Here is a 130,032-nt window from a genome sequence, read left to right on the forward strand (position 1 = left end):
CTGTCACAGTCTCTGTGAGCTCCTACTGGCATCGGTCCTCCTGTGTTTAGAAGGCCTTGTTTCCATGGTGTCTTCTATCCCCTCTGCCTCCTTTTCTGCAGCCCTGAGAAGGAGGATTTGGTGGAGACATCCCATGCAGGACTGGATGTTCCAAGGTCTCTCATTCTCTGTTCAGTTGTAGGCCTCTGTATTTGGTCCCATCTACTTCAGGAGGAAGTCTCTGATGATGGCTGAGCAAGGTGCCGGTGCATGAGCATAGCAGAATGCAATTAGAAGTCATTGCAGGACAGTGGCATTTTATTGTCCCCTGTGCCCATGGCTGATAGATCTAGTTTCAGGTTCTTGGCTACCTGAGCCATGGTGGGGATAGGTTCCAACTCAGGGAGTGAGCCTTCAGCTGAATCTCTGTGCCACTGTTGCACATTTAAAAATGACTGGTTTTGCATTTGTTCATCTGCCACTGCTCGTGTGCGGACGCCGAATGACATCTTTCGGGAGCCAGTTCTCTCCTAGCCTCGAGTAGGTTCTAGGGAGGAACAGGCCTTTATGTACTACTGAGCTGGCTTCTCTCATTTTCAACACTGAGTCTTGCTATATTTTCCAGGCTAGCCTTGAACTCCTGAATGCAGGAGATCTTCCTGCCTCTGCCTTCTGAGGAAGAGACTAGAGGCAAGTGTCAGTGTGCCTGGTTTGACATTTCTTAACTGGAGAACAAACTAGAGAGCTCAGACATCGCCTAACTGGAACAGCTATGGTCTTCTTACCTTCTTCCATTTACCAGGGAGTCTGTCAGATGGGTTTCTTTCCTGTGAATTCCAAGTCAGAGCTCATGGAATTGGAATGCAAACAAGAAGCCTGTCTTGTGACCCTAAATATTCCTTCTTCTTTTTTCCTATGAATGGACTTCTGTTACCTGAGTCACCTAAAAACTACTTCAACACGAGGAATCATATATATAAACACTATATCTATTTCCAGTTAAAAGAACGAATTTAACAGTGCTGAGGAGATGGATCACGCACTGAAGTCCTTACCGCGCAAGCATGGAGCACGAGTTCAAAGCCCCAGCATGCACATAAAAAGCAGCACGGTGGCCTGCATTGGTGTGACCCCAGGCCTGGGGACGTGGGGACAGGAGGAGCCCTGAGGCTCCTGTCAGCCAGTCCAGCAGCAACAATGAGCAATACGGTCAATGGGACCTTGCCTTAAAATATAAGGCGGAGAGCAATTGAGGAGGGCATCCGGTATTAATTTCTGCCCCTCTCTCACCACACACACAGAGGGGAATACACTTAGCCACCATTTTCCACGTTCAGGGCACTCAGAAGATGCCAACAGCATGACTCAACCTTGGGAACTGTAGACATGGTAAGAAAATATTCTCTATTAAGAGGTAAGATCAGCCATCTTTAGAATTTATCCCTTAGACTTATACAAACTGTGTGGATGATGGGCCCAAGTTATCTCTCCAATGGTCAACAAGCGATTACTTCACTACTGCAAGTATCTGCTCCCTGGGTACATTTTTAATGATGAAGAGTACTGATGACTGAGCATATTATCTATCAAAATCATCCGAGGTGAGGCCCAGGAGATGGCTCAGCTGTTAAGAGCACTTGTGGTTCTAGCTATTAGCAGGTTCAATTCCCAGCACCCGCAAGGTGGCTCAAAACCATCTGTAACCCCAGTTCCACGGAACCTAATGCTCTTTTCTGACTTCCAAGAGTACCAGACGTACATGTGGTACACATACAGACACACAGGCAAACACTCATGCACATTAAATAAAATAAATAAAGTAAAACTTAAAAAAAGAGTCAACCAACGTGACACTAAAGCCATAAGCAGCTTTCAGACAGAGAGAGAGAGACAGAGAGAGAGAGAGAGAGAAAAGGAGAGAGAGAGAGAGTCAAAGGATGAAAATACCATGGCCAAACATTTACTAGATTAATTTCATAAGATGAAACCAAGAATAAACAAAGTGGACCACTGGAATAAGTATGGTCCCCATAGGTTCAATGAGTTTGAGTGCTTGGGCCCACAGGGAGTGGCACTATTAGGAGGTGTGGCCTGTTCGGAGCAGGTGTGGCCTTACTGGAGGAAGTGTGTCACTCTGTAGGTCCCCTATGCTCAAGCTTCCCCCAGTGAGGCACACAGTCTCTCCCCGTAGCCTGTGGATCAAGATGTGCATATAACTCCCAGCTCTGTCCCCAGCATCAGATCGGCCTGGATGCTGCCATGCTTCCTGCCATGACGATGATGGACTGAACCTCTGAACCTGTAGGCCAGCCCCAATGAAATGTTTTCCTTTATAAGTTGCCTTGGTCATGGTGTCTGTTCACGGCAATAAACCCTGAGACAGAAGGGTTATACTGCCTGGTTGTGTGTGTCAACTTGACACAAGAGTCATCCGAGAGGAAGGAGCCTCTGTTGAGAAAATGCCTCCAGCAATGCCTTCTTCTTCCAACCTTTCAAAACATCATTGATAAACTCAGTGCGCTAGTTCCCCTAGGACCAATTAAACTCCAGCTTATGTTACGCCCCAATTTTCCATTTGCGATCTATCTCTCCAGAGCTTAAGTTCTGGTTTACAAGTGTTTGTCATCCTCTTGAGCTTGAGCATAGGGGACCTCTAAGCCCACCTACAGAGTGACACACTTCCTCCAGTAAGGCACTCCAACCAGGCCACACCTCTTAACAGTGCCGCTCCCTGTGGGCTAAGCATTCAAACACATTGAGGTCTAGATATAAGGCCTTTTCTCAATTAGTCATCAGTGGGGGAGGGCCCAGCCCATGGTGCCATCCCTGGGCTGGTGGTCCTGCGTTCTATAAGAAAGCAAGATGAACAAGCCAGGGAAGCAAGCCAGTAAACAACACTGCCCAAGGCTTCTGCATGGGCTCCTGCCTCCAGGCTCCTGCTCTGCCTGAGTTCCTGTCCTGATTTCCTTTGATGATGAACAGTAATGCAAAAGTGTAAGCTAAGTAAACCCTTTCCTTCCCAACTTTGTTTTTGATCATGATGTTTTGTCCCAGCATCAGAAACCCTAACTAAAAGAGCACGTAATCGGTAATTACACAGCCTAAGTCAAGGAAATGGATCTTCAGAAGAAGAGTCTGGAGATCCAAAGGAAATACCATAAGGCTGAAACGAATGCTGGGTCCAGGTAACAGCCTGGTTCTACAGAAGGCAAAAATCAGGAAAAGAAAGTGTCATGCTTAAACGGTTACACTTATAGTGAATCCAGTAATCTAGTGAACACTTTTAGACATAATATTGTGTATGGTACTGTAATAGGCTCTAGAGGATGATGCACGCGTGAACCCGAATTTAAGCTCTGGAGAGATAGATCACAAGTGGAAAATCGGGACATAACATAAACTGGAGTTTAATTGGTCCTAGGGGAAGCAGTGCACTGAATTTATCAACAATGTTTGATTAATAAAAGGTTGGAAAAAGAGGAGGAGGAGGGAGGAGAGGAGGAGGAAAACCATTGAAAACAAACACGAAACAAACTGGAACCTCTTTACCCAGAACACCTTCCAGCTCTGCAAATCACTTCATACTTTTATGAATATGTACCTGAATGAATGAATCAGACTAGGTTTCAGGATGATAAATTATGGGGGGAAAAGGGGTGACCCGGGTCTGGTTCTTGGAGAAGCTGAGCACACCTGTGGCTTCCGAAGTGCTGCAGAGCGCGTGGCCCACTGTGTGCTGGGACTCGGGTCCCAGCTATGCGGTCCAGAGCCAAAAGGTTTGTCCTGGAGCTAGTTTTTTTTAGCACGCCATACCCCTACCAGGTCACATTAGCCTGCCCCCAACCCCCGGGAGGTCTTGGCAGTCCTTACCGTACAGGAAATCGTACACTCGAGTGGCCGATCTGCCCTTGGCCCTCAACACATCTCTGCACTGGAACAGAAACCCCGGAACGTTAGTCCTGGGCTCCTGAATGGTCACTGTCTGGCTCATGGTGCTGCCTTCTTCCTCCTGCCAGCAGAAAACGAGCTATGGGAGGCTTGGTAGCCGTGTACACCGTAGCTATGGCAACCTCAGACGCACGCAGGGATAAGGGGCGGGGCGAGCTTCAGGAGGCAGGGCTGGGAAGCGAAAGGGCTGGGCCTCGAGGGGCAGTTTGAAGAGGCAGGAAGTGTAGGGATGCAGGGTGGACAAACCTGGCAGAATGAAGAGGCGAACTGTGGGGCGACCTGAGGAGCTTGTTACCCGAAGGAAGTAGTCAAGAGAAGGGGGAAATGCTGGCATGGAAAGAAGCGGAGCTAGGAAGAGGAGGCTAGAGGATGGATGGAGGATTCTGCCCAATAGATGCCGGGAAAGGCTACTTGAGGAAACCAAGAGCAATTTGCTAGTGACAGCCCTTGCAGCCAGTCTCTTCTAGAAGTCTCTGAGAGGTCCCTTCACCTGCTAGAATTGGGTACTTTTATTTCTAAAAGCCTCTTTCCACAAGGTGAAGAAATCCAAGCTCCTATGTTTTGGGCTTGGCTTCAGTAATAGGAAATCTATCTCCAGCCGACTGCTCTTGGAATTATGTATGGTGTACGCATAGTCTCTGCTTCTAAAAACAAACAAACAAACGAAGTGCAAACTAGAGAGGCAAAAGTGAGTCAGCTTTTGTCCATGATCCATTCTTCTTTTAAAAAGAAATTCCATAGTATCACTTTACCTTAAAATTAGCCAGTGTCTCAAATAATAATATCGTTTATTTATTTATCCATTCATTATTTTTGTAGCATTGGGAATTGAATTTAGGGCCTCACATATGCTACAAGCACCCTACTATTGAGGTATACACTTTAGTCCAAATGATACATGATACATTTAAAATAGTCACTATTATCATTAACAAAGTTAATTCTATTTTTTAAAGATTTATTTATTTATGTATTATATGAAAGTACACTGTAGCTGTCTTCAGACACACCAGAAGAGGGCATCAGATCTCATTACAGACGGTTATGAGCCACCGTGTGGTTGCTGGGATTTGAGCTCAGGACCTCTGGAAGAGCAGTCAATGTTCTTAACCACTGAGCCATCTCTCCAGCCCGATTCTAATCCTTTTATCCAAACTTGTATTGTACATATTCAAATTTATGTGGTTGAATAAAATATGCTATTTATTGCTAATTTGTATCATTAAAATTTTTTTTAGAAGTCCTCATTTTGTTCTAGAACAGTGAGTTTCCAGCACTTTGTAATTAAAAAAAAAAAAGCTTTCTTATCCTGAAATACAGGTTATCAGAGTAACCAAGTTATATTAATTTGGTTACCCTGATCATAAAGATAAAACGCTGAATTATTTTTCTTACACATCAAAACCAGAGCAATGAGCTGGGCATGGTGGTTCATACCTTTAATCCAACCAGGCACGTCTACCTCTGTGAATTTGTAACCATGAAGTTTTATTGTTTCCAGAGTTGCTACTGTGGTAGCATCCATTTCCACACATCTGACATTCTAATTAACTTGAACCTTACAGCTTTAAAAACAAGATTCCACTTTAGATTGTATTTTAGAAATTGGTTGACCCAATTTTAGAAATTGGGTTTTGGTTCATGGATGGACAACAATGAGGGAATTTTTTTTCCCTGCCAGGAACTTACATCACTTCAACACTTCTCCCCATTTTTGGATCTACTTTTACACAGTGTGTGCTGTAAATTTGTCTTCAGATAATTAGCCAGCCTGTGGCGATCTCCTACGATGATCCAAAGGACCCTGGCCCTTGGCGTTCCTGCTCTGTCAGGCATGTCTAGCCCTGTGACAGTGCCACATGGCCTTGTCACTTCTCTCTATAAAGGTCAAACTCTAGCACCTCAGAGGGTTGAGGGTTGGTTTTTTTGGTTTGTTTGTTTGGTTTGATTTTGGTTTTATGGTGTTTGTTTTTGTTTTGTACCAAAAAGCCTTAATGTTGGGTCCTCTGGAGGGAAAGGTGCTTGCCACCAGAGACAATGCAAGCCTGAGATTTCGAGTTTGATTCCCATATAAAAGTGGAAGGAGAGAACCAACTCCACAAAGTTGTCCCCTGACATCCAACTATCATCTCCCCATCACACACACAATGCTAACAAATATTTTTAAAAAATCCAATGTTTTAAGCAAGTTCAGGCTGGAATGCCTTCATGACTATCCTGGGCTGGATGCAGCCTATAGGTTTGAGTGGAACACGATATTGACTCCTTCAGTGTTAGGGCCTGTGTTAGCCAAAAGAATCTACAAACCATGGTGGGAAGTAAGTGGTTATGTGACTAATTCTTTGACAGAGACTTTAATACCCATTGTGCTCTCTCTTCATAGGTGATTTTGAGGAAACAAGTGACCATGGTGGGGAACTCCACATTGCAAGAAATTTGCAGATGGCCCCTAGGAGCTGCGGAGGTCTCCCACTAATAACTAGCAAGAAGCCAAAGGTCTCACCTGTACAACAGCAGGAAACTGAATTCTTCCAATAACTGAAGTAGGACAAAAAACATACGACCACGGGAACCTCAGGTAAATCAACATCATTACCGGTTTTAATTGTAATCTGGCAAAACTCTTAAACTATACCAAGACCCCTGACCTATGGAAAACACCAGGTGACACATGTTTGCTGCCATCGGGCTGTGATATTAACATTACATAGATGTCTTGGTGTCATGGGTCATTAAATGCATGTGGCCTAAACAACCAATACTTGTTTCTTACAGCGGATATGGAATGCCTAACATAAGGAAGGTGCAGGTCAATTTGTTCCTGGTAAGGGCTAGAGGACTTCATGACTGGCAGATGGCTGCTTTCTCTGGTTCTGTTCTGTTCTCATAGGGGATCATTGAAAAAGACAGTGATTAATCTCTTCTTATACGGGTCCAAATCCCATAGTGTATATATATATATATATATATATATATATATATATACACACACACATATATCCCCATAATATATTATATATATCCCCATAGTATTATTATATATATTATGGGGAATTATTTTCTTCTTTTAAATTCAGAGGCAGACATGCAAATACTATGTAAAATTACTTAGTTTTGCAACCAGGAAAGAAGCTAGGTATTAGACAGACCGATGAGAATTTAAGCCTTGTAATTCTTCACTAGAAACATGTGGTGTCACTCCTTCTGTATAAGCAGCAACTGCCCGCCTGCCCTTGGTGACATCACCAAACTGGGCACAGTCAGCACAAGACCACATAGCTGTGTGTCACTGAAAATGTTAAAAAGTAATTCCTCTGTGGTTTGTTGTGGCAATGAGTTAGATCCACTCACGGAACTGCTCTTTGGTACCATCAAACTCCACCCAAGCCGCTACTTCAAGCTTGTGTCCTGTTAATTTGGTAACCTCAGCCACAACAGTGTTAGAGGTAAAAAAAAGTAAAATTTGATAGTTAGAATAAAAATTGAGGAACAACAATTGGATATTAAAGGTATTACATTTACTATTAATCTTATCTTTTATTAGTCTCTGTGTATTACCTATTTTTGAGTTTTAAAGTTTTGGTGTGTGTGTGTGTGTGTGTGTGTGTGTGTGTGTGTGTGTGTGTGTGTACATGTGCAGTTGTTAACCTCAACCATCATAGTCCTGGGATTGAACTCAGGTCATCGGGCTCGGTCTCTTTACCCACTAAACTATCTCTCAAGCCTTTCAACTTAATATCCAACCATAGCTCTTCTCTAGGGAAATAGCATATTAATGTTTTTTTCCTTGGTATTAAATGGGAAACAACAATTACATAGGTTTTGTACTGTTAATTTCCACTTAATATAACAGAAACCATCTCAGTCTACAAAACATGGGGCCTGAGGAAGAAGAGTGAAGTTTAATGCTTACTCGTTCCTCAAAAGGAAAAGGAAAAGTAACACACACACACGTGTAAGTTAGTTAGACCATCTTAAAACAAGAGCTGAGTTGATGAGCACAAATTATTAGCTGTTCCCCATTGGAAAGGAGATCTTTTGTTTGTTTGTTTTTTAGACAGGACCTTGTTCTGAGGCACAGGCTGGCCTTGAACTCTGTTTCTTCCTGCTTTGGCCTCTCAAGTGCTGGAAATGTGCTTGTTTCATTCATAAGCAGGCTATTTTACCTCAACGAAGTAGCTATTGTGTAGGTTGTGGTGCTCAAGAGACAGCCAAGGGTTTATTACAGTCTCAGAAACATTTAGTTAGAGGAAGCAAGGGACAGGAGAGTCCTTTCCCTGAGGCCTCCCACTAGTAAGGAAGTCACACAGCAGACTGTTGTAATCAGTACCAGTTACACACGCACACACACACACACACACACACACACACACACACACACACGCACAAATACACACATAGGGAATAAGAGACAGTTTATTCTGGGAACAAATATGGGTGATCATGGTCTGGGAACAGTTTCACACTACCCTAAACTCCACATTCCAGTATGGTGATATCATACTCCCATGTAGTTTTATAGTATATATAAAGAACAAAATCATAAATCAAGACACTTCCCAAACTCAGTGGTAAAACCATCGGGTAGACGGGTCACAGGAAGGTAAGGAAATCTCATCCATAGCCTCAGATGGTGTCTGATGATCTTCACAGCCTTTTGGTTGGTGGGAACTGGGGGAGGTGAGGGAGGTGGTCTGCTCCTACATTCATTCCAAAGGCTTTACCTAAAGTTCACAAAGATGTTAGATCACATATAGAAGGGGGTAATGAATGACCACTAAGCTGCTCCAAGACTACTTGGCTATAATCTAGCAACCTTCCACCCTTTCTACATCTCTAAAGTTCTAATCAGTTGATCAGCCTTCCAGGTTGTTCAGAGTAAGGTGTGGTTCACGCCAGAAACTTTCCTCCACAAAGGGAAAAATGGGAAGAAAACTTACCAGTTACAAAAAAATCCCTGTTGTCCTCATCGTCGTCGTCCTCCTTCTCCTCTTCTTCCTCCTCCTCCTCCCCTCCCTTCCTCTCTCTCCTCCTCTTCTTCTTCCTCTTCCTCTTCCTCCTCTTCCTCCTCCTCCTCCTCTTCCTCCTCCTCCTCCGGCCTACAATTTGTATCAAACTCGGTCCTCACAATTCCTTACATTTTCTAGTTCTCTCCTTTTTCTTCTTTGTTCATTTACTCTACACAAAAATTCAGTGACACCAATATATACAGGTCAGTGGTTTTAAAACGAAGTTGCTTTGCCTTTAGATACATCATATAGGATAGCAAATGGAACCTTGGGAGAGGTGGAACCTCGTGAGCTATGTAGCTCTGAACAAATTATATGCCTTTCTGAACCCTGATCTGTTATAAGGATTAAATGACTCTCACACCCAGCACTACACATGGAAGGTATGATGCTGACGATTATATTGTTCCTTCTTATTTAATTGTTCCAGGAAAAGGTATGTTCAGTTCTACTGATGAGTGACAATTTATAATAAAAACCAGGTTAGGAGGGTCTGTAACTCAGTTTGTAGGCTGTCTGCCTGGCAAGCAGGAAGACCTTATACATGCATGGCACACACTTGTAATGCCAATATTTAGTGATCAGTTCAGGGTCATCCACAGAAGTTCAAGGCCAGCTTAGGCTAGAGACCTTGTCTATACACATATTTATATTAAAAATTAAAACCACTTTTGGGGGCTGGAGAGATGGCTCAGTGGTTAAGAGCACTGAGTGCTCTTCCAGAGGTCCTGAGTTCAATTCCCAGCAACCACATGATGGTTCACAACCATCTGAAATGGGATCTGATGCCCTCTTCTGGTGTGTCTGAAGACAGTTACAGTGTACTCATATACACAAACAAACAAACCACTTTTTTTCCCTGCCGAATTCACAGCTAGTCTGAGGAAGCCACTCAAAAATGTGGCAAATGTTAAATGCTGTACATTTTAGTAAACTTCTTTACAGTTAGAATGGCTGGTTTGAAGCAATGGCGCTCTACTGAGGGGTTTACACTTTCAAGGTCAGTTACCATTTCATTTACTTATCCAACACACACACACACACACACACACACACACACACACACACACACACACGAGAGAGAGAGAGAGAGAGAGAGAGAGAGAGAGAGAGAGAGAGAGAGAGAGAGAATGAGAGACAGAGAGAGCCTTTCATATCTTCTTTCATGACTACGGTGTCATGATATATTAGCTGAAGATTTAGCATATATGCCGGGGAGAAATAGGAAGTAGAGGACCTTTGTACCAAATATCTGCGGAACATACATTAAACCGGAAAGACCGGAAGAAAGATCACAAAATGCCCTAGGGTGGAACCTGGATCTGCCACTGGTTGTCCAGGACCCAGAGGTCAGCCATTAAAATATGAATACAGATAGCATTACAGTGGACTGAACGGGTTATATAGGAATATATGTATACATATATGCATGCAATAACAATTAGGGAGGAAAAGGCCATGAATTTGAAGGATAGTGGGGAACGGGAATGTATATGTGAGGATTTGTAGAAAGGAAACAGAAAAGGGAAATGTTGCAATCAAATTACAATCTCAAAAGCAAACCAAATAGCAAAACCACTCTAGATGACCTTTTAACCTTTTGGTCTGCGCTAAAGCCACGCCCTTTTGCGTACGCGCTCCTTAGGCTCGCTTCCGTCCAGAGAGGAGGGACTTCCTGTCTTCGTTCGCTTGACTGCGGAAGTGGATACAGACAGCTCGGGTTGGTCTGAGTTTTGGGAGCTTTGCGCGTGTGCGATCGTTATTGCTTTCCTCTGGAAAGATGCCGGGACTGGCTGCCGCTAGCCCTGCCCCGCCCGAGGCGCAGGAGAAGAAGCCTCTGAAGCCCTGCTGTGCCTGCCCGGAGACCAAGAAGGCGCGTGATGCGTGGTCAGTGCGCAGCCGGGGAGGGGACTCCGGGCTTCCGCTGCTTGGCTCCGTTCTACTCTCTGGCGTCTGTCTTAGTTAGGGGTCAACGAGAGGGCAAGAGGTTAGATTGACCCCAAAGTTCGGGTCCTTCATTCCTTGCTACAAAGCCTTTCAGTTTTCTTAGATGCATAAAGATGTTCCTTGATTTAAAGGCATTTAAAATGTGTGGAGACTTGTTACCAGCCAGTACTATGCCACCTGCTATGGTATAGATTTACTAAGACCCAGGTGTAAATTTTTCAGGTAATCTCTAGTAATTTTTTTTTTCTGAAACGTGTGACTAGTAGAACACAGGATACATTTCTGAAGGGATACCCTTTCCCAGAAGTTAGAAGTCACCTGTCAGGGACTGGAGAGATGGCTCAGTGGATAAAAGCCCGGGTGACCTTCCAGAGAGAGGGCCCGGCTTCGATTCCCACCACTCAGGCGTTGGCTAACAGTCTTCTGCAATTCCAGCCCCAGAAGAATCCGACGCCCCCTTCTAGCTTTTACGGGCACCGCACACACATGGTGCACAGGCATACGTGCAGGCAAAACACCTATACACATAAAATAAAAACAAATGGCAAAAAGCCAGTCTGTATAGATTAGGTGATATTAATGTTTACCTACTCTATCATCAAGTCACAAAAGGTTTTGCTTGGTCTCCTGACTTTTATGTAGCCTCAATTCTGGAGCAGATGCTGGGGTCCTCAGATGGTGGGAATATGCATCTCCACCTTTTTCTCCCATCAAAGAGGAAAAATAGTCGTGGAACCAAATATAGATGCTCATGGTGTAGTCTCATTACTGGGGAGACGGAAACAAATTTAAGTCCAGCCTGAGCATCAGAGTGAGACCAATTCTCAAAAAAAAAAAAAATAGACAAAACAAAGTATTCGTTGGTATAGGAAGGTAATAAGAGTGCACCTCAGTTATTTTATTCTCACTACTTTTCAAGCCATACCGTAAGTGGAGAATTTAAAGGTCGGTCTGATACCAAGGTTCCTGAAGTGGAGACTTCGGGAAGTGTGGGGCTCAAGATCCAGAGCTTAGAAATTCAGGCAGGCTCTGAATCCTGATCCTCCAACTTGGTGACCTTATGAAGATACTTGACAAGTCTGCCTCACGTGTGTGTTGAGTGAGGCTAGCATTTCTGTAAGGTTTAGCAGTGAGTGTAAGTGGTGAGTGAAAGCTAGCTGTTATACTCAACCCACTGCCCTGCCCAGTCTGCTCCTCTGCTGGTAAGGATTTTAATAGAAGAATCCCATTTCCCTCCTCTTTGAGACGGGGTCTTGACATGTAGCCCAGGCTAGCCTCCTACTCAGGAGTCTCCTGCCTTAGCTTCCCAAACATGATTACAAGGCATGTGTCAGCACATTCTGGCTCTCGTGATTACTCTGTGGATTTTATCATTGAAGTCCCTTAACCTTCCAAAGAAGGATTCGTCTTGGAGGCTCGTGGCTACCAGGTCTTTTTGGATGTTTATGTCGTTCGGTGTTTAATGATTAAAAGTAGGCTTAGGTGTTCGAATGTCAGGGGAAAAGACAAAACAGCTTAATTTCTGTGTGATAGTAGGCCCAAAAGTTAAACTCTTTCCTCGTCATTTTATGTAAACATTCAGTTTATTTCATTATAAAGAAATGTTTAGAGGTATGTCTGACTATAAAAGGGGCTGCTTGCCCCCTCCTCTCTCTCTCTTTTCTCTGCTCTCTTGCCCTCTTCTCCTTTGTCCCTTCTCTCCCCACTCCCCATTCCCCTTCCCTCCCATGCTCATGGCTGGCCTTTACTTCTCCCCTCTTCTACTCTTCTTCTCTCATTAAACTTTTCCGAGTGGGGAAAAAAAAAAAAAAAAAGAAATGTTTATTATTCCTTGGGTATAGACTAAAGGCATCATTTGTTCTACATAATTATTTCATGTAATTAGAACCTTCCCCAAACAACAACAAAAACAAACTTCAAAACCTTAGTTCTGTGGAACACCTTTGTGGGAACAGAACCGTCTTAAGAGCAAATACAGAGCGCAAAGACGCTGAGCTGTTTGCTACAGGGGACTTTCATTTGTAACTCCAGCCACATTCTGCACACGCACTGTCTCACTCCCATCACAGACTCCCCACGATTCTGCTTGTCGTCTACTTACCAGGTAACGAGTGCATTTTATTTTATAGCATCATTGAGAAAGGAGAAGAACACTGTGGACATCTCATCGAGGCCCACAAGGAGTGCATGAGAGCACTGGGATTTAAGATATGACATGGTGAGTGAACTCTGTTTCACGTCTGAGTGTCACCTTAGAGAGTCAACTACAAGACAGCATTCTCCTAATGGTAGCGTGCCTGGTTAATCTAGCATGTTTAAGTAGCAGCTTAAAAATAACTTTGCAGTTTCTAGCATGGGGTTGTAATGGCTTGGTGCCAACAATTTGAGGCACCCAGTAGACCTGAGACGGTATGAAGCTTTTGAGAACTGGCTTGATAAGGGCCTTTAGTTACACTGTAGTCAGGGAGAAGGCATAGCCGTGGGAGGCACACTATTTTCCAAGGTGAAGGAACTAAGTGGAAAATATTCTGTTTCCTGTTTCTAATATGGGTCTGCAGTAAAACGTGTTACTTTTTTTTCTAGTGAAAATGGAAGCTTTGTTTTAAACCAGGCATTGTTCTAATAAAACTAACCCTTAGTATTTGAATAACTTTGAATCTAAATATCAATGTCTGGAGGGATATGTGTGACAAGACCACAGTCCATGACTTCTGGTTGGAATCTCTTGCTTCAGGTGTTAACTTTGCTCACTAGTACACTTCTTTCCAGATACTGATTTAAAGTCTTATTAGAGAGGCCTTTTCCTCATCGCCTCATGGAAAGTAATAGCCTTCCCTGTCACCGTTCCAGCCATACCCAGTAGGCCTTCCCAGGTGTTCTGTGGCCACATTCTCCAGTACGGTAGCCACTAGCAGTGCATGACTGTTAAGCATAATGAGTCTGGGGAAGAATTTTATAAATTCTTAATTTATAAAAAGGTTAGTCGTCAGATGTGGCCAGTGGCTACCCTTATTTTTGCAGTCACCACCTATATACTGAGCCTCTTCTTATAACGACCGTCCTTGCTTCCCTCCAGCTGGGCTGTAAGCTCTGGGAAGTATCTGGTTCACTGCCAGCATGTCCCAGCACCTGGTGCTGACTAGAGTACTGTGTATTAAATGGATGAGTGAATGGCCAGGGACCATAGTGGTGGCTCCGTGGGGCAGGATTCCCAAGATGGCTCAGCAGGAGGAGAACTGGAATCCCAGCCTCCAGCAAGCACCCTGTTTGTGCTGCTTGCAGGCCCACATCTCACTGTCACTCCTAACTTAGCCACGGTTGAGCGATACCAAGGCCACATGCCAGTCTCACAGTAGTAGAGCGCTGGCTTCTTTCTCTCCCACCTCTCTGGAATCTCACACATGACCAGTTGTGTTTGAAGTACAGGAAGGCGATAAGGAGCTCGCCCTACCTGATAGTCTTGACTGGAGGAGAAGAGGATTTAAAGGCTCAGATCCAGCATCCGTGCGTGGCTTTCTGCACGGTCCAGCTCTTTCTAGTCAGTTGTGTTAAGCTTTGCCTGGAACCTCGTGGGGAATTGGAGGGTAGTGGTAGCATTAGAACATTGCATCCTCCAAACCAGAGGCACTTTGTGTTACTCCTAACTGAGTGACATTGCATCGCCAGCACACTCAGCTTTAGGGTTTCACATCACCTAAATCTTCAATCCTAAGACTTATAATGAAGACTGATTTAAAAGACTTATAATGAAGACTGCTAGAATGCATGGGAACATTTAGCCAAAGGTCTGACTATAGTAAACTCCCACACAACTCTCTACACTGCTCTGAGGTGAGCTTGATAGACTGCTAGACTGTATTCTCTGACACCTCTTCAGAGGAAAAACACTCCACAAACCTGGGTTGCTCCGGCAATGGTCATAAAAGTCCCTTAATTCAAAAACCTTCATAGATGCTGACATTATTATTCCCAAGGAAAATAGATCTTAATTGGACCTGGCTCGCAGAGATGGGGTGTAAGTGTTATCTCCTCTCTTACACTCTGAATAACAGTGTTGTCCAAGCCTCAGGAGCACCTAAGTGACCTTTCCAGAATTCACAAGCCCTGCCTCCCCATCTGTTGACTCAAGCTCCCAGATGATTGCCAAGTCCTTAACATTACATCTGGAAACAATTGTGAGCATGCCAAATAGAAACTACTGAGGGTTTAATGGTAGCAAAGGCAGAGAGTTGAAGCTAAAAAGAAAAAGTAGGTATCATGGCCGTGAGCCCGGATTGTTCTTTAAATCTTATAACTTTTTTTTACTGACAGAGAAAGTAGAAAACAAATTCACCACCTAATTAGAAATATCCGGAAGTGAGTGGCGCTTCCTGATTGTAAGGGTCAAAAGAAAATGGGAAATCTGCTAAAATCCATATAAAATAATGGTCATGCTAGTTTTTGTTCGTTTAAGTGAACTTTCAATTTGAGTGTTTAAATGAGCCACTTTTATACATAGATCATTTACAAAGGTATCTCAAGATAATGCGTGAATTAAGACAGAACACCTATTAAGACCCTATGACAAGCCTAATGCAAAAGACAGTCCCACTTGCCGGGGACCCTCCGTCTAGAGAAGAACTAGTCTGTCCACTGTCACATACAGATCCTCAGATCTGTGCAGTGCCTGAGTATAGGTACTGGAGGCTGTGGGAACGGGGTTAGTTAGCTCCATTTCTGCTTCTGTTTCCTACCCATACCTTAGGTGTATTGTTTTCCTTCAAGCTTATTAGGAAAACAGGGAATTTAGGTGTCTGCATCTTGGTGAGGCTATTTCCCTGTCTAAACCAAACAAAGGGAATGGGTTTAGGAAGTTCTTGAATTAGTCTTAAGAATTGGCTGCCCGAGCAGCTGTCACCTTTTCAGTGGTTTTCTCCATCTTCTTAACAGGGACTAGGGTGGAGGTGTCATGGCGAGAAGCTGGCACCCTGAGACTAGGCCAGCAGTACTGTCCTCTGAGGCCCTCCCTCTGGGTCTTTCGCTGTGGCTGTTATTAGCCTGCAGGCCAAGGAGGAGCTTCCCACAGGAACAAGTGTACTGAACTGACCTTCCTTCTACCTTTAACACAGAGCGAGCCCAGTTCTTGAAAGAGCAGGACTTATAGCCTCTTTCTTAATATCTGTAGAGACACAGTGCCTCACCAAAAGCTCCTAAAGGTCAGACATTGCAACCAACAGTTTCAGGGGGGTCGTCAGTTAAGCTAAGCTGCGGTTTTGACTGGTTTAGAATGTAACAATATTTCAGTGAAGCATTTATTCCTGGTGGCCGTAAGTCCATAACCCCTAGGTCCAGTTTGATGTCTGAACTCTGACTTTCTAAAATCAAATCTCTTCTGTAGGTGGCCCACTTTGTGAATGAATAAACCCTGAAGAATGAAGAAGAGTAAATATTTTGGAAGTTCTTTGATGAACTTTGATAAGTGGATAAAGTATTTATAATTTATTAAAAAACAAAAGGAAAGAAAATGTGGTAAACCGTCTTCGATGTGTTTCTTTTCCTGTTCCTCACATACCCTTCTCACTTTTGGTTCAGTTTTCTTTTTCTCCTAGTGAGTATCGTACGTAGCAACTCCCGTGCCATGACTTTCTTTTGCTCATTATTGTGACATTATGGGAATTTGAATAGTTATTGTTAGGAGAAAGCATATTCTTCTTTCAACCAAAGCATATTCTTCTCTCAAAGCAAAGTCTCCCAACGTAGGTATGTTGAAGTTGGAATGAACATCTTTTATCTGTACAAAATGATGTCACAGCCATCATCTCAGTCGAGACTCACTGGCCCAGTCGTGGGACCACCCCTGTAATCCCAGAACACAGGAGGCAGAGGGCTGCGAGTTTGAGGGGATGCTTTTGTTCTCTCTCCCTTATCCCTCTCTGTCTTTCCGCTCTCTCCCTCTTCCTTCCCTCCCTCACACTCTCTAAGTCTAAGTGGAGTGGTCTGGCATAGTCACTCTGTGCGGCCAGTTACATGGTAAGATAAAGACAGTGCGGTGCCTAGGGCCAAGCTAGCCACCTGTGTTTAAGACCCTGGTCCAAGCTGGCAGCTAGGTTGATGCTAAAAACTGATTAGTCCTGGAACTGGGGCTGTAGCCCGTGGCAGAGTACTTGCCTAGCACAGACACAGCTGCACCTGCTCCCTAGCACACACAGCTACACCTGCTCCCTAGCACAGACACAGCTGCACCTGCTCCCTAGCACACACAGCTACACCTGCTCCCTAGCACACACAGCTGCACCTGCTCCCTAACACACAGAGCTACACCTGCTCCCTAGCACACAGAGCTGCACCTGCTCCCTAGCACACACAGCTACACCTGCTCCCTAGCACACACACAGCTGCACCTGCTCCCTAGCACACACACAGCTACACCTGTTCCCTAACACACAGAGCTACACCTGCTCCCTAGCACACACAGCTGCACCTGCTCCCTAGCACACACAGCTGCACCTGCTCCCTAGCACACACAGCTACACCTGCTCCCTAGCACACACACACAGCTACACCTGCTCCCTAGCACACACACAGCTACACCTGCTCCCTAGCACACACACAGCTACACCTGTTCCCTAACACACACAGCTACACCTGCTCCCTAGCACACACAGCTACACCTGCTCCCTAGCACACACAGAGCTCAGCACTATTGCTGAGGAGTAGAACAGAGCGTGTAACCCACTTACTGAAGCAAGCTTGTGACCTCGTAGCTGCTCAAATTCCAATAAAGCTCATATTTTGCCTCTCAGTGCATTGAATTGAAAATCTCAGACACAGGCTCTAGATTTCGTTTAGTGGCAGAGAACCTGCCTGGCATACACAAGGCCAAATAAACACCTCAAAAACAAAAGATGCTGAAAAACAATTAATCTTTGTGTGTGGTTGATTCCTTTATAGAATAAAAGAGCTCAATTAGATCTTTCAAGGTTCTGACCTAATTAATGGTTAAGTGTATGGCTCTTTTCCCTCCCTCCCTCCCTCCCTCCCTCTCTCTCTCTCTCTTCTCTCTCTCTCTCTCTCTCTCTCTCTCTCTCTCTCTCTCCTCTTCTCTTCTCTTCTCTTCTCTTTCTTTCTTGTAGTACTAGCCATTGTGGTGCTGGATATTGGACTTAGGTCTTATGCAAGCTAGGAAGATGCTCTACCTGTCTCCTTAGCTCTGTTCTTACCCTTTTTTTTTTTTTTTTTTTTTTTTTTTTTTTTTTTTCGGAGCTGGGGACCCGAACCCAGGGCCCCAGCGCTAGGCAAGCTCTACCATTGAGCTAAATCCCCAACCCCAGTTCTTACCTTTTTTATACTGTGAATGAGACAGGGTCACACTGAGTGGCCCAAACTGGACTTGGACCTACTCTGAGGCCTGAGCTTGGACTCCTGCTTCAATCTCCTGAGTAGCGAGGACTACAGCCCCAGCAACTAGATGACTTTTAACGTGCATGACAGGCATGGGCTTAGCAGCCAGCTATGTGCAATCAGTAAGTCAACAATGGATCTTTCTTATCTGAAAAACAAAACAAAAATCCCCAAAACAATATCTAGCTTAAAAGCTTTGTGACCACGAAACTAATGTAATTTATGGAGCAGCTGGCTACTTACATTTAGTATTACTAGCATTCTCTAACTCTTTGATTCTTTACTCATAGTTTTACTTGATATTCACTGAGTATAATGCTTTTGATAAACGCTGTGTGGCTTATCAGGACAGCTATCAACTACCTTCCCACTCAGACAGTCCCTTAGATTGTTGCTTGCATACACCCTAGGCTACAAAATGGAGAACAGATGACCCCGGCAGCTGATGCTAGGTGTAAGTAGATTGTCCCAGACATAGCCTCTGTATTCGTATTTCCAGGGAGGTGTGACGGGGTCGTTCCTTATAGCACAAAGTAACCTGAAACTTGTGTTTTTTCCTCTGCTTCCTGCATACTGGGATTCTAGGTATGGTAATCATACTTGACATGATTTAAAAAGGTTTGTTTTTATTTTGTGTGTATGGTTATTTTCCTGTATGTGTGTCTGTACCACACATGTACTGGTGCCCTCAGAGGCCAGAAGGAAATATTAGTTGCGTGAGAACTGGAGTTACACAGCCATTGTGTGGGTGCTAGGAACTGGACTTGGGGCTCTTGCAAGAGCAGCAAACACTCTTTTTTTTTTTTTTTAATTGAGTATTTCTTATTTACATTTCGAGTGTTATTCCCTTTCCCGGTTTCCGGGCAAACATCCCCCTAATCCCTCCCCCTCCCCTTCTTTATGGGTGTTCCCTCCTGCCCCCATTGCCACCTCCCCCCCAACAATCCACGTTCACTGGGGGTTCAGTCTTAGCAGGACCAAGGGCTTCCCCTTCCACTGGTGCTCTTACTAGGATATTCATTGCTACCTATGAGGTCAGAGTCCAGGGTCAGTCCATGTATAGTCTTTAGGTAGTGGCTTAGTCCTGGAAGCTCTGGTTGCTTGGCATAGCAGCAAACACTCTTAACCACTGAGCCATCTCTCCAACGCTAATTATACATATTTAAGGTAGAAGCAAAACTATTTTTATATTTTTCAAATGTACTCTTATTACTAATGAGATAATATTTTGCTCAGTTAATAGAATTCTGCATCATTAGATGTATGAATGTACTCTATGGCTTACTATAGCTTAACCAGAACTATGTATGTATACTTACTACGTTTCAGAGACCCCTCCAGATAAAATTGCATCTCAGGCTGAGACAGATGATGTCAGATACATAGATACTGTGTGTGTGTGTGTGTGTGTGTGTGTGTGTGTGTCTTGTGTCTGTGTGTGTGTGTGTCTGTGTCTGTGTGTCTGTGTGTGTCTGTGTCTGTGTGTCTGTGTGTCTGTGTGTATGCTTAGTTGTGGCTGGTTTTGTGCCTGTGTGAAGGGTAAATCACGGAAGCCCACCATACCCAGAGGTTATGCATGTTTACAAGGCCACTGATGCATGCTGTCCAGTTCATATTTAGAAAGGCAACCTCCTCCACGTGTTCCTTAGTATCTGAGGGTTCCCATTTCCCTCTGTTCATAGGCAACACATTGATATTTTAACCTTTTCCAGTTTCCTTACCTGATTTGTGAGAAACTAAAGCACTACCTTTGAGAACACATCTCAGAAGACCCTCCACCCATCCCTTCCTGGTGCACAGGCCTTCCTGGAGACAGAATGTAGCATATCAGAATAATCTGAAGAGATACTAGCACAATCATGGAAAAATAATGTGATGTAGTAGATGACCACGGAATTCCAAGCGACCTCTTTTCTATGTCTCCCTTATGCACAATTTCTTTGTTTAACCTTGAAATATTCAACTTTGAAGTTAGTGGAAACAGTCCCATATCCCTAGGCAGGGCCAATCCTAGAATTACTCTGCCTTCTAGAGAAACTGTAATCTCCATTGTGCAAGTGAAGTGAGTTCACATGGTTAGACACAAGGAAGTTGTCCTGGCCAAATAGCTGACCGGAAGTGTGCACACTGTACCAGGCATCTGATAAAAATTCACATTTGTGGATATATGCAGGGGTGTGTGTGTGTGTGTGTGTGTGTGTGTGTGTGTGTGTGTGTATTCATTCAATAATTATCTAGTGAAGGCTGATGATCTGTAAGAAGAGCCCTGAATGTTGACTTACGAGATCTGACATACTGCTTGCTCTGTTAGACCAAAGGATGCTCTCTGATTTATAGCTATGCTTTCAGGCATGAATGAGTGAATTCATTAAATATATAGTAAAGAAAGGTCAGAGAACAAATAGCAAAATACCATCGAAGTAGGTGCTCAAAACATCTAGCATCTAGCAGAAATGAACAAGGAAGCCCTATTCAGGCAGCCAGCTGTTTCAGAGTCTGGGAAGAGCAGAGTCTCCTTTGTAAAGGAGCAAATGCCCACAGAAAGATAAGGTCCTGAATGAGCTGCTTACAGTGATCCAGCAGAAGCCGCCGGGGAGGCCAAGGCAGCTGCAGTTTGTGATTGAGAGGGTCCTTCCAACGCCCCATTTCCAACACAGGTGTTTTTATATTACGGGGAAACAGTAGTCATCTCTATTGGAACTAGTTCTGCTCAAGCAGTTCTTAAGGGCATGGTATTTTAGATGCCCTTGTCTGTTTGCCTTTTCCCTTCCCTTGTTTCTGAGCCAGGAGTCCAGCCTGACCCAGGATGGATTTTGGAGGACACTTGATGTAAACATGTGGGTTCAATGGTGTGGTTCTCAACCTGGGGGTCGCAACGCATGGAGGTATAGAACGACCCTTTCACAGGTCTAGACCATCAGAAAACAAATATACATTACTGTTCATAACAATAGCAAGATTACAGTTATGAAGTAGCAGTGAAAATAATTTTATGGTCAGGAGCCACCACAGCATGAGGAGCTGTATTAAAGGGTCACGGCATTAGGAAGGTTGGAAAACACTGGTCTAAAGCACAAACAACACAGGACAATTTACCAGCACACATCATATATACAGCCTGCTCACCAGACAGAGAAGCCAAGTAAGGGCACACTGAACTGTGGTGTGCTCAGTGTACGAAGATTTGTAAGATGAGCCCTCTGCTCATAAAGAACATCTAATGAGTACAGAAGTATAATCAGAAATTAAATCTGAATTTGATATTGTGATGGGTATTCAAGGTGCTTCCCACAAGAGTCCTTATGTAACTCTGCCCACCAGTTCTTTATTTAGCTACTAAAAGCTAAAGCTCTGGACACGGCTCATTGATGAAGTGCCTGCCTCACAAACATGAGGACTTGAGTTCCCATCTCTACCCTATATGAAAGCCAGGTGTGAAACAGGCAGCTCTCCAGGGCTCGAGCTTGCTAACCAGCCATTCTGAGCTCTGGGTTCACTGAGAGACCCAGTCTAAAAAAAGGGGGGGGGAGTACACCATTGACCTCTAACCTCTACATCCACATGAATGAATATATTATACACACACATACTACACACACACACACACACACACACACACACACACACCACCCAAGTGTAGTGGCACATACCTTAAATTTTTTTCTCTGATGCTTTTTTTTATATTTTTGGTTGTGAGCCTAAACTTTAATGGCTGAGCCATCTCTCCAGCCCAAATTTTTTTCATATGATATATTTTGATCATACTTTTTTCCTCCCCACCTTCTCTCTTATCCCCACTTTCTTTCCTATTCCCTTAAAAAAAAAATCAAACACACACTTAAAACATGGGTTCCGATTTGTGTTGGCCAACTATTCCTGATCATAAGCCTGCTTACTCTAGAGTGTGGCTGATATACCCAGTGTCACTCCATTAAAGAAAACTGATTTTTTTCCCTCTCCTAGTAGATATCAGTTGGGTTTTCCATACACAGCAGAGCCGATGCATACATGAACTCAGACTGACAGCATGTACAAGGCCTGCGCAAGCTCAAGCCAGACCACGTCCAACCTCTAAGAAGGCACATCGCTTAAATCCCAGCACTCGGGGCAGAGGCAAGTGGATCTCTAAGTTCAAAGCTAGCCTGTGCTACATAGTGAATTGCAGGCCAGCCAGTGCCCAGTGCTACAATGAGATATTGTCTTTTAAAAAATGTAAAAGGATAAAACTCACAGAGTTTCATCTTTTGTCAAGTTTAGTGAATTAAACAGCAAGTGTAGAAAACCTCCATCAAGAAGAATGAGCACAGTTGTGAGAGGCCGGAGTTGAAGCAACTCCACCCACAGTTGTATCTACCAGAGGTGCTGGGGCCATCCAGCACCCAGGTTTATTGTCCTGGAGTTTTCTAAGACCAGTGAAACCAAGTGTGTACCTTCTTCTTCAAGGCCGGGAGAAGAGGCAGAAACCTTTCCTCAGGTGTGGAATTTTCAAATCCCCCTTTTCAGTCTGATTGAGCAATGCTGTGTGTATTTTGACAAAAACAATGGTTGTCAGTGGTGCACCTAAGCTAAATGGTTTGAGCAGGGCCTGACCCTTCCATGTCTTGTCAGATCTTCAGACAGAACTGAAATTCTGTTTCACAGGAGGAAGGGGTAAATGGATATTGAGTAAGAAACCAGTGCTCCATCTTACCCTAACCATCCTGAGTGGTCACATTGAGGGCATAAGATCAGTTCCTCTCAGAGTTGACTCAAACGTCGAAGAGAAAACTGGGTAGAGGATGAGAACGCCGTGTCCTGTTTTGTAGAATCCGACAGTCAGCCAGTGTTCAGGAAGCTGTCTCCTGAAGAAGAGCCTGTGGACCAGCAGTTCTCCCCACCTGTGGGTCCCGAACCTTTTGGGGGTCACAGGACCCTTTCACAGTGGTCATCCAAGGCCATCAGAAAACACAGACGCTTACATTATGATTCACAACAGTCGCAAAATCACAGTTACGAAGTAGCAACAAGATAATTTTATGCTTGGGGGTCACCACAGCATGAGGTGTGGTAGTGAAGGGTCCCAGTGTTAGGAAGGTTGAGAACCACTGCTGTAGAGGACCCCAGTCAGGACATATTCAGCTCCGAGAAGCAGGACAGCCAACTGCAGGGCCATAAGCAACACAGATATGTCTCTCAGTCTCCAGCCTGGAGTCGGGACACGGGAGGTGTCACGTCTATGACCATGGCCAAGGCTGGCTTTGAACAACCTAAGCTGTTTATCCTTGTCCTTCTCACCCTTGGCATGGCATCTCCTGACTGAACCTGCGAGTATTGCATTGTTGCCCAGTTGTCTGGAAGGTCGAGGGCTACCTTATGTCCATGTGCACACCTCCTGTTCTGGGCTTGCCCACACATCTGCACCCTGTTCTTGGCATGCCCAGCAGAGAGCACCTGAGCAAATTTTAGTCCTCCTTAAATCACCCCCTATCCCCCTGCTGTTTTTCTTATTTTTCTCTTTCTTCTTAGCATCCCCATCAGAGGTTTCCCTTTGTCCCTGTGGCCATCTTTTACGACATTTCTGGGTTTTCCCAGGTGAGTCTTCCCTCTAGATCAAAACTACCCTGGAGGGGATTTTTCCCATTTCATCTTTGTGACCTCTCTTACTACCTCAGTTTGTCTAAATAAATACTTAAATTACCAAATGGCGTTACTTCTGTTTCTTTCCACTGTGCGCATGCTTGCACGTCTGTGGTTTCCTCATAAGGACATACTATCTCAACACACACAACATATTTATTCTCTTATCTCTGTCAACTGACTTTTTAAATAAAAACACATCATTTCCTGTTATTGTCACCTGCCGACCCATGGGCATCAGTCTCACACCGACTCCTGCAACATAGTTAGGTCCTCTGTTACAATACATGTATGTAGGTGCTGGGCAACACCCAAACTCCTGGTGTAGCGGGAATTTACGGTTAGACTCACAGGGACTGGGCTTTAGTCACCATTCATATATTCTGTGAGTTAAGACAAGTTCCTTAGCTACTCTAAGCCTTTTTCTTCTATTAAAAAGGGGGGTGGGGTGGCGGATATACAGTAAGACCCTGTCAAAAGCTTAGATGATAGAATACTATCTATCGTGTTCTCTTGTTTACTGTTTGGTAAGTGTTAGTTCTCCCCGCTCAGTTCGTCTCAGGTGGTTGGACAGGGACAGTGGATGATCGAGCAGTTGACCCGCCTGTCTCTTTAAAGGGTCAGGGCCAAGCCTATGGGCAGCCTTGGACTGTCTTGCTGACATGCTTTGAAACTCTATCTCAGAGCCTTGGTTGCTTCTCTGTGCCTGCCCATTGACAGCTGGCAGGGACTCCAACCCCTGGCAGGGAGCCGTGTTGCCTACACAAACAGCAGCTGCTAGCTGAAGTGGGCAAGTTGCTTGGGAAGCAGGCAGACAGCAAAAGCAGCATAGCCCCACCCTCTACTGAACACATGACGTCACAGTCACACGTATAACCCCAGCACCCGGGAGGCCAGGCAGGAGGATTCCCAAGAATTCCAGGCCAGCCTGGACTGCCTGGTGAGTTTCCAGATGAGCATGGGCTGAACTGAACCCAGGCAATCAATCAATCAACAAACCCAAAGAAAATTCCAGAAAGGCATCTGACACCCAAAGCCTGCTGTGAGAGTCTTGTGTTGCTTTGTTCTCCAAATGCCCCCCGCCCTTTCTGCACCTCTCCCCAGGGACAGGGAAGTATGAAGCCATCTGCAGATCAATCGATTCCAATTAAAAATTTACAACGTCTTCCCTTAGCAGGGCAAGAATGTCTGACTACTGTAACTATGCTTCTCCCCGCTCACCCTGAGAGAGTCTGCTCCCCCTTCCACCTCAGCCTCCCCGTGCCCCCCCCCCACCACCCTTCTTCCTGGGTCACACCGTTCTTTAAACTTAATTTGGTAATTTGTTGCCGTTGTCGTTTGTAGTCTCTCCCTTATAAAGTGGCATTCAGGTCACAGCGTACACTGAGTGTTGAGTTGGAAGCTTCAGCACCACCTTTAACTTCCCACTTCTCCTCAGTGTTAAGTTACTCAATTCAGGGAAGCTTTGTGGAGTTAGGGCGAAGGTGCCCCCGACCGAAGCAGCCAGGATGGAGACCCAGCAAGTCCTCCAGAAGCCGGATCCGGTCTCTTGGCTTTAATGTTCGCACAGTCCTTATTTACTTCTCAGCAGTCCAAAATTGGTCCCCCAGGTTCACTTAGATGTCCTTGAAAGTCATCAGACATCTTAGGATTGTGGAGTCATGGATCTAGTTTCGGCATTTCTGCTTACTGGGAACCTCACTTAGGAGTATTTTGTTTGATGGTCTCAGGTTCAAGTCCTGGCTTTGCTGCCCACTCCATGTTGGAACATGTTACCTCTCGGAGGCTCCGTTTTCCTCAGCTCTAGGAGAACAGTGATGATTTAGGAAGGTGCGTGTACACTGCTCAGTGGAGGTCCAGAGTACCAAGAGTATTTATTTCCTAGGCTGTCATTCTAACTTGAGGTTATTGGTATGTAGATGGGACGGTGACCTTGACTATTACTTTGTGCAGACATCCGAGTGTCAACTCAGAGTTGAAGGGGCTGCTTTACTCAGCTGCTTTTGTTGAACGAATGTCAAATTACCGCACAATGATGTTTGCTGAGTCTCTTAAACCTTTCACGGGGCTTTCCGGTTCTCCCCGCCAGTGCCATTTCTGTTAATAGTCCCAGGCATCCCCCACTCTGGACTGTCCTCCTACCTCCCACAAATCCCCAAATCCTCCTGACAGGACATCTGCACTGTGTCCCGACTACTCCATGGACCTAAATTCCCTGCTCGCTTTTTCCCTCTGACCCTCCCTGCCTGCCTCTGTTGACCCTGGGTCTTATCTTGTCCCCTGGAGGTATGCTAAGTGCTGTGCCAGCCTGCCTGTTTGCCTGGCCTGTTTTCTTTCACTGCCAGCACCTCTTGGATTCCAATTCCAAACATGGTATCCCTCTGGGGTCACCCTTTCTTCCGGTGCCAAGAGATCATGCATTCCAAATGGAACACAAGTGTGCCTCTCCTGCTGGCTCTCCACTCCCCATTCTGCCCGGGAACGACAGAGAGCAGGATGTGGCTGCTTCGCCCTATGTTGCTGAAGTTCGTGGTGTCGAGTTCCTACTTCCTCTCAGGACATTGTATGCTTTTTGCTAAGAACTAAATATGAAGAGTATCCTAAGAAAGCCGGAGCCAAAGACATTTACCAGAGCACTACGGGGGGAACAAGAGCTTTGCTGAGAGAGAGAGAGAGGAAGGAAGAAGGAAAAGAAAATTCCAAACAGCAAACTTAGGTTTTCAAGCTTCCATGAAGTGTACTATGTTCTGGCATTTTTTCTCAGAGCCACCGGAAGCATTCCTGCCAGCAAAGGTGGTGAGAAGCCACTTGGGAATACAGATTAACTGATTTTTTTTTACCCCAGTTTCCTTTGTGGAGACCATATCGGAACCTGCAAAGGCCCCGAGAGCCCCCAAGATGAGTGCCAATGGCAGCACGGTGGCTCAGCTCCTCTGGCAGCGGCCCGTGTGCAGTGGCTGGAAACCGGATGTGGAGGGGGCTGTCTACCACCTGGCCAACTGCTTCTTGCTTATGGGCTTTATGGCAGGCAGTGGAGTATACGGATGCTTCTACCTTTTCGGCATCCTGGGCCCAGGCTACCTCTGCCTCGTGCTGTGGGGCTGGCTTGATGCTTGCGGGCTAGACATCGTCCTTTGGAACGTCCTCCTGACAGTGGCTTGCCTGCTTCAGATGGCGCACCTGGTATATCGCGTTCGGGTGAATACCCTCCCGGAGGAGTTCGACCTCCTCTACAAGACACTGTGCCTGCCCCTGCAGGTACCCCTGCAGGCCTACAAGGAAATTGTCCACTGCTGCCATGAGCAGGTCTTGACACTGGCCACAGAGCAGACCTACGCTGTGGAGGGTGAGACACCCATCAACCGCCTGTCCCTGCTCCTCTCAGGCCGGTAAGCTATTCTGTGTTGTCCATGCCTGGAATTCCCCCCGCCCACACTTCCTGTTCCCTAGTGTCCCCTTCCATTTCGTGTCCCCGTTCATCAAGGGACGGATATGGAAAGTCAAACAAACCCAGATAGATTTTTTTTCCCCCCTAGGAGTGACTTTGCTTCCTCTTTCTTGACACTTTCCAAGAGGAAGCTAGAATCGTGAGGCAACTTCTACGCGACTAAGGGTGGCTGTGTTTACTTGCCACCGGAAGGGTTCGTGAGGCCAGACCCAAAATGGATACAGCACCCCCCTACCCCCATGTGTCACGCCTAAAGTGCGGCAATCTCTGTGAGCATTAGAAGAGTGACCATTTCAGTAAGATCAATTTGCTCCTTCCATATGCGTTCAACACTTGCTAAGTGCCCACTGTATGCAGGAAATAAACAAACAAACAAAGAACAATATTTCCAGCGGCCTCTGTTCCCTGCCAGGGCATCCGGGAAACACCTTGTTGTGTCGAGATATCCTGTATAAGCTCTGGAGTGTAGCCCAGGTACTGACAGCTGCAGAGGCACTAGCCCCGCCTGTGTTCCCAGGCCCACTGTTCCACTGAGAGGCTCTGCTGTAACCTGAGGGCCCCATTGTGGCAGAAGAGTAGTAAAACCCACAGATGTCTCACTGGGGATTTGCTGTGGTGGAGACATGCTCTGAGGTCAGAGGAAGAGTGAGGGCGGGACATTGGCAACAGTGGCCGTTGGATGTTCAATGAGAAACCCCCGTGGGCTCCGCGTGCCTCGCTTTGTAGGCATCCGTGCATCCTTTGAAACTGCCTCATAGCACCTGACGGTAGACAGTCCCCTCTATCACCTTGCTGGAGATCAAGCATGTGGCGAAAAAAGACATTCTGGTTGCAAGAAAGGACGGGCGGGGAAAGGGATAGATGAGAGGAGGGGAAGAAGGAAAGTAGGAAAGAGTGAAAAGGCAAAGGGAAGAGGAAAAGGAAGGAAGGGAATGAAGGGAAGGAAGGAGAGATGGGGAGAGAAATGAATTAAGATGGCCGACTGCACCATGGTAGTTCCTAGGTGTTCAGTACTTAGCTCCATGCTTATAAGACATGGGAGGCATGCTGTTTGCTCTTCATGTTGAGGGCAGGGGACTGAGGCTCGCAGAGACTGGCCTCTCCTGGGTATGGTGTTCATTCGGCAGAAGCATACAGTTCTGATATGGCTCTGTGTCTTGTAACACATTTACTGTGAGCTTGTATGAGACTGAGTCCCCGAGAAGGGGAAAACAAGGCTTGTCTTTCCACATAGCTTTTCCTAGTACACTAAATATCAAGAATTAGAACCAGGCCATCAGGTTTCCCCTTGACTTTCAAGGCCTGGGTAGGGGCTCTGTTGCTGTTCTTTCTGGCTTGTTGCCCTTCAGTGCCATCCCGTCAGCTTTGCTGAGTGGACAAGAGGGAGGGCCTCCCATCTATGACTGGGCTTTGGTTTTCAGAGAGAACCATGGCATCTGGGTTAGAGTGATACTCAATGCCTCTAGGTACAGAAGAAACTCCTTTTGTGCCAGGAAGTGCAGGCTCTTGTAGAGCCCACCCTGCCCTAGGGGTGTGTCCCTTGGAACCTTCTGCTCAAACCCCAGAGGCTTTGCTGTTTGGTTTTGACAAGGGCAGCCAACCCTTGCAGTACTCAGAGAACACAGTGACTTCCTCAAAGCCTGTCCCCCTGATGAACTATGTTCACTCTTGGTTTCATAGAGGATGCAGTGCACCAGACCCCACAGGTACAGCCCTCCAGAACAGGCAACTGTCTAAGCTATGACAGTGCAAGGAGATGACCTGACGTGACCGAGGAGGACACCAGAGATAAAGGATACAGCACACCAGCTAAAATCCACTTTGGTGTGCCTTTCAGCCTGCTCAGACATTAGACAGACAGTGTCACGCCTTGGCAGTGTGCTTTGGGAACCAACTTCCTTACCTGAGTAGATGGGAGGAGAAATGATATATGTCCCTGGTGTCTTCTTTCCTTAGAGATGCTTTTTCTTGACACACACACACACACACACACACACACACACACAGAGAGAGAGAGAGAGAGAGAGAGAGAGAGAGAGAGAGACAGAGAGAGAGACAGAGAGAGAGACAGAGAGAGAGAGACAGAGAGAGAGAGACAGAGAGAAAGACAGAGAGAGAGACAGAGACAGAGAGACAGAGAGGCAGAGAGAGACAGAGAGACAGACAGACATAGACACACAGAGAGACAAACACAGATAACACTCACACACACACACAGACAGATAGACAGACAGACACAGACATACAGAGAGACACACACAGAGACACATACAGATAACACACACACAGAGAGACAGAGACAGACAGACACAGACAGACAGAGAGACACACACAGAGACAGACACAGATAACACACACATACACCTTTGCTCTTTGTTTGTCCATTCATCGTTTCTTTCTTCTTTTCTTCCCTCCCCCCTCCCTTCTATTTTCCCTGCCTTCTTTGGATGTTTTTTTAAGAGCACTAAGGCAGCCTATAAACTTTCGTTGCTGCTCTATCCTCTTTCTTTCTAAGCTGATAGCACTCCTGCAAACATGGTGAATGTCCCTAAGACCCACTAAACATTCTGCAAGACATGTGAGAAGCACAACCCCACAAGGTGACAAAGTACAAGAAGGGCAAGGGTTCTCTGTCTGCCCAGGGAGAGTGGCATTATGACAGGAGACAGAGTGACTATGGTAGGCAGACTAAGCCCATTTTCCACAAAAAGTCTAAAACTAGACTTGTGCTGAGACTGGAGTGTGTCGAGCCCAACTGCATATCTAAGAGGATGCTAGCTATTAAGAGATGCAAGCATTTTGAACTGGGAGGCGACAAGAAGAGAAATCCAAATGACCCAGTTCTAAGCTGATTTTGTTGTGAAGACAATAAAATCTTGACCTCCCCAACCCTCCCCCAAAAAAAAGACTAAGACTAGGGATCCAGTGTTAGATGTGACAAGCATTGTCTTGACCACATGGAGCTTAAGCCAATAATAATTATGTGCCACAGTGATTAATCATGGAGCCAGCATTGCCAAGGAGAAATAGTAAGTGTAACAAGAGCACATAAGTTATAGATCTTCATTTTCTGGGAGGTCAGACACTCCTGCAAGGAGTCAGCCCAGCCCTGGGAGAAGCTGGTCTAACCAAAGACAGCATATGTGGAGGCCCTGGGGGTGGAGAATGTGGCCCTTTATTTTCTCTTGCATCATCCAGGCAGTCTGTATATATTTCCTGGTCTTGTAGTGAGTGTCTCTGCCATCAGAGGCCGGCTCTGTTCTTCCTGTGGTTTGAGACCTTTCCTCTCTAGATGATCATCTATTAGGTAATGACTTAATGACTAGGAATAGTCTTCAGTGATGTACATGCTCACACTTCTATCCAGGCATTCATTCAGGGGAGACTCAAGGGTACTAATATCCCATTGGCCAGAACTTAACCCCTTGGCCGAACCTAGCAGGGCAATGAAGAAGGCATAGCCTTTAGCTGTGCAGCCACACATCCAGTTAAAACTCCCGTGGCTTGGAGGAAGAGGAGCAGAAGGTATTTGAGAACAGGCTCTCTCATTAAACTTCCCAGATCTCTGCCCATCGCTACCCTCACCTGCTCATCATAGCCCGTTTATTCTTCAAAACTCAGATGGAATGTCACCTTGAGAAGTCTGTTCCCTAAAAGGACCAGGCTCTTCCACACCCCCCTCTCCTGTGAGCCCACTCCACCCCAGTACTCAACACACTGACCTGCAGCCAGTGTTTTACATGCTGGAGTTTTCCACTCCACTCAAAGGCAAGGGTCAGAGTATACCCACCTCTGTGGCCCTCAGTCTTCAGGAACACGGGAGGTTCTGTGAATAGTGGGTTAGTGAGAGAAGCTGCAGAAGTAATAGAAAGGCAGCTCCCTCCAGGTGAGCGTGTGTGCATCAAAGGCGCACTTGTTTCCTTCTTTGCCTGACAGAACCTGCTTTAAAAGAGGTGGATGTGAAAACCTGAGGTTTCTGGGGAATGGAGGAAAAGACCCACACTGGATTTGAATCTATGTCTAGATGTTACACAACATCCAGAAATCACTCACTTTATGCAGGCTGGTGTGCCAGGTACCGTACCAGACCCACACAGAATGCAGGCCCCTTCTCTGCAGGGACAAAGTACTAGGGTGAATACTGGCCATAAGATCCAGCAAACAGCATTAGTGAGGTTGCTTACCCTGAGATGTAAAGCAAGCCTGTGCTCATGGGAAAGGCCAGAGCAGTTGTTTAACGGGTTGGTAGTGTAGACTAATCATATTCATAAAACTTTTTAAATTAATTAGGATTCCTAGTCTCAGCTACAGAAACCCACTCTATCTAGCTGATGTGAGTTGGGTCCTTTAAGAAAAGAAAAGGATTTTTTTTTTCAAACTTAAAGAAAGGCGGCATGCACCTTGGCCTCAGGCTGGAATAAGATAAGATCATGTCTTTTGGCTTTCTGTATGATTTAGATTCTCCCGTGGCCAGTTGGGGCACATCCCTGTGCAAAGTCGGGGTTTCACTATTTGAGAGCCAAGGTTTTAGTTTTTGAACACAGGATGTGTTAGTTTAACCACTGTGTCTCTGCCCAAGGCACGAGTCACAAGTCACAGTGACTCAACTCCAGTTCTTAAGTCTCGATGATGTTGGAGCGGCATTGGGGACGTATGCGTGCCAGGAGCATCAGTGTGTGAGGAGTTTAGGATCCCGTTGTCCTTGTGTTTGGTGAAGGTAGAAGAGTGGTGATGTTGGAAGTGTCCACCACTACTTACTTACCTGTCTGTGTCAGGGTTTCTATTCCTGCACAAACATCACGACTAAGAAGCAAGTTGGGGAGGAAAGGGTTTGTTCAGCTTACACTTCCACATTGCTGTTCATCACCAAAGGAAGTCAGGACTGGAACTCAAGCAGGGCAGGAAGCAGGAGCTGATGCAGAGGCCATGGAGGGATGTTACTTACTGGCTTGCTTCCCTGGCTTGCTCAGCTTGCTCTCTTATAGAACCCAGGACCACCAGACCAGGGATGGCACCACCCACAGTGGGCTGTGCCCTCCCCCTTGATCACTAATTGAGAAAATGGCTTACAGCTGGGTCTCATGGAGGCATTTCCTCAACTAAGGCTCCTTTGTGATAACTTCAGCTTGTGTCAAGTTGACACACAAAACCAGCCAGTTCATCATTCCAAACTCCCATAACGGCACATCATGGTGAGAGAACATAGAATCTGTTTGCCTGCTAGCCATGTGACCTTAAGTTCACCATGCAGTTTTCCTGACCATCTGTTTTCATGGTAGTGAAATAAAGAAAGAAAGAAAACAGTCTACCCTACCTCACCATGATGACGAAACGGGCAGGCACATGCGAAGCGTCCATTTGCCTTCCTCTCGAGCCCTCTTCTTTCTCTTGCAAACATGAGTCTTCCTGAGCACTGCCCCTCATGCAGCCTGCCAGGAAGGGGAAAGGCAGGGCAGCACCTCTCCTGGCATCAGAGACATTCTACATCCATGCTGTGCACTATGGCAGCCACAGAGCACACGTGCTTGGGGCGTGGTTAATGTGACTGAGTAACTAGTGTACAGCAGAGCCCAGCACCGTGGTTTGCATCCTGGATATACAGTAGAATTATTGGGGAGATTTTAAAATTAATAATGCCCACGACTCACCTGCAGAGATGTTTTTAATTGCTTTGAGATAAAGCTCATGCCTGAGGGAGTTCTCAGGAGGTTTTGTTTCCTTCTTTCCTTTCTATTTTCCTCTTTTTATCCCTTCCTTTTCTCCTCCTCCTTCTTTGGGGTGTGTGTTGGGTCTGTGGGGTGCAGGGAGTATTGGGGGTGGTAGTGGTGATACAGGGTCTCACTCTAGTCCTTTCTGTTTGGCGCTTATGTAGGCCAGGCTGGCTTCACAGTCATGGCAATCCCCCTGCCATAGCTTCCCACATGTTGAGTGGCCACCCATGAGCTCATACCCACACGATCTGCCATGTTAGACTCATATACACATAACCCACGCCGCTAGACCCCCAAGTGTTCTTAGTCCCCGCTCCCCTCCCCAGGACTCTCATTCTGCACCGTGGAATAGAAAATCATGGATGTGATGAGGGCTGTGCGAGCTTTGTCTCCATCTTTAATGGGGCCATAGCTGCGCTGGCTCCCCACACTTTAGCGGAGCATTTCTGCTGGAGAGTTTCAGTGACTCGGCAATAGGTGGCCTCAGCACAGATCAGCCGTTGTCCTTTTCCGCTCAGTCTCTTCTCTCCTTTTGTCAGGGTTCGAGTGAGCCAGGATGGGCAGTTTCTACACTACATCTTCCCGTACCAGTTCATGGACTCTCCTGAATGGGAATCCCTGCAGCCTTCTGAGGAGGGGACCTTCCAGGTAATAAGGAGCCCCGGGGTAGCACAGGCACCTGCCACTGGAAGCCTCCGGCATTGCTGCCTCCCCCTGCCCCTCTCTCCCCCTCTGCCCTTTGACCACCACCAAATGCGATGCTAAGAGTGGGCAGGATAATGGCCTCTGCCTTCTCCTGGGAAGAGTGCCTGGGCTCCTGGGTCTGGGGAACAGGGAAGGGTAGCTCTGGTCCCTGACAGGCAGCCATGTAACTCATGAGCCTACAACTCTTCCAAAAGATTAATGCCCACGGGATAAAAAAAGCTCATCCGATTAGGGTAACTGAACTTTCAGCAGCTCCAGCCCTCCTGGTACATACTGCCCGTTCTAGCTATGCCGGACACTGGTACCACCACAACCTGACCCTTCTATTGCCCTGTATCTGAAATGCATTTTCCCTTCTAAACAAACCACCATGCTCCCCAGAACTCTCCTACGAGGGCTCCCCAGGTTCACCTTCTGGCCTCTCTGCCCCTGTGCTGACTGCTTGAGCGCGTCCTTTGTTTAAGCTGGCTGTGTGCTCGAGCTCTCTATTCTAACGGTGTGGAGGCATCGCTGGCCCTGCGTCTGTCTCTATCTCCACTCCAAAAGACAGTCCCAGGAACAGCTGTTGCTGAACTGGTTGCCCACAAGCAGTTGGGGTCTCAGAAGACTCCATGAGTCACTCAGAACCGTGAGCCGTGGGGAAGCCTGGCCACTCAGCCTTTGCTGTCCCCTCTGCACTCCTTCACCCTGGTGGGTCTGAGATGCTGGTGGCTAGCAGTGGCACACAGCACGTTTTTATTGTCTTGCTGAATCATACACTGTACTGGATTGGATATTACTGTTCTACTGTTTGACAGATAGGGCAGCCAAGGCCCAGAGCACCATGTACTCAGCTAGAGAATAGACGAGTCAAGCAAGAGCCTGGACCATCAGAGGAGCGGTCCGCTCAACCCTCTCAGGGATGCTGCCAGACAGTCTGCTGTCCTGGGGTCTGTGTGTCTTCTGTGATGTCTACCAGAGAGTCCTCTAGTCAGCCTCTGAGCTAACCCTGAGCAGACACCTACCAGGCAATCCCACTGTCGGGGCCTGCTTCTGTCCTAACCCTAGCTCTGTAGTGATATTGTCAGAGAAGCAGCCTTGCTGCCACTGTCAGAGCCACCGACCAGCTCCAATCGCCGAACCTTTGTCCCATCTCCACCCTCTCTGCTTTGCCACCCTCCCATTCTCTGGGATCTCCCTCAGGCCAGGATGACAGAAGAGCCCTGGTGGCTGGAACCAGCCAGAGCAGGCTGTGGCGCTGACAGGGAGGAGCAGGTGGGTGATACTCCAAAGGAAGGACTGTTACCCCAGATGGCCTCTCTGCCTGGAATGTAAGCTGCTTGAGTTCCACCGTTTATATCTTGAGCGTTTGCCTCATTTAGAAGCAATGAGATCCCCACCCTTGCTGTTGGCTGTGTGAAGTCCCATTTCCTCTTTGCAGGTATCAAATGTTGTTGCGTTGTATTTTGCCTGTGATGTGACTTTGTTGATTGGAAGAACAATCCTGGTTCCTGCCCAAATCATAACTCACACAGCACATTTCATACAGATCTCAGCATCCCATCACACCCCTCAGCCACCCAGTACAGCAGACCTGCTGGCTGCTGGCCCTGTGACGTTCTCGAAACATTCATCAAGTGCAGGGCACACTCGTATCCCACAGAGTTCGTTAGCCTCCAATCTGCAACCTGTTTTGCTGGACTCCTGTCCTATCTAGGTATGCTTATAAAGAAAAAACTTGGCACTTTAACAAAACTTTAGTCCAGACAGTCCCATATGCATGTGAGAGCCAATCAAAAAGCAGGTTTTCTGGTAAACGGTTACTGTGCAAGCATGTGGACCTGAGTTAAGATTTCCCAGCACCCACAAAAAAGTGAGGCACCAGCATTAAAAAGGGGGAATAAATATAAAGGTAGCTAACCGTGAAAGTAAGGCAAAGAAAATGATTATCTTATTCTTTCAAAACAACGGAAGCAGTAATAGCACCCACGCTCGCTGTGCCTGCCCTTCTGGACATGGATTGCATCTAGGTCAGGTCTTCCTGAGGCTCATCTGCTCTCTGCCTGACACTGGTTTCTTGTCTGGGACTTTCTGATAAGGACATTTAGGGTACAGGCTGAAAGCCACTCGCTCAGCCCTTGGTGAGTGTTCTCGTAAGAATTCTCTCAGGAGGCGACATGCCCAGACATGATAGTAACGGATGTTACACAGCTGGTACGGGGCAGACCCGGAAACCAGCCCCCAGCTTCTGGTTCTGATGACTAATTTAGAGCCCTGTTAAGCATAGGGTGATGAACAAACCGTGGACAGTAGGAGGTGGAGGAGGGACACAGCGGACATGGGGGAAGAGGAGAGGGGTGTGATGAGAGGTAACGTAGGCAAGGTGAGAGTTGTTTTTAAGATGTGTCTTTTTTACAAGATTTATTTTTAAGCCAGGTGGTGGTGGCACATGCCTTTAATCTCAGCACTTGGGAGACAGAGGCGGGTGGATCTCTATGAGTTTGAGGCCAGCCTGGACTACAGAGTGAGTTCCAGGGCACCTAGGGCTACACAGAGAGATCCTGTCTTGAAAAAAAGCATAAAGGTTTATTTGTGTGTGTGTGGGGGGGGATGTTCGATCCATTAGAGCTGAAGATATAAGCAGTGGTGAATGTTGGTGCTGAGACTCAAACTTAAGTCCTCTGCAAGAACAGCCAGTACTCTTAACCCCTCAGCCAACTTTCTAGCCCTGAAAGGCAAGAGTTGAAGGAGTTGTAGACAGTCTCTAACAGAGAATACGTTGAACCATACTTCATAGTCAGCAACAAAGGCACTCAATACAATGTCTGGAACATACTCAGAGCTCAGTAAAGCTTAGCCTCGACGGCCGCCTTCACCACTCACAAACACCAGCCAAAGGGTTGTATCAGTCAGATCATTCAACGTTGTCTAAGTTTATTCTCTTTTCTATACTGTCCTTGGAACAGTTCCGTTTTAACCTTAGCTTTGCTACCCATCTTTGGGGTTGAGAAAGGGTCTTACTCTGTAGCTCAGGTTATCCTAGAATCACTATGTAGCCCAAGCTAGCTTCCAGTTCTGGTCCACTCCTGGGTGCTTATAAGGTACGAGATACCATGCCCAGATCATCATTTGTACATGGATTATGGAGCCCTACTGTGTACCAAGTATACGCTGTTGCCTTTTTGTCCTGCTGGCATAATCTAGTTTGCATCCTAGGCACAGTGAATAGACAGAAATTCCTAGGTCCTTAAATAACTAAGGAAGGGGACCCGTTCCATTGCTCCTGATCCTTTTTCTGTGCCTTTCTATTCCCCCTCGAGTCATGAGATCCTTCGGTTTGTAACCAAGTTAAGAGCAGATTCTGGGACCTGAACCTGCCTATCTGATAGAGTTTGGCATGCTTACTCTGTAGCTATTTCTCTCAATAAACTTTTCTCCCCAGCCCTTTTAGTGACTGTGCCTTGTGCATTGTTCTCTCTCTCTCTCTCTCTCTCTCTCTCACACACACACACACACACACACACACACACACACACACACAGGGAAGTCAACCCCAGGCCTTACACACATGTTTAACCACTCTACCACTAAGTTATCTCCTTCCCAGGTCTTGATTTTTTTTTTCCTCTAAAGTGTGCATTTCCCATGTCAGTCGCTGTGGTCAGTCATTTCCCATGTCGGGAGCTGTGTCAGTCATTTCCCATGTCAGGAGCTGTGGTCAGTCATTTCCCATGTCAGGAGCTGTGTCAGTCCCCTGCTCAGTTGCTCATCACCTCTTGGGACCTCAATTTGCATATCCCATCTCCTTGGCTCTGCAGTTCCACTGTCGATCACAACAATGGCTGCCAAAGATTCTAAGTAGAATGGTAAGGGGGGAAGTGGTGAGGGAGGCGGGAAGCTTCCGAATGCACCACAGAGTGGTGAAGCTGGACTTGAACTTGTCATCCTCCCACCTCAGCCTCCAGTCACTGGGATTACAGGCACAGGCCACCAAGCCTGGTTCTTAGTTCTTCTCTCTTAAAATGAAGTCTTCAGCATGACCTCTCTTCAGGACACCAGGAAGCCTCCCCATTTCTCACCTTTCTACTCAGAATCTTTTGCAGCCATTGCTGTTACCAACAGTGGAACCTCAGAACTGAGGAGAGATGGGACATGCAAAGTGAGGTTCCAGGAGGTGGTAGGCAGCCGAACAAGGGACTGACTTCAGTCCTGATACTGGGCATGCACATCACAGTGCACACAAGAAGCCTGTCCCTGGTCTTCCTCCCAGCAAGGCCATAGAGAGCTCCCAAGTCAAAATAGTAACCTGTTTCTTTGCACTTTAAACCTTTCCCTCTCTGCTTCTAACCCTCAGGTGACGCTGACTGCTGAGACTGAATGTAGCTACATTTCCTGGCCCCGGAAAAATCTTCACCTTCTTTTGAACCGAGAGCGATACATCTCCCGCCTTTTCTCAGCCCTGCTGGGCTATGACATCTCCGAGAAACTCTATACCCTCAATGACAAGCTGTTTGCCAAGTTTGGGTTACGCTTCGACATCCGCCTTCCCAGCCTTTACCATGTCCTGAGTCCCTCAGCCTCTGATGGAGCACCAGAGTCTGAGAAAGAGGATGAAGAAACCCAGGAGGCAGCTGTGTCCCCTGCTCAGGCCCGGCCCATCTGCATCTTGCCAACACCCTCTTGTTCCCCGCCTCCAGCTACCACCAACTTCCCTGTGCCTCTGCCCCGGGCCAGGATGCCCAGGCCTGACAGCGGCACCCTGGGTGAGGACTCCACCAGCCTGGTGCTGGAGGACTTTGAGGAGGTTTCGGGATCAGAGTCATTTATGGATTATAGGAGCGATGGGGAGTACATGAGGTGAGGGCGGAACTAACACGGGCACAGACGCCGTCTCGGGATCCTGTGTAAGTATGCGAGGTGAATGTGCCTTGTTCCGGACACTATTTCTGAACCCCTCAGAGGACTCACTGGTATAACTCAACCCCGCCTGTGCTCACAGCAGATGTATGCATGGTATGAAAGATTTTCTAAACCTACTCATGATTAGTTGTGGTTACTTTGTGGAGAATGGGCTGATCGACATTCAGAGCAGACCAATGGGCTCTCATCTTTCGGGGGTGGGCGTGGCTAGATTTTGCTACTAAGCTAAGACTGCTTGCTGCTGGGGCTAAGGAGATTTTTGCATGTGGCATGTATTTCGAGGGAAGAGAATGCTGGCGTGGTTCTACTAATTGTCATAAAGAGTTCTGGGAAGCAGCTGTCCCCAAGTCTTCACTAGGAAGGACTGTTAAAACCAAAGCGAATGGTGATGGCAGGCAATTAGTTTGGGAAACAAATGGCCCTATCTTGCTTTCCTCCTGCCCAGCGGCAGACGGTGCTGGTCACTCAGGTGAGGCCCAGACAGTGCTTTGATTAAAACATTACTAGGACACACGTAGGACAGCCCGGATTTTCCCAGCAGCCCACGTGTGTGGGCAGTGGCCTGGTCTTAGACCCAGGTAGGAACAGGATTTCGATTGTAGGAGTGCGTGCCAGGAAGGCTGTGTTTGATAGTTCTGGAAAGTTGCTTTCATGGTCTCCTGATTGATCTTATAGTGCTTTGACATTTTCGTCTGGACTCTACCCAACCATGGTGGAGGCTTGGCTTTTCCTAAGGAAAGTCCCGCCATCCACAACCTGGAAGGCATTTTTGGTGACAGGGGTGCACAAAGGAACCTGGCACTTTTAGATAAGCACCCCCAGATGCGAAGAACTAGTCTGGCGGGAAGGCCTCCGAGGTGCACGGAGTGAATGAACGCATGCGTGTTTTCATCACGTTGCTGATGAGAAAGCCAGCGATGGAAGCCGTGAAGACGGACATTGGCTTCGGAGCTATGGGCTTTATCATTTCCTGAGGAGGAGCTCTGAAGCCCAGGATACCTTAGAGTATTTTCCTGTCCTCTTGTTCTTTCTGTCTTTCCACACCCCTTCGTTGCTGACCAGTGTGAACTGTGGGCGCTTCGTACTGTCCAGCCTGCTTCCTCACAGAGCGCTGACTTCTGCTCTTCTTTCGGATTCTTTCCCATGCCTGACTCCTACTTGTCCCTGTTGTTTCGTTTCGTGGCTCTCAGCATCCCTCTTGCTCACACTTCGCCCTCTCCGTCCCCAGCTGTGCATGACTTCTCCGTTCTGTTGCTTGGCTGTTAAGCAATCTGGTTGCTTTCTTTCCCCTTTGCCCAGTCTCTGGCTTTGCTCTCTCTTCTCTTCCCTAAGCGACCTTGGGTCTCCATTTTGCTAATTCCGAATCCTAACTCCTTCAAGGAGTTATCCAAAGATTAAAAAACAAAACAAAACATTCAAATAAAGGCTGGAAATAAAAGGCCTTACGGATGTTTCCCAAACCCCAGGGGACAGATTCATTGAAGGACACTAGACCTTTTGCGGCTGGCTCTATAGTAAAGCAAATTTGGACAGAATCTACTCTGTGCTGCTGTTAGAAATAACCTTAGCTCTTCTGAGGCGTCCTTTTCTGGGAGCCTAACTCGCTGTGCAAAATCACAGGATGTCTTGGGGTCCCCTGCACAAGATCTTCACACCCCAGAAGCAATCCATGCTTCATCCCAAGCTGAAATCCTTCTCGCCTCTGGCCCTGACGTCATTTCCTCTATGTGGATGATTCCAAACCATCGAATCTTTCCCAGAACCACCGTTTTGCCTCCGGCCTTCTTGTGTATTTAAATAGCGGAGAGGAAGGAAAGAACAGGTGGGTTTTACTTTCAAGCCACAGAATCTTCAGAACGAGGCGAACGTATAGCCCATAAGTGGTCACACAGCTTCCTCGTGACTGCTGGCTGCTTCTCCTTCCCTCCCCGCAGCCTACCCTCCGCCTTCCCACCCTATGGGAAAGGGCTGGCAGGGGGCAGCACTTCCAACAACTGAGTAACAGCGGGGATCTGGCGGAAGTGGTTTGGTTTCCAGCGTGGTGGCTGGCAGAATCCTCTCCCAACCGAGAAGCAGCCTGGGAGGAGGCCAAGAGAGACCACATCCAGCCCCGAGCTTCAGAAGAACTGGGTGACGACTGAACCTCAGGCTACCCACATCTATGCATTTTGCCAAAGACAGATCTGTCACACCCCACTCAGACTCTCCCCTCAGCCTGAAAACTGATTGCTGTGGACTGCCGTTTGTATGTTCTGAGCCAGCTGATGGCTGCCATTGCAAACAGCCACTGGGAGGTCTCCTGGGCAGTCAGTCTGCTCTTAGAAGCGGGCACTCAGGCTCTGGGGCCTCAGCAGTGGCTGTTCTCCTGGCGGAGGCCCCCTGTGTGGATGAGGTCTGGGCAGCAGCCTTCTCTGCCCAGGTCTTTCTTCCAGCTCTGCTCTGCCGGACCTCATCTTCCCACGCGTCTCTGTAGAAAGGAAAGTCAGCGTCTTACAAAGCCTATCGAATTTCCGTACAGGGATTGGGTTGTTTTTCTTCATTATCAATGTTGCGTTAGGGTTTCTGTGGCTGTGATGAAACACTATGGCTAAAGGAACTTGGAGAGGAAAGGGTTTACATGGCTTGCACTTCCCCACGGCTGTGCATCATCAAAAGTCAGGGCAGGAACTCACACAGCACAGGAACCTGGAGGCAGGAGCTGATGCAGAGGCCACGGAGGGACGCTGCTTACTGGCTTGCTCCCCATGGCTTGCTCAGCCTGCTTTCTTCAGAACCCAAGACCACCAGCCCAGGGACAGCACCATCCTCAATGGGCTGGGCCTTCCCCCATTAATCGCTAATTAAGAAAACGCCCCGCAGGCTTGCCCACAGCTAGCTCTTCCGGAGGCATTTTCTTAATTGAGGTTCCCTCCTCTCCTATGACTTCAGCCTGTGTCAACTTGACAGAAAACCAGGCAGCAAAGTCCGTGAGCATTAAGCACTCAGGAAGAGGCAGCAGAGGATGGCTTCATCTCTCACCCGCAGACCAAGAGAACGGGGCCTAGATAGCTTCCGAAGTGACCCCTCCAAATTGCAGAATGAAAGAACTGAAAGATAACAGTTCATGACCAGGCACTGGGGTGCAGTTAAAACCGGGGTCTACAGAGGAGGTAGAAGCCCCACAAGGATCCGGTGAAACCTGGCAAATTCTCTGGAACAAGGCGCTGACATCCTTCTTCTGTTTCCCTCCACAGCTTCTAGAAGTCCTCTCCAGAACTCTTCTCAAGTTCTGTCCAGAGCACAGGCTCCCTTGGGTCCACCTCACACTCCTGAACTCTAAGGATCACAGAGCTGCTGTCCCTGCGGCCAGATGGCGCTCTTCCACATCCCCTGGATGACTTCTCCTCTCCGCCCTCCAGAAAGATCTGGGACAAGATTGGGGATGGACATAACATGGAGAAACTCAGCTTCATAAGCCTTCCTCTCAGGAGGAGGGTCTAGAGGCACTGGGCCGGACTCCATCTTTTATGGGTTGCAGGACATCGCCAGGTTTACATAGCCTCTGAGCCTGGTCTGTCAAGCACGGCTATGAACTCACGTCACAGGGTTGCGAGGTTCCAGTGAGCTGATTGGGTAACGCACTTATGACAGGGCATGGCATCCAGCAAGCACACAATAAAACACTTCACGCCTCCTCTCCCTATGTTGTTGCTGTAAAAATTGTCTGAAAGGATCAATGACCTTTACCTGTGGTTATTTTATTCCCAAAGTTAAGTTTCAATTTAGAAAGTAGAAAATTTTAAATCCCAATTGTTCCCTTCAACTTTTCATTTCAAAACACAAGTAACTGTGTCCTGTTCGTGATTCTAACATTAAATTTTAGTTCTCAAAGGGATTTTATAAGTTTTGCCAATGAGTTTTCTTTTCTCAAATATTTTAAAATGGCTGACAAGTTGAATATAGAAATTCTGCTCTCTTTTTGTCTGGTTATTTTTTTTAATTGAGATAATATGTCACTACTATACCTGAGGCTGTCCTCGAACTTGGGATCCTTCTGCCTCCCCCTCCTGAATGTTAGGATCACAGGTATATACCACACACCTTGCTGAATATAGTCTACTTCGTTTTTCCTCCAAAACTTTAACGTATGTTCTGATTACCTGATGCTGTGTAATCCTAGCCCTGATCTAGTGGCTTCAAGCAGTTGTAATCTCTGGTGTTGCTCATGAGGCGGGGACTGGCTGGGGTGGCAGACGGTGCTCACACAGCTCCATGTTCTTTCTCATGGGGGAGGAGGGGCACTGAGAAAGCTCCCAACAGCTGAGGACTCACGGAAGGGGAGGCTCGCTCCATCTCCATGGCTCTTGCTGCTATGTGGCTCTCTAGTGTGAGAATACACCACAGTGTCCCCATGCATTCTGACATGTATAAGCTTCCGGGTTGTTTTCGGTGTTCCTGTGGACACACGCTTTGGTACGCATACGTGTGCATTTTGTGAGCGTATACCTAGGAGTGGCATCCTCAAGGCGTCGGGACTGGTTGCAGACATGTTCAACTACCGCGGAGTCTGCCAGACAGTTTTCTTTTCTTTTTTTTAAACCTGAGTACACTGTAGCTGTCTTCAGACACACCAGAAGAGGGCATCGGATCTCATTACAGATGGTTGTGAGCCACCATGTGGTTGCTGGGATTTGAACTCAGGACCTCTGGAAGAACAGTCGGTGCTCTTAACCACTGAGCCATCTCTCCAGCCCACCAGACAGTTTTCTTAAGTGGCTGTACTACCTTGCGTTCTTTCAGCAATGTCTGAGAGTTCCTCTGGAGAAGTCGTGATTGCTTTTTCTAACCTTCGCCTTGTGGGTGCCCATAGCAGCTTTTCATTTTCCGAATGAATACCAAGGTTGAACACTTTTTCTTTTCTGCTTTTTTGTTTCTATTGCACCCTCCTATTGCTGCCCTTCCTCACAGCTGAGGTTAAAGTGCTGGGGCACCTGGCTTGTGCCACCGCCACTGGAACGCAAACCCATACTTCGTGGTTACATAACAGCTGCTCTTTAACCGTCAAGCCATCTCTCCAGCCCCCACCCTTCACCCTGTCTGTGTTCTCTATTATGAAGAGGCTGGTCTGGTTTCTTAGTTATCGATTTGCTTGTTTCTTTTACTGATGCGTAGAGATTCTTTAAATAGCCAGGTTAAAAACATTCTGCTAGCTTTTACACATTTCCCCGAAATAATCTTTTTCCTCTAAATGGTATCTTTTGATGAACAGACGTTTGACTTCCCTGTAGGATTGGTCTCCCCCTTCTCCTAGATCACTGCCGTGTCCTGTTTGAGGACCTCACTGAAGATGGCCCCCGTCTCATCCTTCTAAATGTTTTATTGTGTTACAGTTCGTGATGAAGCCTGTATTTGGGTTTGGAGTGTGGCATGAAGCCAAGGCCCACTGGGTGTTCGTTACTGAAATGGTTATTAACCATTACACTAGCATCCGTCACCACCTTTGTCATAAGTCAAATGCCCCTGTACCCACAGTTCTTTCTGGAGCTGGGCTACGGCTCTGTTTGCTTCTTGTAGTGCCCCTGTGCTACATCCTGTTCTGTTTCCATCCATTAATAAGGCCACCTTACAGTAGCTGATGTAGTGTTATAGTGAGCTTTGGTACCTGGCAGTCTAGCTGTTCCCGGGTTACAATGGTACATAACTGTTCCCTGAGTTATACATAAGCTTTACAGCTAGCATGTCCATTTTGAAGCATACACAGGTCAAGTGTGGAAAACTGTTATCTCTACAGCACTGATTTTTTTTTTCAATTTCTGAACATAGCCTAGCACTTCATTCTTGTCTCCTTTATTTTCTCACAGTCACGTTTCTTGTTTTCCAAGTAGATGTCCTTGCACATGTTTGTAGTTATTTGATGAGTTCGTTGTGATTATAAATGCTATCATTAAATACTTCTTACTTTCCGGTTGTCCATTGCTGCTTACATAATACAAATAAGTTTTGTGATTTCAACTTCCACTCAGTAATTATGATAAATACATGCATTAATTCTCATCATAATCTACACATTCTGCAGGATTTTCCATTACATTTCATAGATAACGTTACGTTCTCTATGTGTAGCGACAGTTTTTCTTCATTGCTGACCCATCCTTCCCCGCCAGTCCTTTCTGGTACTTGTTAGGTAGGATCTTTAGTACGGGGATAGAGTGGATGGCAGAGGGCATCTTCCTTTTACAGCTCCCTAGAGGAAAAGATTTTTGATATTTTGTCATTAGTCCGAGGAGTACTTAAGTCTGAGCAGTTTCTTTTTACTTAAGAAAAACAAACAGAGTAGGTGCTTAAGATGCTTCTCTTTTTCTTTTTCAGATGAAATTTCTCTATATTCCTATTCCTTTGAAATGTGAACGAATATTAATCTTATCAAATGGTTTTCTTCTTTTTTATTCTTATTCTTTTGGTTTGTGGTGTTTGTTTTGAGGGTTTCATGGAACCCAGGCTGAACTGAAACTTGCTATATACCCAAGGATGGACTCAAACTCCTCATCCTCCTGCCTCCACTTCCCCAATGGTGAGATTATAGGCTCCTGTCGCCACACTGGGCCTCTACATTTATTGAGATTACTTGTCTCCTTTATTCTGATAATGAAAGAACCTAGCTCAAGTCTCAGGATGGCGCGCCCCAGGAAATACCGATCCCGGACGAGCCCCCAAATGAAAGATCCCCGAAGAGAGAGACCCTTATTCAAGTCTTGGGAAATTGCAGACCCCAGACACAGAGAGACCATTTTGGATGTAATAAGCAAAGGCGAGGTTTATTACGGAGATCTATTAAGGAGATCTCTGGGCCGACACGTATCCCGCGCAGGAGACAGAGGTGTCGACCCTGAAACTCAAAAGTCAGGGGTTTATATAGGGAAAGCTAGGGGGTTTGGTGCAGTTTCACACAATTGGCTAATTTCTGGCACGGCTATAAGTGATTGGCTCATTCAAACATAGTAGTGAGATCACAACACAGCAGAAGAGTACGTGCTGACTGGGGCATTCGGATTTTTAGAAGCCAGGGGCTTATCAGGGTTTGAAGGACATCTGGTTAAAGTGTGACTCTGAGTAAGCTGGGGGAGATGCCCTCCTGTCAAATGGTTTATGAATCAGTCCTGATAGCTTGGGCTGGTTCCTGCATTCCTTTTCTTTATCTTTATGGTCTGTTAGTCCTAGCTGCAGGGCTTGTTTTTCACAGTGTCTAGCCCTGAGTCTGTGAATTTTGAAACTTACTCTTTATATTTTTAAACCTTAAATCTGTATAATTTTCCTTTCATTAACACTGTAAATTCTACAAATAGAGATGCTTTTTTTTTAAGCCAAGAAAAACAGAACAAAAACTCATACATCCTGAAATAAATCTATCTTATTCCTGGAACAAACCCAGCTGTATCCTGATATTTCCATGTATTTCTGAACTTGGTTTGAGAACACTTTGTGTCTCTGTATTTTGTAATGCAGTCAGGTTGAGTATCAAAATTGCATTCACTTTGTAACTTCGAATTGAGGTCTCTCTCCCTCTCCTTCCCTCCTCACCTTTCTTCTTCCATCCCATTCTTTAGAAGAGCTATTTAAGTGGAAGCATGATGCTTTAACCCTTTGCAGCAATCCTGTCTTCCTCACCGTTTGCTCGCCCCCCCCACCCCACCTCGCCCCGCCCCGCCCATCTACCTCTTTGCTCATTTGTTCAGGCCCCAAGCTTTGGAGGCTTTTTTGCTATACTGTTATCTCTGTCTTCAGACTAGATCCCACCCTCCTCCGTGGTAAACACAAACATCAAGCCACCATTACTTCAGAATTAGATTCCCTGCAATGTAACCACCCCTCTGTCCCTCCTCCCCGCACAACAAAATGCTCATCTGAAAGTGTAGGAGCCCAAAAGTTTCACCATTGTGTGCAAGAGTGCAGGGAAACCACTGCACTAGACCACCCCATGGGTAGAAAGAATGGTTTATTGTGATCAAACTACCAAGGCCATCTGGTGGGGCGGGGTGGGGGTGGAGCAAAGGGATGGGGGGGGCAAGATGGTGGAAAAGAAAGTGGATTTTATATTGCAGTGAGCAGGGTGGGAGTCTTTGAACTGATACTGTTCTGACTGACCAGGAACTAGATGCTCTTGCCCAAGGTCGATGGCCTTTGGGGGCGGATTAAAGAATTAAGGGAGATTCCTGGCAAACATAAACATGCCCAGTGAGATCCGATTTTCTGGTAAACAGAAACCAGACTTCAGGCTTCTGCTTACCCAGTAACAGTCTTTCTATTTACCCAGCCAAAGTCCTTCTGACTAGGACAGTGTCACCGGCACTGTCATTTCGAGGGTCCTGCTGTCTAGCTAACAGTCATAAGGAAAGTAAATAAACATGTGTAAGGCTTCACTATCCTTCAGTTCAAAATTTCAAATGGTTTTCTATTCCACTGGAATAAAACCTGAGCTGCTTCCTGGTGCGGCTTCAGTCAGCCTGGCTACTTTCCTGGCAAAGGTTTATTCACTGACAGGCCCCGTGACTCTCTGGGCGTCTGTCTGTCTTCCTAGAGTCCAGGGATTCTGTTGATTTTTGGTCACCAGGTACTATCATCTGCTGGAAGAAAAGACTTGGTCTTGAGTTATTTTCTTTGCTTTAAACTGGAAGCATGTACGGCTGTTCACTAATTAGACCTTATCACTATCACACTGGCTGTTCACTGACTAGACCTTATCACACTGGCTGTTCACTAATTAGACCTTATCACTATCACACTGGCTGTTCACTGACTAGACCTTATCACACTGGCTGTTCACTAATTAGACCTTATCACACTGGCTGTTCACTAATTAGACCTTATCACACTGGCTGTTCACTAATTAGACCTTACCACACTGGCTGTTCACTAATTAGACCTTACCACACTGGCTGTTCACTAATTAGACCTTATCACACTGGCTGTTCACTAATTAGACCTTACCACACTGGCTGTTCACTAATTAGACCTTATCACACTGGCCATTCACTGACTAGACCTTATCACACTGGCTGTTCACTAATTAGACCTTATCACACTGGCCATTCACTGACTAGACCTTATCACACTGGCTGTTCACTAATTAGACCTTATCACACTGGCTGTTCACTAATTAGACCTTATCACACTGGCCATTCACTGACTAGACCTTATCACACTGGCTGTTCACTAATTAGACCTTATCACACTGGCCATTCACTGACTAGACCTTATCACACTGGCTGTTCACTAATTAGACCTTATCACACTGGCTGTTCACTAATTAGACCTTATCACACTGGCCGTTCACTGACTAGACCTTATCACACTGGCTGTTCACTGACTAGACCTTATCACACTGGCTGTTCACTGACTAGACCTTATCACACTGGCTGTTCACTGACTAGACCTTATCACACTGGCCGTTCACTGACTAGACCTTATCACACTGGCTGTTCACTGACTAGACCTTATCACACTGGCTGTTCACTGACTAGACCTTATCACACTGGCTGTTCACTGACTAGACCTTATCACACTGGCCATTCACTGACTAGACCATATCACACTGGCTGTTCACTAATTAGACCTTATCACACTGGCTGTTCACTAATTAGACCTTATCACACTGGCCATTCACTGACTAGACCTTATCACACTGGCTGTTCACTAACTAGACCTTATCACACTGGCTGTTCACTAATTAGACCTTATCACACTGGCTGTTCACTAACTAGACCTTATCACACTGGCCATTCACTGACTAGACCATATCACACTGGCTGTTCACTGACTAGACCTTATCACACTGGCTGTTCACTAATTAGACCTTATCACACTGGCCATTCACTGACTAGACCATATCACACTGGCTGTTCACTGACTAGACCTTATCACACTGGCTGTTCACTAATTAGACCTTATCACACTGGCTGTTCACTGACTAGACCTTATCACACTGGCTGTTCACTAATTAGACCTTATCACACTGGCTGTTCACTAATTAGACCTTATCACACTGGCCGTTCACTGACTAGACCATATCACACTGGCTGTTCACTGACTAGACCTTATCACACTGGCTGTTCACTAATTAGACCTTATCACACTGGCCATTCACTGACTAGACCTTATCACACTGGCTGTTCACTAATTAGACCTTATCACACTGGCTGTTCACTAATTAGACCTTATCACACTGGCTGTTCACTAATTAGACCTTATCTGGCCATTCACTGACTAGACCATATCACACTGGCTGTTCACTGACTAGACCTTATCACACTGGCTGTTTACTAATTAGACCTTATCACACTGGCTGTTCACTAATTAGACCTTATCACACTGGCTGTTCACTGACTAGACCTTACACACAAAGTGCCTACACAGGCCCAGGGCTGGAATCGTGAGCTGCTTCACTTCCGGTGTCACTGCATCCATACGCTGAGCCATCTTCTCCTTCAGAAATTTACTTAGGGACCTGTACTTCACCTTTGGTATTCTCTAGCACAGCCCTTTCCCAAGTGCCTCTTCCACACAGTGCACAGCAGCAGTTGTCACATGGTCACTTCAGACAGGGAAGTCCGGGACACACTCACTCCACGAATCTGACTCATGCAGCCTAGAAGCTGAGCTTTCGCTCAGACGCCTGAAGCAGCACTCTCCTGACCTGAGTCCTACTCACTACCCGGTATCCTCCTTTCCCACCTTGGCCGTGCCACCCACCTACCCTGTCGCCGTTCTCTGTAGGCCCCTGGGACCATCTCCCTCACTTCATTTCTCTCCAGACTCCCCCTTGGGCTCTTGAGAGCTCAGGGCTTTCTCATCCACTGCTGTGGCTGGGGCACATCACAGGGCTCAGGCTTGGCCTCAGTTGGCAGTTGTTAGGTGCCCGTCCACCTCATCAGAGTGACTCACGCATCTCTCTCAAGAGGATGTCTCTCAAGAGGGGGAAGGCTAACACTTGGGATTTCCGGACCTCTCATTCCATTTTTCCAGTTTTCCCAGCCTCTCTCCTCTATCCAAGCCAGGGCCCTTTCTCTGGTTCCTTAAGACCAGTGAGGAAGAAGGTTTTTCTCTGCGGTTCCTTGAGACCACGATGAATCATTCTGGCCTGATTTCCCCGCCTCCTGCCCAGTGAAGCTTTGCCTTTGTGCATCTTCCTTCAAGTGCCCAAGAGGAAAATATTACTTACTCTTGACCTTCGTCCTGTTCAGGTCCTTCCCCTTTCCATGAATCCCCTTTCTTGTGATATAATTTCTCTTCACTTAACCACTTACATTTTCCAATTCCCCCAACAAAGTTCCTAAATTATTTTAAACATCTGTCTTCGGCATGAAAGCATACTCAAAACTGCCACATTTACAGGGCGCCATTTTATCTACCCTAGCAAGCACGACTTTGGTGTTCCTTAGCATATGGATTTGCTAAGGTCTTGGCTGTCCTTGTGCATGGGTGCATAAGGCCAGCTCTGCCATGAGACTCTCCTGGAGTTCAGAAATCAGAGATACTGTTAGGCTTGGAGGCTTGGTTCCAAGGGGGAGGGCATGAGATGGCTCAGTGTTACCCTTGCTGTGGTGCTTGATGGACGTTGAGTTTGAACCCTCGAATTGACATGGTAGAGAGAGAGAACCAACTTCCAGCCTTTGAAATTGTTCTTTGACTTCTGCAAATATACCATGGCATGCCCCCCCTATATATAATATGTGTGTGTGTATGTATGTATGTATATATATATATATATACATATATATATACATATATATATATGTATATATATATATAATTTCTGAGTGGGTATTGAGTTAGGATGTCCATCATCAGGAAGCCAAGGTTAAGAATAGAGAGCCAGATATTGACTGTCGCTTGCCTTCATATTATTATCTAGTTATTCCGCTGTGGGGCATCTCAGCTTGCTGAAATGTAGAATAGCCAAACAAACAAGATAGTCTCTACTGGAAAAAACAAACAAACATTTTGCATTAAATAATTATGAGAGCTCAATAAACCTATTTATAAAAGCAGTCACAACTGTACCTGACACATAGTGAGTGTTCCAACTCAAGAGATTACAGTTTTTATCAGGAGGATTTCCAAACACACAGTAGGGACACCCGGCTTTGTGATCACTCGCCTCTGTGTTTGCCAATTCTCGGTACTTTCCATATAAGAAACACCACAGCGGCCCGTTCTAGATTGAGCTTTGGGTGAGCATCCGGGAGAGTGAGTGCGCGCTTGCGCATGTGCGGTGGCAGGAGTTTCAAGAGCACTAGACCAGCCTGAGAAATGTGAGACCCTGTCTCAAAAAAAACCAGACAAACGAAAAGGGAGTGCTCTCATGGCTGGGCTGGTTTGTCCTCAGAATCTCAACCAGGAGACTGAAGGTGAACACCACGGGAGTTTTCAAGCTGGGATGACAAAGGTGAGGGGGCGTTTGTAGCTTAGCCACTTTGACCCCAGGGCTGCAAAGTGGGAAAGCACCAATTGGGTCGCCCTTTCCAGGAAATTTACCTAGTTTTCCTTCTTCCTTACAACAGGGACTGAATATTGCTTTCAGGAAAATGTAAATGAGAATCAAAACAAAAGATATAATTAGCCAGGGAAGGTCCTGAATTCTAGGTTCTTCTAAAGCCATCAGGAGAATTCCACGAAAACTGTGGATCAGGAGAATGGTGTTTGAGTGGCACGGCCAAACAGTATGGACCGGTAGAAGGGCCAGAGGAAAAGAGACTTGTGAAGAGATTGGTACCAAAACCCAAAGCTCTCTCTCTCAGAGAGACCAGGCAGGAAGGGACATATCCCAGACTTGAAGAAACAAAGAACTATTATGTGCATGTGGTCAGGTGGCAGGGGTGGGGTGGGGGCAGAAATGGCTTTTATTTTTGGTGCCATTACATTCTGAGTCAAAGTTATCTCAGGTTTCAAGACTGGACAGCTGAATTACTGCGGTGGCTATTGTCACAGGAGAGGACAAACAGCTGGGGAGTGAGCGGGCTGATGTCAGGACGCCTGTAGACATATGAGGCATATGCTACGTTCCATAAAAGGGCAATGCTGCAACTCAGAGGTGACCTCACATGCAAGGACTGGGCTTTCTCCTTACCGTGAAACCCTTTGCAAAGTGGAAGAAGCCGGTGTCTTGAGGAGGGGTAGGGCGGTGTGACGGTCACCCCATGGTCAGAGGCAAACCCAAGAGTGAGGTCAGGAGTATTCCCGAGGCATCCCTTTCAGAGTGCAGGATTAGCAGGTCCAGGACTGGTTTGGGTCAGCAGCTACAGAAGATTTATGTTCCAGGGTCATGCCTTCTGTGTGCAAATCGCTATTTCTTCTGGAGATCTGAAAATGTTAAAACATAACACCAGGAAGTAGAATTCTCAAGCAAGATCCATAAACAAAGAACATTCTGGAAACTTAGGAAAAGGCTGCCACTGCTCCTTTAAGTTAAGCCTGTCTTCTTTCCTGAGCCTTTAAGTTGGTCGTCATCTGTTCCATTTGAAATGTCCTTGTATTTCCATCGAATTGTACTGTGGGTGGGGGATACAAAGAAAGAGGAAGCGAAGCCCCTGTTTTTGAGAACCTAAGCCTCACCTATCACAGAATTCTGTCACACACAGGTTGCAAGGCACTGTAGGCACCGTGTGGAGTGACATGTGGAGGCGGGTTCCCTGGAGGACATGGAACCAAAGGAGGACTCCAAATGACTGGAGGAATCCAAGACCGTAGGGTATTTTAGGGGACTCACCGTTTGGACACACTGGGGAATACGACAGGTAATGTGTGATTAAGCAGAGTGGCACTCGATTGAGTAGAGCTCTGTGTACTAGTCATTTTGGTTTCCAGCCTACTGGAAAAAAGAACCATAAAACATGGTGGATAGAGCCCAGATTCTGAGCTCAACCAGAATCGGTATGAATTGTGAGTTCACCCCCTCATTAGGTGTAACAGATTGGGCAAGTTATATAATCTTTCTTGTCTCTCAGTATTTTCACAGGTAAAATAAGGTCATGCTTGGAATTATGGGGAGGTTTACAGAAGATAATTTATATAACAGGATCAGAACCCCACCCATCATAGAATATGTGTTCTGGGAGTTTTATTTTCCTTGACAGTGATATTGATGCAACAAAGTGAGGCTTATTATAAAAGTACAGGGTGGCCTTATGGAATTAATGTCAAGACTACCACAAGGTTTCAAAGACTGGATCAGGGAAACAAAAAGTCGTCAGGAACCCAGGCACTCTCTCTCTTTTCTGTTTCTCTCAGGCGATAGGCAATGTGTTTCTCTTTCCTTGCAGATTAGCCTTCCCTGTTTCTCCATTCTCAGGGGGAAATAAACTGCTTTCATTACTCAAGCTTGCACATAACAATTCCATCTACCAGAAGAGAGGTGCTGGGTAGCTCTTAGTTCTTTCAAGTGTTCAAGAGTAAAATCTCTCTGGTCCGGCTTAAGTCAGGTGTCCACTGCTAGTCCGAATGAAGCCGGAGGTGGGGACAGGATCCCTCATTTCAGTTCTCAGAGAAAGGGTCCATGAACAATGTCTTCTGATCTGAGAGAGAGGATTTTTAGGCAGTAGGGTCCTCCCTAGGCATTCAAACTGAGGGCATCTGGAAGCCCCTGAGGTCTTTGATTTGAATGAGAAAGGGAGCATACGCTGTACTTGAGATTTTATAGGGAGTTAATGCTGGGGATCTATGTTGATCTTCTGAGATTTGCGGTAAAGCACAGGTAGCAGAGGTAACATCTTGCTACAACATCCACGGCATCTCCAAGAGCTGTAACCCCATGACCCTGTCTCTTTTGAGGGAGGGTATCAGCAACAACAACAAAATCTGTGATCTCATGAGAGGTTGGCAGTGCAGATGCAAAAGCTCAAAAGCAGTCATATGCTTGGCTTTCTCTACTGGGAAAAAAAAAACGATTTAATACGGAGGAATGCTCAATCAAGGGAGAAAATAAAAACTAGTGCCGATTAACAAAACAGAGAACGGGAAGCCAGTTATTTCCAGGTGTTTCTTTGAAAGGCTCACTAAGGTTGATACACCTGTAGCAGGACTTGCCAATAAAAATGTGAGAAGATTTGGTTTCTGAAGTCAAGAGTAAAGAGACATCACTACTGGGCTTACAGAAATAAAAATATATACGGGAATACTACGACATATGTACACCAGCAGATTAGATAACTTAGGTAAAATGGGCAGATTGAGAGCAGTGTGACAACTGCAGAAACCGACTCCAGAGGAAAAGAGAAGCAAAACAGATCTTTAACAAGTGAAGAGATTGGGTTAATGAAAAAAGACAAAACAAAACAAAACACTACAAAGAAAACCCAATGCTCTTGATTCATTGTCATAGAAGACTGCTGAGGGGAGCATTTGTTTGTTTTCTAATAAACAGTGAGGGCACTACACTATCCTAGCATGCTAGCTGCTAGTGTTCCCATAGGTAAGCCAAAGAAAGCATCGCTTTCGTTGAGAGATTTATAGCCAAGGCACAATCTGTGAGCCACTAGACGCTTTTGAAGCACAACTCCTCAGAGAGGGCCATGTGTGCAGCTGACGAGAGAGACTACAGTGATCTCCGGTCCCACTCACGTCTTCTCCACACTCCTCTGGCTTCCTGTTCCCATCTTTGTTCTCACAGTATTGATGGACCAGTCCTGTTTTCCAAAAAGAACCCACCAATGAAATGAAGCCTTGTCTGAGTTCTCAGTCAGCTGTCCACACACGATTGTCTGGGATTCCCATGTGGCTCACTTGGCTGCAGGGCTGGCTGCCTGGACACGTGACCTTGTTTCCTGCTCCGCTGTTAACATTTAGATTTTTTTTTTTTTTTGGTTTGGTAACTTTTCCCTTGTTTTAAACAATATTTTCATTTTGTGCACACTCCAAAATATTCTGTCACCAGTCTTGTGGGGTTCGCTGTGGGGCTTTGAGGAGAGTTTACTTGAGCGTGCTTTTAGAGTGCTTTGTACATAGAGACTAATCACAGCTCTGGTTAATGGCCTGTGCGGTTGGGGTTTGAGTCCTAGGCTCCTTTGCATACCAGCCCTGTGATCTTGATTGATCCTTGCTGTGTGAGCAGAGGCAGTCGCTGCCTGTGCCTCACGTCTGTGTGGAGAGCATAGCCCATGGTAAACCACCGCAAAAGCAGTGCAGCGCTATGCGGCACCAGCTGAGTCTGCTGCCTCCGTGTTCCGGGATCAAGTTGCTTTAATCTTCCATCAGGTGCGTTGTCTTGGTGGTGGATCTGACATTTGGGTTGACTCAATCCACAATCATAATGCTCTCAGCAGAGTTCTGAGAGTCCAGTGGGTATGGAGGGTTTCCCAGCCCTGCCTTTGTCCTGTCATCAAGCATTGCCACATCCCGCTAGAGCACCACTGGCCAACCCCACAGACACTCCAGCTGCTTAAAGCCGGGTTTCCCCAACACAAGGCTATGGGCCTGGATAGGATGCCCAGACCTACCACTGTGTGCTACCAAATCTCATACTAAGACTTGCGTGTCTTTCTTTCAGTCCACTAATTACATATGTTGATAAGGGATGTGGATTTCTTTTAACATCTCTCTCTCTCTCTCTCTCTTTCTCTCTCTCTCTCTCTCTCTCTCTCTTTCTCTTGTGCTCGTGTGTATGTGTGTGTGTGTGTGAATGTGTGGCGTGTGTGTCTGTGTGTATCTGTGTGTGTCTCTCTATGTCTGTGTGTGTATCTGTGTGTGTGTATCTGTATGTCTGTGTGTCAGTGTGTATCTATGTGTGTCAGTATGTGTGTGTGTGTCAGTATGTGTGTATCTGTGTATGTGAGTGTGTGTGTATCTCTGTGTGTGAGTGTATGTGTCTGTGTGTGATCGTCACAGCACACGTGAAGGTCAGAGGAAACCTTGAAGGAGTCTGCTCTCCCCTTCCGCTGTGTGGGTCCTGGGAACTAAACTCAAAGCATTAGGCTTGCTATCAAGTACCTTTACCTGCCCAGCCATCTTGCTAGCTACGGGTGAGTGTGGTGGTTGAATATGCTTGTCACCGAATAGCACTATTAGGAGGTGTGGCCTTGTCGGAGGAAGTGCGTCACTGTGGGGGTGGACTTCAAGACCTTCCTCCTAGCTGCCTGAGGACAGTCTACTCCCAGCTTCCTTTGGATAAAGGTGTAGAGCCCTCAGCTCCTCCAGCACCATGCCTGCCTGGGTGCTGCTGTGCTTCCTGCCGTGATGATAATGGACTGAACCCGTAAGCCAGCCCCAGTTAAATGTTGTCATCTATAAGTGTTGCCTTGATCGTGGTGTCTGTTCACAGCAATGAAAACCCTAAGACCATGAGTTTTGAAAACTTCTCCCATACATGGCTAGTCTAGGATTTTAGTTTGAGAAAGAGAGGACCCTGCAGCTCAGGGGCCAGCAGTTACAGCATCTGTTGGCCCTTCAAATATGACTATGTTCTCACTGTATTTATTTCTCAGATTAGTCTATGATAAGAGAAACTAGCTTCCCAGTTACGGTAAAGATCCAACATTTCCGATGGGGCATGCGATGACACGATGACACGTGGCTACATTTGGCGATGCTTTAAAACCAGATGACATTAGTGAAGACACACAGGCCATACCCCAAAGACAGGGCAAAGCCCAGCCAGGGTAGCTGCATCTTTTTTTTTTTTAATCACAGAAGCATGGTATGATTTATCCCATACTTGAAGAAAAGTCACAAGCACAAGGAACAGCTAAGGGAGACCTGTGGCCATGTAGTGTCTCCTAGGATGCTCCCTGTTCCCTGAGTCACAACCACCGGAACTTGAGCTCGACGAAGCCCAAGCCAGCTGAGGTCACCCCCAGGGAAATCCACTAGCTGCTGGGTGGTTACAAGAGGGTGTAAAAGAAAGAGTGGCTTGAGGTTTTATAAAGGAAGGAAATTGCAAGCCGGCTGACTGGAGAATGTGTGGATTCTTCCCATGTGACAACGTCCAACAAGGCTACAGCAGGCAGAGAATGAGGCTCATGCGTGAACGTCTAAATGGACACTGCGTTGACTCTCCTGAAGCTTCCGTTGCCACGACTCGGAAGAGCTGAGTCCTGGCATCTGCGTTCTGCATGACCTGGTCCACATGGTATAACCATACCCTGTGGCTCACCTCACTTCCCCTGCCTTTGTTACAGAGTGAACCAGAAGTCAACAACTTTCTTTAAAACTCATCTATGGGAATATATTTTAAGCTAAGTTTAAAAAGAGAACCATCTGGGAGGGAATCTAGGTGAATCTAGAATCCATCCATCCCTGCTCTATGCCCTGGACCTCTATGGACCAAGTTTTTTGTTTTGTTTTGTTTTGTTTTGTTTTGTGTTTTGTTTATTCTCCTCTGGGTTCTGCTAGGGTAACTCTGTGTCATGAGCAGGACAGGGGAGAAGAGTGAGGTAGGGCGGCCTGTCTGGCTGCCCTCTTCCCTGTGTCTGTGACTGTAGGACTGCAGCCCCCAGCTTCTCTTTGAATCTTCAGAAGCTCTCACTCCACTAGCCACAGAAAACCATACAGTTCCCCCAGAGTATTGTAAACAGTCTTTTTTGTTTATTCTTGAGCATCCCAAGTAGCCCAGGTTGGCCTCTTACTTGCTATGTAGCTGAGGATGGCTCTGAGTTCCCACTACTCTTGTATTTACTACCCAAGTGCTTATGTTTCAGAGCGATGTACCACCAGCTCAGCTAAAAATACTCTTAAACTCTGTCCAGCTTACCCAGTTTGAGGTTTCCATCTAACTTTTGGCTGTGGCTGATATGCATCATTTACAAGATCAAAATTCAGGAAGTGATGACTCAATGAAGACCCACTTTCTTCCCTCAAAAGCTACATGATGCTTCAAACCTCTGGTCAGCTGAAGAAGCCACTCCAGCACTGAGAGCCCAACATCTGTTACTATCCCCTACCCACAGACTGTAAATGTGCCCCCTTTTTTTTTTTTTTTTCATTTACTTGTACATATTTATTAGGTAGCATGTGCTATTTCAATTGTATTTACTATATGAAACAATTAGAGAGGTCGGTATAACCATCATTTCAAACATAAGTAATTGCTTTGTGTTGAGAACATTCAGGATTTTTTTGGGGAGTGGTGGGGGTTTGATACAAGGTTTCACTATGTAGCTCTGGCTGGCCTGAAACTCACTATGTGGATCAGGCTAGCCTCAAACTCAGAGATCTATCTTCCTTCCTCTGCCTTCCTAGTGCTAGGGCTAAAGGTATAATGTGCCCCCTTTTTAAAAGATTTATTTCCTTTATGTATGTGAGTACACTGTCGCTGTCTTCACGCACACCAGAAGAGGGCATCGGACCCCATTACGGATGGTTGTGAGCCACCATGTGGTTACTGGGATTTGAACTCAGGACCTCTGGTAGAGCAGTCAGTGCTCTTAACCACTGAGCCCTCTCTCCAGCCCCTGTAAATGACCCTTTTAAAAGGAGAAACACTCTCAGGTATCAAGTCCATTTTTTTTTTTTTAAAAAATGTTATATAGCATTAAAAAAAATAACAGCTTACACAATAAACATTTGCTTCTCTTCATGGATAAGGGATCCGAAAATAGGCAGGATTTTTTAGACGGTTTCAATCACTTGGCAGCCATTGATCTAGGGAACCTAGAAACGTGGGTATGGGATGTCCCAAATGCGCTTAATCTTATTCTTTATCTAGTGTGTGTGTGTGTGTGTGTGTGTGTGTGTGTGTGTGTGTGTGTGTGTGTGTGTGTGTGTGTTCCAGTATCTTGTCAAGTCCATGCGCTTACTACACCCAGGACAGCTCCAGAGAAGCCACCTCTAGATGTTTCAGTCTCCTCTCACAGACACAGACTCGTCTATTGGACCTGTTCCTTCTGACCTGTCCTCAGATGGTTCCACAGACTCTGGACAACAAGGAAACAGCCAACTCTAAGACCAGACAAGCATCCCATACCCACATTTCTAGGTTCCCTAGAGACACGCCACCCCAAAGCAAGCAGGAAGTAGTCAGAGATCACGATGACCCTATTCCTCCTCCACCATCACCTCTAATTTTTCTTTTTAATTAAACTAAAACAGGGGAATGTTGGTATTCTGTCTAAGCTTACCCCCACAGCTACCTGGCAACAGCCAGGTATGCTCCGCCCCACAGTTGCCTGGCAACAGCCAGCTGTGCCTGACACTATATAAGGGGCTGCTTGCCCCCTCCTCGCTCTCTTGCTCTTCCTCTCTCTTCTCTGCTCTGCTCTCTTGCCCTCTCCCTTCTCTCCCCATCCCCCCTTCTCTCCACGTGCTCATGGCCAGCCTTTACTTCTCCCCCCTTCTACTCTTCTTCTTTCATTAAACCTCTCCACGTGGAACCATGTTGGTTTGGTGCGTTCTGTCTGGACATGGGCCGAGATTTAAACCCCAACACTATATATCCCTGGCTGGCCTGGAACTCACAGAGATCCACCTGCTTCGGCCTTTTGAGTGTTGGGGTTAAGGGTGAATTTCACCCTGCCTGATTTTTTTTTTTTTTTTTTGGTTCTTTTTTTTTTTTTGGAGCTGGGGACCGAACCCAGGGCCTTGCGCCCTAGGCAAGCGCTCTACCACTAAGCTAAATCCCCAACCCCCTGATTTTTTTTTTTAATTGCTTGTTTTACTTGGAATGTTTCCGACTCCAAATTCAGTCTGGTTGTTGCCAGAATTCACTTTCTTCTTTGCCCAAGACTGTTAGAGATTGCCTTGCCAAAAGAATGGAAGGGAATGTGGCTTTAGAAGTTCCTTTTCACAGCGTGACAAAATAATCAATATAAGGATGTGGTGGTTTGAGCGAGAATGGCCCCTATAGGCCCATATATTTGAGTGCTTGGTCCCCAGTTGTTGAACTGCGTGGGAAGGGCTAGGAGATATGGTCTCGTTGGAGGAAGTACATCACTGAGGGTAGGCTTTGAGGTTTCAAAAGCCTATGCCATTCCAAGTTAGCTCTGCCTCCTACATGGAAATAAAATATAAGCTCTGTGTGGAAGAGTCAACCTCACCTCTTGTCAGCTCTGTGGTAGTGTCAGCTAGGGAGAGATCCTCTCCTTCCCTCTTACCCTCACCACCAGTGGCAGGTGGGAGAGTTGGCTATGTTGAGGCCATGACAGCAGGAGAACTGAGCCTGCCCAGCACTCAGGAGAGAGCATCCTGCCCCTTGCCTGGGCAACACGTTAGAGCTGGCTCTGGACATGGGGGTTGCAGGTGAGTTCAGGAGAGCCAGCCCTGCCTTCTGTCTGTTGTTGTAGACAAAGGAGGGGTGCCCTCCTCCCCTTCCTCATCCCTTGCCATGTATGGCAGTAGGGAGAGCTGGCCCAGAAGTCCTTAGAGTCGAGGGGATGGGAGGTGAGGTTGCTGGTGAACTAACCCAAGAGCAGGAGAGCCGTCGGGGTGACCAACTCAGATACCCCTCAAACCCAGATGCAAGGTTTTGAATTGGCCCATCCCACTATCTAGCCCATCAATGGACTGCTGGAGTGCACAAAGGGGCGGGTCCTACAGATCCAAAACTACAGTATCTCCATGACACAAGGCAACAACAGGATGTCTAAGAGGAGGCCCAGTGAGGATCCAGTAGATAGAGTAGCAGAGGCCTCGTACCAGACCAACGAATCATCACAATGAATATTTGCAAGCCAAGAAGTGTGGACAAAAGGATATATTTGTGGGACACACTGTGACACACTACCGCTTCCACGATGAGATTATTTTTCTCTGTTGTGGGTGAGATTGCAAGGGTGGAGGATGGGTATGAGGGGGAAGGGGAAATGAGTGGGATTGGAGGCATGATGTGAATGAAATTTGCAAAGAACCAGTAGAATATGTTTTAAAAATAGACAAGCTGCTCCAGTTCCACACCTGCCCTGCTGTTGCCATGCTCCCAGCCTCTATGGACTCTATCCCTCTGCCACCTTGAGCCCCAATTTAATGCTTTCTTTCATAGGTTGCCTTGGCCATAGTAACTTTCGCCACAGCAATAGAAAAACAACCAACACAAGTAATAGTAACGTATGCCGTCACACAAGATGGTGTAGGAGGAATGTTTCATACTAGTATAGTTTAGATAAAGGCTTTGTCAAAAGAGGCCACATGGGGCGTGTGCTGGTGTCTTGTGACATCTTGAGAGGATTCATACAAACATCTACTCGCCCCAAATAGGGAACCAGCAACTGACCACAGTAACAATTCCACAAAAGTCTAACCTAGCTCACCAACGAGTTCACTGAGGCTACAGGATCACAAGTAAGAGCTGTACTTACGGAAGCATGAAAACCTCAAAGGCAGTTACATTACCAAGAAGCTGACCCAAGCCTGGGTAAAGACACACAAAAGCTCATTTCTGGAGCTCTCTGAACCCGTGGGCTGCTCTAACAGGGCTCTTCTACATGGCTGTCCTTCCTCATTCTATAGTTTTGAGGTGAGGTCTTGTGAATCTTCTAAGTGACGTCTTTCCAGGACTCAGGGCCCTTATTTACTTCCTGATTCTCGTGAGCCTCCTTTTTCTTTCAAGAGGAAAACGTCCAATTCAGAGGAAATTGCCACACAACACTCACTGCCTTCTTCCAACTCCTGTATTCTCTCTGTTCCTTCTTCTGGGATACACCCTGAGCTTGAGGGAGGGTGTGTGTGTGTGTGTGTGTGTGTGTGTGTGTGTGTGTGTATCGTGTGTGCGGCGAGCGAGAGCGGAGTGTGAGGGAGAGAGAGAGGGGGAGGAAGGGAGAGAGGGGGAGAGAGAAAGAGAGAGAGAGGGGAGAGAGAGAGGAGAGAGGAGGAGAGAGGAGGGGGAAGAGAGAGAGGGGAGGGAGAGAGAGAGAGAGAGGGAGAGAGGGAGAGAGAGAGAGGAGAGAGAGGAGAGAGAGAGAGAGAGGAAAGAGAGAGAGAGAGAGAGAGAGAGGAGAGAGAGAGAGAGAGAGAGAGAGAGAGAGAGAGAGAGAGAGAGAGAGAGAGAGAGAGAGAGATTTACAATTATTCTCCTCTGTCATGGCTAAGTGTCATGTCTAAATACTACAGCAGCAGTCACTCTTTCCCGACGGCTTGACAGGTTATAAGTATCTGTGATCCACTGTCCATTACAAAACTGAACATTTTTCTTCCAGGACTAATTATAGCCGACAGCAATAGCTATCTTCTGTAAATCACTTTTTTAAAAAATCTTTAAACATTTATTTGCTTAATTACCATGTGTGTATGCATGTCACCAAGTCATCTCCGTGGCCCCGTAAGTAATAAATAATTGTGTGTGTGTGTGTGTGTGTGTGTGTGTGTAGCAGAATTACATTTCAACAAAACAACCAAAATGATTCAGATATTCCATGACGGTTTATTCAAAACATTTCTCCGAGTACATTTTCCATTGAATCCTAAGTATAGATACTTAAGGCTGTGAGGCAATCACAGTTGTGTTGAAATAGAGAAGCTGAAATGGCATCTGTATAAAGCTTTGTAAGTCGGTGACGGAGATCAAGTTCTGTAATATGAGTCATCTGTCCCTTCCGCAGTAACTACTTATGGAGAAAACCACCAAGAATTTGGCCTTCCCCCCTTAGGAGAAACAGGGTGGAATATGGCGCTCACAAACAGCCCTTGCCACACTGCCCTCGAAAAATTCCGGCCTCTGCCTCCAGAGTAGGCTCAGGCTACACACAGGCCATTTTCAGGTCCCGGAGAACGGGCATGCTCACTTGCAGACGCACTGGCTCAGGGATGCAGACCGTCTTCTTGCTGTGTGAGCAACGGACATGTTGAAGAACGGCATGAGGCAGGGTCTTGGTTGCCGGGAGAAGTTGCATGTCTTTTCTTTCCTGTGCCCCATGTCTAGCAAAAGGAGTCTACACTTCCCTACTTTTTAGCCTATTCCTGTTCTCTCTGTGCCAACACTAAGGTGGCAAGGCTACTTATTGGAATGCCTTGAGTACACCCAAGAGTACTTCCAATGACACAGTTGAAGAAGAGGCTAAGGAGGGAGAAATTGCACCATGATGGATATTCTGATAAAACCTTAACTAAAACCAAATGCATAAAGCAGACGCAAAAGCTTCACGTGCTGGGTAGGGAGGAGAACTCAACATCAGCTTCCCTGGCTTCCTCCCTAAAACTTTCAACTCAACATGGCGCTACGGAAGGTTCAGGAGAACCCAGGGTCTCAGCCGATCCCTCTCGGGATAAGATGGTTATCACTATAGTGAGGTTGAGCTTCATCAAGCAGCACCTCGAAGGTCCAGAGCTGTACTCGGTGGTGTTGTGGGGATGCGTGTGAGTGTGTGTGTGTGTGTGTGTGTGTGTGTGTGTGTGTGTGTCGGGGGGGAGGTGTTCTGTGACTCACCTGTCGTTGACCGGCAGAGGAGCGGTACAGAAAGTCCCAACAATGGGAGTCCTGTCTTTTCTCCAAACCCGGCTAGAAATGTGGAACTTGAGCTTCACCTGGTTTATCTGGCAGTGTGGGTTTTGGTGGGCGATGATCCCTCTCCCTTCAAGGTGATCTTTAGGTCTGAAAGGCAAGGGGAGAGGAGATGAGCATGGCTCTGCGCTTTACCTGCCGTTGAGCCAAGGGGCTCTGTGGGTAAACCTGGTCAGCTGTCAAGTACAGAGGCACTGGCTCCTTGAAAATAGAGACAGCATTTTAATTAATTAATTAATTAACTTATTTTGTGATCCTCACCGGTCCCCTGCCCACAGACCAACAATTTTGAACAATACCCAGGAAATACTTGTTAATTTTTTTCCATTATTGGAAAGTCAGTAAACATTTTTATTTAAGGGACTTTCCATGTGATTCTTTCACTGTCCACCGAGATCACTCAAGTTCAAGATTTCTGAAACAGCTCTTTCCCAAAGAAAAATGCTTAACTCTCTTGTACTGCGGGAGGAACTGGTTGCCCGGGGCTTGGGTAGTGGACTGAGTGTCCTTCGACCCTGGTCTCTGAGAAAGTGGGGGACTCTGAGAACAAGGGAGAGGGTCAGGGTACAGACGCTTCTCCACACCACAGCAGGTTGGGTCCTGAACGCCAGCCCAGTTCCCCTTTTCTTTCCAGTTTTACAGGGCAGTGGTATCTTCTTGGTGTGTTTTCCGCATCCAGAAAGAAGTAGGCATTCGCATTGTTGCCTCGTTTTGCAGAAAGACTTTGTCCCAGTATAGAAAAGCTGCCTCTGCTCAGAAGCATTTTATTTATGCCAGAGAAAAGTAGAATTTAAAAAAATGCTTTTATCAGAGACCTTATGAATTATAAAGGTGCTTTGAGTGGGTGGCTTGGCCAGTTGCTCCAGTTAAAAATGAAAACTTGAGCTTTTACAAAGTAATAGAAAGTAGGGAAAAAAACACACTTCTCCCTGGCATTTATCCTTCTAATTTCTGATTTCTTTTAGTTTACAAAAATGAGGTGGTTGGAGTTAATGCATTAGGAGTCTTTCAGTAGTCATGTCCTTTGGGGGTGAAGGTTAAACCACCCATCCACCCGGAGGACCTCGGCTTCAGCTTGTGCTGAGTCTCCAGTGACTGGTGGGCAGGAACAGTGTTTTTTACCGATCCAGAAGATCTAATGTGTCAGTGCCAAGATCTCCATTAGTATCTGTTGACCCACCAACTGGCTACAGAGACAAAGGAAAGCCCTTCCAGAAGCAGCCCAACTTTGAACAGATACTGTGGAAAGTCCTCAGCTCACTAGTCCACTACAGTCCACCCACAGGCCGCTGTGCGCACCTGCAGATTCAGGACCCGGAAGGGTTCTGTAGACAGAGCACTGCCCAGTGGCAGGATGTCCAGCAGCTCAGGAGGAATGATCTCCTCACAGTTCAGCAGGGCAGCCTGAGAACACAGCCTTCCACGCCCAGCTGAGGGCTCCCCAACTGCCAGAAATCACAATTTCAAATTTGTCCTTCCAACGCTCAATTTCTCTCTCCAGCCTTCTCTTGTCCCACATCCCACACCTGACCGTTGTCTTCCAGGCACACCTCTGTGTCCTTTTCTTACTAACCCATTGTCCAGCTCACTTCTGCAAATCCTTGTTTCCCTGATGGCATCCCCAACCCACTTAGGCGCTGTCACTGCGCTCTCATAGCTCAGTGCAGTGGACCAGGAAGTGTTCAGAGGGGTGTACACTGTGCATGCCCCTATGTTTGTTCAGCTTTTTTTCCTCCTGCAAACCTTTGCTTGCAGCTACTTTGTCAGCAGATCTGGCAAGCGCTGTCTGTGGGAAGCAGGCCCTGGCCCCTGAGGGCCTCTAGGTTGGGCGAGGCTTGTGAAGGGGCTACACTTCCTGTGGGGCTTCTGGCTCCTCCCAGCAGCCTATGCGGTAAGCTCTGCTTTTGCTCCGATGCCTCCCATCTCCTGCAGCTTTCCCAGTGCGGTTGTGATGAGTTTGCTCTGTCACATCCCTTCTGGGGTCTCTTCTGCATCGGCTCTGTTTTCCTGACTGGACCCTAACAGAACCAGTGCTTACATGTCTGATTAGAGGGTTTGCTGTTAGCTAGTAAGGGAACCCAATTGCTTTTTAAAGAAACTGCCCGGCCTTGTCCCTGACTCCCATTCCCTGCTAGGCTTTTGCCCACCCCACCCCTTACCCCCCCCATTCCAAGTCCCCACCCCCCACCCCGAAGGTGCAGTTCTTTGCTCTTTTGTCCCAAACTTGGTCCCACCAGTTCCCCAGTTCCCCAGAGCCAAGTCTGCCACAAAGGAATGGAAATGATCCGTTCAGGTCCCACAAACTCGAAGCACCCCTTCTGGTCCTAACCTCACACTTTAACTGGCCTTCTGCCTTGGGTTGCCTTCAGGCAACTAACCCAGCTGCAACTCCTCCTTCCATGGGCCAGTTCCTAAGGCCCTGATCACTCCTGCAGGAGGATGGTGACTGAGGCTCTCCTTCCCGATGACATCCCTAACACAATTCTGCCTGGCCCCCTGAGCACTGTTTCCTCCTGAGAACTAATGACCTTGGGTGCTGCCCACTAGCCTTGTTCGCTAGCATCGGAATACACTGTGCTTAATTAAGGTGGTACTGGTCCCAAACCGGCAGCTCCTATCTGCGAGTAGATCTGTAGTAGGCACTGTCCCCTGACCCGGAACATATATACACAGGAAAGAGGGGCTTAGCCTTAGGACACTTACGTACATGGTGATCTTGACCGAGGACGTTACATTGTTGCCAAGAAAGGTGACCTCGATGCTGGTATCCTTTTTTCTCTTCTCCTTCAAATTAAACTCCACGAGGCTATGGTGCACTAGGAAATTAACAGTACAGCCAAGGCTTGGCAGGTGGCACAGGTGCCAAGAGTGAAAACCCCACAGGGCAGCAGCCTGCTTGGGAGTCTCTACCTCCAAGGCACTGTCAGAGGCACAGATTACTGGTTATCTCTGGTCCAACACACCGAAGAACTCATGAGACAAAGAAGCCTGCAATCCTGTCCCCTCCGAAGAGAAAAACAATCCAGTGTCACACGTCTCCTGTCTGTTATTACTAAATGGTGTTGAAGTGAGAACTCTGGGATTTTGTTTTCTTTAGAAAAAAACAAACTCAGAAATATCATAGAAGTATGTTTTCATTTTAATCCCAGGTGTGGGATATGGGGCTGCTTCAGACTGTCCACAGTAGTGGACTATGATTTTCCTCACGCTTTAGCAGGGGTGTGATTTTACCAGCTTCAGATAGCGTCTGCGATCTTGGGATGTTTGGAATTCTGGGAATTTTCCACATGGTATATAAATGCTAGGGCCCTGAGGGGCAGGGTTGCTGCTGGTCCTGCTTCGTTAAGTAGTCGTGTGCAAAGAAGAAACAAGAAGAAATTAGATATCCTGACTGTGAAGATCAAACTTGCCCCAAAGACTCTATAACCCCTCTAGTCAGCAGAAAGTAGTCTAATAATGACGTTGTCTCCTTTCTTTTCTAACCTTTGTTTTTTTTTTTTTCTTTTCTTTCTAGGGTGGAAGAAAGAATAACCCACAAAGTAGTAAAAAAAAAAAAAAAAAAAAAAAAACAGTTACAGGGTGTGAACTGCTTTGGGTTGGGCAAGGTTCCTGAACTACGGTGGATATTTGTGATGTAAGGGAAACTTAGGTGAGTTTGAAAGCTTCAGGAATGGAATTCCTTGGGTTGAGATTAACCTACAGTGGATGTCATCTCTTCCTATGTTCGTCAGACGCTTTCTGTTTCTCTCTTCTCCACACTGCGCTGGAGACCTAAGGAGAGGCAGAACTGATGCTGGGTGAACAGGAACTGGCAGTGAAATCGAAATGGTCTAGGAAGATGACTCAGACAGTGGCTCCCTGAGCCCTGAGTGGGTGGTCAGAACCCAAGAACCCAAGGCCGGGCCCTGGTGCTGACTAGCTGGGCCTTCCTGTCTAAGTCACCGAACCCCTTTGTCCCTCAGTTATGGGATAATGATAAAAAGAAGAAGCCACTGCGTGAAACCCTGTTCTACAAGGGACAGCTGTGTATTGTCTTAAAATCATTGTTTGTAAGAGTCCAGGGCTGCAGTGGACTTCCAGTGACTGGAGAGCTGACGCCAGCCAGCCCTGACTCCATTGGAGGCTCATTAGACAGGACAAGCTTGGCCTAGGGAAAGGATGGTACCCTGCATCTATCCTTATAAGGAAAGGCTCAGAGGGTGTGAGGAAGCAGGTGTTCACGATGGCTGGTTTCCTGTGTCCCCCTGTGGTGTTTGCACTGACAAGAAGTGTTTCTGGGGGCTATAAGGAAGATGTTTTGAAACAAACATGAAACCGGAAATGGTATGACTCTTCGACTCTGCCTTAGCAGGGACCTCAAAAAGTTCATGACCCCCAACAGCCCCCAGGCTTCCATACCCCGTGTATTCTTAGCTGCAGAGATCGAGCCTGCCCAGGTTGTACCCTGCCTGGAGCGAGAAGCCAGGACATCTGGTCTCGGAAGCATTGCCTTCAGCACTACACACCACAGCCCTCCTGCCCACCTCGGAGGGCCACTGCTGTGAAGAGAGTGACAAGAAGAAGGAACAAGAAATGGAGCACGGTGGCATGAGGTGGCATGAGGTGGCATGAGGTGTGGCGTGAGGTACAGCATGGGAAAAAGCCAGAAGACCTGATGTTGAGTCCTGACTTTGTCACCCATTTGTGTGCCTCAGCTATTGTCTCTCAGAACCTCGCTTCATGAAAATTCCACCATGGACTGAGACTACTTTGTTCCTCAGATGTGGCCATATCCATGAAGCTCTACACACCCTCTTCTGGATCCTCTGCCTAAGGGGAGGGAATAATAATGAGGTACCGGGCTTTGCATCATCATCCCTCTGATTTCCTCTATACTATTTTATCCTCAGAACTGATTCTTGCATATGAGCGCCATCATGGTCCCCATGTTCCACAGGGGGATACTGGGTTTCAGAAAGGCAAAGTAACCTGCTCCCAATACTCAACTGGAAGATAGAGAGGCTGAGATTCAAAGCCAGGTCCGTGTGACCACAGAGTCCTGAGTGCTGGGACCCTCCAGTAAATGGAAGGCAGTAGCCACAAAGACACCTCTACTAAAGCCACACAAGCTAGTGAGAAAACCAGCTCAAGTTACAGTGAGTGTATCATTTATCAGTCAAGGTAGCACAGTTTTACCCTGTGTGCACCATAGAGCAAGACAGGAGGACCCAAGACAATGAACACAAACCAGGAAATACAGTCGCCCTCCTGGAGCCATGAAGGCCATGGGAAGGCGTAGCGTCTGACATATTTCACGGATCTCAAGACTACTTTTTATTTGTGTTTTGTAATCATTGGTATCTTAGCTTCAAAGAAACGCTGGGAGTAGAGTCTACGAATGGCTGGGTTGTGACTGCGAGGAGAAGGTGGTAGAGGTCATGAATTCCTCAAGGATTCTGACCTAGGAGGCTCTGTTAGGGTGAGATGGATGTGGTGTGGGAGGGAAAGAAGTGTGAAGAGTGGCACGAGTCCCGGGTACTGCTGAGAGCAGCGCCTGTCTCTCTGTCTCTGTCTCTCTGTCTCTCTGTCTCTCTCTCTCACACACATACACTCACTTTGAGTCAGGGTTTCTCTCTGTCTCTGTCTCTGTCTCTCTGTCTCTCTCTGTCTCTGTCTCTCTGTCTCTGTCTCTCTCTCTCTCTCTCACACACACACACACACACACACTCACTTTGAGTCAGGGTTTCTCTCTTCTGTCTCTCTCTTTCTCTCTCTGTCTCTCTCTCTGTCTCTCTGTCACACACACACACTCACTTTGAGTCAGGGTTTCTCTCTCTCTGTCTCTCTCTGTCTCTGTCTCTCTGTCTGTCTCTCTGTCTGTCTCTCTGTCTGTCTCCCTGTCTCTCTCTCACACACACACACCCACAGACACACACACCCACAGACACACACACACACACACACACACACACACACACACACACACACACACACACACACACACTTTGAGACAGGGTTTCTCTGTGTATCCCTGGGTGTTTTGGAACTCACTCTGTAGATAGGCTGGGCTCAAACTCAGAGATTCACCTCCCTCTGCATCCTGAGCGCTCACATCCGGCCGAGCACACATTTCAATGGGGAGAGAAAGAAGGGCGAGTGTGTCAGCAGAGAGATGCTCTTGAGTCCCCGCTGTGATGCCGCTGCTTGGATTCACTCTCACAGTTCTGGTTCCGCCTGAGACTACCTCCCAGGATATCTCTGCAGACCCATCACTTCCTGTCAGGGCTCCCACACTGGGATAGCTGCATCCCACACAGGATCCATGGACATCTCCAGCATCCCTCGAGCAGCTACGCCTTTTCCTCCCTACTCACCACAGTATGGGGCACTGGATGTAGTCTGGAGATAGACCCTCACTTCCTTGGGGAGCGGCTCAATCTTGACACCACCTCGTTCCACCAGTCCTGGACATAAAGAAGCAAAGATGGCATTGTTTTCAGACGGCCATTTCTAGGACCCAGAGTCCCCAGTCAGGTGTGGACTCACTTGTGCACCACCAATAGTCAACTGCACGTGGGCTCTGTCTCATGCTTTGTGATGGGTCCCAAGAGCAAAAACAAAACAAAACCAAAACCAAACAAAAAGCCCCACCAACTCAGTAGAGTGTAAACATGCAAGTCAACAGGAAGGACATTCTTCCGATCAATCCATGAATCATTTATTTTCTTTTTAAACGTGTTTGTTTGTTGTTTGTTTAGCAGGGGTCTAGGGGGAGCCAGGAGGCATTTACAACACACATGTGAAAGTCAGAAAGCTCATAGTAGGTACCCAGTTCTCTCTTTCTACCAGGTGGATCCTGGGGATGGAACGCATAGTTTTCTGGCTTGGTGGCAAGAGCCTGGCTGCTGAGCCATTTCCACTGCCCTCATTTGACTAACTCTTGGTAGGTACCTGTAAGAAACTCATTTTGTGTCTGACTTTGTGTCTAACTTGCAAACTAATTGCTATCACAGTTGCTTTAATGGCATCTGTATCCTGTTAGTGGGGAACACAGAGAGGTAAATGTTTGTTCTGAAGATGACTGTTGGAGAGACTGTGCTCAGGGGTGAGATCAGAGTCAGGGCCAGGATCCCCAAAATGAAGAACCTTGGTTAACACACTTGGAAGGGTGTATGGCCAGTGTCTCTGAGATTCGGGTGAGGGAGAGCAGAGAGAGAAGTTGGGCAGACAGTGGGAAGTGGTTGTTACAAACCACTTGACCCATCACCTCTGAAGGGAAGTCAGACCCTCGTCCGTGGAAGAGGAGACAATGCCAGTGTGTGTCATTATGGGACACTATTTGCCTTTCGCATTTTGTCAAGCTAATGCCACATCACCGTGGGAGCAATGGCAAACTGCTGTGTTTTGGGTGGCATCTTGGGATGGTAGGGAATGTGAAACTATGGAACCACAAGAGAGCTATTTTTTCCCCTAGAGTTTTCCCCCTAGGCTATGAGACACCATGGTTTCCACAGATGAGTAGAGGCCCGATCCCTCAGCTTTGTAGAGTCTTTCCTCAGACTGGCTGTGATCCCACAGAGACATTCATGACCTGCCCAACAGTTATCTCTTCTGAAACAGATGGTCTCATTTGGCCACCACAAACTTCTAAAGAGAATCTATGCGTAGCTGTGGGAAATCCCTACTAGGTGCACCCAGCCAGCAAGCCTGCCAGCAGGGAGCATTCAAATAAATGGCCAGTTCCAAGTAGGAGCAAGCTGAGCACCTCACGGGTTAATTTCCTCTTCCCAGATGGAATGACTCTTGACCATAGGTCAGAGGTGCTCTGACAACGTGATTGTTGTCAAGACGTGGACCATCACAGCGCCTGCTGATGGATGTGCCAACACGATAGGGGAAAATCCCACAAGGCTCCACTCCTAGATAAAAAGCTAAGGGCCTTAAATGGCTGCAGAGAAAGAGAGTCAGTCTTCTCCAAGGATAAACCCCTTCTAGATTATCTGATACCAAATGTAGTCAGCCTTAAATATGTGTACATAAGAGCAGCACTAATGGGCGTGCATGCATGCGTGCATGCGTGTGTGTGTTTCATATTTCAAAATGCTAGAAAGACTCAAAAAAACATTTTAAAAATGAAAACTTTAAAAAACAAAAGAAGTGACAAATGATTCGTGCTAGAGCTTCCCTATTGCCAAGGGAAGCCGATGAAAACCGATGATGGAAACTGAGGGAAGCCAAGGGAAGCCGAGGGAGTGAGGTCTTACCAATCCTCGGACAGGAGAGCAGGAAAGGGTTAAAGCAGTCCAGACAGTCTCCTGCGAGGAAGGCCTTGTAGCTGGCACAGGGAAAGGCCATCAGTGGGCAAGTGTTCTCCAAGGCACTGATATAGAGATGTACAGCCCTCATGTGATCACAGATCAAGTAATTGTAACCTGAGAGGGGACAAAAACTATCATCACGGTTCCAGACAACACCAGCGGAAACTCCCTCGCTGCTGCTTACTATAAGTCTGCTGAGTTTTATACCGCAGAGGGCTATGAATAGACAGGCTGTCCCCTGAGCACACTTTGAAATATTGACAGGCATGCTTACCTCAATCTCTCTTTCCCTTTTAATTTTCCTGGGCTACGGAAGCTTAGCTTGTTAAGAAAATTGCTTGGTTTGAGAATGATTCTTACGTGATCAGAAAAAACAAAACAAAACGGGGGCATACAGAATTAGGGGTACCACCTCTACAGCTGAGATGCTTGTCTCCCTGATTGTCTGTCTTCTTCACCACCACCACCCACAAAACAGTTTTGTAACCCAGCAAAGAGATAGCCCAGAGCAGTGCTTCTCAACCTTCCTAAAGCTGCGACCCTTTAATATAGTTCCTCACGTTGTGGTGACCCGCCCCCAACTATAAAATTATTTTTATTGATACTTCGTAACTGTAATTTTGCTACTGTTATGAACCATAATGTAAACATCTGGGTTTTGCAATGGTCTTAAGCAACCCTGTGAAAGGATTGTTTGACCCTCAAATGGGTTGCGAATGACAGATCTAGAACATCTGGTCTAGCATCAACTGCTGTTCATGATCAATCTTTTGAGTCAAACATGCTGTACCTCACCTAGCCCAATAACTGATCTAAAGAACTTTCCAAGAATCTTGATTACCTCAGCTCGATTTGATTGTGGTAATCTATTATTTAAAAGTTGCAACCACTCATGTGTATGCAACACACACACACAACACACACACACACAAAACACACACACAACATACACAGGTATGCCACAGCCCAAATAAGAGCTGAAAGGTAAGGAGTAAGCTGCCTGCCTCAGGGTGGTTTGACTCCCCCTGTACCACAGTTAAGAATCAACTGTGTTCACTCTCTTCTCCTATAGTCAGGAGTTCCCTACTGCAGAGGTTCTGTGAGCATCAACAGGGAACCGGGGCAGCTGGTCTCTGCCCCTGTTTCTCAAACTGCATTGTGAAGAAATGAAAAGGATGGGGCTGGAGAGATGGCTCAGTGGTTAAGAGCACCGACTGCTCTTCCAGAGGTCCTGAGTTCAATTCCCAGCAACCACATGGTGGCTCACAACCATCTGTAATGGGATCCTATGCCCTCTTCTGGTGTGTCTGAAGACAGTGACAGTGTGTACTCATATAAATTAAATAAATAAATCTTTTTTTTTTTAAAAAAAGAAAGTATCAAATTAAAATGAAGTCCCAAAATGTAATTAATGTTCTCCAAAAATCATGTTTGGAAAAACCAGTAAATCTGGCAAAAAAATAAAATAAAATTAGTACTTATTTGATAAAACTGTCAAATGAATCCTTAAAACGGAGCCGGGTATGATGGTGCACACCTGGAATCCCAGTACTCAGGAGGCTGAGGCAGGAGGGCAACCTGGAGTTTGAGGTCAGCTTGGACTAATGCCTGAGATGTTGCCTTGAAAAGCAAACAAAACGAAAATCCTTAAAACATCGAGAATTTGATAAAACAGGAGGATACTACAAGTATACAGAAACCAGCATTTAATATTTCCAAATGAAATGCCAATATATTCAATTTCGTCCTTAGAAGGACGCAAGGCTGAGCAATGCTTGGTGCTTAGCTTCTGACAGATTTAGTATTATTGAAAACAGATATTAACTATGCTTGTTACTTACGTTCATTTATAACTTAAAAGTATGTGTTAAATACTTTCAGAAAGAGAATTCCAGAAGAATGTATTTAGGAGAGGCTGTGTTAAAGATATCTTTAAGCTAATTTTGGAAGCTGGGTATGGCAGTATATTCCTTTAATCCCAGCACTCAGGAGGCAGAGGCAGGCGGATCTCAGTAGGCTCCGTAAGATGTTGGCCATGCAGCCCTGTGGTCTAACGGCTTGCTTCTGCCACCACTACATTTTGGAGAGAACAAGGCTCCTGTAGACTTTGCCACAGATCATGTCTCAGGACGGAATGGAGGTTATTGGCCTGAACATTCGATCATTACATAGCCTGACATAACTGGGATGACGGCACAAACATGAGGCCAGCTTCTAGCATCAGAGAACTCTCTGGCACTCGTGGGCTCCAAGGATAGCTAGTATGTGCTAAGACCCTGTACAATATAGGAGGGCATCATCAGGAAGACCCTACGTGGCCATGCTGACCTGTCAGGGTGGAGATGTGGTGAATTTTGGTTTGTGGAGCACAGAAATACTAACTCTCCCTGACTTGCTGACCTGCGTGAATGAATGCAGGGCATCCAGGCTGGTCTTGGCCTCCATTGACAAAGTAGTCCACATGTCCGACAGGAATCCGGATACCCAAATCTGAAAGAGGCAGAGCCCTGTCAACCTTTTGCTTCAGGAATATACGTTCCCAGTCCCACAGCAGGGTGGTTGGGAGTCAGTGTCCTTGTTTCAAAGGGTTGGGAAGCTACACAAGGCAAACCACACCGAGAGGAAGCATGGCATCAGTTTCTAGGATACTCAGACTTGACCCATAAAATCACGTAAACCTTCCTTTTCTGTTACACTTGAACCGACGTCGTGGTTCTCTTTCCTGTTTCCCGAGCAAGTCAAACCCTCACCCGCATCCAGCTCTTACTTTCTCCATCTTCGCTAGCCAGAATCTTCTTCTAAATCTTGCCAAGGCTGACTCACTCCCCTCCCCTGAGACTTGCCTACTATACAGATGCTCGTCAATGATCCTTTCAAAGCAACCCCTCCTGAAGTTACCCTCTATCAACATGCTTTCTTACGTGGTGTGTAATAGCCACAAACATGTGATAAGAGCAACCTGTAATCTGGTCTGTTTCCTTGAATGAAGCCTTTGGTATTTCTGCTTTTGTCTGTTTGGTTGGTTTTTGTTGTTGTTGTTTTTCTTGTGGGTCCTTGTCACCCACTACAGCAACTGGCTTACAATGAGTGACTGATACATTGTTATTGAATGAACAAATAAACAGATGCCTAAATGCATATCCCTGGTCCTTGCTGAATTCTGAGGACTGGCTTCCTGGCTCAGTGAAGATTAATCAAAGAAGCAGAATTATTACTTTTTTTGTCTTGTTAAAGAAGCAGCTAAAAAGAAGGAGGAAGAGGAGGAGGAGGAGGAGGAGAGGAGGAGGAGAAGAGGAGGAGGAGAAGAAGGAGAAGAAGGAGAAGAAGGAGAAGAAGGAAGAAGAAGAAGAAGAAGAAGAAGAAGAAGAAGAAGAAGAAGAAGAAGAAGAAGAAGAAGAAGAAGAAAGAAGAAGAAGAAGAAGAAGAAGAAGAAGAAGAAAAGAAGAAGAAGAAGAAGAAGAAGAAGAAGAAGAAGAAGAAGAAGAAGAAGAAGAAGAAGAAGAAGAAGAAGAAGAAGAAGCAGCAGCTCCAAGTTCAAAAGACCTAAGGGGCCAATGTCAGGTAACGATGAATCAAACATGACCATGACATAGATTTATTGGGGATGGGGGACCTAAGGGGCCAATGTCAGGTAACGATGAATCAAACATGACCATGACATAGATTTATTGGGGATGGGGGAGTTCTACTTCATTTTTAAAATTGGTTTTATATATGAAAACAGTGGTTCATTTTTTATCACAATGAAATACACATAGCAAAAGTTACCACCTTAATCTTTAAGAAGACAACTAGTGCCTTTCAGTGTCAGTACTGATTGCCTACACTTATACTGAGAAGTCATTGTCCTCCCCTTTATTGCCTAAATATTACCATCCAGAAACAAAGCTGAATATTGGGTACCAACTCCTCATTTCCCCTCCCTCATTCTCTGTCAACCACCGTTGTGTTTCTGTCTCCATGGACGTGACTCTTAAGTAAAGGACTCACCTTACTGAGGAGCAAGATAGACTATCAGCAGAGATAAACAACACAGCCAGGCCTGTAGGGCCTTGGTGTGTATCTGTGCAGTGACGGTAGGGACAGGGGTTGGACAATATCACTGCATAGGCTTCTTCTTCCAGTTGCATGCCTGTGAACTTTGGATGCTAGAAGAATGCTTCAGACCTAAGGGGATGAGCCGCAGGTATCGGTCTTCCTTGAACGCTAAGCCCTTCTGTTCTAGAACACTGAGCACAGTGCCTAGTATACACCACGGGGCATTTTATTTCCAGTAGAGATAAGAATAATTGTCCACCTCCTTTCCCAGGTGGTGGAGAAAGAAAAGATGGAGAGAGAGAGAGAGAGAGAGAGAGAGAGAGAGAGAGAGAGAGAGAGAGTGTTAAGGTGGCCTTTCCTGTGTGTGTCACTATTGGAAGGGAGAGTGTCTCTCTTGACCTAGGCTTGTCCCCAGGGAAAAGGAAAGTCCTGACTGGCCTGTGTGCCCAGGGAGCGGAATGCCCCGTGTCCATCCTCAGAGGCACTCAGTCTAAAGAGGCAGCATGATTTTCCCACATGTTATGCAGACAGCAACGCCCACCAGCACAGGGTTTGGTGTTGAATCAGTAAGATTATCAAACAAACAATCTTGGTTCATGAGTGAGAGTCCTCCTGACTACTGGTAGCCTAAAATAAAACTACTCATCTCTGTGGTCACAGTAACAGTGATAGCCAAAGAATGATCTCAGAGCTGGAAGAGACCTTCAGAATCATTCCAGTACATTCTCCATTGTATAACAGAAGTTCTGCCAGGAACAGGGGCTCTCTGGCCAGGACCACGTCCCTAGGCACTAGCATCATAGCCTTTACCTATCTATGTGCACTCCCTCATCCCAGACACATCACCCCAGCTCACTGTCAGTGTCTGTGTGGATGGCTTCCACAAACAGGGCATCACCAGAATCTAAGCGTTCCTCCAGGCTGGCTCTGGTGTACTCTGGTCCAGCAGGATCCAGACCTGTAAGGACAGACTACTATCAGGATCCTCTTCCCTCCCAACTCCTACAAACACTGTGGACGTATACTGTGCCTTCTCCAGCCATCCCCAGCTCCAGCTCAGAACATCATCTAACCAGGACCAAGGGTTGGAAGAACCAGCCCAGGACCACTTTAACCCAGGAAACCCCATGGTCTGTTGTCTAATGTGGTGTACTCTCTCAATGCCTCAGTTTTCTGCTTCTAAAATGAACTTAACGACACCATCAGTTTGGCAGAAACAATGATAACAGGTGTCATCCTCTCAGGAGGACTCTGTGAGACATGATTCAAACTTGTCCAACGGAAGAACCGAGAATGTAGTGTACTCACCAGGCAACCCCACCCTTACTGACTGAGACAGAAAACTGATGCACAAACCCCTGTGTTTGTAGCTGTTTAACACACTGTCTGGGGGTGGTCCCCACACCAAATCCCAATCACAGCTTATTACAACCTATGGTATAAATGTGCACACTGGGGTTTGGAAACAGATACATAGGCTCTTATCGTGACATTGGAGATGGCTGAAGAATTGCGCTGTTGTATGCAAACAGTGGATCATTTTAGTAGCAACAATGACTCAGTCATAAGGATGTGTGCTCACCACCCCATGTGCTCACCTCAGACAAGTCTCTGAAGCAATATCTCTCTGTCTCTAATCAGAGAGGAAAGATAGAGAGGCATTTTTTTTTTACCTGTGATCCGTCCCAACTGGCCTTTGTAGAAATGCCCCACCATGCCTCCAACATGAGCCCCCAGACTGACACCAATGATGTGGATTGAGGACTCTGACACACCCAGCTCCTGGAATAGACAATAGATTCCACTTGGGTCACAACGGCTTTCCTGAGGCTTCTAAAACCAAAGGCCTTGGGCACCACACACCTACTCACATGCTTCAGAACAAGGGCAGGCCTCCCATCTATCACTGTTTCTCTTTTTTGAGCTCTGCAGCTTCCCCTCCCCCACAACCCCACCTCCCTCACTGCAAATTGCACAGTGACCACATCATTCAGGAGGTATTACTAAATTCTGCGTGGTCAGCATTCACTATTTTTGTGCAATAACATGTCTTACAGAGGCCCGGGGGCCTCAAGGAGGCTCAAGTGCTCTGCCCATCAGCACCCCAAGAATCTGGCTCTGCTTTTGCCCCAAATCTCAAGGGCAAAATCTTTTTTTCCTTCAGGCTGCCCTTTCCTGTCTGTACAAATGGCCAAACCCAGCCTGAACCTTCCCAAACATACCAAAAGTTTGCTGAGGAAACGGGAGATCTCCAGGCTCAACTTGACCACATTCTCCACAGCTGAGAAGTACATGCCCGTGGAACCATAAACCCAGTCCACTGCAATCACATTAGCGTCCGCTGCCCGCAGGAGAGCTCTGATAAACTTGTTGATCCAAGAAGGTTTTGTCCCTAACGCCCTAGACGTGAGTCAACACAGGGGAGGAAAATGACTGGCCAAACTGATAACTAATGATAGGAACCCCAGAGCTCCTAAGCTACAGAAGTCAAGGGCAAGGACAGCCGGTTGCACGGTATCTTGAGTAGAGGGAGAAACATCCTTCCCGAGTCACCAGCACATGTGGGGCCTTCATGTAAATGATCTGAGAGGGCCCCTCGTTGCGTGTACAACTCACAACTCATGGCCAATTCCAACCACACCCACCTTCACTCTGCCCCTTTGTGCAAAGCTCTGTAGACTGTCTGCACGCTCCCTCTCTATGCTGCGTGAGAGACAACTCTGTACCTTAGAGTTAAAAATACATGGTCTGAATTCTCCTTTTAAAGTATAGGTTCTGACCTCAAGGAGGCTTTTATTCATATGCCCTTGGCATACATTGACAACATGTTTATTGAGTACCTCTGGGCCTAAGGGATAGACCGGGTGATTTCCAAGGTATAAAGACAAGCCCTTGTCCTTCTAAAGCCTACGGTACGAGACTTTTCTAGAAAGATAATGCTGGGAATTTTCCAGAAAGCTTTCTTTTCTTTCTTTTTTTTTTTTTTTTTTTTTTTTCGAGCTAGGGGACCAACCCAGGGCCTTGCGCTGGCTAGGCAAGCGCTCTACCGCTGAGCTAAATCCCCAGCCCTCCAGAAAGCTTTCTTAATGGTGTCGAAAGACATTCCAGCTTCCTTTTGTGGGTCACTGTGAGCATGCGCACGAGGAGACGGGAGAGACCACGGGGCATGTACTCGGGAAAGTGGCCCCTGAGGTTTAATAGAAGGGCTGTCCGATGAACACTCTGACTCCCTCACACTCTGCCTGGGACAGTGGCCAAATACGCGCTGGGAAAATAATAAAGACTGTAACTAAGGGTACACGTGACTGGGCCCCTGGAGCAGAGAGGGACCAGATATGAAGTTGTGGGGGCGCCTCTTCAATTGGAACCCCAATTCTATATGCCCTGCCGTCATTCTGGCCCTCTCGTCTCAAAAAACCCTCTCTAGTTTCTGTCTTGTCAGTGGGCTTTGGGGGAAAGGATGTTTGAAGGAAAGGGTGGTGATCGGATTGAACGGTAGGCTATCAGAAACCACAGAGCTGTCAGGTTCCTGGGAAATGCTAACCTCAGGGTAAGATGGAGGCCGCATCATAAACAAAAGTTTCTCAAGTCATAAAATCATGGAAAAAAAAGTGAAGGAAAGAAAAGAGGAAATAAAACTTCGGGCAAAAAGTACCTTGTTGTTATCCCCGAGCGACTGCGTAAAACCTGTGACCTCATGGCCCAAATGAATCATGCTCTACGACCACACGCTGGGGATAACGGTGCAGGTTTTTGCCCAAGAACCAGTGAGACTATTCCTCCACCTTCCTTTTTAACCCAGATGTGGAAACTAGAGATGCTCGTCCAGGGTCATAAAGACTGAGCGGAGACTTAGTGTCCGTACCAGGAAGAGTGAGGAAGCAGCGTGCACAGGGCTTACACGAGGCTCCTTGAAGGGCAAGAGTGGCGATGGGCAGTAAACCCGTGCCTCTTCATCTCCCCATCGACTCCCCATGCACTACGGCCTCTTGAGTTCTTAGCCGAGATCCTACTGGTGGCTGAGCTCTCACCTGAATCCATGAATAATTAGTTTGGTTCCCAGACTGGCATTGAACTCAGAGTTCCGGATGTCACTGTCCTCTTCTACTAGTTGTCCACAGCCGGGGTCCGAGGGGGTAAAGAGGAGAAACTGGACTTTGAGGTTGGTGCCTCTGAGGAGGTTGGCACTCTGGAAGTCAGTGCACTTCGGTTGGGTGGTAGGGGGTACGTTCCCTGGGGGGGGGTGTAAAAGCACAAAACAAGAGCGTTCAGAATGAGGTCAACACCTTTCAGAAGGACGATGTCCTGCATGGAAGAACTGAGCAGGAGCCCAGAGTCAGCCAGCTCGGGGATCAATCACTCGTTTGTCAAAAGTTGCATCAGTTCTGTAAGCAGAAATCTGTGCGTGATTCTCACGCCTAAGAGTGAAATACGGAGAGGAATAGGAATACTGTTAGGTGGAGGAAGTTAAGGACCGTAGTGAAAATGGTGTGTGGTGGGGCTGAGTGAAGTCAATCTTGTCGACTCGACTGGATTTGGAACCTCCTAGGAGACACGCTTTTTGTGTGTGACTGACTTGAAGGTGATTTCAGAGAGGCTTAGCTGAGAAGGGAGGAACCAGCCCGAATGTGGGTAACACCATCCCACAGACCAGGATCCTAGATCGATTAGTGAGGTGAAACAGGGAAGGCCAGATGAGTACCACCGTTCACCTCTCTCTACTTCCTGACTGGATGCAGTGTGACCAGAGCCACCTCGTGCTCCACGGCTGTACCGTCCCACCACAATGCATCGTATCCCTCCTGAGCCCTCAGCCAAATCAAATCCTTCCTCTTCTCTTAAGCTGTGTGTGTCAGTCATGTTCTCACAGTGATGAGAAAAGGAGCTAAGACAAGGGCCAGAGAGATGGCTCAACGGTTAAGAGAACTGACTGCTCTTCCAGAGGTCCTGAGTTCAGTTTGTCCACCTCAGAATGTGACCACATTATGCAAGGGGACTTTGTATAATGATAGTTAAATTACAATGAGACTTTAATACAGTGTGGTTGGTGTCCTTAAGAAAGGAGAAATTTTGACAGAAACAGAGGAAGCATGAGGGGAACTGGCACAAGAAGAAATCGAGGGGAGAAAGCTGGGGCAGGTCCCTCATGAACCTCAGCAGGAACCTACCCTGTTTGACACTGTGAGTAGCCTTCATGACCCACACCTTCTTAAATAAAGCATCTTTCAATGTACTCCTTAGATGCAATATGCTCCAATGTCCCGGATGTTTTTATCCAGAGCCAAAGGACTTTTGACAGCATCAAACAGAAAAGACACAACCTAAAACTTTTCCCTTCCTGAAGGGAACACAGGGCTCTTGTCATCTGAGCTTGTATCCATGAGTCTACCCCTGTGATGAGGAGCTGTGGTCCTTAGCTCCCAGAACTTCTCCCAGGAACAGACTGGAGTACAAACAAGATACATTCTAACCCAAGACATGGCAGCATGGAAGAAGTAATCCTAGAATTACTGCTATGGAACAAAGATCACACAGACTTGTCTTCATGGAGACCCTTTCTCTAGTGATGACAGCACCTTTAGATTCTGCCTTAGCTATATATGCTATCAGAAGTAACTGTGACACAAACACACACACACACACACACACACAGAGAGAGAGAGAGAGAGAGAGAGAGAGAGAGAGAGAGAGAGAGAGAGAGAGCGCACAAGTGTGAACCTCAGATCCCTGGGGTGTGGAACTATTGTTAGTGGATCTTGGGAACCCAACCTTAGAGAATCGTCCACATAGCATCATCATGATGCTGAGTCTGGGACCCAGCCTCTGATGTAGCCCTTCCAGATAGCCTTGTCCTTGAAACTCCTGGGACCAAACCTATTCTGAGTGTGGCAACCTTCTCAATCTACACTTTGAACTCCCACAGTAGGTGAGGAAGATGTCTGCCTGTTCTACTTCATTTGCCGTTCAAAGCCTTTACCATTGGTTCATTTTCTTTCTTTCTTTTTTTTTTTTTTTTTGAACACTTCCTTCCCACACTCCACTTTGTTTTTAGTAGTACTGTAGCCTGAGCCTAGGGTGGTGTGAGGCAATGGCGTGGCCACTGAGATAGAGTCACAGCCCTAGTATTTTTTTAAAGATAGAATCTTACAGGACTCCATATGAGCATCAAATCCATAGGCTTGCTGCCTCAGCTTCCTGAATAACAGGATAAAGATGCGTGCCATGACATTACACTTGGCAGAACTAAACCCTCTCAAATGAGCATATGTCCCTTCAGTGAGTGCTATGGCTTGAGTATAACTTGAGTATAATCCATTCCGAATCCATTATGTCCCCAAGATGGCAATATTGAGAGGTACAGTGTGCCTTTAAGAAATGGAGTCCATCCATGTGTGATGGCACACACACACACATTTAATTGCACTATTTGAGAAACAGACAGAAGATTGTGATCTTGGGGCCAGACAGGGCTATATAGTAAATTCCAATTTACTATGGGCTAAATAATGAAATCTTATCTCAAGACACAAAGGACTGGGAAGGTAGCTCAGTGGTGGAGCACTTGTAAAAGGTCTGCTCTTGATCTGCAGGACTAGAGGAAAAACACATGAGACCTAATGAGGTCCTTGGCTCACTGGATGTGTGCCCTAGAAGCTCATAGTAGGGCCTCGGACTCTTTAACTCTTTCTATACTTAACCCAATAATAACATTTTTCTCCAATACGTGCTTCCTGCTTCTATTCTAACAGTCCATTCAAAGAAAAGATCAATCCAGTGGGGCTGCTCGGTCTTGGATTTGCACTTCCAAAACTTAATAAACTTGAACTAAGTAACAGTTCTCTTAAAGTAACTTGCCTCAGGTAACACAGAAAACCCCTCAAAGAATCAAAGTATCAATATCACTCAGACAACATTATCTAAATAAATGTCAAAATTAGAAACCAACCACAAAGTGTGGATGGAAATTTCTGGTTTGTTTGGAGACTCAGTTGTGTTACATGATTTTTTTTTCTTCTGGAAACTGTCTTATGAGAGGATGTTTTTGCTGAAGCAGGCATGTGAGCAAATGTTTTTTTACTGAAGCAGACACATGGGGGGGTATTTTGCTGAGAGCAGACATTTTGTGGCTTTTTAGAAGCTGCCTGGTAGTAGGGCATGTGATACTTTATTGGAATGGACGGTTGAGAGGATGCATGGTGTTTGGAAAGGGCATAAATAGGGCCCAGCAGATGGTGGATGATGCTCTCGCACTGGTTCACCTTGTCACTCTTTCTTGTCTTCTACCGGCTTTGCTGGTGATGCTGTGGTAAAGGAAGTTCACCTTGCCTTCTTCACCGATCATCATTTGTCATGATTTCGAGTAGAGAAATGCACCAAAGAACTCCTGGTAATGTTCTGGTGACTTCTTGCTGCTGCCGCAGACTCAGTCCAATTGGAACTGCCATCAGTGATTCGTGAATGGTGTTTGCAAGTGAACGGAGCGACTGCTGCTGTTTCCTGTGAACCGAACTGCTGATATCCTGACAATGAAGACTGGAATCGCCCCAAAGAACTATTTCTAAACAGGTCCACATTCCTTTGTCCTATAAACCTTCCTTTTTCACTACCTGTAGTGGGTGGTGGATTAGAAAGGAGGTTAAAGCATTTAAGGACCCCCTATTAAAGTCGGTTTTGAAAAACATAAGCCTACAAAAATGTATTTTAAAATACATGGGAAGTGTAAAAACTCTCTCAAGCAATGTACCTGTTAAAGAATAATCATAGTGGGGAGTGAAGAATATAAAAACTAAGTGGTGTGAAGATTTGTACAGAGTAGCTAATGCAACACTTACAGTCTCAGTATGACTTATTGGGAGGGCTTCAGACCAAGGCATTGAGTTCCCATGTTAGGAAATGGAAACTCAATACAGCACGTGTGCAACTGGAAACAAAACAGGCTTGACCAACTAGAAGCAGCCCCTTCACTTCTGACTAAGGACTTTAAGCCCACTTTAACTAACCAAATAGCTTCTTTGCAATGTTTGTCTTTCAAAATGTTTATTTTGAGGCAAGAGTGGTGGTGTACACCTTTAAGTCCAGCACTTAGGAAGCAGATGCAGGCAGACCTCTGTGAGTTGAAGACCAGCCTGGTCTACAAAGGGAGTTCCAGGACAGCCAGAGGTATACAGTGAGAGTGTCTCGAGGAATGGGTTGGGGTGCACAGTCTTAAGTGTAATATTAAGGGAAAAAGAGAAAAGTGTTTGTTTAGAGCCCGTCCTTTTAGGAAAGAATAACAGCCACTCCAGACAAAACAAAGAAACAGGAAGGTAACAGTTGAAACGAAAGAATTGGGAAGCATGAGCTCTTTACCCTATCCTAAGCAACCAAGCCATTGCAGTGTTTAGGCCAAATCTCTTCGATTCTTTTCATTCCTCACCTCTGAATGGCAAACAAACCCTGCTGGCTTTGTCATCAGAATCGCATCTTCAGAATCCAACCCTTCCCACCTATGTAATCATTACTTAGGGTTGAGCCTTGGCCATTTCTCAAGTTGACTGCCATAGGTTGTCACTGCTTTTCTGGGTTACACTACACTTGGTCTGATTGCTACACAGAAGCCAAGATTATCCCCGAGGTAAAGTTGGTCAGGTCAGGCCGGTCTTCTACGATAAAGCCTTTGGTATTTTAGTCAGAATAGAAGGTGATGTCCTCGGAACGGACTACAGGGCTCTCAAGGATCTTGTCCGGCCTCTTGAGAGCCCTTCCTTGTTGGAGACACAGAGGTCTTTGTGCTCACAGACATGCACTAAGGAGGCAGTGGTTCTTAACCTGTGGGTCGTGAACCCTTTGGGGGTCGAACAACCCCTTTCACAGGGGTCTCCTACTAGCATCAGAAAACATAGATGTTTGCATTATGATTCATAACGGCAGCAGAATTACAGTTATGAAGTAGCAACAAAAATAATTTTTGGCTGGGGAGGCGGGAATCATAGCAATATGGCTGTAGTAAAGGGTCACAGTATCAGGAAGATTGAGAACCACTGCACTGAGGGAACTTGGACTGTTAAGCACAATGGTTGTTCCTTCAAGGGAAGGAGCGCAAAACCTGTTTTTCTCCCAGAAGCATTGGGCAGATGGGCGTTCTAGCCTGGTAGCTTTTGTGTGGTCTTGTGTGGCTGGAGACTTTCTGACAGCAGACCCTCCTCCAGATCCACTCTCATAATCTTGGAGGGTTTTTTCCAGTCAATTTATAGGTACTTTAGGGAAAGGTACTTTACAAAGAGTTTTAATGTCTGATCCATGGGCATCTGACTTTGTTCCTCAAAGACATTTAGGTATGCTTTGCTGTTTGTGTGGGATCGAGTTAACCACAAGAATAGTTTTCACCAGACTGTACTGTGTTTAAATTTACCTAAAATAAATCAGTCAGGGTTAGACTCTGGCTACTGAATTGCGTTGTGCTGAACTGCCTTCTCGTCTTCTGAAACTTGTTCCTCATCTGTCCGTGAAGGACACAGGGGTCCCTGAAACTGGCACCCAATGTGTGGGGCTTGATCCTAGGAGAAGGAAGGTAAAAAGGTTGTTTTTTTGTTTTTTTTGTGTGTTTTTTTTTGTTTGTTTTTGTTTGCCTTAAATAGAAGCAGAGGCTAGGAGACTGGTCCTCTTATCCAAGGAGTCACAACCCTAAGTGAGAGAGTGAAATAGTGTGAGTTCTTCTCAGTTCTCTAAGGCAGAGCATGTTATACAGCTATTGAGATATCTGTTAAGATCCAAGGAAGCAAAAATATTTTCAGTAACAGCTCCATGACTTTGTACAAGTGAATGTAAAATTCAGTACTCGGTTTCCTGAACAAGAAACCATTGACAAATGGAAATACATAGGTGCTAATATAAAAAGGAAATATCTCCATGAAACGGGGGATAAAATTCATGTCATTATTTTGCAGTCTGGGCTGTAGTAATGTGCAGTGGGACCACAATGAGGAGGACCTCAGGACACATCTTGGCAGAGTACTGTGGTTCCATGTTTTGTCCTGCAGCTGGGATGTGGAAACCAGTCAGGCCAAATGTGGAGCGCTAAATTGCATTTACCTTGTGCCACTGCAGCGTGCTGGGTTCAAGGGAAGCATTGATATACCACTCATGGGGTGGGAAAATGCAGCCTAAAATGTGGGAGGCCAAAGCTGGGGTTCCCTAACTCCTGGGCATCCAGCCAGTGCTGGAAACCATGCAGAGGAGTAGAGAACAGAGGGCCAGGGGTTCACAGGCCTGCAACAAGGCTGGGACTGGGATCCTCAGACCCCTAGACATCCAGATCCTGCTGGAAGTCACCTAGGAGCTGAGGACAAACCTAGGGTTGGGGAGGGGGAACTCTGGTTTAGCTCATCTGAGATTGTCCTGGTTGTCTAGGAGCACAGAGAAGCCTTCTGCAGGAGAGTTAGGTGGAACAGCTCTGTAGACAAAGGCCTTTTTCCATGCTCCCCTTGGTGGTTCTCGATGAAAGAGACAGTCCTTGGCTCCAAACTGTTCATTGTTCATGGTGGAAAATGGGTGCATACCCCCTCCTCAGGGTGGACCTGGAGATTAAATAGTTTTTGCAGGGAGGAATGTCCAGGAAGGAAAACTTATTGGCTAAACTCTCAGGGCTTCTAGATACATCATTTTTTAAAAAATGATTTATTATATATAAGTACACTGTCACTGTCTTCACACACACCAGAAGAGGGCATGAGACCCCATTACAGATGGTTGTGAGCCACCATGTGGTTGCTAGAAATTGAACTCAGGACCTCTGAAAGAGCAGTCAGTGCTCTTAATCGTTGAGCCATCTCTCCGGCCCTAGATACCTTGTTACCATGGAGAACTCTATTCTGATCTACATGACAGTGGTCATGTTCCTATGTAGGTAGTGTGGTATGTAGGGAGTGTGGTCATGTGACAGGAGCAGGTGAAGCTCCTACCGTCCTCTCAGAGGTTCTGGGGCTCCAATCAGTTCAACTCTACCAAGTTTCCTGGCATGATCCCTGCCCCACAGGGACCTGCTGTTCCTACATTTAAGGAGACAGATTTAGACATGTTGCACTTGCCTTAAACATCCCAGATTTATATTCATGTACAGCAAGTATTCATTCTCGTCAATCTGATTTAGAAATGCTGTCTATGCTCCCTCACTTTAAGAGACTACTTGAAAAATTAGGGACATAGTCAACAGGAAAATGATTGGGCCAAATGTCCTATCGTGACAGTCCTTAAAATGTCTGTGATGTTAAATCCTCAAAATACAAATGCGCATCAACAAGGCCATTTGCTTTTGAGTTCTTAAAGAATTTCTGAAAATCTTTCTCTGCCAGTGGCATGCGTGCTCCATTTACGGATATGATGTGGGAAATTTTAAGTATGGATATTGTTGTTCCTTGGGGGTATACGAAAATATGTAAAGCTGCCTTAATCCTAGGATAATAGTCGCGTTGGAAATCAAAATATTGTGACAAATGTGGTGATCAGGCAGAAAGGAACGGTAACAATAACATCCCTTTTAATTCTTCATGCTTCGTGGAGTGGGCAACAGAGCAATGCTCTTGATACAGAAGAGCCGTCGGGCTCAGTGCTGTGAGCCCAGAGAACGACTGATCATGGACTAACTGTGGATTCTCGGGACACTTTCAAACGTAAAGTTAACGAGCTCTGTCCTGAGATTCTTGCTCTCATTAACGGAGCAGTGCAACAGGAAGTAGCAGATACCCTGGTCAGGCAGCTCAGGGTTGATAGAGCCACCAAAGAGGGCCGATGACACAAACAACACGCAGGGGTTTCTCTGACTGGGGGTCAGCCACGCAACGTCAGGACAGCTGTCAGTTCAGCTCTCCTCTCACGCTGCAGAAGCTACTCAAACAACTTCTCAAGGGAGACCCTGCTTGGAATGGAGGAGTAAAGGACCTCAGGAAAATGAATGCAAATTAACTAATTAATTAATTAATATCTAGTAATCTAGTTCTTTGCCTTTGCCCGTGAAGTAAAAAGGGAAAGTGTTAGGCTAAGGAATGTTGATCCAAATTTGTGACCCAGACAACAACAAAATATAAACTGGTCTCAAGAGTGTATCCAGTGATTTAGGAGGAACAGGATTTCCTGAAATGGCATTAAATTCCTAGCTTTATAGACAAGATGGTTATCAGTGGGTGGATGTCCTGTGTTGACCTTATGCATAGACAACTCCCTTTTAGAGGCATTCTAGACACCCGGGCAGGTGATTCCGGATTAGCCAAGAACAAGAATCTCCACCCTGGCAGATGTCTAGGGGCCCACGTGTTCAAGCTGTTGGAGGCCAATGGCATTCTTTAAAAAGTACTGATGTGTTAAATTGAACTGACAAAGATACTTCTTTAGCAAGGCATGCCCCATCTTGTCTCAGGACTTTCATACATTCCGTGGGGAAGAGATACATTACAACAAATGCATGTAACAGTTCTACATCGGAGAGTTATAAGAAAGTGGAACCCCACCCCACCACCACGTGGGGATCATTGATCGAGCCTCATCATACAGCTTTTAAAACTACAGTGGGTTTCTGATGACCCAGTATGGATTGATCAGGTGCCCCTTCACAGGAAAAGTTAACACAGACCCAATTTCTAGATGCAATTGTAACTAAGACATATAGACCCTCCAGTGAGTCCTTGGGATCCCCCTTCCGCATGTCTGTGCACACAAAGACCTCTGTGTCCCCTACACTTACTTTGCACACTCTGTTCCAGCCAGGTGTCCCCTTTGTTCTCCCTCCGGTGAGAAGCCCTTGCTGTTGTCTCTTTCTGGAATGTTCTGCCAGGCATTCGTGTGTTTAATCCCTCCTCCCCATCAAGCCTGTCTCTCAGATGCCATTTTCTCTCCTCCTTTCTACCTCAGCCTCTCATCCCCTCAATCTTTCTTTCTTTTGGGTATTGTTTGGTTGTTTGTTTGTTGTTGTGGGACCGTGAAAGGCACCCTGGTTCCTGGTTGAGGTTTAAACCCTGGTGACGCTGAAAAGGACGATAGGCTTTTCGCTCGAGTCCCAGGAAACCAGGCTGGTCACTAACTGCAGCCCTCCATAGATTTGTGACCATCAGTCACGTAAGCCAAGCCCCTTCACAGGTAGAGAACTGTGACCACAGGTCACATAGGTGCAAGACAGATCTCCATTATAATGAGGTACCCAAAGGCCAATCACCTTTTCTTCCCTGCAAAGGGTATTTAATCTCAGGCCCACTCTGAGAAGTCGGGTATGGTTTTACACATCCACTTTCCACCATAACAATAAAGTCCCTAAAACCATGGACTGCCTCTTTTCATCAGGATCTGCTGCGGGGAGCCATAGGGAAGGCCTTCACCTACAGAGCTGCCGCCTAATCTTCTGAAGAAGACCTCCCTGTGCTCCCAGCTCCACCACCAAGCCTGCAGCCTGCCACCATCAAACCAAGGAATTCCCCAAGGGACCAACCAGAGCTCCCCCTTTCTCCCCCTCAGCCTCAGGCTAGATCCAGCCCCACTCTGTTCTCAGCTCTTCTCCAGCATCCCAGCTGCGGCTCCTAGAGAGCCTGAGAACCAGACACCCCGGCCTCTTTGAAGAACAGGGGACCTCAGAGCTAGCTCTGACTGTGTCCCTCGCTCAGACAGACAGCGCTTCCCCACCCACGGAGCGGTGTCCAGCAACTCCCACAGCTCGGCACCAGCCAGGCAGTGGGCATAGAGTAAGGGTGATTAATTTCCCTCATTCTGCCTTCCCAGCGGAGTGGATGGGGGACGGGGGACTTAAACCTACAGTTTGTTTTGTTTTTCCTAGACAGGGTCTTTCTGTGTAGCCCTGGCTGTCCTGGGGGCAAGAGAGACCTCAAACTCAAAGATCCGCCTGCCTTCAATCTTTCTTAACCTGATCTTTCTTCCTTGTGTAGAAATCATCACTTTCTAATCCACCCTGCACCTGTTTATTGATCATCTCCCCGCGCTATAGGAGATTCTCAAGCAAGGCAAGGTTTCATATCCATTTTCTTTATTCTACTGCTTAGACTAGTACCTACCACACACAAAATGCTCATTCCAAGAGCTGGCTCTCCAATAATAATAATAATAATAACAATAATAATAATAATAATAATAATAATAATAAACCAGATGTACTTTGATAAGACCGAGTAAGAAAAAAAAATGGAGGACATCACCAGTAAAAAGTATCAAGGATTGAAAAGACAAATCAATACAGACACAATTGATTTCTTTTACAAATCATAAAAGGACATATTTATACCCAGCCAGAAATTAAAATTAGAGAATTTTCTATGATTGCATACTTTCTTAGAAAATATATATAGTTTGCTAAAACTTAGTCAAAAAAATAAAGAAAAAATAGCACACTTAAAGCTACAGTAGAAAGGAATTGAAACAGTAGTTTTCGAACCATCCATCAAAGAAAGAAAGAAAGAAAGAAAGAAGGAAAGAAAGAAACCCTAACAGGTTAGACAGAGTTACAGAGAGCTTCTACCAACCCTGAACTTCTCAGTTTTACACATTACCACAGAAAACAGAAAACAGGAAACAATACCAACTCATTCTATAAGAATAATTAAGATAGAGAATCTAGGTAAAATACCAGCAAATCAAAACCCATCAAGGATAACAAGAACAAGGGCCCCAAAATATATCATGGTCAACCAGGGTTTAATCCACGAAATAAAGGGTTTGTACGATTGGTAATATTGACATATAAATAACAAGCTCTTCTCAATTCTTGCAGCTCCAACTAAAATGGAGAACCAACCTGTTCTCCAGGGTGTGGTGGCACATGCCTGTAATTTCTGTACTCTGGAGGCTGAGGCAGGAGGATTGTAATTCAAGGCAATCTTGAATTACACAGAGAGATCCTGCCTCCAAAAAAAAAATAATAATAACAAAAAGGAGGAGGAGGAGGAGGAAGGGAGGAGGAAGAGGAGGAGGAGGAGGAAGAGAAGGAGGAGGAAGAGGAGGAAGAGGAGGAGGAAAAGGAAGAGAAGAAGAAAGGGTTATCTGTGTTGCCGTCTTTGTTCTTTTTTTTTTTAAGATTTATTTATTTTATGTGAGCACACTGTCTCTATCTTCAGACATACTAGAAGTAGGCATCGGATCCCATTACACATGGTTGTGAGCCACCATATGGATGCTGGGAATTGAACTCAGGACCTCTGGAACTCAGTGCTCTGAACCGTTGAGCCATCTCTCCAGCCCATGTTGTCGCCTTTGTTAAATATTATTCTGGAGGTCCAGGTTCTTGCTAGAGAAACAAGACAATAAATTGAAAATAAATTGTAGAATTTGACAGGGGAGAGGGGGAAATGCCAGTATTTACAGGTGATAACTTGTTGATCATGGGCTGGAGAGACAGTTCAGTGGTTAAGAGAATTCACTAACCTTTTCAGAGAGTCTGACTTGGTTCCCAGCACCCACATTGGACATCTGCAATTCCAACTCCCGGAAACCTGATGTCCTCTCCTGGCCTCTGTGGGCACCTGAACACCTGTGCATATAACACATTCTCTCTCTCTCTCTCTCTCTCTCTCTCTCTCTCTCTCTCTCTCTCTCTCTCTCTCTTAAAACTGTCAGTCATTTAAGAGTATAAAACCTGGCTCAGTGAACCATGCTCTGAGGCTCCCCATTCACTCAGGCATTTCATGAACCAAACATCAAGGACAGACGGGCATCAGTCCCTTCCGATGGGAAGAGAAAAAGACAGGTCCTTGCTGCCAGAGTCTGCAGAGACCTTCTGCATCAAGTATATCATTTGCCGCTTGGGCTTTCAATTGATTGAGGTGTGTACATTTTCCTTTTAGGTTGCTTGTGTGAGAGATAGACTAATACTTCACCTACTGTTTATAGTACTGGTCTCTCGAGGGCTGGCCAGAGGACTTAGCAGGTGAGGGTACCTGCTGTTCAGTCTGGTGACCTGAGTTCAATCTTCAGACTCCAGAGGTGAAAGAAGAAGAAGAAGAAGAAGAAGAAGAAGAAGAAGAAGAAGAAGAAGAAGAAGAAGAAGAAGAAGAAGAAGAAGAAGAAGAAGAAGAAGAAGAAGAAGCAGCCGCCAGATCTACAAGTGCAAACCCCTTCCACACATTATATACACATACACAACAACGACGACAGTAATAATAAAATTATACGTTTAAAATCCCCTATTCCCTGGACTAACCTCTGTCTGAGCATGAAGTGATCTTTGCTCTATTTTTGGTTTCAGTTTCCAGTTAGGTTTTTTTTTCCTGTATACATTCTTGTCATTGTGCCTATTTTTACTCTATAACATTTTTTTTAATTTTCATTTTTTTATTCTTTGTATTTTCAATTTCAATTTTCCAATTAGGTTTTTTTTTTCTATATCCATTCTTGTTATGATCACTTTCATTTTGTAATATCGTCTGCCTTTTTTTAACCCTTGGTATCAGTGGTGTATTTTAAGATCTATAGAGAGAATTTTTTAAAAGTTTGTCTCATTTGCAATTGAAAAAACATAATCATGAAAAGGAAAAAGGAACCAATATGGCATATCTTCCACAGCATTTCAAAATACAAATGTGTTGGAGCTGTGTATGTGTGTCTGTGTGTGTAGTTTGGAGGCAAAATGAAATGTGTGCTTAGTGAGTGCAAACCCCTAGCTTGGTTCCTTGCATCAATACACACACACACACACACACACACACACAGAAACACAGAGACACACACACAGACACACGCACAAACAGACACACACACAAACAGACACACACACACAGACACACACAGACACACACACACAGACACACACACACACACACACGCACAGACACATACACAGAAACACAGAGACACACACAACACACAGAGAGACACACAGACACAACACAGACACAGAAACACACAGCACACAACACACAGGCACACACACACAGATACACAGAGACACACACACAGAGAGACACACAGACACACAGAGAGACACACAGACACATAACACAGACACACAAACAGAAACACAACACACACACAGAAACACACAGCACACAACACACAGGCACACACACACAGACACACAGAGACACACACACACAGAGACACACACATAGACACACACAACACACAGAGAGACACACAGACACACAAACAGAAACACAACACACACACAGAAACACAGCACACAACACACAGGCACACACAGAGAGACACACAGACACACACACAGAGACACACAGACACACAGAGAGACACACAGACAGACAACACAGACACACAAACAGAAACACAACACACACACAGAAACACACAGCACACACACAAACACACAGCACACAGGCACACACAGACACACACACACAAGCTTGAGGCAGTAGCTCAGCAGAACACTCCGTGGGTTCTATGCGAATATGTGCAACCCTGGGTTTAATGCATGGCACCACTAAGAAACAAAAGCAAATCCCAAAGGGAGCAGTGCTCATCTTACATAGTAATGGTTCTCAGAAGAAAGAGGGTGGCACCGGATGTGGTGGCCTACTGACTTACGGGGCAGAAACAAAAGGATCAAAGCAAGTTCAAGGCTAGCCTGATCCACACACATGGCAAGTCCATCCAACCAGGGCTCATATGTCTCAAAACACAATAAGACAATGAGAGGAAAAATATTATAGAGGTAATTATCAGAGCTAAAGGAGTTTGCGTACTCAGATCAAAAACTCTTAGAGTGAAAAACAAGAATTAAAGAAATCTATGATAGGGATCACTCTGGCATAGATTATACTATGTATATATATGACTATGTGTTACATAGTTATACTGTGTAATACAATACTCCAGAGTATTAGCGGGAAAAGAAAGGAGATTTTATATGCTGTAGGTGGGTTATAACATGGGTAAAGGACCTTGGAGGACAATTTGATATTAAAGACAGAAGGCCACCGAACCAGGATGCAGTGGCTCCATTCTCAGAAGTCAGTCTTACATGTGTCCCACTGTGGCAATGTGCATGACAGAAAAACATGTGGGGATGGTCCAGCTGTGTTTCAGTGGACAGAAATGAAGAAGTAGTGTGTGTGTTTGTAATTTCATAGCCAGCAATGTTTAATAGATCAAAGAGGATCTGAAGCAAAAAGAACCTCGTGTTTGTCCATTTGCTCGGATGGTTAGAAGGTTGGTAAAAGGCTGTCATTTTTGTTTTTTTACTAAATTGTCTTACATCCTTATTTTATAATTTTATTACATTCACATTTAAAAGAGCAAAGAATAAATGGAAGGAAGCCTGGGAAAGCTTAAACTCTGTGTCTGGTTGCCCGTAAGCAGTGTTCCCCCATCTATCTATCACAGTTTTACATGAATTTTATGTAAAAATTTTAAATATTTTCTAACTTTTGTCCTTTCTTGAATGATTTGTTATTATTTTATATGTATGTGTGAGTGCTTACATGTCTATGTGGCACTTGCATTCCCAGAGCCCAAAGAGTCCAGAAAAGGTTGCTGTATGCCTTCAAATTGGAACTATAAGCACTTGTGAACCACCATCTAGGTACTGGGAACTCAGCCATGGTCCTTTGCAAGAGCAGCCAGTGTGTATAACCACTGAGCCACCTGTCCAGCCCTTTCTATGATGTAAAAAGTAAATAATTCAAAACAGTGCAAAGGGGGTGCAGGCAGTAATATATAATCTATCAATATAGAAAATGCCTGTTTGTCCTTTCAGAATAAAATTAAAAAAATCTCAAATTTATCTCTCCACACACCCCCTCCCCAGAGGCAATGTCTGCACACGTTTTGTTACTTTTTTTTTTCTACCTTCCGAGAAAAGTTTAATCTGAACAGGCATAGAGCATATATTTATATGGTTTTGTAGTGGAAAATACCTAGAATTTAACCAAAGAGAGGAAAAAAAAATCTATTCTGCAAACTTAAAAGCACTAGGCCTTGAAGAATATGTCAACCAACTCAGAACTCAAGCCTCTTCAGAGAAAAGAGAAGTGGCTGATGGGAAGAAAGACCTTAGATGCCATTCCAGGATACTCTTGTAAGAAGAAATGGAAGGTGGTAGAGGAGCTCTAGATAACGGGGCCCAAATTCCCTGGTAATGAAGAACCGGTCCTCGGGCTTCTTGATTCTGGCGCAGTCTTTCTCTGAGGTGATTAACTCTGACAAAGCCATTAGGCTTTGGGGACCAAAAATTCTCTTTTAAGCAGACCCAGAGTTCCGGGCACACGAAGGGCTTTATGAAGCTTCCTTCATAAAAGGAACCTGGAATTCAATCGTGCAACCAGAGACGGTGTCCGACTCTCATTCAGGGGGAAGAGGGGTCGACATCCGACTGTTCTCTGCCCACGACGTTCCTCTGGGGCTGCACCTTCAGTTTTCCTCTTGGGAAAACAAGAGTTCTAGGCCATGATAAAGGGAACGTGGGAAGTTGAGAGACAACAGCTCTGGCAGGTGACAAGGACGGAAGTCAAGTGACGTAATTCCTGAGCGTGGAGGAGAGCCACTCTGTCTTCTTCCTTCTCAAGTTCACACAGAGCTCCTCGGGTCAGGCACGCAGAACGGAAGCTACCTTGAGCGGAATTCCGATCACCCTGCTGTACACAGCCCCGCCCCTGCTCCAGCCCCCTTGACTCTGGCTAGTTGGAGAGTTTCAGATCCCAAACGTGCTTCACGACTGTCGCAGTCGTCACCCTCTAAAGTCCACTGGAGGATCTCCTTAGCTAAAGCAAGGAGGTGTACTCCATTCCAAATGGTGGATGGATGCCCCTCAAAGCCGGCAACCAGCCAGTTCTCCGGGGTGAGTGGATTTCAAGAACACTCCCGCGACCTTGCTCTTCATCTTCGCTATACCAAGAGGAAATGATGTAAGAGCGAAGACAGAATTTTGCCCTCCCTGGGATCATACTCTGGTAAGGAATGACCAAGCCACCGTTCATGAGTCACTGCACTAACGTGGGCCCGAAATAAAGACTGAGAGTGAGAGTCTGATGCTGAAAAGGCTCTTGTCCAAGAGAAGAGGGGGGCTTGGTAGATTAGATGGGGCTCAGTACAGCCGAAAGTGAGAATACCTCACCCTCATTCCGGATGCTCTACCTGGAATCCTGTCTGTTTAGAAGCCATGAAAGAGTTACTGTCCCAAGACCACCAAATCTTTCTTTTGGGTTAAGGCGAATGAATATTTATTTTGGTCTAGATTAATCCACAGGTCTCACACAAGCTAGGGAAGAGCTAATCACCACAGGGAGGATTCCACGCAAGGCCCGAATATATATTTATATTTATAAAAATATTCTACACATATGAAATGTTCATAGTAGGGTCACACTATATCTTCTGAGCTACACTTTTATAGAGTTTCGTGCCTCCTTGCCGTTTAAATCTTAGAAATTGTGGCTTTCACTTTATTTGGTTGTTCATCTTTGTAGCATACGCAGTAGGAAGGATGAGGTAAATGTTGGCTGTCCAAGTGCAGAGCTTGCAGAAGATGCCTGTGTTCCAAGTCGTGGGCTCCCTCCCTCATGGTTTTGCTTTGAGGACACTGCAGACTGGGAGAAAGGTGGGGACTCCCACCATAGCTAGGCTCCTGCCAGACATGCAGGAGAGGTATCACCTGAGCTGGCTGTTGAGGGGTGGGTACCTCAGGCAATCCTGAGGTATCTATCACCTGAGCTGGCTGTTGAGAGGTGGGTACTTCAGGCCATCCTGGCTGCTTCTCCTCAGTTTGCCCAGCCTAACTTGGGCTGGGCAGGCCCTGAGCTTTCTAACACTCTGACAAACCTTCTGTCTCCCCACTGAACACTGTGGTCTGTGGCTCACCTTGTCAGCAGTAACTAATGAAGGGCCCCCCTTTTGGGAGGGATAGGGTACTCTTTTGGGGCCCGGATCATTTAGCTAGCCTAGATAAATGTCAGGAAATGAAAGTGAGGCCCACGCCCAGCTGTTTCCCCCTAAGCAGTCAAAGCTCCAGGTTCTAAGGGTTCAGGGATAAGATGCCAGCCACAGCTACTGTCAAAAACGCAAAGGTTTCTCAGAAAAAGAAGAAATAAACACAAGACTTTCAGGGAAGTCAGAGTATGAGTGTGAGGCCTGTGGTGCTGAGAGAAAAACCTGTAAAGCCGTCTGACTGAGAAAACACTCAGGGACCGTGGCTTAGCACTTAAGGTGGCTTTTCACCCAGCTCGATGACCTGGGTTGGATCCCTGAGATCTGCAAGGCTGGGAGAGAGAACCAATGGGCACGATGTCAGCCCAATAAATTGTCCTTCGACGTGCACCTCTCTCTCTCTCTCTCTCTCTCTCTCTCTCTCTCTCTCTCTCTCTCTCTCTCTCTCTCCATATATATATTTAAAGAAAGAAAACACCTGAGACCATCACCTGGACTGCCATGAAGAATTGTGCAGGTGCCCAGTCAAGACAGCAGGGTGGGCGACAGAGGGACCGTCTTGGTGGAGAGTCACATTGGTACCCTCCTCCGTTCATGACTCTTGCTCATGAGCTCTTTCTTCCCTTTGCCTCGGGCCCCCGTGGTGAACGTACAGGGACTACAGCTTTCTTTTTCTATCACTCCTAACCTACCGGCTTTCCCAAATCGCCCACTTTAAAGAACAGGAAGTGTTAACCCAGTACACACTGTCCTTGTTGGCAGCAGTAACTTAGTTAAGGCGGAAAGGTCAGGGAGTTTCTGGGAAATAGAAAACCTTGAGCCTGTCAGGTCTGTCTGAAGGAAGATGACAGCAGATAAAGGCAAGCCGGTGGGGTAAGGGCTCTGAAGACATTGCTAGCAAGCGCTAGCTTCCTCTGCACGGACATCTGGAATCCCACCCAGGTTGTGAACTGACCTAACCGCAACCCGATAGCCTGGCTCGAGGCTTCTGATCTCCTTCTGTCTTATCTAGAACCACAAGCTTGCTACCAGGTAAGATTGCAAAGAAAGTCTGGGGACAGTTCTCTTCCAGTCTTCCCACCCTGAAATTTCAATTTGGGCCTGCCAGTGAACACCTCCGGCCCCTCAGCAGGGAGAGAGTAGCTCTGAAGCAGCGAAGGAGCCTACAGGACTGCCTCTCCCAACAGCGCACGCGCGCGCACCCTTACCAGCTGGTACGCCACCCACAGCTCTTCTAGGAGCATCTGGGATACATCCTATCTTTTTCCTACAGTGGCTGGTGACAATTCTGTCCCCCTTCCTCCCATCAACTATTCACTAATAATAAAATCACCCGAATATAAGCGACTGTCACAGGTCCGAGTGTACACACACTGCCTGCAGTCCTTTACAGCATCCCAGTTTGGTAAGAATAATCTCCAAGGACGGATTAAGGAAAGTCACTTCCGGATGCTCCAGTGGAGCAATCGGTTAGTGTGTGGTACTTAAAGAAGTCACTTCTTCAAAGCCCTGCAGCTAAGACACGAAGACAGATCGATAAACTCACACCGTGTCTGTAGACTCATCGTCTACTCCCTCAGGTAGCCTTGCTGCCTACGGGGCAGCAGTACGGTACCATTCACCGAGCATGCGCTAAATACAGAGCGATAGACTGGAGCCCCAAACTCTCCCCTTTATAGAAACAAACAACCGAGGGAGATAAAAACCCACAGGAAGCGGAGGAAAAGCTGCCTCGGCTGTAAGGAGAGAATAGATCCCTGTGATCTGGACTTTGTACCAGGGAAGGCATGCCGAGCAGCGCAGTGAATTGCTGCAAGCAGGAAAGACCCCTCACAAGAGGAGAAGGATAGATCTGAGCAACTCCCAGTGGACGTTCAGCAGCTGAGAAACACCTTAGGGAAAGCCAGAGAAGCAGTCTGTTGTTGGGAGGTGGCCAGAGGAGACGCTTGCGATTGCGCTGCTCCCTGGGTGTGCAGGCGAGTGTGGTGTGCATGTGCATGTGTGTCTACATGCATATGTGAATACATGCGTGTAAGAGAGAGAGAGAGAGAGAGAGAGAGAGAGAATGTGTGTGTGTGTGTGTGTGTGTGTGTTTGTGTGTGTGTGTGTGTCCCACACATGACAAAATTGTTCTTAACGTTTTCCAAAAGTTAATTTGGCAAACTTAAATTAGCTACATCTTGAAACAGTGGCCATCGGGAGGATGGAAATAAGTATTGAGAGTTACTCGAAGGTTATTTTGTTAAAGTCACCTTGGCTTGTACAAGGTGAAAAGGGTTGTAAGTCGAATTTTAGACAAATGAGTCAGGAGATGGGGGAAGTTCAGTTTGGGTGCCCTGAGAAGAAGGCACTGGTCTCACCATTAATTCCCATTTTGGTAAGAGGGTTTTCCCCCCTTTCTTTTAAAATTACCGCCAGAGATAGAGAACTTTTAGGGGACCTTCCAAAGTCAGGCTATGTAAGAGCGCAGTTTAAGAAAAAAGATTCCACCCAAGGCTCAAACCCTTGACTTACCTGATCTTCCAATGCTGAGCCATAAAAGTGATCCCCACAACCAGAAGCATGTCCCCCAGAGGCCAGGACACATCGCTGGGCTGGAGTCTTGGAGCCAGAATGAAGAGGAAAGCCTGGGATGTCACATAGCCCAGCCTCCCATCAAACACACTACGCCCACTTGGGACTTCGTAATCAGTAACTGGCTCCACGGCGTGTAAAATAAATAAATAAACAAATAAACCTTCCTATTTGTTTAACATCTGGAGTTTCCAGTTTCTTCTTCTCAATGAAAATGAACGCGCTTCCCACATTTTTTTTTTTTTTTTGAAAGCAGGGAACATTGAAACAAACTGTTCTTCCTCTCTGCGCCAAACAAGGATCAGGAAATGCCTTTCCACGGCTACATTTCCCATTATGAAATGTCAGTGATGGCCAAGCTGCCTTTCATCTCCCCGTGGTTACAAAACTCTCACCGTAATGGAATTTCTGGGGACATGTTTGTCCCAGGATACTGAGCAGCTGGAGGCTGGAAACCTCTTTCACTTTTGGATCCCCGTGAGCAGCCAGCAACACACGGTCGTGTACGTTTACGGGACAGAGTAAAAGGAGATCCAATAGTTTTCTGCCTTCCACAGCCTCTTGGGTTAGAAAGTCAAGTCCCGCACAAGAGAAAAGACATCTCGCTGCCTGGGCTCATAGGTAGAGACAAGAGTGGAAGCGGTGAATGACATGGGGACAGAGTTGACGGAAGTGGTCTAGCCTGAGTTTGGAGCTGGAAAGTCTGTCCTCTCCTGCGGCCCCCTTACTCCAGGGGTGTGTGAAATCACCCAATGTGATATTTTTGCTGGTTAGGGCAGGGTAGCGCAGGGCAGGGTAGGGAGGGCCCCTCCCAGACCAGTGCTCCTGCAACAGAAGCACACGGGTGCAAGGCAGAGAGTCGACAGCAGGCAAGCGCCATCTTTTCTCAACAGTAGCTTCGTAAGGAGGTGCTGTTAACACACCACATGCTTTGCAGCCCTGTCAGGGCACATCAAGAAGCTTACAATGGTGATGCTGGGTAGGGGTTTAGAGTAGGCCCAGAACACAGCCTCTGAACCACTGCCCTGGAAGTACGCATGGAGCAGCCTAGACAATTGGTGAGTACCTGGGTTCAGTGAGAGACCTTGTCTCAAAAGATAGTGGAAGTCAGCAGACATGGAGCTCTGCCACACAGACGCATGTGCATGCGCGCGCATGTGCGCACGCACGCACGCGCGCGCGCACACACACACACACACACACACACACACACATATACAAGTTTTAAAATTTGAAATGTATGAAAATTTATGGTGAAGAATGAATCTCTTACCCACTTTTGCCACCTACTTCCAGTTCCCAGAGTCCGTGGAAGGCCTCACGGTCACCATTTTCATTTTTTTTTTTTTTATTGATTTTTATTGTAAATAGAGTCTTCTCTCATACAATTGAAGGACCCTAGGGGCTTTCGCCAGCCTTACACCCACCCGACTGAGGTCAAGGCAAGGCAAGTTCCATTCTCCACCCACAGGAACATCCTTGAGTATAAAATTCTCAGAATGTACTGACTGATGCTTGCTAGCCAATACATTTAAAGGTTAATATGCTTAGCCAATAAGTTTTAACTGTAACCTTGCTGATGGAACCTGTGCCCCTAAAAAGTATAAAACCGCTTGTAATAGCCATTTGGGGTCGCCTTCTAGTCACACGCCTTGAGGGACTAATTGAAGGTCGACCCTGAGGTGCCGAAAATAAACTTCTTGCTTTTGCATCGATCTGTGTCTCACCTGGAGTAAATGACTGGATTAATATGTAAAATAAAAGGCTGGGCTTACAGTCTGCAGGAGATGAGCTATCCAGAGAATTGTTTAGAATAGCGAGGAAGAACTATTTGGAGAACTGTCTCGGCAGATTGTAGGGGGTGGGGGAGCTGTCTAGAAGTCTCCAGAGAAAGAAAGAAAGCAGATCAGAGAGAAAGCAGGCTAGAAAGCCGTCTCCCGCAGAACATAGGCCATCAGCTTGGACCCACGATTTGCCTTCAAGTCATTTGTTTTTAATGCTCCCAGACACCCTTTTTCTCAGAGCTTCCCCCCAAGCCTAGACTGGTTCTCGGCAGGTGGGCCATGCTCTTCTGGTGTCCTCTATCCCCTCTGACTCCTACAGTCTTCCCTCCCTCTCTTCCCTGGGATTCCCAGATCTCCGAGGGGAGGGACACGATGGCGATCTCCAATTTAGACTTCCTCTCCGCCTGATGTCTGGCTGATTCTCTCTGCATCTGCTCCCATCTGCTGCCAGAGAAAGCCTCTGATGGCAACTGGACAAGGCACTGATCTGTGAGTGTAGGAGAATACCATTAGCAATCACAGACGTCACTAAACGTCAGTTGGCCACTCCCACAAGCTCTGCACCACCATTTCGCCAGCACAGTTTCCGGGTAGAACACACTGTAGGCTGAAGGTTTTGTGGCCAGGTTGGTGTCTTGGTTTCCCTTTCCATAGCTTTCAAAGTACCTGCTCACACCAGAGAGATTAGAACGTAGGGTAAAGGTTCCATGCCAGCCACGTCTCAACCTATGTTCAATGAGCTTGTGTGAATGTTGCTCTAAGCTGTCATGCACGCTGTCATTTTTCAGAGAGGGCCTTCTGTCCTACCATCTACCTGGATTATTTAGGGTTCTCCATGGACCCCTTCTCCATGGACTCAACATAATGCAGCCCAGTCCCACCACTGAAGCCTTGTCTGCTACAAAAGATGGCCAGTTCAGACTCTGTGTCCTCCATTATCAGGAGTCCTCACTAGGGTCACCCTCTAGATTCCAAGAAGTTTCCACGGCACTAGGCTTTCACACCACCACCCCCAAACATCCCCCAATCCTAGATGTCTCTTCTGCACTCTCTCCCTTCATCCCTTGCTGCCCCTCCCACTCTCCTCCCTACTTCTTCCAGTCCATCTGCAAAATCTATTTCCCTCTCTTAGGGAGATCCATGTTTCCCCCTCTAGAGTCCTCCTCTTTACCTAACCCCTCTGGATCTATAAATTGTAGCTTGATTATCATTTATATAACAGTCAATATCACTTATAGGTGAATACATGCCATATTGGTCTTCCTGGGTCTGAGTTACCTCACTCAGGATGATTTTTTTTTTCTAGTCGCATCTATTTGCTTGCAAAGCTCATGATGTCAGTTTTTAACAGCTAAGTAATACTACCTTGTGTAGATGTACTATGTCTTCTTTATCCATTCCTTAGTCAAGGGACATCTCAGTTGTTTCCAGATTCTGGCTATTATGAATAAAGCCACCCAAATAGAGTTGAGCGAGTGTCCTTGTGGTAGGATGGATGTCCTTTGGGTATATGTCCAAAATGATATAGCTGGCTCTTGAAGTAGATTTATTCCAGATTTTCTGAGGAACTACCATATTGATTTCCCAAGTGCACTCCCACCAGCAGTGGAGGAATGTTTCCCTCACTCCACATCCTCGCCAGCATGAGCTATCACTTGTTGAACTTAGCTATTCTGACAGAAATACGGTGAAATCTCTGAGTCATTTTGATCCCTGATGACTAAGGATCTTGAACAGTACTTTAAGTGTTTCTCAGCAATTTGAGATTCCTCTATTGAGAATTCTGTTTCAATCTGTACCACATTTTAAATTGGGTTATTTGATTTTTTTTTCTTTAATGTTTAAGTTCTTGAGTTCTTTATATATTTTGGCTGTTAGTCCTCTGTTGGATATGGAGTTGGAGAAAATTCTTTCCCATTCTGTAGTTTGCCTCTTTGTCCAATTGATGGTGTCCTTTGCCTTACAGAATCTTTTCATTTTCATGAGGTCCCATTTATTATCTATCTTAGTGCCTGAGCTATTGATGTTCTGTCTTAGAAGTTGTCTTCTATGTCAGTGCCTTCTAAGCGTCCCCTCTTTCTCTCACATTAGGTTCAGTGTGTCTGGTTACATGTTGAGGTCTTTGGTCCACTTGAACTTGAGTTTTGTGCAGGGTGATATGTATGGATCTCTTTGCATTCTTCTACATGCAGACACCCAGTCTGTCCAGCAACATTTGTTGAAAATGCTTTTTTCCAATGTGAAGTTCTGCCTTCTTTATCAAAGATCAGATGTCCATAGGCATAATCATTTTCTTTTAAGTCCTCTAAAGATATTTTATCTCCACTCCCAATCCTGCCTTTAAAACAACACAGTTCTAACCCATCACACCCACTCTGTGTGTGTGTGTGTGTGTGTGTGTGTGTGTGTGTGTGTTCTTGCATGTGCATGTGGTGTGTGATGACACAGCACATGTGTGTAGTCAGGTTACAGAAGTCGATTTGCTCCTTCTGAGAAGGATAGGATAAACTGATTCCATGCCAGGCTTCAAATTGGAAGTTATGGGAACTAGGCCTAAGAACTGAGCAAGCCCAGCCAAGTCAATTACTAATAGAAAACAAAAACAAAAAAAAACCAAACAAACCCAGGCTCCAACTTTCACACCGGATAATGGTTCCAGAATGCCTAGAGACAGAATAAGATAAAGCTCATCTACCCCAGAATTCCAATGTGTTTTAAATCAGGCCTGTGAGCTCACTTAGTTATCTCTCCATCTTTGTAATGGGAGACCCCAGCATGCTGGACTTCTGCAGAATAAAACACTCTTTGAGTTTGCATACTATTTGAGTCCTGGGTGTCACTTGGTGAATCATGGATCCTTGTACTTCTTTCTACCTTATGAGACCCAGTAATGGAACTTACATCATCAGGTTTAGGGAAGCACTGTACCCTCTGAGCCACCTCTCCAGCCCCACCAACCTTTCAAACATTGCTTTAGAAGCTAATGAAAGTATCTTAGAGTTTCCTTATTTTTGTTTCCAGGATGCTTAGACCATGTCACAAAGTTCTGGGGTCCAACCCCAAACGCACTCATCCTGCTACACTCGGGAGGCTCTTCTCCCCAGGTTCCTCTCCAATTTGAGCTGAGGGTATGACATTGGCGTCTTCACTCCTGATGCCCTGTATGTCCCACATGTGAGCATGTGTACACATGCCTGTGCACACGTGCACTAGCTAGGGTTCTCTAGACTCACAGAACTTATGGGATGTCTCTCTATGTTGAGGGAATTTGTTGTGATGAATTACAGTCTGTAGTCCAAGTCCCCAACAATGGTGAGCTGTGAATGGGAAGTCCAAGGATCTAGCAGTTGCTCAGTCCCACAAGGCTGGTTGTTCCAGCTGGTCTTCTGTAGACGTAGATTCCAACAGATGTGCTGGAAAGTAAATGCAAATGTAAGGTTCGAAGTGAGTCTTAACTACCTTCCCCCCACCCCCCGCAAGTGAGACACGAGAACAGAGTTCAATGCAAACGGTTATTTTTCCGGTGTGTCAGGGTTGACCCTCAATCAGCCCCTTGTGGTAAGTGAATAGAGGGCAACCCCAAATGGCAGTAAAAAGCAGTTTTTATACTATTTAGGGGTTCAGGTTACATCAGCAAGGTTACAGTTTCTACCTATTGGCTAAGCACATTGACCTTTGAATCTATTGGCTAGCAAGCATATGACAAGCATTCAAACTTGATCTGGGACCAGAGGGTCAGGTGACTATCAGTATATTCTGCGGTTTTTTCAAGAGTGTCCCTGCTCCTCCTGAGGACTATGGGTAAAGAATGGAACCTAGCCTAGCCTAGGGTGTAAGGCTGGCAAAAGCCCCTAGGATCCTTCACAAACAGGCAAAGAAGAGAGGGTCTTTCTTCTTCCAATGTCCTTATGTAGGTCTCCAGCAGAAGGTATGGTCCACATTAAAGGTGTGTACCACTATGCCTGGATCTGGGACTTTTTTTGTCCCAGGCTGACCTTGAACTCAGAGATCTCTTTGCCTTAGTCTACTGGGATTAAAGACATGTACTCCCTTGCCTGGGCCTAAGCTCTTCATAGCCACTGTGCCTCAAGATCTCCATGTCAAGATCCAGGTCAGAAACTTGTGTCTTCCAGCCTCAAGATCTGGGATCACAGGTGAGCCCTCCAATTCTGGATTGTAGTTCATTCCAGATATAATCAAGCTGACAACCAGGAATAGCCATTCCAGCACGGGAGCACAAAGGCACAGTAAGTGAGCACAGCCAAGGACGGTTGAGCCATCTCCAACTGACCTGGTTCATCTTTCCTGCTGGTAGTCCTCAAGAGCAGTTGCAGACTAGGCAGGGAACATCCTGAAACAGCAGAGAACTGGTCAGATGGATCTGGGCCGTAGTCCAGCCTTTCCACCTCTTCCTTCCCAGAAATGGGGATTTTTCACTGCTTTAACTCACTGAGTTATGTGTCACTTGTGTATAACACCCAGGGATGACTGCTCTCCGAGACCCTGAGCTGTTGTAAAGTGGGACACATGCAAGGGACAGCATCCCTAGGGCTTGGGGAAGTGGCTAAAAGTGCACCCTAGGCTTATGGTATCTCTGATGGTAACAAGTTTACTTCCTACAACTTGGAGAGCAGAGAGGGAATCCTGTCTTGGTCTAAGACAAGTTAGTAACAAGAACGCAGTGAAGCTGCTTCACACAATCTAAAGTCTTATGGAGAGAGAAGGCATTATATGACGTTTGACCCACACCATGCAATTTTAGACAGCCTCCTATTTTATAGCCAGGCCCCTGTTGACAACCGGAACCAGACAGAGCCTTGCTTCTGCTAGACAAGGGCTATAAAAATAATCTACATCCTCAGCCACAACTTTCATTTCATTTTTAAGGCAATATCCCTGTTCCCCCTCCCCCTCAAAATGTAGATGGAGACCTGTGCACCTGTGCTGCATTTATCCAGACAAAAGGTCACAGGGGAAAGGTTGGGGTTTATGGAATAGAAAGGCACTGAGCCCCCAAAGACTCCAAGGCTCCATCCAACTGTGCATAGAGCGAGAATCGTCTGTAGCTTTGGAATGAGAGTTTGGCGTTAAAATCCCACGACAGATATTTGTTCTCAAACTAACAATTGTGAGTCCTCGCAGGCTTATGTTTGGCGATGCAAAACTGCAAGTCAGAACCAAGAGACACCCTCGAGAAACAAAACCCTGCGGGGCCTTGTGTGAATCAAAGTTTCCCAGGCAGAGGAAGACACTGGCTCTCACTGGTCTGTCTGGAGCTCTTCTTGCAGCTCCCATTCCATCTCCAGCAGAAGGAAGATCCCGGATGCACATTTGAAAGAGTTGTCACTAACATGACACAGCACAGGTTCACATCTGCTACTCTCCCCTTTTTTGTTTGTCATCCATCAGCTCCTACTGTATGCAGAACAGGTGAACCACAAGGCAGGTGACGTCACTGTCTCCACCGTGCACATGTGGAAATAAAGGTGGGACGAGGTTAAATACTATCCCCCGGTCTGCACAAAGTAGCAGAGTGAAGGTTTCTATCTGAAGAGCCGACACCAGGGACCACATCTTTATCCACTCGATATAGGGTACATCATCTCCCAGCAGCCCTCAAGGCAGACAATATCACCCTACCTTCCATTAAACCTGATGATGCAAAGCCCAGAGGGCGTGCCTAAAAGCAGAGGCAGCTCCAAGGCAGTTTTCTGCACAGTATCAGAGCATGCCTTTCTTAGTTCTAGATACATGGCTAGCAGCATGTCCCTGAAGCAAGAGAAAAGCACCAATTTCCCAGGGCTCCTACATTCAAGGATGGGGGAACCCCGAAAACCCACCTTCATCTCAAACACTACACTCATTGGACTGACTCTGAGAGAGGTCATCCTGTTGGAGTAGTTTCTTTTTTTTTTCTCAAGTCCATGTTCAACAATCACCTTTATTAGTCACCCTTTCGGCTCCTGCTACTTCTTCCCACACATCGGTTGTTAATATGAACTTGAAGTTTTTATTTAAATAAGCTTTGGGGGGGGCGGTGGGCATGGGCAGAGGTGTTTTGAGAGTATATAACCTAGGCCTGACTGAAATTCATTTGTAGACCAGAATGATCTGACATTCACTGTGTAGCCCAGGCTAGCCTCAAAGTCTTGTAGCCCAGGCTAGCCTCAAAGTTATAGTGATCATCCTGCTTCAGCCTCCAGAATGCTGGAATAACAGGCAGGGAGTACCATGCCCAACTTAAACTTAAATAAATGTCTTTCAGATAGAACATCTTTATGAAGAAAACATAGTCAGCCTCTAATGTGGACTGAAAGACGGGTGCATTGTTAACTTCCTGCTAGCACTGACCACCATAGAGAAGGCTGTGCTGGGGAGCTTTGTGGATAGGAGCATTGTCCTCTATTAATAAATGCAAATGTCAGGCCACAGCTTCGCGGGTGGGAGAAACCAAAGGACTCTGTCAGGTGTCCCCTGTATCTCTTCTCTCTGCTCTTCAGCTGCAGCCTTTCGGGCAAAGCACGATGTGTCTGAGATGTACAAGCTGCCCAGCACTTTTGGCTATGAGAAGGAAGTTGTGGGGAGTTTGACTTACAGTCAGTCATGAGACAGACACTCAGGTCAATCCGGGACTTGTGAAGGTTATGTGAAGTGGACAGCCTTGTGGGTTGAAGCCCTCAACCTGAGGAGCTGATGCTAATTCCACGTAGAGGGTATCCGTGTGGGATTTGAGGTCAAGTTGCTGGTGTCTTCTGGGAATCAGCTGAGTTTATGGAGAAACAACTACCTCAGATCTGCTTTGTAGAATGCCGGGCAGTGTAGGAGTAGGAAAACATTTCAGTATTTAACATTTACAGTCAAATCTGGGCCTAAAGCCCAGCTTGCTCTCAGTCTGTGACTTTGTATAGACAACAACAGTCCTCTGCCCCCACTGGGTCATTCGTTTGGTTGCTGGTGATGATGGTGGTGGTGCTGGTGGTAGTGGTGGGAGGGTACCAACTACTACTCAACCTGGATGAGCTGTGTTGATAGGCTTCAGTCCTACCCTGCAGCAGTTCCAAAGCTGTTAACAAAGGAAAGATGTGTGGTGTGGGGACTGAGGTTGGGGACTGGAGAACACAATGCTAATTGCAGGTCAGGAGAGCTCTGTGTACCTCAGTACACACGGTCAATGGATAAATAGGACAGGCTCAAGCTGGGACCACACTTGCGTTGACCTGCTTGAACATTATGCATCGAACTGACTGCCTTTTTCTTCATTTTCATCCTTCCTCTCCCTCTTCTCTCCTTTTCTCTGCTTTCCAAGGTCATGAGACCAGAGTGATGCTTGAAAAGGGAACTCTGAACTCCTGGGCTTTCCCAGTGTGCCTGTGATGAAGTGAAAATTGGCACACAGAGAGAACAGGATGTTCAGGGTCGTCTCTTGTTATCTCAGTGGTTAAAGCCCTACCCCAGCTCTCAGCAGATCATACCTATAAACCTCCTACACTTCCCCACGTTTTAAAGAAACCTAAAAACGGAATGGTAACGCCCAGATTATTGTGATGAGGTGTCCCTCCCATGAAACTAGTAAACACCAGGAAACTAAAGGAGAAATCACAGGAGCCCAAGCTCTGTGGTTGTGTTCTCTCTCTCTCTCTCTCTCTCTCTCTCTCTCTCTCTCTCTCTCTCTCTCTCTCTCTCTCTCTGTGTGTGTGTGTGTGTGTGTGTGTGGGTGTGGGCTGGGGTAGGTGCCTGTCCTCACCCTTGGCAGTGAGACAAGTGAGGAAGCCTCCTCCTGGGAGCCTGAAGTGACCATATGGAGTGTGGTGGCCAGACCAATGCTGGGCAGTATGTACTTAAGACTGACCAGAAAGATACCCGGTCACCTCACAACAGATTCAGGATGGGCACAGAGCTGTGGATGAGGGCTGTGGGTGAAATGAGGAGAAGGAGGCGAAGTTCTGGCTTCATCTCAAAGAGGCCATTCATCTGTATCTTGAAGGATGAGATAGAACTTACCAGAGGGAGAAGATACAAAGCAGCATTGAGTTATAAAGGAAGTGACCCTCATTGGACGATGACTAAAAGTTCAAAACAGTCAGCTTGCTATTTATAAAGGTAACTGGAAGGGCTGAGGGACGGGAAATTATCAATAGTCACTTTTTTAAAATTTTATTTTTCTTGAATATTTTATGTATTTACATTTCAAATGTTATCCTCTGCCCCCTCCCCCGTACCCTCTCCCCCTCTCCCATACCTTCTCCCCCTCCTCCTGGTTCTATGAGGATGCTCCCACTTCCACCCACCCACTCCAACCTCAATACCCTGGCATTCCCCTACACTGGGGAAACGAGACTTCACAGGACCAAGGGCTTCTCCTCATTCATGCTGGACAATGTCATCCTCTGCTACATATGCAGCTGGAGCTATGGGTCCCCCCATGTGCACTCTTTGGTTGGTGATTTTGTCCCTGGGAGTTCTGGTGGGGTCTGGTTGGTTGATATTGTTGTTCTTCCTATGGGGTTGCATATCCCTTCAGCTCCTTCAGTCTTTTCTCTAACTCCTCCATTGGGATCCCCTTTTCAGTCCAATGGTTAGCTGCAACCATCTTCATCTGTATCAGTAGGGCTCTGGAAGAGCCTCTCAGGAGACGTCCATATCTGGCTTCTGTCAGCAAGCACTTCTTGGCATCAGCAATAGTGATTGGGTTTGGTGGCTGCATATGGGATGGATCCCCAGGTAGGGCAGTCTCTAGATGACCTTTTCTTCAGTCCTTGCTCCACTGTTTGTCCCTGTATTTCCTCCTGTGAGTTTTTTATTGTCCCTTCTCTAAGGACTGAAGCGTCTGCATTTTGGTCTTCCTTCTTCTTGAGCTTCATATGATCTGTGAATTTCTTCATAGGTATTCCAAGCTCTTGGACCAATATTCACTTATCAGTGAGTGAGTACCATGTGTGTTCTTTTGTGACTGGTTTACCTCACTCGGGGTATTTTCTAGTTCTGTCCATTTGTCTAAGAATTTCATGTAGTCATTGTTTTTAATAGCTGAGTAGTACTCCACTGTGTAAATGTACCACATTTTCTGTACCCATTCCTCTGTTGAAGGACATCTGGGTTCTTTCCAGCTTCTGGCTATTATAAATATGGCTGCTACGAACATAGTGGAGCATGTGTCTTTGTTGTATGTTGGACCATCTCTTGGGTGTATTCCCAGGAGTGGTATAGCTGGGTCCTATCAATAGTCACTTAGTCTATACTGATTAAGTGCCTACTGTATGCCTGCACAGAGAACAGAGGTAACACAGTGGGTTAAGGGTTATGATAGGCAAGTACTGAGAACAGCTAACAGCAGCATCTCCTAAGCGTGTGCATCTCGGTCTGCAGAAATCCAGCTGAGAGTGAGCGCCACAAGTCAAACACGTGATGGCTTTAGGAGTGGACTTGGTGGCGCAAGCCTTTAATCACACTGCTTGCGAGACAGCGGCAGGCAGATCTCTGTGGGTTTTTGAGGCCAGCCTGGTCTACAAAGTGTTTGCAGGCCAGTCAGGGCTCATATTAAGACCCTGTCTCAAAAAGCAGAGGGGAGAAGGGAGGAGGAAAAGGAGAAAGAGGGAGGATAGAAGGATGAGGGTTTAAAATACAGAGCTGGAGGTGTAGCTCAGCTCAAGGAATGCTTGCCTCTCATGCACAAAGGTCTAGGTTTGATCCCCAGCACCAAATAAACTGGGCATGATGTTGAATGTTTGTCATCCCAACACTAGGAGGTGAAAGCGGGTAGGTCAGAAGTTCAAGATCATTTTCAGTTTCTTGAGGTGTTAGAGACAGCCTAGGCTAGAGGCCTTGTCAAAAAAAAAAAAGAATGGGAGGGAGTAGAGGAAGGAAGCAGCACATCTGGGTATAGAACAGCCAGCAGAGTGTGGTGGTTTGGATAAGAACCACCCCCATAGGATCGTACACTCGAATGCTTAGTCAGCAGGTAGTGGGACTATTTGAAAGGATTAGAAGGTTTAGAAGGTTTAGAAGGTGTGGCCTTGTTGGAGGAAGTGTGTCATTGGGAGGTAGGCTTTGACATTTCAGAAGCCTGTGTCTAGCTCAGGATCTTTCTTCCTGCTGCCTGCATAGCCAGATGTAGAACTCTTAGCTACTTCTCCAGCACTATGGCTGCCTGTTTGCTGTCACGCTCCCTGACGAGAGGATAATGGACTATGCCTCTGAAACTGTAAGCCACCCCCAATTAAATGGTTTCTTTTATAAGAGTTGTGGTCATGGTGTCTCTTCACAGCAACAGAACAGTAGCTAACATGGATGCTCTTAGGGTCTCTACTCTGCCCTTTTGTTATCATGCCTAGTAACTTGCTACTGCAAGCATCCGAGTTCTTATGTGAAGACATTCACGTTTGGTTTGCATACAAGCAAGCTAAGAGGTCCCAGGGTGTTGCTAGAGTTGATTAATCTCCCCGGCGGCACTGCTCGCCCCAATGCTTTGGAGTCTCGAATAAAAGAAACATGCACGCACAGCCTTATATTTAATATGCCTTAATCAGCTCAATGGCTCAGCCACTCCCAAACTTCCACATTGCTAATGCCTCCCCTCCAATACTCCTGAATTATTACTTACTAAAATCTATACTCCATTTTTGCTACCCTAGAGCCAATGCGGGGGCGAGGGGGATGGGGGCTGCTCCTCCCTGGCTCTTACGTGATTGTATACTTTCTCTTCTGCAGCCTCAAGCCTGGATCTTTTTCCTCTTCTGGCATGGTGAGTCTGCTTTCTCCCCACCTCTGTCTCCCTGCCCAGCCATTGGCGGCCAGGCAACTTTATTTACCAATCAAAGCCAACTAGGGGCAAGGATCCTCCGTAACTTACTTCCACGCAGACTTGCGAATTCCTGTGTAATTTTGGGAACCCAATTAACATAATACAAGCAATAAACCAAATCCATGACACCAGGGACTTAACGGCGTCCCTGGGGGTGGGCTTTAACCAGTCAGGTGAAAATTAGTAGATATACACTCAAAAGTAGCTTGGCCTCTCACCAGGACAACTCTGAAGACTGCTTTGGGCAGAGGACCCAGACAGACTACACCCCAGATGGCCATGGAGAATCCTGTTCATTCACACACCCTGTGCGACATCCCTTTCCTTCCGGCCTCACTTCCCTAGTCTCCTACTGACGCTTCCTGGAATTGCCTCCCAGATACACTCCTCACACTCAAATCTCTGTCTTAGCCTACTTGGGATAGGTGAGAGACCCAGTCAAGGAAAAGTCAGACAAAGCATTTAGAACAATTCCATGATAAAAATGGAGACGTGAATACAAGGTTATGAGGTTTCTGGAATGAGAAACACTGAGCACATCAACTGAAATAAAAAGACTCTTACACACAAAAGAGGAACTCGGGGAGGGCAGGGTAAGCGTTGGAAGGCGGGGCTGAAGCCGCCCAAGGGACTTGTTTACTCAGAATTCTTCAAACACAAAATTAGGATTCTTGACGCTGGAAAAGCTGAAGAGAATGAGTGTCAGGGATACAGGGGCAAAAACCGCCAGAAACAAACCACCCTTTCCCTAGGGACCTATTATAGTGTCTTCTTTTGACCCCAGAGAATACAAAGCTCTTCCGGCCTCTTCTAGCCGCTGTCGGTATTCGAGCTTCTCATAGTTAGAAGGGTTTACCCCTTTGAAACCATGCATAACTCCCCACCAGCATCCAGCAATGGTGGCCGTGGAATCACTGTCTCCGCCATGGAAAAAGGCTCTGTGTGCGAGCTCCTTCCAGGAATCCCCTGCAGCCAGGAGGGCATCATAGGCAATCATGGGGGCATCGTGTCCACTGCTGCCACCCCAGCCTGAGTAGCTCACTTCGATATAGAACTGATCCCTTTCCTTCACACCAAAGGGCTGCGGAAAGACGGGAGCGGACTTGCCATCCAAAATTCCTCTAAGTTCCAGGTACTTTTCCCATTCTTTCTCGAAGTAGGACCTGGGGAGGAGAAATCAATTAAAAACAAACAAACAAAAACCAAACAAACAAAAACTAATGTCAAAAGCTATATAAACACTGTGTAAATAGTGAAAAGTTCAGAATGACTTCAACTCCTCATACTAGTGTCATAAATTTACAGGGTAAAAACAAAACTAAATTAACTCTCAAAGCCATCCAGTTTTTACCAGCCGTCCACATGAACCAGGTGTGGATACGGTTGAGGGTAGGTGCGGACTATGGGACAGGAAATAAAGATTTGTTTTTCTGCCCAGAGCAACATTCAATCATTTTTCCAGGGTAAACTCTGGACTATCCCAAGTCTGGGTAACTTCAGTAGGAGCCTCTGAGCCTTGTCTCTTCTGAGAAAGATAATGGGAAGTTACCAAAGTTCATCTCAGCACTGGCTGGTCGTAAAACTTATAGGAAGTCGGAATCCAGAACAGGACTTAAGAGAGGACCACAGGTGCCTGCACTGAGGCATCCACTTGGCTACTTCGGGCAACCATAGGTGGAAAGGAACTTGAAATCCTTAGCCCAGAGGGGTCGGTCAGGTTTGTGAACCTGTGCTAGTAGCTGTGACCTCTGAACCATAGGCACGCGCACGATACGTTGTGCGCACACGGTCGCCCACGCGTCAGCTGGGGCGCACTCCTAAGAGACTCACCAGTGTTGGAGATTTTCCTTCACAAAGTAGCCTGACTGGGTGACATACGCTTTGGCCTCTGGCAGCACCTCCATCAGCCCCTTCCCCCACTGCCGTGGTGATTTGCCGTTCACGGCATATGCGGTAAAAAGAGCTGACGCTAGGCTCCCGAGGTAGCCTGTGGGGTGGTGGTGGGTCATCCGGCCGCTCTCAATGCTCACTTGGATCAGAGTGTCCAGCTGGCTAGGGTGAGGAAACCTCAGCCCGATGCACATGGCGCGCATGGCGGCTCCACAGCCGCCCTCGTGACTGTTGAAGGGAATCCTCCAGCCGTCAGCCCTGTCGGGGTCCAGCTGCATGGCATTCTGCATGCAAGCACCACCTAGAGGTGAGTCGGGCAGAGCAAGGAATCAGAGTCACCCAAACAAAGGACCCGGTGCTGAACACAGAGCTAAGGAGACTCAGGTTTCTCTGAAGCAAACGGAGAGCCATGATGGGGGTGGCCCCTTCTCTTCAACCCCAACCCAACTGCTAGCCTCCTTTATACAGAACCCTCGGTGTGGTCTTACAGATTAGCAAAGCGCGTACACATGCGCACACATAGAGAAAGCCTTGGGATCTCCCCAGTTATTAGAGAACTCACAGCAGCTGAAAAGGTAGCTGTGTCGTATTCGCTCTCATTTTTGAAAGAAGAGCTTTCTATGTAAAGCAGGCTGGCCTGGAATTCTCTGTGTATCCTACGCTGGCCGCGAACTCAGTAATTCTCTTGCTTCTGCCTCCCAAGTGCCGGGGTCTTAGATGTGTACCACATGTTAATCCTTTTTAAATATGATTCAGGGGGTTGGGGATTTAGCTCAGTGGTAGAGCACCTGCCTAGCAAGCACAAGGCCCTGGGTTCGGTCCCCAGCTCCGAAAAAAAAAGAATAAAAAAAAAATATATATGATTCAGGACTTAGGAGACGTGATGAAGATTCTGGAACCGGCTAATCAGTGGCCGTGGACACACGCGTTGGTTCCACAGATGAAACCCTCAGTGCACGTAGTAAGAACCTACTGCACTACAGGGGTTCCTGACGATTAGAAAGAGGTTGGAAGTTCCAGAATGAAGCACTAGGCTTAGATCGGGTCAACAGACTATGGCTGTCCCCTGCATGACAGTGTGATAAGGAGGCTTGTCCTACTGACCTACTGTAGTGGAGGGTAGTGCTACAGAAGGAGCCATGTGAACAGCCGGATCGCACTGCAGAATGCAATACTACCGCTCCCTTATTTCGAAGTTTATAAACCATATCTGCGGCTGACACAGGTGGGCGAATAAAGCCTCCTACCCTAAACGGATAGCAGGTGTTAAGATGGGAAGAACAGAGACGGACCTTTAGAGCCAGTCTGTGGGAATGGGGGTGTGGGGAGGAGGTCCTGTCTTTGTTGGTGAGTCACTCTTCAACTAGGAGTTAATTTGGCTGGATTGTGTTCACATGTTGAAGTCCAAATACCTACATTGAAACCTTAATGCCCAGTGGCTTAATTTGGAGATAGGGCCTTTCAAAGGTGATTAAGCTAACATAAGCCATTAAGGGTGAAGCCTAATCCAGTCTAACAAGAAGCATATGGACACGAAGACGCACGGGATGTAATACACCGAGAAAGGGCACATGAGGGCCAGAGTTGGTGTCCATCTGCAAGCCAAGAAGAGACGCTCCAAAAGCCAACTAGACGTAATGTGTGCGCTTTGATGTCTAGTAAACGCTATCACAAGGAGAACATGTCAGTTATGTAATAATATAGGGAGAGGGGTTGGGTAGGGAAGGAGTGGTAGTCTCAGATGGGCAGGGAAAAAGTGACCCCAACCTGGTGGCCCATAGGGGGCCACACACAATAAGTCCCCAAAATGAGTCACAGCTACCGTGAGCAGAACTGAAACCAAAGGAAGGTCTCCGCTTTTTTTTTTTTAAATAATAATAATAATGTTTAAAAGTTTTTCTTTGTAACTGTTCATAACGAAATGCAGAGAATACAAATAGAAGGAAAATTAGGATGATTACTTCTGTAACTTAGGTAGAATTGTGAACATATTTATGTGTTTGCTTCCAGACTTCTCTTAATGGAGACAAGCAATTGTTCTTTGTATGTTTGTACACATGTTCGTGAGCATCCAGAGGGCTGGATGATCTCTCTCTCTCTCTCTCTCTCTCTCTCTCTCTCTCTCTCTCTCTCTCTCTCTCTGTCCCTTGATGCAGGGTCTAGAGGTAGGCTAGGGACCAGCATGGTCCTCCAGTTTCCATCCCTTTTTGCACAGGGGTTAAATATCTAACATTTATGTGGGTGCTGGGGGGTTTGAACTCAGGTCCTCACACATGCACAGCTCCTCCCGCACTCCCCTCGATCTTCCTGCTTCCAAGTGCTGGGATTTCAGGTATGCACCACCACACCGGGCAAACTCTGGTACTTTTAAGTTATTTGCATAACATGCTCTGAAACCTTCTTTTTTTCCCTATTTCATCAATAAATCCTTTCCATATTAGTAACCGCTCATCTGCACAACCTACAAAACTGTGAATGCGACCCCATAAGTAAGCTGCAAGGATTCAAATCTACAGGGTTGGAGATTTAGCTCAGTGGTAGAGCGCTTGCCTAGCAAGCGCAAGGCCCTGGGTTCAGTCCCCAGCACCGGAAAAAAAAAAAAGAATTCAAATCTAAACTAGTTTCTGTCTCATTGATATAGATATGTTCCACAACGTTTTTCTTCCTTTGATTTTCTAAACAGAATCTCACTGTGGATCCTGGGCTGCTTTTGAAATCTAAGTTGTCCTGAGTGTGGATCATTCTCCTCCCTACTCTCCATGTACACTCTTAGTGTTTTCCCTGGGCTCCCTTCTCCACCCTCTGGAAGGAAGGACCCTCCCAGTGGCTGGCACTCACCTGGTGCCCGGCCATCCATGTCTCCCATGCAGTCCCGGTAATGTTTAGCTAGTAGGGAATACAGCTGAGGCAAATCCGGGGAACTGCCGGCTTCCATGAGGGCTTCTGCTGTAGCCAGGTGCATGATGGTGTCATCGCTGACTCTCCACTGGGCCACATCTATGGCTTCCAAGTCACCCATCTGGGCCAACTGCCGGTGTATCTTCTCCCCATCCCGAAGGAATTCCCACTTCCCGTTGAAGTAGCCCAGGGTATCGCCAGCCGCACTCAGCACCATGGCAGCCACATACCTCTCAATCAGGCCCCCACCCATGCTCAGCTTGGCACAGGCGGTCTTACGGGGCAACTGAGACTCCTGCAGAAGGGACAGAGGAAGACAAATCAGAAAACAAGCGAACACCTACACTCTCCCTGTAGGCACCGTATTAAGCCTGGCCCATTTAATCCTCCTGACTGTTCTATGAGAGCTTTGCTGCCCGGGCTTCCTAAGCAAGTCAACCATCATGGCGACAAGGCAGCTCCGTAAGTATTAGGAGAATGGAATCAGGCCACACAGCTAGCCGGTGCGGCTGGGACTCTATCACAGAACTGACTTCAAAGCTTGTCTCCAACTGTATCTCGGGCTCTCCAGGAGTGGCCAGCCCTACAAGTCAACCCCAGCTTGTCAATGTCCCCATCAGCTGAGACTGGGCTTTGGAATACATCTCTCTCTCTCTCTCTCTCTCTTGTGTGGAGAGCTCAGGTAAAGAGATAATGGCAAAACCCAGGTGTGTTGTGAGGAATGAATGAATAAATGAATGAATGCATTTCCATAAAGTACACAGTGAGCACAACTTTGTGATTACTTTTATTACTCATCAACGGCCATCTTCCCTTTACCAGCAATATTTAAAAATTTGTAAATGATTCAGTTTTATTTACATACTCTAGCTTTCGGCCTTCGTGTGTATCTGTGGGGGGGGGGGGTTGCTGGGCCCCCTGGAACTAGCACTTGTGAGCTGCCACGTGGATGCTGGGAATTGAGCTTCAGTCCTCTGGAAGAACAGCCAGTGCTCTTAACTGCCGGGCCTGGCCGGGCCATCTCTCCAGTCCCTTGTTTGTCTCCTATCTGGTAAGAGCTCTGTAGCACTGCATTACAAATGATACACCCACCACAGACTGAATCCTTGCTAGCGCACTGGCTTCCCAATGAATGCACTCCCCACTCTACCTTAAGCCAGGGCCCCACAGCACCCATTCCCTGTGGTGATTCAGGTTCAGAGTGCTCCAGTGTCTGCCCACCCCATTCACCCACCCGCTCACCGATCCACTCCACGAACGAGGCAAACACTCTCAGGGGCTAAGAGACTAGCTCGCCCCTGCCCTCGGCCCAAGCTCTTCCCACCCACCTGCCTTTCTCCCGCAAAGGCTATTTTAGGTTTAGTTCAAGTCCAGGTACTTCCACAATCCACCTAGTCAGGGCTCAGGACTGGGCACAGTCCAGCAGAGACCTGGAGAAGCAGTAAGGAAAAGTCAGATCCTGCTTATGCTATCAAAATACTTTGTATGTATAAACAAAGGCTAGGAACTAGAGTTCTGTACTCCCTCGTGTTCGCTGTGTGACCATTACCAGGCCGCTCACACTGGAGTTCTGTTTCCCATCTGTGGGGGAGAAAGATGTAGATTTTAAGTGACCTCTGAGGCCCACGTATTCCAAGCACAAGCTCTGTTGGCTTCTGAGAACTAAGGACTAACATCCTCATCTTCCCCTCCAAATGCTCCAGGTTCCCTTTTTGCGGCTCTCCCCTGGTGTGTGGGAACCGACGGAGGAAGTAGCCAGTGTCTTTTCACTATGAAATACCTTTTCACCTTGACACGTGCAACCATATTGTCCCAGACCCTTCAGAAGTCATTCCTTAACCCACTCTAAATCTCCACAGGTGAAGTAGCGATAACACTATACAATTAAAACTGAAGTGCACTTCCAGTCTTCCCATTTGTTTTCCTGGCCTGGGTAGAAGGAGGAATAGGAAAAAAGGTGGGGGAAGGGGAGGCCGCGATGCACTCAGGAAAGTCTTGGTGACCACTTGGAGGACACTGGTCTGGCACCAGTCTGGAGGTGAGAGCCGGGCCGAGCCGGGATCAGGGTCAGCAGTAGGATAGTGGCTCAGGGAGTGCGGCTGTACCTGCTGAGGCGGAGCTGAGAGCGTGGGGCGGGATCGGGGTTGTCCAGAGCCGAGGGCTGGCTGGCCGGAGCTGGAGGCGGGGTAGCCCGCGCTGGAGTCCGGGTGTGGGCACCGGAACCTAGAGCAGAACAGGGGCGGGCCGGTCGCTGGCGCACAGCAGCTTCCGGCGGGGCTGAGCCCTTCCGCGTCCTCCGCACCGGATGGAAGGAGGAAGGGGCGGCGCTGGGGCTCCTAAGCCTCTGAGATCTGCCCGGTAACAGCTCGGTGCTGCGTGTGGGCTGAGACGAGTGGTGCTGGGGCGAGCTCCGCGCTCACCCTGCCAGGATTCCGCCCCTCGGACCGTAGGACAGCCAGCGCCTGGTACCCACTTCTCAGAGCGGCGAGGGCTTCCCAATTCTAACTCTAGTCTCTGGTTCTGCGTGCTCTCCACAGAAGTGTTTCAAACGGGAACTTAGAGAGGAACTTATAGTTTCTTTCCCCTAAATTATGACTCTGGATTTGTTAGGACCTTAAGGTAGCAATGGCGGCGTTGAGCCCACATGTCGGGTTCTGAGTGTAAGCCTGAGCCTCTGGCCACGCTCCCCAGTACCCTCGACCCAGCTCCGTATGACATCGTCTCCTGAAAGGCGCAAATCGGGCCTTGTGCTTGAACGGAATATCCGCTTTTGTAAAGCGACCCCAACGCTCTTCAAAGATCCTGCCTTGACTCCTTAAACTTAAGCAAGATCTACTCCAAGAAATCCCATTAAGGAGCTATGCTGGAAACATCCCCTCTTCTGCTGTTTTCAAAACAAAAAGGAAAGACTTATCTGGGAAGGAAACTTGAACTGAACATATATAATTTCTCCTATTAACTTTGGCATTAATAACTCTATTCTCGCATAAGTAAATCTATTAATCACAGAATAATTGAGGTGTTCACGTGGAGTTTAGAGACGTTTTTATTAAGTAAAAATAAATTGATAAGTCATGGGATGATGAATATATGTTAATAAAGCAGTGTGCCTGTTGATTGGAAGGCTAAGCCTCAAATTATAAATATTTGGAAGTGCTCAGAAGGAGAACAAGTTTTCTGAGTAAGGATAGGGGTGAAGGAAAATTAAATTTTGATTTATTTTTTGAGATCAGACTGGTCTCAAACTTGTGACCCTTCTGCCTCTGCCTTTAGAATGCTGGAATTTCAGTCTTAAAACTCCACATCTGGCTTACATCTTTTAGAATATTTTTTTCTATATTATATATAAAGACATTATAGAGAAAAAATAGAAACTACAGATTACCCCTCTGGAGATATATACACATATACATATACACATGCATGTATATGTACATATACATATATGTAAAACAGTCTTTATGGTATGTATGTGATTTTAAAACAACAGGGCCATTTTGTAAATAGAATTTTATGTCCTTTCTTAAAAGGCTTTATGAACTACTCATGACACTCCAAATGTTTACATACATTAACACTTCCACAATAAGCTAGCTTCTTGTTTGATACAATAAAATGTGAGGCCCTGGTGTCCAGCTCCTCTCTCACCAGGTCATGGTTAAAACTGTTTTAAGAGAAAAGATTCACTTAGGATCAGAAAACAGAACAGTTAAACAAAGCTTTATTTTAACTGCGTAGACCCAAATGTGTTCTGAGTGCCGATCCACAGAGTGACAGCTAAGGCTTCGAGAACCGGCACTAACACCCACTCTACGCTGACAGGAAGTAGTTAATATGCAGGGCGGTTGGACTCGGCAGAGACTAACAGCAGACCGGCCGCAAGGGCCAAAGGAGAACAAAGCACAGGATAGACCCTGTGAAACTCCTCAGCGTAAACTCGGAGTATGAAAACCGGAAAGCCAGGGACAAAGACATGCAAAAGCAGTTGCTATGTGGTCCATTCAGGAAATCTCAGATGCCGTCCGAGCCGCTGACTGGATGTCCTCTTGGCCCGACTACAGCACCCAGGTTGTTCAAATCTTCCTCCAGATGAGAAGGTATTTTACAGCCGAGACATCAGCCTTTCTATCAGTAAACACGAGGAACAGTGGATTATCCCCCATAATGTGTGCAGACCTCAATGAATTACCTAAACATCTTAAGAGAGAGCCCCTCCCCCCCTTGGAAAAAGGGAATTCTGCTAACCGACTGCCTTAGGGGTACAGCAGACTCTGCCTCCACACAATAGCAAAGGCAGAATGCACACGTCCACAGAAGCAGTTGAAGTCACCAGACAGCACTTCCGTGGGAGTGTGTGTTCGACTCATCACATTCTAGTGAGGAAACCCAGACCAGGGAAGAGAGTTCTTCGGAGTCTGGGTGACCTCGTTATACAAAAAGAATCAGGCCTGGAACCTAGAATTAGCCCTTCCATTCCCCATACTGCCACTTAGAAAAAACGTCACAAAATGGCTCGCAGCTAAGTGGTCTGAAGCATCGCTTTAAGACTACTTTACCATCGCTTTACCACGGTCGTAAAGAAAAATATTGGCATGGTGGTGGTGGTCCATGCCTTTCCTCTCAGCACTTTGGGAGGCAGAGGCCAGGGGGTCTCTGTGAGTTTAAGGCCAGCCTGGTCTACAAAGCTACTTCCAGGACAGCCCGGGAAACACAGAAAAACCCTGCTTTGAAAAACAAACAAACAAAAACATATAAACTCTATATCTACCTCTATCTGTATAGATCTATGAAAAAGCAAAACTTAGATACACATGCATTCTAATTTTAAGAAGCAGGCGGTAATTCCAGTAAATAAACTGGCATCTGAAGGTTAGGAAAAGCTTAACCCTTCGAAGCAGAACAGAAAGACAGCAGGGGAAGTCCTTGTTGCTTGTTTCCAGAGGCCAGGGCTTCCCAACCTTTGGTAGAGACCAGCCAGTACATTTTGAAATCTTCTCTGGTGACTTCCTGGCAAATGGCTTCCGTTGCTGCATTCTTACTTTCGCTGGATTCCCCCACTGGACCGGCAGCCCTCCTGGATCCCCAAACCCACTTCATTTCCCGAACTTGCAAAGGGCCTTCCATGTTCCAACCACAGCCCCTCACTGAGGGACTTCACTGACCACGGGGCTCTCAAGAGAGCCTTGAGGGGAGAACAAAAACAAGGGCAGTGGGTGCTTTGGGCGATTTTTCTTCCTTCCGTGCCCCCTCTGCCCCATGGCCTGCTGCTGATCAACCCGGATCCACCACTCTAAATCCGACCTCGTTGCTGTTTCTAGAAGACTTCTGGACACACACCGCAGTAAAGAAAATTCTAGAAGGAGATATTTAGTTGTTGTTCCAAACCTGTTTCTCCTTCCTCGGAGGTGTCAGTCCCTCACACCCTGGGTCTTGCTCTTCATCCTAAATGGCTCCTTGAAGGGAACCCCTGAAGCTTAGGATGGGGTGCCTTTAAAGAACCAACAGGCTACCTGAGGAGTCCTCATGAACCCCCTCCCCCCAAAAGAAATAAGCCAGAGGCTCAGGAGAGATGCCATCTGAACCCCATCCTCCTGCAGAACCTTCCGGTAGCCAAATCCCTCCCCATATTCAAATGGAGGTCTGTGCGTCCTACAAGCTATGCCTAAAATACCAGGCTAGGACAGTAGACAGAGATCATTCTGTGTAATTATATTGATATACAGATCATTCTGTGTAATTATATTGATATACAGTTCTAAACGTGCAAACAACTCAACAGAAGAAGACGAAGAGAAGCAGGAGGCCGTAGAGGGCAATTTCAGACGCATGGAAATGCTAGTCGTGATATTCAGGTGTTCACCACTGAACGCCTTCATTGGTGATGGCCTGTGTGTATCCAACTGAATATTTTAAAGGTATAGTTCTCTCTCTCTCTCTCTCTCTCTCTCTCTCTCCCTCCCTCCCTCCCCCCTCCCTCCCTCTCTCTCTCTCTCTCTCTCCCTCCCTCCTTCCCTCTGTGTGTGAGTGTGTGTGTGTATGTGTGTGTGTGTGTGTTTGTTTGTTTGTTTTTCAAGACAACGGTTCTCTGTATAGCCCTGGCTGTCTCAGAACTCCTTCTGTAGACCAGGCTGGCTTTGAACTCGGAAATCTGCCCGCTTCTGCCTCTCAAGTGCTGGGATTCAAAATCACATGCCACCATGTCTGGCTCTTTTTTTAGTATAATTTAATCTCAACAAAATGATTAAAAGCAAATAGCCATGTGCATAGAGTTGAAGATCCTGTCCTCCCTAGGAAAGGTGCAGGGGGAGTCCACTGCTCGTTCCAGTCATGACGCTTCTCTGTAGTTTTATGGACAGTATTAAGTTTCCCTTTTTAGCAAAATCTGGAAACCATGACCTTTTGTTCACGATCGTCTTTATAAAATGATGCGAATACAAAAAAAAAAAAAAAAAAAGGAAACTGTTTGGTTCACTTTTCAAGAAAAAATAGACAAAAAGGAAAAAGGAAAGAGTAATGGGAGGGATGGAAGGGGAGGGAGGAGGGGGGAGGAAGAAGGGAGGAGGGGGAGGAAGAAGGGAGGAGAGGGGAGGAAGAAGGGAGAAGGGGAGGAAACGGGGAGGGAGGAGGGGGAGGAAAGGGGTAGGGAGGAGGGGAAGGGAGGAGGGACAGTGGGTACTTCCTGGGTAAACAGCTAGTCTAGCTAGTCTAAGCTATAAACACCCTATTAAGTTTCTAACTGACTGTACACTCTCCAGCTATTAAAGCCCACACTCATGATGACAGCACTGTCTGTCCCCAACACACCAAGACCCTCTCTGACTTTCCTACTGCTTCACCATTATCTCCTTATCCCTGCTCTTAGAGAAAATGAGACCAGAAAGTAAAGGAGTGGCATTTGCATCTATGCTCTATCTGGCAAGGAATGAGGCATGGCAGGCAAATGTGATCCAGTGCCCGAAATCCTACAACCAGGTTCCAGGGCCAGCAGGAGGCCGAAGCAAGAAGCCTCCAGAATATTTCCACACTGATAAGATTCCGATTGGGTGAGAGCTAAGTGTTTCTTTCCTCTCACTGTAGGTATGGTTTTGGAAAGAAAACACAAAGAAGTAAAAATCTAGAAGTAGATTTTTCTTAAAAATGTCGGGCTATACCCTTGGAAAAAGATGCCCACAGGGTTATAACTTCGCCCGTGGGAAGACCCCACCGTAGTCCTGGTCTTAGGGCAAGGCAGTGTATGTCTATGCCTTATGAGATTCCAGCAAGAATGGTGCCTGGGAGGTGAACCGGCTGGGTCCCATCAGCAAGCCCGCACTCTCCCAAGCGCTGGTATGACAGTGTGCAGGGCGTTTGGACATGGCAAAGCCTTTAGTCCCTCACCTCTTCTTCCTGTATGATTTCCATAGCTTCCTCTCCTAGGAAATCCATAGATCTCAGACCCCACTATACGTCTCCGTTAGTCCTTTAGTTAAACAGACTTCCCTGCCTTCAGCAACACTGAAAAAAAAAATACAAGATACACAGCAACTTAAATTGTGGAGTATTTTTAGTCAGAAAAACATTGTTTTCTAGTAAGAATGGGCGTTTCTCCATGAAGCCAAACTCATGCACCATGGCTATTATTTTATTAACTTTTCCCCCCCTCTATAAACTTCCCCGACTTTAGAAGGAAAACCATGTGTCTCTAACATACTCTGACCCCTGCTGTCTTACTCAGGGTTCTCTGCAAATTAGTGCCAAAGATGAAGACCCCGGTGACAAACAGACACTTGAATGACTAGCTAGTGAAATGAAATCCAATCCAAAAAAGCCTTACCAAATCGATGGCCAAATCAAGACAGTGGTTACTCCATCCCCCAGGGCCTTCCGGGAGCCTTGCAGAAGATCTCTCAGAACCTCTACCTGGGAGACAAAAGCAGAAGCAGTCACCTGTCTACTCTCAGCCCCTTTGGTCAAGGGTAGTCAGTGCACAGACACTGAATTCTGCACAACTAAGGTTCTCGATTCTTGCGTGCACAGCTTCCAAGGGTATTCAACATCAAGGCAACAGGGGCCATCTAGGTGGGTCAGAAGCCAACTATGAAAACTGTAAGCTCACGCAAGGAGCTGCCTGAGTCTACATGTGCAGAGAGGTTCAAAGTTCAGCAAGGCTGACTGCTTGTCCTTGGGTCCTCCTAAATTCCACGTAGAGCATCCCAAGGTGGAAAAGCTATCTGCAGATAGCAGTTGTTGGGGGAGACCGGAGCCTTCTTCACGTCCATCCCTTGACACTTCCATTTTGCACACCGAGCTCCACTAGCTGTGGAAAGGTGTATGAAGTGGACCAATCACGGCGACTGCTAGGAGCATACTCTTCAAGGATTTACAGGATGCAGAGTGACTTAGGGTGATGGAGTAGACAGTAAACACTCCCCCCAAAAAATGCCTACTACATATGAGCCAGACCGTCTGTTCCCATAGAGGTCTGCCATGGGTAGGAAAGAGTAACTGAGTATAGAAACAGAACTTGAGAACACTGCAGAAACAGGCAGGATTGCTCACACAACCACTGTCAGAGCTGGTGGCTGCCCCTCACTCTTCCTCTTCTTAGATACCCAAAGTCTGAGTTTGTTCATCCTCAGTGGCCAGGGCAGCTTGCCTGAGTCACACTCTCAAAGAGCAAGGGAGCTTCCTCAGAGGCTTTAGTAAAGGGAAGTTGGAAAGGGGAAATTACGGCCCCCTGCTGTTTTAGTAAGCAGAGGGACCAAGAAGAGAACACTTGTATACACATGGGCCCCAACTTTTGATTTTTTAAGACAAGAGAAAAAAGACTCTTCTTCAGCAAGTAAGTAAAGAATTTGCTATTTATCATACTGTGGGACACCTTAGTAGAACACACTATCTCTAGCTTTATCCTATACCTATTTTTTTTTTTAATACAGGGTCTCATATATGCCAGGATGGCCTCAAACTCGCTGTGTAACCTAAAATGATCTGGAACTTCTGATTCTCCTGCTCCCACTTCTCCAGGGCCACCGCACTGTTTATACAACCCTGGGGACTGAACTCAGGGTTCCCTGCATGTTAGACATTCTACTAAGCCACAACCTCAGCCACCAACTCCCCAACTTCACTGCTTTTTAAACATGCATACAATTGTAACTTGCCCTAGAGCAGTCTCCTGTGGTCTCTTATTCTCAAGGATGTGGCATTCTAACACTGTTAGAAAAACACCATCAGGATTCTTTTGTGTCCCCTAGATGGCAAGCATTTTTTGTAGGGCAAAGTTGAGTTTTCTGATCAAGAACATGGTGATGGGGGGCTGGAGAGATGGCTCAGTGGTTAAGAGCAATGACTGCTCTTCCAGAGGTCCTGAGTTCAAATCCCGGCAACCACATGGTGGCTCACAACCATCTGTAATGAGATCTGATGCCCTCTTCTGGTGTGTCTGAAGATAGCTACAGTATACTTATAATAAATAAATAAGTAAATGAATAAATAAATAAATAAGTCTTAAAAAAAAAAAAAGAACATGGTGATGAAGAAGTCTCTTCAGGCTACCTCCTTGGCTACGGAGTAGCTCCAAAAGAGAGCCACACATCAGGCCAGTTGTAGGCATGACATCATTCGTTTTCATTTTTCAATTTTGGTACTTACTGGAAGGGAAGAAAAGATAAGCAAGCCTCTTTACATAATATTCCATAGTCTAAATTTAGGGTGGTGTTTGAAAAGTGTCTTCTCTTTCTTCCCTTAAATCTGAGTTTAAGATTCTTGATTTCCTGTTTGAAGATATGAAGAAATCATAACTAAAACACTGCCTTGGGCAAATATACTTTTGCCAGTCACTCTGTGTTTCTACCTGTGTCCAGAATGGAATTTAAGCTTTCTCGGCTTGGCTGCTAGTGAAGGTTCTCTGCTTTTTTCTGTTGCATATGAAATAAGGGGAGGGCGCTTCATCTCGCTGTGTTCTGTTAGCCACACCCCTCAAGCAGAGAATCCTTTCACACAGCTGTGGCGGGTTCTCGGAACAGGCCTGGACAAGTCACCTCCCCCTAGAGTTCTCTCTACCTTTGAGTCGCCCTCATGTTACTCAGAACTCTCACTCGTCTTAAACAGAGCTACTGGGGAGTTTTTACCTCAGAGCATGCGACTCAACAGACTCTTACTAGTTTCTTTTTCAGGTTGTGAAACTCAGCCTTCAAAGGCTGAAGACCTCGGTTCCATCTCTGTGAACCAATAGGATCGTCTTTAGCATCTGCTTGGTGTAGACCATCCAGTTTTCTCTACGGCTCTGTTTCGTGATTTTTGTGAGCCTCGGAGGTGCCTAAGCTCCCTTGGCTCTAGATTCCTGGCTTTCCCCATCTATCGAGAGCATCTGAAGCCATGGCTTACAGTTGCCAGCTGATGCAGGATACACCACTCCTCGGGTTTCCACGTCTCAGGTTCATTCATCTCTTTGTGCTGCTGCTGGTTGGTCTTTTCCAGATATCTTCAGGTAAGGAAAGAACTTTCAGGAACTTGACTTAAGCTTACTGGGGTTTTAAGGAAGATGATGCTGTCTGTGCGGTATCTCTCGGTTCACTTTGTGACCCTCCCCTGCTTCCTTCGTGAACTGGAGGGAGCCTCAGAGTGTCCCCAGAATTCTTTAAAGCTATGAAAGTTCTGGTTTGACGAGGTCAAAGGACACACAGGGTCACACAGCAGGTTAGAAAGCAAGTTAAAGCCAGAACTTCAACTCTAACATAGAGGTGGGGGCACTGTCATTTTAACAACCCATAAAACCAATGCGTGGCCTAGAGCTGTGGTCTCCTCCATCGATATTAGATGTGCCAACAGCCTTGGTCTGGCGGCCTGGTTTCCAAAGTTTGTTTCTATGATCCAACTTAATTAATGTGACCTTCCTCTAAGACAATGATGACCTTTTCCTTTGGGGCACGGTGGGTTGTTGAGACACTTCTCCGTGGGAAATCCTCCTCTTAGTATTTCTTCTTAAGCTTCGCTTTCTCTCAACACTGGCACCCAACAGCCAAGACGTGGCACGAAAATGAGTCTTTAAGTTACTTCTCGCTGGCTGTGTGTTTCATATGGTGTTCTTCAGAGAATGTTTGGTTCTCAGTGCATTTCTGTTTTCTGTGAAGGTGGTCTTACGGAAGCTAGACTTCCAGCATTATAAAGAGCTCTGTTCAGGTTGTGCTGTGTGACTTGGACCGCCATGTCCTGCATGACTATTTTTTTTTTAAATGGGGTAACTGACACCTGTGACTTTTTTAAGGTTGGAAAACAAAAGATCTGCTTTCTAAGGAGTAGTATATAAACTGGCTTCTCGCAAACAAGGAGGAAAGCTAGAGTGTCACAGGGCATGCAGAAGCCGAACTCTCAGAGGCCCTGCTATAAAGCAGCTCACCCAGAACCCTGCCCTGAACATCTAACAGTGTGAGAGACAAGGAGAGCCCAGGGTTGAAGGAGGTTGAAGGATTCGTAGGCCACTGGCTACAAGTAATGACAGTTTTAAATTTTCTGTTGCAAGTCGTGAAACTCAGTTGCAGAACCCAGAGCGTCATTAAGTCCCCATTCACACATCAGGTTCAGGACATGGTCAAAATGTCCAATAATTAATTACACAGTTACGATCTTTTTTCTGGAAATTAGGGAAGCACTCCCAAACTCAAGTCTTCAGGAGAAGCTACATAAACCCAGAAATTGGGTTGGGAGTGGATTGGGTGGGCGTTACGGAAAACTTTCAGAAAGTGAGAGGAAAAACTGGCAAAATTCATACCAAGGCTCTGCAATCGTAGCTGAAAAAAAAATTGGTCAGAATTAAGCAAAAATGATACAATTTTTTTTTAGCCATCAGGAAAGCACCGTGTGCTATCGCTATATCCAGTTCCTACTGCTCTGAGTCAAAACGTAGTCCACGAACTTCTTAGCTTCGAATGTCCACCTTACCTCGGAGGTTAGTTGCATGTAAGATTTGTTTCCTCGAACAAGTTTGCATACGTACATCCTGGAACTAACCCCTCAGGAAATAAGGCAACAAGGAGGTCCTGACTACACTTTGAGAAAGGAGGGAGCAGGGAGGCTGGAGGAATAGACCTGACAGAGGCAGGTGGCATTGGAGGATTCTGGGCAGGGTATCTAAGTGACAAACGCCAGCCCAAGTATCCGCTCTCCCCATTTTAGATAGGGTCTCTTGTCACCTAGGCTGGCCCCTTACTCAATAGATAACAAGGATGACACTGAACTCTTGATCCTCCTGCTGCCACCTCCTAAGCCTAGGAGTGTGGCTTCTTCTGTTTCAACACTGAATTCAACAAAGAGCAGGCAGTTTCTGGGCACAAAGGCGTGTTTATTGGTCCTGGGGATAAATTATGAGTTCTTTCCTTCGTGTAATTTATAGTTGCTGGAAGGAAGAAGGCAGGCAGTCTAGTAATCATGGCATTATATATGTGACTATTGCAGAGATGAAGAGAAGGTTGAAGAGAAGGAATTATTCAGAAGTACCATTTTCAGTGGTGGCTAGATCAGGGCCAGAAGGGGGCCAGGCCTAGGACGGGGCTTTCGGGTGACCATTGGGAATCTGAATGTTATTCAAATTGCACTGGGGGAGGAATGGGAGGGTTTTAGAGGGAGGTGGGGCTGGTGCTGTCTGTCTCAGCACTGTCTATACATTATACATATAACACCTGGGGGTTTTGTTAAAAGACGGCCTCCAACACAGGGGATTTTTTTCTTTTTTTTTTAGAGAAGTGAAATTATTTTGCATAATACTGTAATGATGTATCTGTTACTCATAGATGCTTTAAACGTGTATAAAGCACACCTCCTAGAGGTAACGCTAAATCATGGCTTTGGGAGACAATGATGCATCAGAGAAGGAACAAATGCGTCACTGGGGAATGGGGCGCTGCTGAGAACAGAGGAAGCTTGAAGGCGAGGACAGGATTGGTCTGTGGGAATCCTTCGCGTTTGTCTGCCTAGTTCTGCTAGGAACCTAAAACTGATCTGACAGAGACTTTTAAATAGTTTATGTTTCTGTTTTCGGAGTCAGTATCTCACTCTGCAGCCCAGGCTGGTCTAAACTTCAGAATGTAGCTCTCAGTCTTGCCTCAAACTCCCACCTCAGCCTCCAGAGTAGCTACCATGTCCATCTTAAAACAGTTTTTTTTTTAAATGCTGCTTCAGCTTAGGTGGGTTTGGAATGGGGCTCGAGGTTCAGCATTTCTAGGAAGTATCCACGTGATGCCACGGCTGGAGAGCTATACAGTCTGATTTGAGCACGAAGTCTATATGCAAAGGACGTTCAGAGAAAAACAGGAAACATTGGACCAGATGTGTTAGCACAAGTCTGTACTCCCTGCCACTCTGGAGGTTGAGCAAGAAGATCAAAAATTCAAGGCCTCCTGGGTTATAGAGGGAACTCAAGGCTAGCGATGACCCTGCCTTCAGATAAAAGGAATGTAGCCTGGTGGTTAGAGTGCTTGCTCACCGTGTCTGAGGCTCTGAGCTTCATCTCTAGTCAGGTGTAAACGGGGCATGGTGGCGCATGCCCGTAATCTCAGCCCTTTGGAGGGATAGAGAGGAAGATGAGAGATTCAGAGTTATTCTCTAGGACTTAGCGAGTTTGAGGCCAGCCTGAGCTACGTGAGCTCTTGTCTTGGGAAACAAAAGGGGGCGGGGGCGGCGCTGAGGATATAACCTGGTGGTCAGTGCTTGCCTAACATGCACGAGGCTCTGTGTTCAATCCTCGGACTGAGAGACACACAAAGGTCTTGAGCTGCTGAAGCATGAGGAATGGCTTGTAGGGCAGCCACAGTAATTGTGCAAAATCTCCACAGGAGGCTGTTTCCGGAGCCAAATGACTAGGGGGATGTGATAGTTCTGATGAAAAGAGGTGTTA

The 130,032-nt window shown here is 46.5% G+C and overlaps 6 protein-coding genes across 8 annotated transcripts in view; 3 read left to right on the plus strand and 3 right to left on the minus strand.

Annotated features, from left to right (window-relative positions):
- Positions 1-3,987, minus strand: part of Cfap91 (cilia and flagella associated protein 91) — a 42,135-nt gene extending 38,148 nt beyond the window's left edge. The window contains exon 1 of the mRNA XM_032899387.1: positions 3,850-3,987. Coding sequence (XP_032755278.1) covers positions 3,850-3,970 — 121 coding nt within the window. The 5' untranslated portion in view covers positions 3,971-3,987. The remainder of the gene's footprint in view (positions 1-3,849) is intronic.
- Positions 3,988-10,602: 6,615 nt separating this feature from the next.
- LOC116898840 (cytochrome c oxidase copper chaperone) lies at positions 10,603-16,396 on the plus strand. Its single transcript, XM_032900194.1, has 3 exons — positions 10,603-10,823; positions 13,013-13,101; positions 16,261-16,396. The coding sequence occupies exons 1-2, from the start codon at positions 10,717-10,719 to the stop codon at positions 13,095-13,097; spliced, it is 192 nt and encodes a 63-aa protein (XP_032756085.1). The 5' UTR covers positions 10,603-10,716; the 3' UTR covers positions 13,098-13,101; positions 16,261-16,396.
- A 9,922-nt stretch (positions 16,397-26,318) lies between these two features.
- Positions 26,319-42,521, plus strand: Popdc2 (popeye domain containing 2). 3 transcript variants are annotated; one of them, XM_032900195.1, is made up of 4 exons: positions 26,319-27,268; positions 33,578-33,686; positions 38,077-38,626; positions 41,876-42,521. In XM_032900195.1, the coding sequence occupies exons 1-3, from the start codon at positions 26,778-26,780 to the stop codon at positions 38,581-38,583; spliced, it is 1,107 nt and encodes a 368-aa protein (XP_032756086.1). In that variant the 5' UTR covers positions 26,319-26,777; the 3' UTR covers positions 38,584-38,626; positions 41,876-42,521. The 3 variants fall into 3 exon arrangements, 2 of the variants coding, with proteins under 2 accessions (XP_032756086.1, XP_032756087.1); XR_004387667.1 differs by having other exon boundaries at positions 26,416-27,268; positions 38,077-38,639; positions 41,876-42,516; XM_032900196.1 differs by lacking the exon at positions 41,876-42,521 and having other exon boundaries at positions 26,416-27,268; positions 38,077-38,758.
- A 19,412-nt stretch (positions 42,522-61,933) lies between these two features.
- On the minus strand, positions 61,934-98,805 carry Pla1a (phospholipase A1 member A). Its single transcript, XM_032900197.1, has 11 exons — positions 98,727-98,805; positions 79,400-79,601; positions 77,591-77,768; positions 77,042-77,150; positions 76,225-76,326; positions 73,731-73,820; positions 71,277-71,444; positions 69,387-69,476; positions 65,741-65,849; positions 62,959-63,123; positions 61,934-62,357 (listed from the first exon to the last, which is right to left on the minus strand). The coding sequence occupies exons 1-11, from the start codon at positions 98,797-98,799 to the stop codon at positions 62,273-62,275; spliced, it is 1,371 nt and encodes a 456-aa protein (XP_032756088.1). The 5' UTR covers positions 98,800-98,805; the 3' UTR covers positions 61,934-62,272.
- Positions 98,806-111,829: 13,024 nt separating this feature from the next.
- Positions 111,830-118,405, minus strand: Adprh (ADP-ribosylarginine hydrolase). The gene is made up of 4 exons (XM_032900198.1): positions 118,265-118,405; positions 116,100-116,454; positions 113,202-113,562; positions 111,830-112,534 (listed from the first exon to the last, which is right to left on the minus strand). Exons 2-4 carry the CDS (start codon positions 116,410-116,412, stop codon positions 112,120-112,122), a joined length of 1,089 nt encoding a protein of 362 aa, XP_032756089.1. The 5' UTR covers positions 116,413-116,454; positions 118,265-118,405; the 3' UTR covers positions 111,830-112,119.
- Positions 118,406-126,175: 7,770 nt separating this feature from the next.
- Cd80 (CD80 molecule) overlaps positions 126,176-130,032 on the plus strand; it is a 19,047-nt gene continuing 15,190 nt past the window's right edge. Inside the window, exon 1 of the mRNA XM_032900199.1 lies at positions 126,176-126,630. Within this exon, the coding sequence (XP_032756090.1) occupies positions 126,519-126,630 (112 nt within the window). The 5' untranslated portion in view covers positions 126,176-126,518. The remainder of the gene's footprint in view (positions 126,631-130,032) is intronic.

Source organism: Rattus rattus, chromosome 4 (assembly GCF_011064425.1).
Source record: "Rattus rattus isolate New Zealand chromosome 4, Rrattus_CSIRO_v1, whole genome shotgun sequence".
Lineage (NCBI taxonomy): Eukaryota > Metazoa > Chordata > Mammalia > Rodentia > Muridae > Rattus > Rattus rattus.

Bases quoted from the DNA above. Each gene is read 5' to 3' on its own strand.
- Pla1a (XM_032900197.1), bottom strand. From the start codon at position 98,799: ATGTGTCCTGGCCTCTGGGGGACATGCTTCTGGTTGTGGGGATCACTT. The intron at 77,151-77,590 runs GTATGTTTGGGA...TGTCTATTCCAG, and splicing joins GTTTCCTCAGCAAACTTTTG to GAGCTGGGTGTGTCAGAGTC. The intron at 63,124-65,740 runs GTACGTAAGTGT...CTTGCCTTTCAG, and splicing joins TCCTCGGTCAAGATCACCAT to ACCTAAAGATCACCTTGAAG.
- Adprh (XM_032900198.1), bottom strand. From the start codon at position 116,412: ATGGGTGGGGGCCTGATTGAGAGGTATGTGGCTGCCATGGTGCTGAGT. The intron at 113,563-116,099 runs GTGAGTGCCAGC...ACTCACCTCTAG, and splicing joins CATGGATGGCCGGGCACCAG to GTGGTGCTTGCATGCAGAAT. The intron at 112,535-113,201 runs GTGAGTCTCTTA...TCTCCTCCCCAG, and splicing joins AAGGAAAATCTCCAACACTG to GTCCTACTTCGAGAAAGAAT.
- Popdc2 (XM_032900195.1), top strand. From the start codon at position 26,778: ATGAGTGCCAATGGCAGCACGGTGGCTCAGCTCCTCTGGCAGCGGCCC. The intron at 27,269-33,577 runs GTAAGCTATTCT...TCCTTTTGTCAG, and splicing joins TCCCTGCTCCTCTCAGGCCG to GGTTCGAGTGAGCCAGGATG. The intron at 33,687-38,076 runs GTAATAAGGAGC...TCTAACCCTCAG, and splicing joins CTGAGGAGGGGACCTTCCAG to GTGACGCTGACTGCTGAGAC.
- LOC116898840 (XM_032900194.1), top strand. From the start codon at position 10,717: ATGCCGGGACTGGCTGCCGCTAGCCCTGCCCCGCCCGAGGCGCAGGAG. The intron at 10,824-13,012 runs GTCAGTGCGCAG...TTTATTTTATAG, and splicing joins AAGAAGGCGCGTGATGCGTG to CATCATTGAGAAAGGAGAAG.